At 36.7% G+C, this 144,179-nt stretch overlaps 6 protein-coding genes across 14 annotated transcripts; 3 read left to right on the top strand and 3 right to left on the bottom strand.

Moving 5' to 3' along the window:
• Positions 1–79,719: 79,719 nt before the first annotated feature.
• LOC143465567 (ralBP1-associated Eps domain-containing protein 1-like) lies at positions 79,720–89,375 on the top strand. 2 transcript variants are annotated; one of them, XM_076963936.1, is made up of 14 exons: positions 79,720–79,948; positions 80,120–80,635; positions 81,192–81,255; positions 81,834–82,000; positions 82,450–82,550; positions 82,754–82,991; positions 83,499–83,594; positions 84,026–84,176; positions 84,875–85,062; positions 85,650–85,705; positions 86,115–86,307; positions 86,538–86,626; positions 87,138–87,262; positions 88,130–89,375. In XM_076963936.1, exons 1-14 carry the CDS (start codon positions 79,798–79,800, stop codon positions 88,296–88,298), a joined length of 2,304 nt encoding a protein of 767 aa, XP_076820051.1. In that variant the 5' UTR covers positions 79,720–79,797; the 3' UTR covers positions 88,299–89,375. The 2 variants fall into 2 exon arrangements, with proteins under 2 accessions (XP_076820051.1, XP_076820050.1); XM_076963935.1 differs by having other exon boundaries at positions 82,751–82,991.
• A 3,081-nt stretch (positions 89,376–92,456) lies between these two features.
• LOC143465850 (3-galactosyl-N-acetylglucosaminide 4-alpha-L-fucosyltransferase FUT3-like) lies at positions 92,457–97,245 on the top strand. Of its 2 annotated transcripts, none has more exons than XM_076964360.1 (7): positions 92,457–93,425; positions 93,649–93,793; positions 94,504–94,692; positions 94,948–95,029; positions 95,316–95,503; positions 95,597–95,839; positions 96,251–97,245. In XM_076964360.1, the coding sequence occupies exons 1-7, from the start codon at positions 93,215–93,217 to the stop codon at positions 96,465–96,467; spliced, it is 1,275 nt and encodes a 424-aa protein (XP_076820475.1). In that variant the 5' UTR covers positions 92,457–93,214; the 3' UTR covers positions 96,468–97,245. The 2 variants fall into 2 exon arrangements, with proteins under 2 accessions (XP_076820475.1, XP_076820474.1); XM_076964359.1 differs by having other exon boundaries at positions 92,463–93,425; positions 93,649–93,907.
• A 1,167-nt stretch (positions 97,246–98,412) lies between these two features.
• Positions 98,413–103,460, bottom strand: LOC143465876 (alpha-(1,3)-fucosyltransferase 7-like). Its single transcript, XM_076964392.1, has 8 exons — positions 103,188–103,460; positions 103,012–103,110; positions 102,639–102,846; positions 101,342–101,530; positions 101,028–101,109; positions 100,532–100,719; positions 99,565–99,807; positions 98,413–99,193 (listed from the first exon to the last, which is right to left on the bottom strand). Exons 1-8 carry the CDS (start codon positions 103,324–103,326, stop codon positions 98,977–98,979), a joined length of 1,365 nt encoding a protein of 454 aa, XP_076820507.1. The 5' UTR covers positions 103,327–103,460; the 3' UTR covers positions 98,413–98,976.
• A 6,615-nt stretch (positions 103,461–110,075) lies between these two features.
• LOC143464827 (uncharacterized) lies at positions 110,076–115,069 on the top strand. The gene is made up of 10 exons (XM_076962837.1): positions 110,076–110,286; positions 110,534–110,637; positions 111,044–111,224; positions 111,471–111,690; positions 112,105–112,271; positions 112,645–112,797; positions 113,018–113,147; positions 113,580–113,689; positions 113,828–113,923; positions 114,594–115,069. The coding sequence occupies exons 1-10, from the start codon at positions 110,216–110,218 to the stop codon at positions 114,757–114,759; spliced, it is 1,398 nt and encodes a 465-aa protein (XP_076818952.1). The 5' UTR covers positions 110,076–110,215; the 3' UTR covers positions 114,760–115,069.
• Positions 115,070–115,113: 44 nt separating this feature from the next.
• On the bottom strand, positions 115,114–131,881 carry LOC143464828 (protein quaking-A-like). Of its 5 annotated transcripts, none has more exons than XR_013118543.1 (9): positions 131,236–131,881; positions 126,545–126,672; positions 125,576–125,692; positions 122,766–122,909; positions 122,440–122,524; positions 122,161–122,285; positions 121,805–121,949; positions 120,682–121,276; positions 115,114–118,421 (listed from the first exon to the last, which is right to left on the bottom strand). XR_013118543.1 is itself a non-coding variant. In XM_076962839.1 (9 exons), exons 1-9 carry the CDS (start codon positions 131,642–131,644, stop codon positions 118,411–118,413), a joined length of 1,236 nt encoding a protein of 411 aa, XP_076818954.1. In that variant the 5' UTR covers positions 131,645–131,881; the 3' UTR covers positions 115,114–118,410. The 5 variants fall into 5 exon arrangements, 4 of the variants coding, with proteins under 4 accessions (XP_076818954.1, XP_076818956.1, XP_076818953.1 ...); XM_076962839.1 differs by having other exon boundaries at positions 120,682–120,753; XM_076962841.1 differs by lacking the exon at positions 115,114–118,421 and having other exon boundaries at positions 119,643–121,276.
• Positions 131,882–134,835: 2,954 nt separating this feature from the next.
• On the bottom strand, positions 134,836–142,511 carry LOC143464826 (palmitoyltransferase ZDHHC9-like). Of its 3 annotated transcripts, none has more exons than XM_076962834.1 (13): positions 142,310–142,508; positions 141,021–141,088; positions 140,670–140,741; positions 140,169–140,254; positions 139,538–139,659; positions 138,434–138,606; positions 138,054–138,215; positions 137,728–137,865; positions 137,416–137,470; positions 137,138–137,240; positions 136,660–136,878; positions 136,213–136,366; positions 134,836–135,878 (listed from the first exon to the last, which is right to left on the bottom strand). In XM_076962834.1, the coding sequence occupies exons 1-13, from the start codon at positions 142,387–142,389 to the stop codon at positions 135,457–135,459; spliced, it is 1,854 nt and encodes a 617-aa protein (XP_076818949.1). In that variant the 5' UTR covers positions 142,390–142,508; the 3' UTR covers positions 134,836–135,456. The 3 variants fall into 3 exon arrangements, with proteins under 3 accessions (XP_076818949.1, XP_076818950.1, XP_076818951.1); XM_076962835.1 differs by having other exon boundaries at positions 138,054–138,212; positions 142,310–142,506; XM_076962836.1 differs by lacking the exon at positions 134,836–135,878 and adding an exon at positions 135,977–135,996 and having other exon boundaries at positions 142,310–142,511.
• Between the last annotated feature and the right edge of the window lie 1,668 nt (positions 142,512–144,179).

Here is a 144,179-nt window from a genome sequence, read left to right as displayed (position 1 = left end):
TGTGATGCTTGATGCTATGTTGTTGACTACTTTCCTATGATTTGTGTTTTATATATACCACAGTTTCACATATACCAAGTATGATGGTATTTTATTTCGGATCTGTTATATATATCGTCTAATTTAGCTATCAATCTCACGTTTTTATACCTTTTGTTGTGTTATTGGCACGAAGCATTATTTGTAACCCACCTTTATTGTGTTTGTACTATTGTTTTGGTATAGTCAAAAAATGTTTGAATTTCTTTTATGACAAGTTATTTAAAATTTTGCTGTGGTTTTCAATGTAATGTGTGTATTTATATTATTTATATAGAAATGCTTTACCTTGATTTCCGTTTGTTTTTATTGGTGTGATAATCATAATTTTTTCGCTACTGCACCGTTTTGCTGTGTTTGAGGAATCGTTTTTGTAAAGTTTTTTTTTGTGGCCCACTGTGGCATACGTGGTCGACAATTTTCTTCAAGATTAACACATTATCTGGGTAACAGAAGTCTAGAGGTTGCTTCGTGATTACATTGCAATTTTTTGTTTTACTTTCCATATATTAGCTTATAGCCAGTTTTGTTAATGTCGAAGAGAAATTTATTGGAGGGGGAGGAGTGTTAGGTGTTTTGTGCTTGGTTGACGTGTTTGTGCCTTGCGTTTCTGCCTTCGGCCGGAGGCGCTGATGTTTGTAATTTCGCCTTGCTAGTTGGCGAACGTGTCAGTCTACCGTTGCCTGAGCTGTGAGCAGACGTGCCTGTTTTACCCTTTATTCTATCAAATATAATTCTATAGTTTAACTGCAGGTCTAACCAGCACAAGAAAAGGCCGGTAACAATTACAATATCAGTAAATGTTGCAATAATAGAGGTTTCCAACAAAATACCAGACACAAATTAACTAAACCTGTATTTTATTCAAACACGTAACTATCGGAGCGATATTATCTAAACACGAAACTGATAAAGCGACCTAGTGCTAACACAACATATCTTGTCTTTAACAGGCAGCCACAACCGGATCACTCAGCAAAATGTACACTCAGCAAATATACAGAAACCGAACTTACAAATTTTGCTCTCTTCGAAGTCTACATCTCAATGGTCATCGTCACTATTGTTATAGATGGGTCAGTGACTCACTAACAACCATCGCAGTAGGCTAGTTTAAAGTATTTTGTAAGTAGGGTTGTATACTTATCTACTCGGTAGGTGTCCTACGTGGTCCCTCTATTGACCACCAATGATACACCAAGAATATCTTGTGGTCAACAAACCTTCAATAAATTTACGATTTGAAACAAATTACTTACTAAAAGCACTAAGATCATCGAATGAAAGCTGAGGTCTTGCTGGTGCTGAGACCAGAAGCATCATCATCAATAAAATGATCGAATTCATTTTTAATCTTATCTAAAAGCAAAAGTTTTTTCACCTGCACAAAAACATATTACCGTTATGTTGACGATGACAATTGAAATATCCTATGATCTCTCATCATATTATTGTAAGATAGCCCACTTACATTTTATAAATTACTCAACACGAGTCAAATATTTCGCCGTTTATACGAAAATTGTGATTTTACATTGTACCGCGAAGCTGATGTACGATTACGATTGCGGTGGCATCAGTAACATTAGTAACTTCTGCTTAATGTTCGTTGGACACAGATTCAAATTCAGATGATGTGACACGAGGAAAAATCAATGCAACGTGGTTTATCAGAAGTTGCACCAAAAAAAATTCGTTAAATCGGGTTCGAGTGGTTAGGAATCATGAATCATCAGTAAAAATCGAGCAAGACTTTACCAGGCCCAAAGGCTGATATAAGCTTAAATGAGGCGAAAATTGACTCGGTCCGAGGATAAAAGTTCTGATATCACATATAGCTTACTAGGCTATACTGAGCATGCATAAGCCCTCTTACCCGCATACCAGGTAGATCCAAGAAAAACATGTAATAGAATTTTTAATGTAATATGACACATCGGATTGTTTGTAACGTTCGCTTCGTTTGAATCTCATAAGCGGTTATGCCCCTAACTACTTCAAGACAAACGAGTTTTCCGCACATTTCATAGCTTTTGTTTCCAATAAACTGCTATACAGTATCTTTAAAAAGATCCACGTCAATCGCTCATTTTGCCAAAAAAAAATTGTTTGAACACACGAACTCATGTAAGGTTTAGAACAAAATTAAAGCTTTTATATGGTTCTGTTTTACAAACATTTAATACATCTGTGCATTTTCTTAAAACCTGGCAATATTTCACCGGAATAGAATTGCTTTATCGTCGGCCGAAGCTCGTTTGCAAAGCCCATTCACCTTAAGGTGCTCTGTAGTTGACTTTAGAAGTCTTACAGCTGTTGTTTGTCAGTTTAGAAGTCAGTTGGACTAAACGTTCGTAATATAACAAGGTAACAGAGCACAGCGTTTGATATAAGAATATACGTAATAAATCACTGATAATTTTAAAATATTATCAGATATGCAAAAAACATTACGTAAACATAAAAAGGCTAATTGTTACCAATATTTTGGTTTAAAACCACATTGATGTTTTATGCAGTGATCCTTCTAAAATAAAATTTAAATTGTGCAAAAATTTGTTTTAATAAGCATAAATATTTAAAGGCTGAGTTAACAGAGTTTAAATTGAATTACAATCTTTGTGAGTTATTAGAATAAACATAAAATTGATTCAAAATATTAGCAAGTAATAATTTACTTTAAAGAAATTCTCCTTGATTTTGTGCTTTTTGAATGTTCATATATTTTAGAATTTAGTTGTGTAGTACGTGATGTAAATACTCTATGGAAGTTATTCTTATCACGTTTTCAGCAACTCATTCAGTAATCCTCGTAGGCAACCAGAGTTGGACAAATAAAGACGCAATTGAAAGAACTGTTATCATTAATAAGTAAATGTTACAATAAAATTCATTGTTTACCTAGATCTTTTTATGTTTTATCTGTCGATGAGCTATTATACTGGCAGTAAACAGCAGTAGCACACGCCATTATTCTGAAAACAACAAAAGTGAGGAAATTTGCTAATTGATTGTTGAAATCTATTTGACATGTTGTTGTAAATCATTGATTGTCAAATTAATGAATGTCTTTGGCGGATATTTTCTTCATAAGTTGATTATGTACATAGGACACTTTGTAGCTTATTTATCTTTGCTTTGTTTGATACTTGTGAAACTCATTGCAATTTGTAACTAAAGTAAAGGAATGAATTCAAAAGCACTGATAAATGTGATTACGCCTTGCCCGTTGTCGAACGTGTGATTTCCACCGATGCCTTTACTGCTGTGCAGACGTGCCCAGTTTTTATCGTATAATGAAATACAATCCTATATAGTTATCTGCAGGTCTCTTCGAACCAGCACTAGGAAAAGGCTATAACGGATGCTTTGTAGCTTATTTATCTTTGTTTTTTTGGATACTGGTGAAAGTCATTGCAATTTGCGACTACATCAAAGGACTGAAATCAGACGAAACGCGACGGTTTACTTATAAGCCTTTTTTATTGCCTCGCTCGCTTTATTTGTCGACGTTGTTTCAAAACAAAGGTGCTCATATAATAAACATTACTTCGGCAAACAAACGTTAAATCCTCTCCCGCACAGAACGTTTCAACTGTTCAACTTTTGTTTACAAGACAAAGGCTAAAAATGACGTTTAAAACAAAGTCGGTTAAGTTTTATAAATTTTGGCCTAAAGCAACAATAATGTTCCATATCTAACATTTCTGTTGTTTATTATTGCGTTTTACTACCATGGATTTGTTACTAAGAGCATTTCTATGTGTGATCAAATTGCGAACAAGCATGGAACATTATCAATGTTTCTGCAGCTTATACATGGAACTATTTTATCAAAAAAGTTCTGATTATATTATTGTTAATAGCGCGGAGAATTAACTGAGAAGGCCAAGGTGCACCTTAGTAGGAAAGTTAACTTGATCCAAGTAGTAAAACTTTGAATTAACCCATTTTGATAAAAGTTATAACCACAAAGTGTAACACTTGAAATAAAGCGAAATGTTGCAAAGTGTAAAGATTGTATCACTATACACATCGTTATATCACGCTGTTGCAATAATTTTCTTTTTACAAATAAGATCATTTCCACTAATCAGCAAAATCACTATGAATATGAAAGCCAAACAGAAACCCAACAATAAAATAAATTTGGTTAATTTTCTGGTTAAACGCAACTTGTTTACTTATATGACGTCATCATTCTTGATGAGAAAGCTAAAATTAAACCAAAAACTTATCCTTACCTTAAACTTATCAAACTTATCCTTATAGTTGGAACTTATCCAAAACGATTTACAAGCCAAATCAGCCATATTTGAAGTCGTATTTCGCGATGCAGGCATTGCTCGTTAGATGAAATTACGTTAAGACCCATCTGTTAAATGCCTTTAACGTAGAATGCCACAAACGCATTGTTTTAAAATTACTTCAAACAGCAATTTTGACCGCTTTTAAACTAAAATGACAGGGCTTTTATCAGAGATGCAAACTTCTACTCTTCAGCTAGTTCCTCGTCTACTAGATAAACTGTTAACGTTATCTTGTGGCCTAATCACTACGGCAACCAAAAGTCAATATGGTCAAGTTTTTTTAACTTGCTCAGAATGCTATCAAACAAACAAAAAACAAATTTCAGCTTTGTACGACGTGTAGTATAGAAGTTATTAGGTCAATATAAAATCAAAATTTTACGTTAGGTCAAAATACGGTCAAATTGTTTCTTTTAGGTAAAAATCTATTAAACTTGTAATTTTGTAACCATTTTGTAATATTATTCTTCCGTTTTCTCTTTTCTTTTACCGCAAACAATTCCAATGCCACAAATTATACTTAGAACCAAAGCCACAAAGAGAGGGAAGGCCTTTCAGCGCGTCTGGTGACGTCACGATGTGAAGGCATTGCATTTGAAACTGCAAGTTGTCAATCTTAATACGCATAAACGAAAAAGAGTCAACACTAGAAGAGCGTTTTGTCAATTTTGAATGCAGCTTTAGATTATAATATATATATTATATAATATATAAAAATTATATAATATATATATATATTATATAATATATAAAAATTATATAATATATATATATATATATAATATATATATATATATATATAATATATATATAATTATTATAATATATATATTAGCTTTAGGCTTTTTAGGTCAAAAAGTTGGTTGCCCTACTAATCACTTTCGAAAAGCCTTAAAAACAGCTCCAAAATTGAACCGTTACCCGCATTCCTATAACTGTCAATACCAATTCCCTATTAGGCACTTCAAATTTAAATCAAAAAACGCGATACAATTTAGCTATATAGTACGTGACGTACACAAAAGGTGGAAGTTACACATGAAACGTCAGCTTAGGCCTGACTGTAGTTGACAACTTCCTGTTCAGTGTGAGAGAAAGATGTTTTTCTAAATTCTTCTATAAGACTTTAAAACAATCTTTTCTTTGGTCTACAATTTGTTGTTACTCGTGGCATTCAATGTTTTTGTATTAAAGTTTCTGCCTCTTAATATACGACTTGTAATGCAACGTCATGTCTTTAGCGAAACTGAAATTAATTACAACCATCATGAAATTGGTTTTACAATAACTGCCAAATTATGGAAAATTATATGTATTGTTATCTGACTCTTAAGAACGATCAGAATGTTGCAAATTCTGTCTAGAGACTCCTAAATTTCAGTTGACTATTTTATATGTTCTTCAACGCTGATAATAATTAATCTGATTAATATACATTTTAATATTGTCCATTATAACTTCAAACATCACTAAAAACTACAATAATATTATTATTATTATACAGAAAAGGTTTTAAGAATTATTTAACAATATAAGCGCATCACACTACATTACACATCGACTTAAGTAATTGTTCACAGAGTTATTACGATCTATATGTTCTCATCAGTTGCACTTTAAAACTCTAAAGTGAACACTGAAGAACAATTCTAAACAAACCAAACCAAAATGACCTCAAGCTAACTCTGAATGGATATAATGTGATAAAGAGATAGAATTCACGATACTTTTATATTTATACCCTGAAATAGATAATTAGCTCAACTTAAAGAGAAATGCGTTTTTCTATAAAGGGAATGACGTGGATTTTTTAACGTGACGTATTACAAGTCAGTTGATCGATAAAGGAAACAATATGTCAATTAGCATTGATAATAACTGATAAGTGAAAGAGATAACAAACTCAACCTAAGGAGAAATGCGTTTTTCATTAAAGGGAATGACGTGACTCCTGCTGTTATTATAAGGTCAATCGTGCAGATAAGCATGTTTATTAATACGCTGTTAATCACACAGATGTCATCAAAATACAATAAGTTCAAAAGTGCAAGGCCAAGAAGGTATGCCCACGGCACCGGCTGTCAATCAATTACATTTCGGCAAGTCTGTAATTATACCGTGAGCTGTGATTGACTTATGGCACGTATGACGTTATGTAATAGTAAACATCAGAAATATAATTATAATAACACAACTTGGAAGACATTGAAAACAGTAGTTTAATTTGATAAACATTTTATTGCAGCTACAGTGGCTGGACATCATTGACAATAAACTTACCGAGCTTCGTCCTCCCGAACGTTTTGCACAGGTTGTATTTTTGTACCAAATATCCTGTATAGGCTGTCCTGTCTATCCAATCCTGTATGGGCTATTTTACGCATCAGTTCAATGAACTCGCAGTCTGATCATTAAGCATGTTACTGTTCGGTATTATATCTAAAGTTAGCTATAACAGTCTAGTTACATGCGATGAATTATTTCCAGATTCCATTTCCTCTGCAGTTTTACCTCATATTTATAGATCATATGTTGCATTATTGTTATAAATGACGTACTTGATCAATTTTGCAAAGTTTCAGTACCAGGTTTCTCAGGCTCCGGTATATTTTCTCTGATTAATCTCAGAAAATTTGTACCAATTATATCGAAGAATTGTTATGACCAGCTTTCGATGTGAGTGAGAAATTCTCACCGATTATATCCCTGTAGTAGGCCTACTTGTATACATACTGGTTCATATTATCAGTATATTCATTCTTCATTAATTCAGATTCGTCTACGATAAAATTCTGTGACAAACAGCCGGTTTGGCAAAGTTTACTCACAATCGTAATGCAACAATAACGTGGTTTCTGATCATGCTGTCAAGCAACTTTTAGATAAATCGAACGAACGAATGAATAAATTAATAAATGAACGGTCTAAATCTGCCTAAATCTGCCTAAATCTAAATCGATACGGTATAACTGGGGTTATAGCAAGAACTCTCTTCAAATCAAGAGAGGAAAAAACTTTCTTGTTATGTAAATGATATTTGTCTAAACACCCTGTCAGCTGTTTGGACGCGTGAATACATTTATCTAATGAGCAGAAGTCATTGCAAAAACGATAAGCGCCGACTTCCTATTAACCAACACGATGGGTTTGTTGTAAGGCAATTGAGTTTCATAAATCATACATTATGGTCAAATCATTTTTTAACTTCTGGCCGATCATGCTTGTTTGTCCGGTAATATATTGCCTTGCGTTACCAAATTGTTCCACTGTTAGCATGTAGTAGTTACATCTGCATGTATTTGTATCATAGTTAATGCCGTTATCGTTATCGAAGTTATCGCTAGTTATTGCCGTTTGTAGCGGTTGTAAGTAGCGGCCAGTTGGAACCGTTATTTTGACTCTCTGAGAAACTGTGATAACAGACTCCAGTAGAAGGAGACCTATACTTAATATACTTAAACAATACAGCTTGGGTCAGCTATTATCGGCGACGGGGTATTCCCTGAATATTATTAAATACACTTTCAAACAAAAGCAACTTTTTAAGAATTCCTGCCTTTTTACGAAATACTTAAGCTTAGGACAACTTCAGATGAATTTAATAAGATAAGATAAGATAATAAGACCTGACTCTTTAACAATTTAGTTTTGTTATAAATTTCAAATCAAAACTCTGTATTCGTTCAACGAAGGTCACAAATCATTGGTCTTCACATTGTCAACCGCGTCAATCTACAATAAGACAATATACATTTGTGTTGTGGTCAAATTGTATTGATTGGGGCAGAAACAATTATAGTATTTCCAAAATCTTTGTAATAATTTTTTCGAAGAATAAATGCGTGAAAATAAAAGCAAACATTTAAACAAGGGTTTACCTGATCACCAATCCTGCTATCTGCGATATTATAATTAGAGGATGTGATAAATCACACAATTAAATCATGGAAATGTTCATTTCATAGGATCTTCTCCAGAAGATCGACATAAGATGGAAAGCAAAGCAACGTATTCACAGGTTTTCTAACAAACATCTTACAGCAACAACTTAAATATGCAGTACAATGTACAACGAATACATGATTGCAGATATCATTAACTTTGTTTGTGTTTTTTTAATATTCTTTTATGTTTTAATTTTGTTTTAACAAAATCCGATTAAATACAGGGCAAGACAAGTAAGAGCAACAAAGCATGACAAATAAAACAATTTCTTATACAATTGACGTCTCTTATACAAACAGTCTCCATAAGTTGAAATGATGTAGCTTAGTTGTCTATGCTTCTGTTTGACTGGTTATTTTAAATTATGCACACTATTATGATTGTTTTATGAGTCATTTAAAGCAATTTTTAAAAAACGCAACGTAACTCTAACAGTAAAACAGCGTATTAACAGACTTAATAATAAACATGTTACAGCAACAACAATTGCTAAAAAACATACTCCAAAACAAACACAATAAGAAATTAACATTTAATAATGAAATAATTTTTTATAAATTTTTTTTTATTTATTTATCAATTTGTTTTTTATTATTTCATATTTTCGTGCGAAATATATATAAATATAACGCAATGCACGCCATCTGATAAATCAAAACCGATATACACTATCATTTCACTCCAACATGTCGAATGCCAATAAACAATCTTCTTACATTTCAATACAGACATCATATGTCGTTACTGAACCACTTTGTAATCGACACAAACCATTGCGGCGTTGAAAGACTGCTAGCAACAATATCTTTATTAAAATGATTGTAAATTTAGGAGAGTATGGAAGAGCGATAAGAATGGGGAATTATTCAACCAACAGCACAGATGACAACGAAATAATAGTAAGTCCAATCACACCAACGTATTTTAATGATAATGATTAAATAAGATATTTTAAAAATGATAGAAATGTTAATAACCTAAGATTTTTACAAGAAGAGCGTTATAAGATGGAAAGCAAAACAACTTATTCACAGGTTTTCTAATAAACGTTTTACAGAAACAACAACTCAAACGGATATACTGTACTGCAAATATATATCTAGTAGATATTTATAAGTATACTTACTGTACAAGTATACTCCACAGCAACTAATGCATATTTCATATGCTTTTCTTGTTTTGTTATTTTTTGTTTGTATTTAATTTTTTTATTTTTTGTTAATCATTTTGACAAAATCTGATTATATACACGACAATACAAGTCATCAGTCAAAGCAAAAAAACATAAGACACAAAACAATTTGTTAAAGAAGTGACATAAAAACCTTTTGTGAATGTAAAAGATTTTATTAATTGATCTCCTCCGGAAAAGAATATCAACCAAAAAAGAAAAAGAGCATTCGCCTGGAAGTTTAAATTCTCATATTTAGACCATGGTAAAGACATCAAGTGCAAAAAATATGTTTAAGAGTCTGTTTGGTGGAGTTGATCCAGTAAACGCAATACTTAGGAAATTACATTAAGTTCAATCGCATCTCTGTTGGAGCGTTGATTGCAGTTGGAGCGAATTCTACACCATAAGTTTTCCACTTTCATTTCGATGTAGGGCGAGTACAAGACGGGGTTAAATGCACTGTTGATGGGGAGGAGCACTCCTGCAGTGAATATTTCAACTCCAACTGGAAGCTTCACTCCACTCACGCTTACGTAAGCCATTATGCAGATGGGAACCCAACAAAGAAAATCAGATATAATGATGCGAGCGATTCGTTGATTCATTTTGACATTTTGCTTCTTGACGTTGTTACTTTTGATCGGGCGTTTCTTCATTTTCCAAGCGATTAAAGCGAATCCAGAAAGCACAAAGAAAAAAGAAAGGAAATTGAAGGTTATCATGACAATGGAATAGACCCAGAAACCATCACTGCGATTTACGTACAATCGTGGCATGCACACACTTGTAGTACCGTAGTAACCGATCTCGCCTATTGGAGCATATTGAGGAAATTCATCCTTCAAAAAGCTTTGAACACTTTCCCAATTACTTTCATCGATATCCTGAGAGGTATTTGTAAGAATAGCCAAACGACAAGCAAAATCTGTGACGTAATCATGAGTGACTGTATCAGATGAAGAAAATTCATTAAGAAAAAGAACTTTAGATTTAAAGTAACGTGTGGTGTTAGATACGAGAGCAATGATGATGGAAATTATCCAGGAAGAGACTGCAGTAATTATCCAAGGTTTTGTAGAAGCATGACGAGCTTTGAATGGACAGTAGACAGCATACAAGCGATAACCGGTAAGAACAGCCATGAGAAAGCAGAAAGTTTGACTGGAAATCACGCACAGACTTCCCACCAATGAGCAAAGCCAACTCGATCTCCACTCATAATCGAATTCGGAATATTTACCTGCAAACTGAACATCTTTTACCAAAATAACCATCAAATATACACCCATCAAGCAATCGGAGATAGCGAGGTTGATGATTAAAACATGGTTGCATACAGAAGCATCTTTGTTTTTCCGTTCATTGAGATTTTTAACAGAAATAATGGCGACATATAAGTTTCCCACAATGGTAAGTATAGTGACAAACCACAGCCATATTTTTAGACCGAGGTTGTTAATCATATTACGAGCGGAAGAGAATAACCCAGGAATAAATTCATCCGATCCATCAACACATTCTTGTTTACCGTTAAGACGTGAAGACTTTAGTATCGATACCAGATTTCCTGCCTTTGTTGTGCAGAAGTACCTGTTGGTACAGTTTTTTTCGTCAATTCCATCATCACAATTTACCCTACCATCACATTTTTGTAAGATGTCGATGCTATACTTCTCATCAGCTTTGCATTGAAATCGTTTCAGACAGTCTTTTTCATCAAATCCTTTGGAGCAGTTTGTGTCTTGCAAGTACTTCCATGCCTCATCAATGTAACCGTCACAATATAGATCTCCCATCGGGAAGTAAGTGCGACAAGGATCATTGCAAAATGCTGGAGTATTAGGACACGATATGCACTCATCAGAGAAGTCCAGGCCATCTGGTCTTCCATCGCACTGGACAGCAAGTGTGTCTCCTTGTTTGTTCCTGCAAGTCATTAAATCTTTGCCAACTCGCAAAGAAGGCAAAGTATTAGAAGCTTCATTTGATTCAATGCTCCAAAACTTAAAGAAGTTGCATTGCGATGACCTTGAAAATACATCCAGACACTGAGGCAAAGATGGATTTTCGCAGAGACAATCGTCTGACAGGTCAAAACAATCAATGAAACCGTCACAGACTTGATTATTCGAGATGATCAGGAGATTGTCCAGACACTTAAAGCAATGAAAGGAGCCATCACTGCTAAAACAAAGATCAGAACTATCGTAACATTGTGGAATGTCGTCGTATAGATTCCATTGAGGAAGGACGCATAAAATGGTTGAGAACTTGGCAGAACACTTAAATCCAGGTTGAGAAGTTATTTCATCAGTTCCGTCATTGCAGTCCTTTTTTCCATTGCAGAAGTTTTGGTCCAAGTTTATGGATTTATCAGTACATTGGAATATTCTGTGAGGGTTGCTAGCTGAAGACTTTGTATCAGCACAGAATGAACAGCAAACCACGTCAGTCTTGTTGCAATCATACTTACTACATTTTAAGGAACGCACGAAATTTGCACAAGTAGAACTGTCACACCAAGGTGGGATACAAATGCTCTCATTTTCTAGCCTAAAAACATTAAAAATGCAAGAACCCCAACTCATTTTGTCCCATGACTTGATATACTGTTCATCAATACCACTATCACAGTCAGGTTTTCCGTCATTCACGTACTCCATCGGGATACATCCTTTCTTCATATTGCAAGTAGGAAAGTTCTTACGGAAACAAGAGCATGTGAATTTGTCTTCAGGACAAGAACAATTCATTTCATCTGATGAGTCCACGCAATTCTTTCTTGTATCACATCTTTCTACAATAAAAGGACACAACATTTTGCAAAATCTATCCAAAACAAGGAAGCTGATGCACAATGTATTAGTTTTATAACTAACTTTACATGTTAAAAACATAAAAACAAGATTTGTTTGAAAACTGAAGAAATTGTCTTTTACTGATTTCTTCTTAAGCACAAAAAATTTGTATTCGATCCGCACATGAAGTTTAACTCATATGCGTGAGTTCAACCTTCATGCTCATCTTTAGTCACGTGTTTAATTGTCTTGCGAAGACACGTCATTATTTTCTCGGTGATCGTCGAACCGACAACCTCGTGGATGTCGGCTTGCTTCTTTATTGCAATGCAACGCAGCCGACCCAGATACGACGACTTTGACCCGATAAACCACACGCAAAGTGAAGTCGTAAGGTTCCAAGGTCAAGCTTTAAAGAAGCATGTTAAATCTATCGATGTCGATGCTGCTTTAGACTGGGAATTACGCCACCAAACGCTCCGTTTAAAATAAAAAAAATAAATAAAAAAAATAATAAAACGCCCGAAAGTGGCATTTGCTTGTTCGTAAATAAAAAGTAACTCATGTGGAAGAAGATTTATAAGAACATCGACAACTCATAAAGGTGAAGAAAAAACAAGAGCTAAGCGATGATCGTCCGACAACACCGGAAAACCACAAGACCTGATTGAATATTTTTTCTCCAGCTCTCGCTTTTACTACGGCACAGTTGTAATAATAATTTGATTTCAACAGAATAAGTTTCCTCTTTTTCAGAACTTAGCCTTTCCTTCTTTTGTGTGAAGCTGCCATTAACACTTCTTATTCGAATGAAAACCCCTGCCTTAAATCTATGCAAAGGGGTCGTCATACATACTGCTGAGTTATCGCTGTCGGAGTGGCTTATTAAGACGTGCATTTGAAACGTATTATTGTTTACCAAGCCTAATTCTTGTCGGAAATACGATAATTTGTAACGAAATGACTTAACGTAACGTGTTGTAACGTGTTTTACTGCAATTTTATTGTATGTTAATTTTATCCGTGATTAGCTGATGTATATTTGCGTTATGCATCTGAATGACGACATAAAAATAACTGTACGAATGAACAAACAAGATTAGTAAAAAATATCAAATAATAGGTAAACATTATCTAATAAATGAATCTAGTTTCTAGTTATTTATAAAATTATGTCTAAATAAATCATTTAAAACCAAGAAATAAAAACATCGGTAAAAATCAACTAATGTTAAATACCACCAAATTTTAAAAGTCAAACCTCTAATGTTAAATACCATAAATAAATAATGTTAACAAAACCGGAAGAAAATTTATAAGAACATTGAAAACTCATAAAGGGAAAGAAAAAACGAGAGCAAAGCGATGATCGTCCGACAACACCAGATAACCATCAGACCTGATTGAATATTTTTTCTCCAGCTCTCGCTTTTACTACGGCACAGTTGTAACAATAATTTGATTTGAATAGAATTAGTTTCCTGTTTTTCAGAACTTAGCGTTCCCTTCTTTTGTATGAAGCTACCATTACCACTTTTTATACGAATGGAAACCCCTGCCTCAAATCTATGCAAAGAGGTCGTCATACATAATGCTGAGTTGTCGCTGTCGGACTGGCTTATTACGACGTGCATTTGAAAAATATTTTTGTTTACCAAGCCTAAGATCTTTTTGAAAATATGGGGAGCATGTGTGACAAAATTTCGTAACCATTATTTATTTTACTGCATGTTTATTATATGTTGATTTTATCTGTGATTAGCTGATGTATACTTGACTGCTGATGTCTTAATAAATCATTTAAAAACAAGAAATTAAACATCGTTAAAAACTAACTAATGTTAAATACCGTCACGTTTTAAAACTAAAACCTCACCTACCATCATGTTTATAACATACAAGTCCAACAGTTAAATATTCATAAAAATAAAGCATTAGTAAGGAACTTCACCCACCATAGTGCTTATAACATACAAATCCTCTTCCATTACAAGAGTAATCATCAATCTTATTACAAGCGCATTTATTTGGCCGCCATGACGGACATGAACAATTCCATTCGTCGCTCCCATCTGGACAGTCTGCATATCCACTGCATCTGTCTGTATGATGTGTTTTTAATTAGTCAGGATAATGTGAAAATATGTTTTTGCAAATAACCATAAAAATGTTAATACTAGCAATGAACTTCACCCACCATCGTTCTCATAACATACATGCATTCTTCCTTCACAAGAGTAATCATCAACTTTATTACAAGCGCATTTATATGGCCCATACGTGGAACATGAAGAACAATTCCATTCGTCGCTCGCATCTGAACAGTCTGTATATCCATTGCACCTTTCTGTACGATTTGTTTTAATTAGTCAGGATAATGTGAAAACATGTTTTTATAAATAATCATAAAAATGTTAATACTAGCAATGAACTTCACCCACCATCGTTCTCATAACATACATGCATTCTTCCTTCACAAGAGTAATCATCAACTTTATTACAAGCGCATTTATATGGCCCATACGTGGAACATGAAGAACAATTCCATTCGTCGGTGCCATCTGGACAGTTTGCATATCCATCGCATTTCTCTGCACAAATTATTTTTAATAAATCAGGATTATTTTGACCAGCAAATTAACTTTTTCCGTTTAGGGATTAAATATTTTTTAAGTATTTATTTTACGGAAGAAATTTTGATTTGCAGATTTACGACTGTGTAGCAGCCGTAGTTTTAAAGGGTTGCAAAAACATTTTCACCGCATTATATGAACATAGCGTTTTACATGCTTTGGTCTTAGCGTTTGTAAGATAATAAGTTATGTCACACGTTTTGTTCCACGTTTACCACTAATCTGTTTATACTGTGTTGACATTAGCGTTTTATCAGCAGGTCACAGGTTTGTGGCTTATAATAACCACGCAGTGGTGTTTTCCTCTGAGGACAATGCACTAGAAATTTAATGAAAGGTTCGCCCACTCCGTTGACGCTAAGTATGGACAAGTCTGAATAAAACGTGCTTTGTAACGATCGCAACCAATCTGACAGGTTCATTAGTCTGCCCGATCTTCTAGATGTACTTTCACTCAACTGTCCATCAGTTTTTTCCTATCTTTCGGATTCATTTCGACTAACTGGTATCTTCTCCGGCAGCAGGTGCGAACATCTCTTTCATAATTCGTTGGTTTCGTGCTCAACAAACATTTGGAAGGCGTCAATTCTTAACCCATTTGCTTTGATGCCAAATCATGCACAGATACAGTTGATTCTTTGCCATCTGGGTGCCAGATGCAGGTAGATAGCATTCTCTTAGTTGAAGTTTTAAATCGAGAGCTCCAAGAGATGTGTTGTTTATATGAGATGAGTTTATATTTTTGAACAACTCTTGCATGCTACCAGTCAATTAGGCAAGGTTTACTTGCAGAAATGTTAAGATACGGGAACGTAGTTCACATCACAAGCATGAGTAATTGCAACTGTCGCTCCTGTGACACGGACAGCGTTGACATCAGATAATGTTAAATCTGTTATATTGGAATCTTCCAATGATGAAACGTGTGAAACCATCCGTGCTAATTATTCAATTAACTCTGTTCTCAACCTTGGATCTTCCTAATTTTAAGCAAACTACCTGACACATCTGAATAGGTGGCGACTTTCTCTTGCCAACACTCCAGACGCCAAATATGTCCGTATATTAACAAAATTGAACAATGCTATTCTAATTAGAATCCATGGTCAGACTTGGAACCCAACGAAGTTAAGTTGGGATTGTTATTACTGAGTTTGGATTATTTCGGCGCAGGAGAAACTGGTTTATCTTTACTGGAGCTGGAAATGAGTGGAAAAGGGGACACGACAGAGCAGACGACTTAGTTATACAGAACTTAAACAAGAAAAACTTAAACCGACTTCAACAAACAAATTAAAAAAAACTTTAACACAAGTTTAATTTACAACACTGTGTTTGGCTAATATTTCACACTCAATACATCTTAGCATTATGACATCACAATGGATTATTGCCAAACAATGTAGATAAATGTCGATTAAATTTAAAACAAAATTATCAACATACCTCCACCAAAATTCTCGTAAATTACATGATTATTATATGACCCTCTCCTTTACAATTTCAAGTCATGTTATTAAACGATCTCATTTGACCATGTAGTTAATAATTTTATTTGTTAATTTCGAGGCGTTATTGATGATTTAGCGTAGAATTGAAAATATGATTTAAACGAAATCTAGCTAAATTATGCATAGTTTACATTTTAATTCACAGTAAATAATTGAAATGTCTGTACAGATTTCAATAATTTTGTTTTATCAACGACAAGAAATTATTCAACTTACCCCCATCATCGTAGCATCTCCTTTCATCCCCACAAGTGTCGTTTCCTTCGTTGTAACAATCGCATCTTTGTTGTGGGCAAACATAATCGCAATTATCTTCATCGCTGTTATCCCCGCAACTATCACTTTCGTCACACTTCCATGATGCTCGTAGATAAAGACCATTGTTGCATTGGAATCCTCTCTCGCACTTCTCATTATACACATCTCTCCAATTCAAGCAATCCCACTCTCCATCACACACTCTGCTGTCATCGATGCATTGATAGAGTCTCACACCAACTCCATCATAGCACTGATACTCGCCAGGATCGCATCTACAATCAATTTCGTCAGCTCCATTCAAGCAATCTGGTTGCCCGTCACAGACCCACGATTGTGGTATGCACTCACGGGAATCCCCGTATGCATCATCCTCACATCTGCAGTTGAACTCGGATGGTTGACAGCGTGGAAAGTAATAATGGCAAACACCTAGACACAAACAAACAAAATATTCTTGCAGGATTACCATACATGGAATATTTCCTCAGTTATATCTCACTATCATACTAGGTCACATGTCATCAGGGCTAACAGACAAGGGTCAGTCACGCCTATGACGCCAATAAAGCTTATAATAAATCATATATTACGTCACATGTCATCGGAGTTAACAGACAAGGGTCAGACACACGCACACCGCCTATTACGACACTTAGTAATATGTGACGTCACATGTCATTCTTTACGCATATGACGCCAATTAAGCTTATAAAAGATTTTATTACTGTTACGTGTTTTGTGCTTGGTTGACGTGTTTGTGCCTTGCGTTTCTGCCTTCGGCCGGAGGCGCTGATGTTTGTAATTTCGCCTTGCTAGTTGGCGAACGTGTCAGTCTACCGTTGCCTGAGCTGTGAGCAGACGTGCCTGTTTTACCCTTTATTCTATCAAATATAATTCTATAATTTAACTGCAGGTCTATTCGAACCAGCATAAGAAAAGGCCGGTAACATTTGGCGAGCACGGCAGGACCTGCAGTTAAAAAACGTGAAGGAAGAAGGTGACCGAGTTTTATCCAAGATGAATTTTTTTTGCTCTCCACCGAAGTTTGAACTTGGAGAAAGTTTTAGCTCGTTTTTATCAACGTTTGAAAGTTTCTGCGACAGTGTAGACGCAACAGCAGCTGCTCGAAAACATGCTTTTATGGTGAGTTTACCGGAAGATGTTAAACTGGAAATGATATGCAACGGTGCACGGTTAGGCACCATGAACTATGAAGAACTAAAGTCCAAAGCTGAGGAAGTTGCTTGTTGCTCGCTTCGACGTAACAAGGCTAAACAGCAGCTTATACAAAGAACCCAAGCTCTCGGCGAAACGAATCGAAGCTACGTCAACGCCCTTGTCAATTTCGGAGCAATTGCATACCCGAAACCGGAAGATGAAGGTACGAAGAATGACGTCTTGTATAACGCTTTAATAGCTGGACTGCGTAACAAACATGAAGCAGAAAGGCTGGTCACGTGCAACATGGAGGTGCAGTGTCCAAAGTTTTTAGATGCTGTCAAAAAGCTATTAGTGATGGAACCAGCGCATGTGCAACAACACGTTTCCAAAATACAGCCAATGGAGCAGGTCCCATCAGCTTGCGAGGAAATGAAGCAAATGATCCAGGGTCTGCGGCAGGAAGTTGACACCTTGCGTGAATCACTATCGGAGATATCGCGGAGGTCTCGTCTTAACCACAATCATCCCTTTCGCCCCCGGGAATCACGCACGTGTTTTACATGCGGAGAAAGAGGACACATCAGTCGATATTGTCTTCAACGCAACCGCCAGGGAAACGCCAACGGGGCGGGCACAGGTGTCCGCCACTGAATCCATCACCACAGCCAAAACGAGAATTGGTCACTTACAAGATACAGACCGTCTCTGCAGAACAACATAGGTACGTAAACGTTATCATTAATGGTAAGCCCTTGTTTGCGCTTGTTGACACTGGTGCATCAATTACCGTCATATCCCATTTGGCTTTCCAACAATGTTCCGCTCAAGATTTAAATGACTGCCCTTCAAATGTTCGATTTATTGGCGCAAGCGGAACCGCTATCGCGATGGCAGGAAAAGCAAAGCTAAACTTCACCGTTGCCGGAATAGAGGCCACTCGCGACGTTTTTGTCGCGGAGAACTTGTCGGAGTCTTGCATTCTGGGTTTGGATTTTCTTCAAGACCATGGTTGCATCGTTAACTATGATGTGATGACACTCAAGGCTGGTGGAGGAACATTACCGCTATTGAGAGAACAGGTATTTTGCACAGTTCCTCGATTGCATTGATAGAGTCACTGCTTATCCCCGCGTTTACTGAGGTTGTGCTGCCCTGTAATGTTAAACGCCCGACAAAGTCCAAGTATAACGACGTTTTTATACAGAGATCTGAAAGCCTACTAGACAAATACGAAATCTTAGGCGCAAACTACGTAACAAAAACTAAGGAAAATTTGGTACCAGTTAGACTTGCCAATTTTACGAATAAAAGCAAGTGCATTCCGGCTGGGACAACTGTTGCAGATTTAATACCAATTGTTGGCGAAAATGTTTCGTACATTAATGCCTACTCATTATGTTGTATATCAGAAGAGGTTGACAAGCCAGCGACCGATGATGACGTGTCGTCTCTTATTGAACAACTGCATTTAAATGATCTTAATTTGTCAGATGTTGAGCGGGGAGCTGTAATCGAAGTAATCCGAAGACGGAAAGCTGCGTTTTCACTCTCTAAACGTGATCTTGGCAAAACCAATATTCTTACTCACAGTATCGACACGGGAGACGCTGCACCCATACGCCAACACCCGAGAAGAATGTCAGAAGAAAACAAACGAAAGGTAGATGAGTTGCTAAAGGATATGTTAAATGATAACGTTATTAGTCACTCACAGTCGCCTTGGTCTAGCCCAGTTGTGTTGGTAAAAAAGAAGGACGGCAATACGAGGTTGTGCATTGACTACAGGGCTGTCAATGATTGTACTAAGAAGCACAGTTTTCCTTTGCCACGGATCGATGACAGTTTGGATCAACTCTCGGGGTGCAAATATTTCACCACACTAGACCTTAAATCTGGTTACTGGCAAATACCGATGAGTGAAGGCGACCGTGAAAAGACAGCGTTTACTTGCCATCGAGGTTTATTCGATTTTAATGTTTTGCCGTTTGGACTAGCAAACGCACCTGCCACGTTTCAGCACTTGATGCGGATTGTGCTCGATGGGGTTGAATGGAATGGTGCATTGGCTTACTTGGATGACATCATCATATATGCACGCACTTTTCAAGATCATCTGCGCAACTTGGACGACGTGCTTTCCCGATTAGTTGCAGGTGGCCTCAAAATTAAACCGTCTAAATGCATTTTGTTCAAAGAAGAAGTTAGATTCTTGGGTCATGTAGTTTCAAAATCTGGTGTATCCTACGATCCGGAGAAAATCTCTGCGGTTTCCAATTGGCCTGTGCCCTCGTCGATAAAGGATGTAAGGCAGTTTTTGGGACTCGCATCATACTATCGCAAGTTTGTCAGAGATTTTGCCAAACTTGCAGCCCCACTGTACGATTTGACGAAGCCTCAAAAACAGTTCTGCTGGAATGATAAATGTTTACACTCATTCAACTTGTTGAAAGACGCACTCGTGACAAACCCAGTATTGAGATACCCGGACTTTACGCAGCAGTTCATCCTCGATACAGATGCTTCAAATTTTTCGCTCGGCTGTTTTTTGTCACAGATTGTAGATGGTGAAGAGCACCCAGTTCATACGCAAGTAGGTCTTTAACGAAAGCAGAAAGAAATTATTCCACCACGAGGAAGGAACTCCTGGCAATTGTTTATGGGGTGCAGAAATTTCGTTGTTATCTTGGCACACCTTTTCTTCTTCGCACGGACCACGCTTCTTTACGGTGGCTGTGGACAGCAAAAGAGACATACGGTCAATGTGCGCGCTGGTTTGAAATATTGGCTGATTTTGATTTTAAATTAATACATCGTTCTGGATCAAAGCACTCCAATGCAGACGCACTAAGTAGAAGGCCACAGAACAGCAAAACAAGTGATTCTAATGGCGTCGAAGTGAATCCTGAGAGGTATCCGTTTGAAGTTGAAGAAAACTTTGAAACATGTAAGACCTCGACGGAAAGTATTTTAAGTATTGATCTTCGTGAGGGTTTCGGTTGGACTCCTGATCAAATTAAACAAGCTCAAATGTCCGACGAACATCTTTTCGTAGTACTAGGTTGGATTAGAGCCGGCGCAAGACCCCCTTTTAAGAAAATTAAGAAGTTGAGCAGTGAGGTTCGACATTACTGGTCTTTGTTTGGAGAGTTTTTTTTAGCACACCAGTGCTTGTACCGCAGTCTGGAAGACACACTGGAAGGAAAACGTCTTCAGTTACTGGTTCCTAAAGAAATGCGTCCGAGAGTCCTGAAAGAGTTACATGACGCATCACATGGAGGAGGACACATGGGTGTTGATAGAACAGCTGAAAGAGTTTCAAGACGATTTTATTGGCCACGCTGGAAAACGGATGTCCGTGAGTATTGTGAGCGTTGCACACTCTGTGATTTACGTAAAGCCCCTTCTAAAACACCAAGAGCGCCCTTGGTACCTTCCGAGGAGCTGGAGCCGATGCAAAGAATAGAGATTGACGTCCTTGGAGGACTTCCTGTGACACATTCAGGAAATCGTTAAATACTGGTAGCCACTGATATGTACACTAAATATATGCAGGCTTGGTCTATGCCATCACAGACAGCCCAAGAAACAGCATTTGTTCTCTATCATAACTGGATGACGATTCATGGTGTTCCGGAGCGGATTCACAGCGATCGAGGAGGAAACTTTGAGAGCCAGTTGTTTAAAGAGTTTATTGATCTTCTCGGCTGCAAGAAGTCAAGAACTACAGCATACCACCCTTCTGGGAACGGAGCGGTTGAAAGGGCCAACAGAACCATCCTTTCCATCATGAAGAATTATGTCCAGCGCGATCCACTATCCTGGGATAAATCCCTCTCCTCAATTTGTGCGACCTATAACGCCAGTCGACACGAAGAGACAGGTGTTTCTCCACATTTTCTTCTGACTGGACGAGAATTGAGATTACCAGCAGATTTGATGACTGGACAGCCTTCAAGTCGTCCATCATCATCGGCAATGTTCGATTTACAAGACCGTATGCGACTTGTCCACGAAGTCGTGAAAACGAGACTCGACCAACGTCCGCAATCCATGAAAGAACGTTACGACAAGTCGGTATCGAGACAAGCTGAGTTTCAAGTAGGAGACAAGGTCATGCTGCGAAACACTGTCATATCAAAAGATGAAAAGCGAAAGTTTCACCTCCCTTATTCAGGCCCCTACGAAGTTGTTGAGACTTTTCCGCCGGTAAATTATCTGATTCGCAACCACGAACGTACGTTAAGAGTACATTTTAACAGGCTAAAGCTAAGCAGAGGTGACCATCATACGATGCCTTCCTATAATCAAGCTAGTTGCCCAGAAGATGTCCCCCAGCAACTAGACATGCCCTTGACTGGAGCTTACTTTTTTAATAGGCCTAACCGATCAAATGCAAATCGTCACGAGAGTAACAATTTTAATAACGTTTGCAACTCCCGAAATAACGGTCGACTTCGCCGAAGCCCACGTCGCACTATTCATTACCCAGACGTCGAAACGTATTAATTGTTAATTGTGTGATGCTTGATGCTATGTTGTTGACTACTTTCCTATGATTTGTGTTTTATATATACCACAGTTTCACATATACCAAGTATGATGGTATTTTATTTCGGATCTGTTATATATATCGTCTAATTTAGCTATCAATCTCACGTTTTTATACCTTTTGTTGTGTTATTGGCACGAAGCATTATTTGTAACCCACCTTTATTGTGTTTGTACTATTTTTTTGGTATAGTCAAAAAATGTTTGAATTTCTTTTATGACAAGTTATTTAAAATTTTGCTGTGGTTTTCAATGTAATGTGTGTATTTATATTATTTATATAGAAATGCTTTACCTTGATTTCCGTTTGTTTTTATTGGTGTGATAATCATAATTTTTTCGCTACTGCACCGTTTTGCTGTGTTTGAGGAATCGTTTTTGTAAAGTTTTTTTTGTGGCCCACTGTGGCATACGTGGTCGACAATTTTCTTCAAGATTAACACATTATCTGGGTAACAGAAGTCTAGAGGTTGCTTCGTGATTACATTGCAATTTTTTGTTTTACTTTCCATATATTAGCTTATAGCCAGTTTTGTTAATGTCGAAGAGAAATTTATTGGAGGGGGAGGAGTGTTAGGTGTTTTGTGCTTGGTTGACGTGTTTGTGCCTTGCGTTTCTGCCTTCGGCCGGAGGCGCTGATGTTTGTAATTGCGCCTTGCTAGTTGGCGAACGTGTCAGTCTACCGTTGCCTGAGCTGTGAGCAGACGTGCCTGTTTTTACCCTTTATTCTATCAAATATAATTCTATAGTTTAACTGCAGGTCTATTCGAACCAGCACAAGAAAAGGCCGGTAACAATTACAATATCAGTAAATGTTGCAATAATAGAGGTTTCCAACAAAATACCAGACACAAATTAACTAAACCTGTATTTTATTCAAACACGTAACTATCGGAGCAATATTATCTAAACACGAAACTGATATAGCGACCTAGTGCTAACACAACATATCTTGTCTTTAACAGGCAGCCACAACCGGATCACTCAGCAAAATGTACACTCAGCAAATATACAGAAACCGAACTTACAAATTTTGCTCTCTTCGAAGTCTACATCTCAATGGTCATCGTCACTATTGTTATAGATGGGTCAGTGACTCACTAACAACCATCGCAGTAGGCTAGTTTAAAGTATTTTGTAAGTAGGGTTGTATACTTATCTACTCGGTAGGTTTCCTACGTGGTCCCTCTATTGACCACCAATGATACACCAAGAATATCTTGTGGTCAACAAACCTTCAATAAATTTACGATTTGAAACAAATTACTTACTAAAAGCACTAAGATCATCGAATGAAAGCTGAGGTCTTGCTTGTGCTGAGACCAGAAGCATCATCATCAATAAAATGATCGAATTCATTTTTAATCTTATCTAAAAGCAAAAGTTTTTTCACCTGCACAAAAACATATTACCGTTATGTTGACGATGACAATTGAAATATCACATGATCTCTCATCATATTATTGTAAGATAGCCCACTTACATTTTATAAATTACTCAACACGAGTCAAATATTTCGCCGTTTATACGAAAACTGTGATTTTACATTGTACCGCGAAGCTGATGTACGATTACGATTGCGGTGGCATCAGTAACATTAGTAACTTCTGCTTAATGTTCGTTGGACACAGATTCAAATTCAGATGATGTGACACGAGGAAAAATCAATGCAACGTGGTTTATCAGAAGTTGCACCAAAAAAAATTCGTTAAATCGGGTTCGAGTGGTTAGGAATCATGAATCATCAGTAAAAATCGAGCAAGACTTTACCAGGTCCAAAGGCTGATATAAGCTTAAATATGGCGAAAATTGACTCGGTCCGAGGATAAAAGTTCTGATATCACATATAGCTTACTAGGCTATACTGAGCATGCATAAGCCCTCTTACCCGCATTCCGGGTAGATCCAAGAAAAACATCTAATAGAATTTTTAATGTAATATGACACATCGGATTGTTTGTAACGTTCGCTTCGTTTGAATCTCATAAGCGGTTATGCCCCTAACTACTTCAAGACAAACGAGTTTTCCGCACATTTCATAGCTTTTGTTTCCAATAAACTGCTATACAGTATCTTTAAAAAGATCCACGTCAATCGCTCATTTTGCCAAAAAAAAATTGTTTGAACACACGAACTCATGTAAGGTTTAGAACAAAATTAAAGCTTTTATATGGTTCTGTTTTACAAACATTTAATACATCTGTGCATTTTCTTAAAACCTGGAAATATTTCACCGGAATAAGATTGCTTTATCGTCGGCCGATCGAAGCTCGTTTGCAAAGCCCATTCACCTTAAGGTGCTCTGTAGTTGACTTTAGAAGTCTTACAACTGTTGTTTGTCAGTTTAGAAGTCAGTTGGGCTAAACGTTCGTAATATAACAAGATAACAGAGCACAGCGTTTGATATAAGAATATACGTAATAAATCACTGATAATTTTAAAATATTATCAGATATGCAAAAAACATTACGTAAACATAAAAAGGCTAATTGTTACCAATATTTTGGTTTAAAACCACATTGATGTTTTATGCAGTGATCCTTCTAAAATAAAATTTAAATTGTGCAAAAATTTGTTTTAATAAGCATAAATATTTAAAGGCAGAGTTAACAGAGTTTAAATTGAATTACAATCTTTGTGAGTTATTAGAATAAACATAAAATTGATTCAAAATATTAGCAAGTAATAATTTACTTTAAAGAAATTCTCCTTGATTTTGTGCTTTTTGAATGTTCATATATTTTAGATTTTAGTTGTGTAGTACGTGATGTAAATACTCTATGGAAGTTATTCTTATCGCGTTTTAAGCAACTCATTCAGTAATCCTCGTAGGCAACCAGAGTTGGACAAATAAAGACGCAATTGAAAGAACTGTTATCATTAATAAGTAAATGTTACAATAAAATTCATTGTTTACCTAGATCTTTTTATGTTTCATCTGTCGATGAGCTATTATACTGGCAGTAAACAGCAGCAGCACCCATCATTATTCTAAAAACAACAAAAGTGAGGAAATTTACTAATTGATTGTTGAAATCTATTTGACATGTTGTTGTAAATCATTGATCGTCAATTTAATCAATGTTTTTGGCGGAAATTTTCTTCATAAGTTGATTATCACTGGCCAACAAAAAAAAATGTTTTTCAAAAGGCATGATATGTTAGATCGATTTAGGGGTATATCAGGGGCGCTGAGTCCGAAAATGCCATTACTTTTGCTGAATTGGCTCTAGTTTTTGAGATATTGCTTTTTCCTAAATACGCCATGAAAAGTTACAAATGTATGCTAGTGAGTAACGTAGGTTAACAAAAACTGAAGCCATTTGAAGCAGCTATTTAGTTTTGCCCAAATGTTGAGTTGTCTGGCACAAATTTCTCGCTTGAGAGGTAAATAAGACCTTAGATTAGTTTATATCATCTCCCATCAAGCATTAACATAAGCCTTAACATCAACACATAGCATAGCATTCTTGATTTGGCAACAAAAATAACGTTTTACCGGGACAGAGAAGAAATGTTAATGCAATTTTTCTCTCAAGAAGATAATTTTGTGTACTGTACAACCATCGAAGGACTTTTTTCATCTATGGGTCTACTTGAGTATAAAGCAGAAGAATGGCGGTCATTCATCGACAGCTCCAAAAAGGCTTGAAATGTGTGCTACTTCACAACGAAAATAAGTTTGGTTGTGTTCCAATTGGCCACTCAGTCGTTTTAAAGGAACACTACCAAAGTGTAAAAATGATCTTGAAGAAACTTTCTTATACTGAGCATAACTGGGAGATATGCGTTGATTTGAAAATGTTCAACTTTCTCTTAGGACAATAAGGCGGCTACACCAAGTATCCCTGCTTTATTTGTTACTAGGATAGTCGGGCCACTGATCAACACTGGATTAAAAAGAAATGGCCCATACGTGAACAGCTTGTGCACGAAGATAAAAACATTGTAAATGAACCTTTGGTCATTTGTGATCGCATCATTTTACCCACATTGCACATCAAACTGGGTTTGATGAAATAATTTGTCAAGGCCTTAGATTAGATAAAGATGGTGCTTGTTTTGATCACCTGTACAAAGTATTTCCTGGTCTTAGTATTGAAACGCTGAAAGCAGGAATTTTTGATGGGCCACAAATACGAAAATTAATTTAATATTAAGTTTTTCCATCACATATGACTGAAGTTGAGAAGGCAGCCTAGCACTCTTTCGTTGCAGTTGTAAAAGGATTTCTTGGAAACACAAAAGCAAGCAACTATGTGGATCTCATAGAAGTAAACCTTACAAACTTTCAAGCTCTTGGATCAAGGATGAGCATAAAAGTTTACTATCTATTCAGTTACTTGGATCGCTTCCTTGAAAACCTTGGAAATATGAGTGAGGAACAAGGTGGAAGGTTTCACCAAGATATCAAGGTAGATGTGATACTCACATGATGGCAGATTACTGCTGGGGCCTAATGCGAAGCTGTCCACAACCAGACTACAGGCGAAAGTCGTACAAGAGAACTTTCCTGCAGATGACTTTAAGCTAATTTGAGTAATTACCTAGAGTTCATCTAAGAACTTCACTAATGCACATCCTGAGATGGGTATATTTTTTCGTAGGCCTATAGTGTTTTGTTTTGAATACTCCGTGGCAAATAAAAAAATTCATTGCTTGTTTATTTCATCTGTTTTTACAAATTGTCGTCTTTCTTGTGTTGGCTTAGGCATACTTGGTTTGTTATTACCAAATTACTGCTATTTATTGTTCACTTCAAGCAAGTTTTAATGTGGTATTGGAAGCTTAGTTTCACACATTGCAATATGTTAAGAGAATCTGTTGAAAAGACGAATAAATGGGGCATTTTTTGTGTTGAATACACGGAAAAGAATAGACTTATGGAGCACTTCTTCATTTAGCTAATCTCATCGTGTCTTTAGCTTTTGCTCATTCTTGTGGTTTTAGTGCAGATAGACTTACAACAACATTTAATATAGGCTGTTCCTTAAGATAAAATGCAACCTACGTTCAAAATTAAAAGGTAGCAAAAATATCAAAATTCGCTAATATCTTAAAAACTAGAGCCAATTTGCAAAAACTAATGGCATTTCCGAGCTCAGCGCCCCTGATATACCCTAAAATTGTTCTTACCTTCCATGCCAAAATTTTTTTGTTGGCCAGTGTTATGTACATAGGACACTTTGTAGCTTATTTATCTTTGCTTTGTTTGATACTTGTGAAACTCATTGCAATTTGTGACTAAATTAAAGGAATGAATTCAAAAGCACTGATAAATGTGATTACGCCTTGCCCGTTGTCGAACGTGTGATTTCCACCGATGCCTTTATTGCTGTGCAGTCGTGCCCAGTTTTTATCGTATTATGAAATACAACCCTATAGTTATCTGCAGGTCTCTTCGAACCAGCACTAGGAAAAGGCTATAACGGATGCTTTGTAGTTTTTTTTGGATACTGGTGAAAGTCATTGCAATTTGCGACTACATCAAAGGACTGAAATCAGACGAAACGCGACGGTTTACTTATAAGCCTTTTTTATTGCCTCTCTCGCTTTATTTGTCGACGTTGTTTCAAAACAAAGGTGCTCATATAATAAACATTACTTCGGCAAACAAACGTTAAATCCTCTCCCGCACAGAACGTTTCAACTGTTCAACTTTTGTTTACAAGACAAAGGCTAAAAATGACGTTTAAAACAAAGTCGGTTAAGTTTTATAAATTTTGGCCTAAAGCAACAATAATGTTCCATATCTAACATTTCTGTTGTTTATTATTGCGTTTTACTACCATGGATTTGTTACTAAGAGCATTTCTATGTGTGATCAAATTGCGAACAAGCATGGAACATTATCAATGTTTCTGCAGCTTAGACATGGAAGTATTTTATATAAAACGTCCTGATTATATTATTGTTAATAGCGCGAAGAGTTAACTGAGAAGGCCAAGATGCACCTTAGTAGGAAAGTTAACTTGATCCAAGTAGTAAAACTTTAAATTAACCCATTTTGATAAAAGTTATAACCACAAAGTGTAACACTTGAAATAAAGCGAAATGTTGCAAAGTGTAAAGATTGTATCACTATCCCCATCGTTATATCACGCTGTTGCAATAATTTTCTTTTTACAAATAAGATCATTTCCACTAATCAGCAAAATCACTATGAATATGAAAGCCAAACAGAAACCCAACAATAAAATTAATTTGGTTAATTTTCTGGTTAAACGCAACTTGTTTACTTATATGACGTCATCATTCTTGATGAGAAAGCTAAAATTAAACCAAAAACTTATCCTTACCTTAAACTTATCAAACTTATCCTTATAGTTGGAACTTATCCAAAACGATTTACAAGCCAAATCAGCCATATTTGAAGTCGTATTTCGCGATGCAGGCATTGCTCGTTAGATGAAATTACGTTAAGACCCATCTGTTAAATGCCTTTAACGTAGAATGCCACAAACGCATTGTTTTAAAATTACTTCAAACAGCAATTTTGACCGCTTTTAAACTAAAATGACAGGGCTTTTATCAGAGATGCAAACTTCTACTCTTCAGCTAGTTCCTCGTCTACTAGATAAACTGTTAACGTTATCTTGTGGCCTAATCACTACGGCAACCAAAAGTCAATATGGTCAAGTTTTTTTTAACTTGCTCAGAATGCTATCAAACAAACAAAAAACAAATTTCAGCTTTGTACGACGTGTAGTATAGAAGTTATTAGGTCAATATAAAATCAAAGTTTTACGTTAGGTCAAAATGCGGTCAAATTGTTTCTTTTAGGTAAAAATCTATTAAACTTGTAATTTTGTAACCATTTTGTAATATTATTCTTCCGTTTTCTCTTTTCTTTTACCGCAAACAATTCCAATGCTACAAATTATACTTAGAACCAAAGCCACAAAGAGAGGGAAGGCCTTTCAGCGCGTCTGGTGACGTCACGATGTGAAGGCATTGCATTTGAAACTGCAAGTTGTCAATCTTAATACGCATAAACGAAAAAGAGTCAACACTAGAAGAGTGTTTTGTCAATTTTGAATGCAGCTTTAGATTATAATATATATATTATATAATATATAAAAATTATATAATATATATATATATTATATAATATATAAAAATTATATAATATATATATATATATATATATAATATATATATATATATTATAATATATATATTAGCTTTAGGCTTTTTAGGTCAAAAAGTTGGTTGCCCTACTAATCACTTTCGAAAAGCCTTAAAAACAGCTCCAAAATTGAACCGTTACCCGCATTCCTATAACTGTCAATACCAATTCCCTATTAGGCACTTCAAATTTAAATCAAAAAACGCGATACAATTTAGCTATATAGTACGTGACGTACACAAAAGGTGGAAGTTACACATGAAACGTCAGCTTAGGCCTGACTGTAGTTGACAACTTCCTGTTCAGTGTGAGAGAAAGATGTTTTTCTAAATTCTTCTATAAGACTTTAAAACAATCTTTTCTTTTGTCTACAATTTGTTGTTACTCGTGGCATTCAATGTTTTTGTATTAAAGTTTCTGCCTCTTAATATACGACTTGTAATGCAACGTCATGTCTTTAGCGAAATTGAAATTAATTACAACCATAATGAAATTGGTTTTACAATAACTGCCAAATTATGGAAAATTATATGTATTGTTATCTGACTCTTAAGAACGATCAGAATGTTGCAAATTCTGTCTAGAGACTCCTAAATTTCAGTTGACTATTTTATATGTTCTTCAACGCTGATAATAATTAATCTGATTAATATACATTTTAATATTGTCCATTATAACTTCAAACATCACTAAAAACTACAATAATATTATTATTATTATACAGAAAAGGTTTTAAGAATTATTTAACAATATAAGCGCATCACACTACATTACACATCGACTTAAGTAATTGTTCACAGAGTTATTACGATCTATATGTTCTCATCAATTGCACTTTAAAACTCTAAAGTGAACACTGAAGAACAATTCTAAACAAACCAAACCAAAATGACCTCAAGCTAACTCTGAATGGATATAATGTGATAAAGAGATAGAATTCACGATACTTTTATATTTATACCCTGAAATAGATAATTAGCTCAACTTAAAGAGAAATGCGTTTTTCTATAAAGGGAATGACGTGGATTTTTTAACGTGACGTATTACAAGTCAGTTGATCGATAAAGGAAACAATATGTCAATTAGCATTGATAATAACTGATAAGTGAAAGAGATAACAAACTCAACCTAAGGAGAAATGCGTTTTTCATTAAAGGGAATGACGTGACTCCTGCTGTTATTATAAGATCAATCGTGCAGATAAGCATGTTTATTAATACGCTGTTAATCACACAGATGTCATCAAAATACAATAAGTTCAAAAGTGCAAGGCCAAGAAGGTATGCCCACGGCACCGGCTGTCAATCAATTACATTTCGGCAAGTCTGTAATTATACCGTGAGCTGTGATTGACTTATGGCACGTATGACGTTATGTAATAGTAAACATCAGAAATATAATTATAATAACACAACTTGGAAGACATTGAAAACAGTAGTTTAATTTGATAAACATTTTATTGCAGCTACAGTGGCTGGACATCATTGACAATAAACTTACCGAGCTTCGTCCTCCCGAACGTTTTGCACAGGTTGTATTTTTGTACCAAATATCCTGTATAGGCTGTCCTGTCTATCCAATCCTGTATGGGCTATTTTACGCATCAGTTCAATGAACTCGCAGTCTGATCATTAAGCATGTTACTGTTCGGTATTATATCTAAAGTTAGCTATAACAGTCTAGTTACATGCGATGAATTATTTCCAGATTCCATTTCCTCTGCAGTTTTACCTCATATTTATAGATCATATGTTGCGTTATTGTTATAAATGACGTACTTGATCAATTTTGCAAAGTTTCAGTACCAGGTTTCTCAGGCTCCGGTATATTTTCTCTGATTAATCTCAGAAAATTTGTACCAATTATATCGAAGAATTGTTATGACCAGCTTTCGATGTGAGTGAGAAATTCTCACCGATTATATCCCTGTAGTAGGCCTACTTGTATACATACTGGTTCATATTATCAGTATATTCATTCTTTATTAATTCAGATTCGTCTACGATAAAATTCTGTGACAAACAGCCGGTTTGGCAAAGTTTACTCACAATCGTAATGCAACAATAACGTGGTTTCTGATCATGCTGTCAAGCAACTTTTAGATAAATCGAACGAACGAATGAATAAATTAATAAATGAACGGTCTAAATCTGCCTAAATCTGCCTAAATCTAAATCGATACGGTATAACTGGGGTTATAGCAAGAGCTCTCTTCAAATCAAGAGAGGAAAAAACTTTCTTGTTATGTAAATGATATTTGTCTAAACACCCTGTCAGCTGTTTAGACGCGTGAATACATTTATCTAATGAGCAGAAGTCATTGCAAAAACAATAAGCGCCGACTTTCTATTAAACCAACACGATGGGTTTGTTGTAAGGCAATTGAGTTTCATAAATCATATCATGGTCAAGTTATTTTTTAACTTCTGGCCGATCATGCTTGTTTGTCCGGTAATATATTGCCTTGCGTTACCAAATTGTTCCACTGTTAGCATGTAGTAGTTACATCTGCATGTATTTGTATCATAGTTAATGCCGTTATCGTTATCGAAGTTATCGCTAGTTATTGCCGTTTGTAGCGGTTGTAAGTAGCGGCCAGTTGGAACCGTTATTTTGACTCTCTGAGAAACTGTGATAACAGACTCCAGTAGAAGGAGACCTATTCTTAATATACTTAAACAATACAGCTTGGGTCAGCTATTATCGGCGACGGGGTATTCCCTAAATATTATTAAATACACTTTCAAACAAAAGCAACTTTTTAAGAATTCCTGCCTTTTTACGAAATACTTAAGCTTAGGACAACTTCAGATGAATTTAATAAGATAAGATAAGATAATAAGACCTGACTCTTTAACAATTTAGTTTTGTTATAAATTTCAAATCAAAACTCTGCATTCGTTCAACGAAGGCCACAAATCATTGGTCTTCAAATTGTCAGACCGCGTCAATCTACAATAAGACAAAATACATTTGTGTTGTGGCCAAATTGTATTGATTGGTGCAGAAACAATTATTTCCAAAATCTTTGTAATAATTTTTTCGAAGAATAAATGCGTGTAAATGAAAGCAAACATTTCAACAAGGGTTTACCTGATCACCAAACACACTATCTGCGATAGCGATAACATAATTAGAGTTTATGATAAAACACACAACTAAACCATAGAAATGTTCATATCATAGGATCTTTACCAGAAGAGCGACATCAGATGGAAAGCAAAGCAACGTATTCACAGCTTTTCCAACAAACGTCTTACAGCAACAAATTAAATATACAGTACATTGTACAACGAATACATGATTGCAGATTTGATTAACTTTCTTTGTTTTTTTTTAATATTTTTTTATGTTTTAATTTGTTTTTAAAAAATCTGACTAAATACAGGGCAAGACAAATAAGAGCAACAAAGCATGAAAAATAAAACAATATTTTATAGAAGTGACGTCTCTTATATAAACAATCTCAATAAGTTGAAATGATGTAGCTTAGTTTTCTATGCTTCTGTTTGATTGGTTACTTTAAATTATGCGCATTATTATGATTGTTTTATGAGTCAATTAAAGCAATTTTTAAAATGCGCAACGTAACTTAAAAAGTAAAACAATGTATTCACAGGCTTAATAATAAACATGTTACAGCAATAATAATTGTTAAAAAAACATTGCCCAAAACAAACACAATAAAAATTAACATTTTTTTGCAAATAATGAATTTAATTTTTATTTATTTTTTTTTGGTTTAACACTTTCTAAAAAGTTTTTATGTTCTTTTTTTGTTGTTATTACTTCATTCCTTCGGGCGAAATATATATAATTACAACGCAATGCACGCCATCTGATAAGTCAAAAACGATATACACTATCATGTCACTCCAACATGTCGAATGCCAATAAACAATCTTCTTACATTTCAATACAGACATCATTTTTCATTATTGAACCACTTTATAATCGACACAAACCATCGTTACGTTGAAAGTTTGACATACACATTATCTTGATTAAAATGATTGTAAATTTAGGAGAGTATGGAAGAACAATAAGAATGAGCAATTATTCAACCAACAGCACTGATGACAACGAAATATTAGTAAGTCCAATCACACCAACGTATTTTAATGATAATGATTAAATAAGATATTTTAAAAATGATAGAAATGTTAATAACATAAGATTTTCACAAGAAGAGCATTATAAGATGGAAAGCAAAGCAACTTATTCATAAGTTTTCTAATAAAAGTCTTACAGAAACAACAACTCAAACAGATATACTGTACTGTTAATATAAATATAATATATACTTATAAGTATACGTACTGTACAAATATACTCCACAACAAGAACTGCAAATTAGAAACGCTTTTCTTGTTTTTTTTTGGTTTTTGTAAATTATTTAATTTTTTTTTAAATTCATTTTATCAAAATCTGATTATATACACGACAAGACAAGTCATCAGTCAAAGCAACAAAACATAAAAAAACTATTTGTTAAAGAAGTGACATAAAAACATTTTGTGATTCTAAAAGATTTTGTAAAATGATTTCCTCAGTGAAGTCAAATTTACCAAAGAAAAGGAGCAGACGCCTGGAAGTTTAAATTCACATAATTAGACCCTGGTAAAGAAACCAAGTGCAAAGAAGAATTTTTAAGAGTCTCTCTGGTGGAATTGATCCAGTAAACTCAATACTTAAGAAATTACGTTAAGCTCAATCGCATCTCTGTTGGGGGTTTGATTGCGGTTGGGGCGAAATCTTTTCCACAAGTATATCACCTTCGTTTCGATGTAGGGCGAGTACAAGATTGGGTTAAATGCACTGTTGATGGGAAGGAGCACTCCTGCAGTGAATATCTCAACTCCATCAGGAAGCTTCACTCCACTCACGCTTAAGTAAGCCATTATGCAGATGGGAACCCAACAAAGAAAATCAGATATAATGATGCGAGCGATTCGTTGATTCATTTTGGCATTTTGCTTCTTCGCTTTGTCGCTTTTGATCGGGCGATTCTTTATTTTCCAAGCGATTAAGGCGAATCCAGAGAGCACGATGAGAAAGGAAAGGAAATTAAAAGTTATCAGGACAATGGAATAGATCCAGAAACTATCACTGCGATTTACGTACAATCGTGGCATGCACACACTTGTAGTACCGTAGTAACCGAACTCACCTCCGGGAGCGTATTGAGGAAACTTATTATTCAAAAAGCTTTTAACGCTTTCCCAAGAACTTTGATCGATATTCTGTGACGTGTTTGTAAGAATGGCCAGACGACAAGTAAAGTCTGTGACGTAATCGTGAGTGACTGTGTCAGACAAAGAAAACTCGTTAAGAAAAATAATTTTAGATTTAAAGTAACGCGTGGTGTTGGATACGAGAGCAATAATGATGGAAATTATCCAAGAACACATCGCAGCAACAATACAAGGTTTTGCAGAAGCATGACGAGCTTTGAATGGATAGTACACAGCAAACAAGCGATAGCCGGTAAGAACAGCCATGAGAAAGCAGGAAGTTTGACTGGAAATCACGCACAGACTTCCCGCCAATGAACATAAAGAGCTCGATCTCCACTCATAATCGATTTTGGAGTATCTGTTTGTAAACTGAAGGTCCTTCACCAAAATTATCATCAAATATACACCCATTAAGCAGTCAGAGACAGCAAGTTTAATGATGAGAATATGGTTGCAATCAGATGCATCTGGGGATCTCTTGTGTCGATATTTTTGAATGGACATCGCCGCAACGTAACAATTTCCGAAAATTGTCAGTATAGTTACAAGCCAGAGCCATATTTTTAGACCAAGGTTGTCAATCAAGTTTAAAGCGGAAGAGAATAACTGGGAATATTCGTCTGATCCATCAACACATTCTTGTTTACCATTAAGAACTGAAGACTTCGGTATCGATATCTGATTTCCTGCCTTTGTTATACAATAATGTCTATTGGAACAGTCTTTTTCATCAATTCCGTCATCGCAGTCGATTCTCCCGTCACATTGTTGTAAGATGTCGATGCTAATCCTTCCACCTGCTTTGCATTGAAATCGCTTCGGACAGTTTCTTTCATCAAATCCTTTGGAGCAGTTTGTGTCTTGCAAGTACTTCCATGCCTCATCAATGTAACCGTCACAGTATCGATCTCCCATCGGGTAGTAAGTTTGGCAAGTATCATTACAGAATGCAGGAGGATTGGGACATGATTTGCACTCATCAGATAAGTCGATGCTTTCTGGTCTTCCATCGCACTGAACAGCAAGTGTGTTACCGTGTTTGTTCTTGTAAATCATTAAATCTTTGCCAACTTGCAATATTTCTTCGTAGTCCCTGAAAGAAGGCAAAGTACTAGAAACGTCATCTGATTCAATGCTCCAGAATTTAAAGAAGTTGCATTGGAATGACCCAGAGAAGATATTCAAACACTCCGGCAAAGATGAATTTTCGCAGAGACATTCGTCTGATAGGTCAAAACAATCAATGGCACCGTCACAGACTTGCTTAGGCGAAATGATCAGGCGATTGTCCAGACACTTAAAGCAATGAAAGGAGCCATCACTGCTGAAACAAAGATCAGATTTATCATAACATTGTGCGATGTCGTCGTATAGATTCCATTGAGGAAGCATGCATTGAATTGTTGAGAACTTGGCCGAACACTTAAATCCGAGATGAGAAGTTATTTCATCAGTTCCGTCATTGCAGTCCTCCTTTCCATTGCAAAAGTTTTGGTCCAAGATTATGGATTGGTCAGTACATTGGAATATTCTGTTAGCGTTGCTAGCTGAAGTTTTTGTGTCAGAACAGAAAGAAAAGCAAACCGCATCAGTCATGTTGCAATCATACTTACTACATTCTAATGATGGTACATTTGTACACGTAGAATTGTCACACCAAGGTGGGATGCAAACGCTTTCATTTTCTAACCTAATAACTTCAAAAGTACAAAAACCCCAACTCAGTTTATCAAATGATTTGATATACTGTTCATCATTACGACTATCACAGTCAAGCATTCCATCGTTGACGTATTCCATCGAGATACATCCTTTCTCCACATTGCAAGTAGGAAAGTTTTTGCGGAAGCAGGAGCAGGTAAATTTGTCTTCAGGACAAGAACAGTTCATTTCATCTGATGAGTCTGAGTAATCCTTTCTTGTATCACATCTTTCTATAAAAGAAAGATGTCAAAGTTTTATGCACAATCTGTTAGTTTTATCAATAATTCTATAGGTTAAAAATGTTTCAACTAAATTTATGTGAAAATAAACAAATTGTCTTTTACTGATTTGTTCTTAAGCACAATGACATTCGATTCGCACATTGAAGTTTAACGCATATTCTTTCTATTTGTACACAAAATGAATAAGTGTGCTTGATATTCTGGACCCATCAAATGTTTACAAGTGTAGGTTCTGTTTAATTGTAAATCTTATTGTAAGTATTTTATCATCGTATACGCAGACTTGATTAGGCCTAGGCTTACTTAGTATTTGACTAATATTCATAACGCTTGGCACTTTTTCATCGTATGTATGGAAAAATTTAGACTAAGTGGACAGGAAGCCGAGTAAAGTCAACTTTCATGCTCTTTTAGTCATGTGTTTAAGTGTCTTGCGAAGACACGTCATTATTTTCTCAGTGAGCTTCGAACTGACAACCTCTCGGATGTCGGCCTGCCGCTTTATTGCAAAGTCACGCTGTCGACCCAGATACGCCGACTCTGAGCCGACAAACGTCACAAAAATTGAAAATGTAAGGTTCCAAAATCTCGCTTTAAAGAAGCATCTTAGACCAATTGAAGGCCAGTAATGCCGATGTTGCTTTGGACTTTTGGAATAACCTAATTTTTGGAATTACTTTTGGAATTACCGCACCAGACACTGTGTTAATAGTTTCAAATTATCAACCTATCAACCGATCTGACAAGCTCATTATCCTGTCCGTTCGTCTTGGTCTACCTTCACTCGACTGTGCATCAGTTCTTTCGTATCAGTCGGATCCATTTCGATAAGCTGGGATCCTTTCCGGCAGCAGGTGCGAAATTTATTTCAGAATTCGTTGGTTTTGTCCTCAACAAATATTTAGAGGGCGGCAATTCTTGACCCATTTGCTTTGGTGGTCATGGTGTCAAGTCATGCACATATACAGTTGATTCTTTGCCATCTGGGTGCTAGATGCATATAGATAGCGTTCTCATCGTGGGCTTTTAAAATCGATGGAATTGACCTCTCCAAGAGCTGTGTTGCTTAAATAAGATGAGTGCTTCTAAAATTATAGATCAGCGGCTTAATCTCAGCACAGATTTAACTCTGGGCACAAATTTTATCGAGATTACTGTTGTTCACGAAATTTTAGCTTCTAGAAAATTCGCTTTAAACTCTCGAGAGCATGTCAGGGACCGCATTGGTGTCCTTCCAGGTTTACGAATGATTTTGTATGAAATTTGAATGTTTTTGTTGATGTCGACAAGATCATGTACGAGAATTGCCCTACTTCAATCCTACACATCTGGATGTTGGAATTCTTGATTTTATCATTCTTCTGAAGATTGAACATGTACGCTGCCGATCTTTGAGCAGTGAATGGTTTAAAAGTAACGGACATGAGTGAACTTTCACAAACATTCGCAAGCATCGGATTCTACGAAGGTAGTTTTGTGTTGCAATGTGCACGACAGTAAAACGATTAAAATGCATATTATTATTTTGTACAAGGCTTGTATTAATTATAGCAACAATTCTCCATTATGACTCGCAAAAGTTAAAAATTTATTGATTTTTCAATCCTAAAGTTCGAGTTTTGTAGTCTAAAAAATGTTTTAATTAGTTCATGATCAGAAAAAGGTTGGAAACCATCAGATACTTCCGACAATCTGCGATTAATTAGGAATCAGATATACAGCCAATAAAAATTTTGTTTAATTTGTTATTTGTGAAAATTTACTTTATAAAACAAATATGCTGTTATTGCTGTTGTACACTCTGCAGCAGGTTTTGTTTCGACAACATAAAAGACGGATATTAACGTTTGCAAATGCTTAGGAGATGTGTGAAGATCTCGTGCATGTTACCAGTCAAGTAGCCAAGATTTACTTGCTGAAATGGTTAGATACAGGTTTGTGGTTCACATCACAAGCAAGACGACAAAGCTAATGTCGAAAAATAAAAAGTTAACCTTTAGAGTTCCAAATTATATCCTGTTTTATCCTTTACAAGTGTAAGTCATACTATAAACAATCTCATTTGGCCATGCAGTTAATATTAAGATTAATGCGTTATTGGTGAGTTAGCGTCGAATGGAAAGTATGATTCAAACAAAATCTAACTAATCTATGCATAGCTTTCATTTTAGTTTAAAGTAATAAACTTAAATCTCTGCAATAGTTTTAATAATTTTTTTTATCAGCGACAACAAATAATTCAACTTACCCTGATCACCGTAGCATCTACTTCCATCCCCGCAAGTGTCGTTTCCTTCCTTGTAACAATCACATCTGTGTTGTGGGCAACCATCGCAATTATCTTCATCGCTGTTATCCTTGCAATCATCAAATTTATCACACTCCAATAATGCTGATATATATCGACCATTGTTGCATTGGAATCCTCCCCTGCACTTCTCATTATACTCATCTCTCCTATTCAAACAATCCCGCTTTCCATCACACACTCGGCTGTTATCGATGCATTGATAGAACCTCACACCAACTCCACCATAGCACTGATACTCGCCAGGATCGCATCTACAATCTATTTCGTCAGCTCCATTCAAACAATCTTGTTGCCCGTTGCAGACCAACGATTGTGGTATACACTCACGGGAATCCCCTCTTGCATCATCCTCACATCGGCAGTTCAACTCGGATGGTTGGCAGCGTGGGCTGTAATAATGGCAATGACCTAGACACAAACAAAATATTCTTGCAGGATTATCACCATGTATCGAATGTTTCCTTATTTATATCTTACTATCATATATTACGTCACATGTCATCAGGGCTAACAGACAAGGGACAGACACACGCACACCGCCTATTACGACACTCAGTAATATGTGACGTCACATGTCGTCGTTTAAGCAAATGACGCCAATCAAGCTTAGAATAGAATTTATTAAAATTTCAGTAAATGTTGCAATAGAGGTTTCCAATAAAATACCAGACACTAATTAATTAACTTGGAATTTATTCAAGTACGAAATTATCGGATCGATGTTTTCTAAACACGCAACTGACAAACCGACCTAGTGCTAACAGGAAGATATGTTACGTCCAATTCTTGATGTCTTGTCTTTAACAGGCAGCCATAACCCGATAACTCAACAAAACGTGAAAATTTATAGGAAAAGCAAACAATTGCCGTAATATTAAATCCGTCTGATAAACCGCCATCTCCACCTGCCCAACAAGTATGAGGTGTTCATGACGTGGTCATTCTTAATTGGCTATTCGGGTTAGACGTCATATAACACTGATAATCATCACAAAATGCTGCTCCTTACACCGAGCGCTAAACATAAAATCAAATTTGATATATTATTACGTCATAATTTCTTCCCAAATCATGCATTCATTTTGGAGCGCAAATTGTGTGCTTTACCCAAATTTAAAAAAACAGCAAAACAATCATAGTCTCAAATCGAAATGACCATGATATGATGTACGATAGCAGGGCTACGATGAAAATTCCAGCAAGATAACATACAGAAACCAAGCTTAACAATTTTGCTCCATACGACGTCAGCATCTCAATTGTCATCGTCACAATTTTTACCGATGAGTCAGTGACTCAATAATCACAACCACAGTAGGCTATTTTCAAGCTTTTTATAAGTAAACTTATATACTAGTCTACTCGGTAGGTTTCCTACGTGGTCCAAATATTTACCACCAATGATCCACCCGGATCTCGTGGTCAACAAACATTTCAATAAATTTACGATTTAAACCAAATTACTTACTAAGCTCAGAAGTCTGTTCCAATGAAAGCTGAGGTCTTGCTGAGGTTAGAAGTATCATCAGCAATAAAAAGATCAATTTCATTTTTAATCTTATCTTAGAGTAAACCTTTCTGCACCTGCTCAAAAAAGATATTACTGTCATGTTGACAATGATCTTTGTAATAACCGCTATGTGGAGTAGCGTATACCATATGACGTGATCATTGGGATATCACGTGATCATTCATCACATTATCATCACGTGCTTACATTTTAATGCATCTGCGCATTTTCTTAAAAACTGGCAATATTTCACCGGAATAGAATTGCTTTATCGTCGGCCGAAGCTCGTTTGCAAAGCCCATTCACCTTAAGGTGATCTGTAGTTGACTTTAGGAGTCTGACAATTGTTGTTTGTCAGTTCAGAAAACGGATTGTGACTTAACTGTGCGGTCGTTGGTCTAAACAAGACGTTCGTTAATGTGACTGCGAGGATTTCACATTCCTTAGACCGCTAAAGCTGGTTAAGCATGACATTACGTTAACCAAGCTCACAGCGTTGATGTTGATGTATCATTTACTAGCGTCAATGCAATCACCGCTTTCAGACCACATTTAAAGAGATTCTTCAACGTCACTGTAACACTAGACTCTGATCCACAGATAGAAACTCAATGTGTGTTGTGGTAACAGCTTAAGTAACCCGGATGTAATTGGAAACGGTACGCATCCTAAACAAGGGCCGTAACATAGCACGGCGTTTGATATAATAAATAGACGTAATATATAACTGACAATTTTAAAATATTATCAGATCTGCACATTAATTACTTAAAAAGACAAAGGCTAGTTATGACGTTTAAAATAACTTCAGTTAATTTTTTTCAATATTTTGGTTTAAAGCCACATTGATGTTCCATATCTAACATTTCTGTTGTTTATTATTGCGTTTTACTGCAATGGATTTGTTACTAAGAGCACTTTCATGTCTGATCAAATTGCAAACAACATGAAATCTTTTCAATTTTTTTGCCAGCTTATATATGGAAGACTTTTACCCGCAAATTTTCTGATCATTGTTAACCGGGCGGAGAACTAACTGAGTGTTATCTGAGGAGGACAAGATGTACCTGAGGAGGACAAATAACTTGCCCAAACGTATCCTCTGTTGTTTGCGGATTATAAATCTGATCAGTTTGCAAGTAAATTCTGCTCTTTACAGCCAATTGCTACTTTTATAACCAAACAGAAACCCAACAACAGAATAAATTTGGTTAAGTCTTTGATTAAAGACAATTCATTTATGTATACGACGTCAGCACGCTTGATGAGAACGTTAAAACTGAACCAAAAACTTATCCTTACCTTAAATTTATCAAAATTTATCTTTATAGTTAGAACTTATCTAAAACGATTTGGAAGTCATGTCAGCCATCTTTGAAGTCGTCTTTCGCGGTGCAGGCAGAGCTTGTTGGATAAAATTACGGAAAGACTCATCTATTAACTGCATCTTATAACCTAATAACTCATCTGTTAACAGGGTCTTCTGCAGAATACCACAAACGCATTGCTTTAAATTGACTTGAGTCAAACAGCAGTTTGACTGCTTTGACACTAAAATGACAGGGGCTGTTACACTGGTCAACAATTTTTCAAAAATTTTTTGCTTCCGTTAAGAAAACAATTGATTCTTATGTATTTTTGGACGCTGAATCCAAAAATGTCGGTTAAAATTGCTGATTAGCTCTAGTTTAAAAAATAAAAAAATTTTTCATTTTTGTATGTTGATCTATATATGGCAAGCCTTGGTGCACTTTATTGAACACAACAGTAACAATCTACAAACAGTGTAATAATTGCATGTGTTTATATTTCAGCATAGCATATGCAACAAATAACTGCCACTTTCCAAATATAATTTTCTAATCTATTTTATCTGTTATATTCCTTTTGGCCTGTAACTCGTATACGGTTAATGGAGCATCCCTACATATCATCCTGCAAAAGTGAGCAAGCATTGATTGATTCTGTTTTCCATGGTACCTCTTTAGCATTGCAGATATGCATTGGTGAAATCGCTCACCATGCTAATCACTAACATCTCCCGTGACGCGACACCTTATCGAAAGACACTTTATCGAACGACACTTAATCGAACGACACTTTATCGAAAGACACTTAATCGAACGACACCTGATCGAAACGACACCTGATCGAAACGACAGTTGATCGAACGACACTTTATCGAACCGAAAGTTGATCAAACGACACTTTATCGAACCGACAGTTAATCAAAACGACAGTTGATCGAACGACACTTTATCGAACCGACAGTTCAAGCAAGATTTTTGCGTGTTTCTCAAACATTGAAACAATGGGTCATTGTGATGTTCAGCTATCTGTCCATGTTTTTTTGATAAAGTTGGATTTTGTAATTTTTGAGATATTGTGATATTTATATAATTTTGCTCTCTCTCCGCATTGAAACGTATTACTCATTTACGCACCAATAACTTGACTAACTATTCTTTTTCGTTCTCTTCTCACAGCGGGGGCGCGGCGTAACAAGAAGAATTTATAGAAATGTGTCACTTTTAGAAATACCTAATTTACACTAAATTCACTTTCTTTAGTTTTACAATTATGATGTATACAGGAAGCCAGATGATGTTTCTACTAACCTGTAATAATCTCATCAGTCTACGACGCATAGGTTTCTAGTAATTAACGATTGCAAATGTGTGTGCGGGGTTGGCCACACCTAGCTTTTTTAGTAAACTCGCGAGCCTGGTTAGGATAGGGTTAAAAGATCCACAATTTATCGAAACAACTGACGATATGCACTGTTAAAAGCACGACAACTGACGAAGTGCACATTTCAATCGCATTCATTTAATTACAAGTTGTGTGCAATTGCTCGAAGATAACTTTTTATGTCCATATTTGTTGAGTCATAATTTTCAACTATGCTCTTCAGCCGTTGGTTGACAGCGTCGTAGCGCTTCTTCCGAGGTGGGCCATCGATTCCAGCACTCAATTGCTCAATTAACATTTCGTTGGAACCTTGTTCCCGCTTAATTTTTTTGACGAGTCTTCGAAGCGTCGGATGGGATAATGAGACACGCTTGCTGAACGCATTGTGCCATCCTTCAATACTATTATTCGTTCTTGGAAGGTCATCTTGAACCCGGTGGAAAACATTCCAACACCGGATAGGAAATAGAGGTTGACGACGATTCCTGCGACACAATCGTCCAATCCAAGTAGTTTCAAAATAGTCAATGTATTCAGACAAGTGCTGCTCATCGTCGTCACTGAACGTGGCCAGGAAGTCCTCGAACCGTTGTACAACGTCGTCAGGCGGAACGAATGCCAGTGCCTGGAAGCATTTTATGCGAAGGGCGTGCTCTGCATCTTCATTGAACCACCGCTGCAGAGAGAGAGCCTGAATTTTCCGGAAGCTACATTGGCCAAAATGGAAAAGGTAGCCGAGAATTTCTGCCCGAGGGAAGCTGGAAGAAAGAGCATTATATGCTGTATTTTGACCTAACGTAACATTTTGACTTTATCTGACCTAATAACTTCTATACCACACGTCGTACAAAGCTGAAATTTGTTTTGTGCTTGTTTCATAGCATTCTGAGCAGGTAAAAAAAATTGACCATAATGACTTTTGGTTGCCCTACTCATAAATAAATAATAACATATAAATAAATGAAATATTTCCTGTTGATTATGAATTTATATCACAGACTACGGTAACACTTTTTCCCTTCTAGCGGTTAGTCACTTTATTTACTTACCTGATGCCTCATTAATACAATAATTCACACTCACTTCAGTACATTGACTCTGCAATCTCAATCGTACCAATCACAAGAAGCGCAAAATATCTGTATTCACACTTCAACAACACAGCATTAAAGTGACACTTGATGCTGCTTGCTTTGTGAAAGTTTTTCAACATCTGGTGACAAGTCATATGAAGCAAGAACCAGAACATTTTCTAAATAGGCGTCGGAAATGCGTGATCTTAGCTTGCTTTTCGTGAATTTCATTGTTGAAAATATTTGTTCACATGTGTACGTGCTACCAAGCATCGAAGCCATTTATTTTGCGCTGTCGGTCAAGCTGGGACAAAGACTACTTTCAAGAAGCTACTTTGTGTAAAAGTCAGGCAGCGACATGCCCCTTCCTATAAAATTTTGCCTTCAATTCCTTACTCTTTGTATCTATAATGACTAGTCTAGTCTACTGTACAGACAATCTCGTACTTAGCAATTCTCGTGCGTATTCTTGTGATATCTTATTAATATGTGGGCGGGCCGGCCGCCATGCGAAATCGAACGCTTTATGATACAAATATAAAATATAGATATAAAATATAAATCGTCAACTTTATGATATATACATCACAATTCATTAATGCACACCAATACAAAGACCGCACATCACAATGGCTCATTGTTTCAATGTTTGAGAAACACGCAAAAATCTTGCTTGAACTGTCGGTTCGATAAAGTGTCGTTCGATCAACTGTCGTTTTGATTAACTGTCGGTTCGATAAAGTGTCGTTCGATCAGCTGTCGTTTCGATAAAGTGTCGTTCGATCAACTGTCGGCTCGATTAACTGTCGTTCGATAAAGTGTCTTTCGATCAGCTGTCGTTTCGATCAGGTGTCGTTCGATAAAGTGTCTTTCGATAAAGTGTCTTTCGATAAGGTGTCGTAGTACCAACATCTCCACAGTTTGGTGGAAAAAATCCAGGTGCGAGTCCAAAAAGTGTACCTTCAGTGACATATTGCACTCCATGCATCTGTATGCTTTAATGAGATTTACACCAATTCCGTGTAGTTGTCAGCTCTTTTGTTCCCCAAGAATTTTGTGGCCAGCAACTTATACGCTTCCCATGCAATTTTCTCTTTGTCAAATAACACTTGATCAAATTTACCGTCTTCGAAGATGATGATTCTGCCAGAAGATTCCATTGCTGTAGTCTAGAGCTGAAGTCTAAATTTCTGATTTAACTTTTGGTAGTTCCAAATCCCGGATAAGATCGTGCAATTCATTTTGAGTTATAAGGTGTGGTTCTTTGGAAGATAGTGTTTCAACGTAACGTGAATTCTTTAGGTACCTCAGGAACAGGAAGTAATTTTCTATGCGGTACGGGACGAATTGCTGATGGAATATTTGTGTATTGAATACTTTGCTTCTTCTTTCTCGACAAACCTTTACAAACCGGGGGGGCGGGTCGTGCAAAAGTAGCAATCGCTAATGTGGTCAGTAGGTTCTCTCAAAACCATTGGAACAGCAAAGGACATACATTTTCTTTTTCCGTTTAGCCATTGCCAAAGATTTGCACCACAGGAGTTACAGCATATGTGAGGGGCCCAACTCTTGTCCTGATCACCAACTTTACTTCCAAAATACAAGTTGAATACAAGGTTTGCTTTCCTGACCACAGCCGTTATACTTCGCTTTTGTGAAGAAAAAGTTATTTCACCACAAACTAGTAGAAATTGTCTGCATTTTTTATGCATTTACGAGGCATCTGCAGAAAGAGCAGTTCAGACTACACACATGAAGCAAGCAATCAACCCAACTCAAACATAGGTCAAAATAAAAATAATATGAATAGAAACGTCATCTACCTTCAAACAAATATATTAAGTGCCCAACTCTATCTGGCAGATGCAAGCTACAACAGATAAACGCACACTTCTTTCCGCGTTAGCAAGTAAAGCACATTTTGGCATGGTGCCATATCTCAAAAACTAGAGCTAATCAACAAATTTAAAGTTGATATTCGAGATCAGTGACCCCAAATTAGCCAAGATTGACCTCATTCGTTTCAGAAGCAAATTGGCTGTTGACCAGTGTTATCAGAGATGTATACTTCTAGTCTTAATCTGGTTCCTCGTCTACCAGGTAAACATTTCATGCTAACATGTGGCCTAATCACCTTCCAAAAGCTTTAAAAAACCATTCCTACCATTCCTACCAATTCCCTATCAGTCACTACAAATTCAAATCAAAAAACGCTATACAATTTAGTTATATAGTGCGTGACGTAAGCAGTAAGTGGAAGTTATTCTTATCGGTTTCTGTAATAAAAAAGCAAAAGAAATAAAAAGAAAAAAGAAAAACAAAAAATAAAAAAACAAAAGATATATATAATTAAAAAATAAATAAATAAAATAAATATAAATATATGTTTTTAATATAATAATAATAATAATATAATAATTTTTAATATAATATAGTAATATAATTTTTAATAATATTTTAAATATTTAAAATAAATATTTTTAATAAAAACAAAAATAAAAAAGCAACTCATTCAGTGATACCAGTAAACAACCACAGCTGGACTATTAAAGCCGCATTTGAAAAAACTATTATCATCAATAAACAAATGTTCATTTTTTGCATCTACATTTCAATAAACAAACATGGAAGCCACAGATGGATCATTTTTGTGTAATTTGAAGTGACTGAGTTTTACAGCGGAAAACCGTGCATTACGATCTTCTATGGTTACCAATTATTCACAAAAACTTGCACTAAAAGTGTTTCAATGACCCTATAACTCAAAACCAGTGAGTAATTACTATTAGCAACCACACATAAGTAATATACCACTTCTGCTGCGTTTATTATGATTGAAGGCTTTACCCATTTAATTCCGCATTCACATTGCAGTAGGTAGTGCAGTGTTTATAACAAACAATGTGTTTAGTTTATCATATATAGTCTTGTACAAGAAGCTCAACCCATTGGTGCTTTTTCATATGAACGATTCTTCTATTTTCGTGATATATTGTGTCAATTATTTCCTCAACTCGAAGCGACTCACTCACAACACCATACGGTTGTTACACCGCGACGCACAGCACATGCTAAAGTGACTTTAACTTTTGTTTGTTGTGCTCACGTCATCATCAATTTACTGCATTGTTTAGTGATTGCCAAAGCGCATGAGGTAACTTTTTGATGATGGTTACTGCTGTGGTTTGTGCTCGGCGGAATCACCGTTGCTTGAAGCGCTGTGGTGTCTCTGGCCGTTAATGTTCTTTTGTTCCGTTGGTTGAGCTTGCAGGAGCTGGTGAGGATGATCGCTTTCATGTCGTTTGTTTGTCACAGGGTGAAGGTTTCTTTCACAGCGACAAGATATGATTGATGGATTGGTATCTCTAAGACTATGTAGTGTGAGTTTCGATGTAATAGACCTGTCAAATGGCGTAAACCCGAGATATATGACATCTCTTCACTTCCCTAAAGAAAGGATCAAAAAATTAAAACAATGTTGGTACAAGTGTACAGCTGATTACAGCGCAAAAGAATTACTTTACCAAAGAATAATAATATAGATTGCTTTTTCTTACGCTTTTATGACTTTGCAATGTTTTAGGAGTTTTAGTATAAGAACGTTAAGAGGAAATTATGAATTACGTACATGAAATGTTTACAGTTATCTATAGAATTATAGCTAAAGTTGTGAGCAAAAATATCATAACTAACGGTTAAAAGCAAATTACAACTACAGCTACTATACGATAAGATGACCACGCATTAAGAATAAGTTTAACGCTGCCCGTGTCTGCAGGTGTGTGTGGAGAGTGACGTCTCACAGGAACTGGTGACTAACCTGTCATATTGAATGTCTTGAATAGAAACCAAAGAAAGCGAATGTATCCAGATGGTGAAGAATGTTTTTCAGTTTGGAGAACGGTTGGTTGCTGGTTGCAGATTAAACTTGATAAGGTTGGGGCTAGTGTTGCCTGGTTAGTTACAACTGACAAAGTAGTATAGGTGGCTTCATTTCCCAACTATATTCGTTTGAGGGGAATTTGTTGCCAACTAGCCTGGAGTTGCTCTGTAGTTGAGTGTAGGAGTGTGGCAATTGTGGCAGTTCTGCAAACTGACTTTGACTTGACTGTGACTTAACTGTGACTTGACTGTGACTTAACTGTGCGGTGATTGTGTCAAACAGGATGTTTGTTAATCTGACTTTGATGCTATATACGCATTCGTTAGACCACTGTTGCTAGCAGAGCATCACAATTTGATAACTAGCTGACCGTGTTCATGTTGTTGTGTTATTGATTCAAGTCGTAAAAATCACTGCTTTCAGACCACATTGATTCTTCAATGTCACTGTAAGCTGGCGACAGATAGAACGCGCTGTGCGTTGTGACAACGAGTTTAGGTAATCTGGAAGCAAACCGAAACAAAGCTACTTGAACATCACATTATGTTAACCAAGCTCACAGCGTTGATGTTGATGTATTATTTATTCGCGTCAATGCAATCACCGCTTTCAGACCACATTTAAAGATATTTTTTAATGTCACTGTAACCATAGACTCTGATCCACAGATAGAAACTCATTGTGTGTTGTGGTAACAGCTTCAGTAACCCGGAAGTAATTGAAAGGTATCGCATTCTTAAAAAGGACCAAAACATAGCAGAGCATTTAGTGGTATATGAACAAAATACATCATTGATAATATTAAAATATTATCAGATCTTCACAAGAAGTAAAACGTAGAAATGAAACGGCTTATTATGTAATTTAAAACTCTGTCGTTTAATTTTTTCAATATTTTTTTAAAGCCTCAATTGACTCTATACAATGTCCATTGCCTGTCTAACGAGTTATCAACATGTTTTGAAAACGTCGAGATTTATGTCTTCTATGCATATATTTCTTTTTTGAATCAATTTCTTTCATACTTCCAGTCACATTTTTGAAATTTAATGAAGATTGCTTAGTAAAGCCACTGGTATCTGCAACCTTAACTAAATAAAACACCAGGGAAGAAATTTTCCACATTTCAACGCGACAATTTTTCGGACCAAACTTGTTTTCCACGTTTTTGATTTACATTATATCATAAATTCGAAAATATTGTAGTACATATTATATTTAAATATTGCTATATAAACAAATATAATGAAATAAATATATTTATGTATATACTGTATATCTATATACTGTACTGTATTATAATTGTATTTAAATATTCCAAAATATAGCATATAATGAAATATATATTTATACGTTATTCATTTACACTACATTATAAATTCGAAAGTTTTGTATTATATATTATGTTTGAATATTGCTATATATACCACATCTTTAATGAACATATAAACATGAACATATATAATGCAATATATATTTATGTATATCGATTGCTTGTGTCAACCTAGATAAGTTGGTTTTTATTCAAAACACAAAAGGTTAATGGCTGCGTTTAGTGTAAGACTACAGCAGATTTTATTACTGAGACAGAGTGAAAATTCCAGCAGCGAGATGGTATCCACTCCTGACCAATTTACATTGTGTTTTTCTTGGTATTTATTTGTATATTTATGCGTCGTGGACAGTTTGCCTTTAAAGCGCCGCGATCACGGCGGGGTTAATTATGATGCTAGTATGCGCTTTTCTTTTTCAAATACAGAAGTTTGGTGTTAACTCTTTACTGTTTTGACGACCAGACAGAAACCATGGTTTAAAGAGTCCTGCCCCTCACAGATGGGGAAAGCAAGTGAGGAGTCAGGGACATAACCTGGAGACAGTTCTGTTGAGCACCAGCCGTCGCTTGACGGAAATGCAGATTTCACATTGTTTGTCATCTCTTCTATATTTTTGGCTGCCTTACCGGTATATGAAGGTTGAGTTGGCTGCAGGAGTTGAAACCATTTTTAGAAAGCATAGTTTGAAAGCATTAGTTTATTCACCCATTCAACTCACGAATCCTAATTGGCAGAAAGCTCATTGATATTTGGTGGACAAGCTTTTCCATTTTCAACCTTGTTTTGAAATGGTTCATCCAATAGCAAAAAGCAAAAGAATCTTCATTCGAGGATGATCCTAATACTCTGTTTATTTCTGTGGTCTGGTCTGAGTTGACGTTGCGGCCAATCCTGCTACACCAATCCTTGTCCCTGTATATAAATATAGTCGCAATGTTTTCTCTATTTGTTGTAAAGCCATTTACATACATTTTCTCCCTGCAGTGTTTGTGGAAGCCAGTTACTTTCAGATTTCTAATTCGACATATTAACTGTGGAACCAAATGCATTCAACTGTTTTTTCGGAGCAGGTTTCCCAGCATACCAAAGAAAAGCGGGTGTGGGAATGGGAATGCAAACATTGGAGTTAGATTAAAATTTGAAGTAGATTTAGATTTCAGTCACTCTGTAAATTTGGTTAACAAGTAAATTTGAAAATTAGCTAAATTATTTCGCTTGAACAGTGGCAGCCTTTTATTTCCTAGCAATTGGGGGCAGTTAGATTCATATTTTTACTTCTCCGGTGTAGTTCTGAAGCCAGTTACACATATAGCTGTAGTTTCCTGCTTAGCTTATGGAAGCCAGTCACATTCAACTTTTTTCAAAGTATTTCACCCTATGTAGTTCACGCAGCTTGTCGTCTGATGCTGGTTAGGTGAGGAGAATGAATTTGCAAAAATTTGTTTTCAGTTGAGATGGATTTATATTAAAAGGTAGATGTTATTTAGGTTTACGTTACTCTGTAACTGAAGTTAACAAGGAAAGGCCAGTTATATCCGTGTTCAATATTTCCCTGCGTTGGTTATAGAATATAGCCACTATTGCTAGATTTCAAATAAAAAACACAAGAACAGAATCATTAGGAGCATTTTCTGAGTTTGGCAATGCTGACCATTCTTCCAACAATTGCTCAAATATGACCAGTACTGGAAATTTTAAGCTCAGTTGAATGACGAAAGGAAACTTTCTGCTTGTTTGACGCTGCAGTTTTTGAGTCTAAGTCTCCAAGTTTGACAGATCATGGTCATCTTTAAATGTAAACCTGTCTGCAAAGTTCCACAAGAAATGGGTGCATTAGAACGAAAACGTTCATAATTTTCTAGAGGATCTTGCAGAAGCATGATCTTACAGCGCCCACCAAAAAGTTCTTTTATTACTTCACAATTACTCGGATGGGTGCGAATAATGTATTTAATTATTTAGTTCGACAGAAGCCACTTCCACAGGCACTTCCTTTCACGAAAAAAACACAGTAAATTACGGCACTCATCGGACAGAGATTCAAAGAGCTTATGAAGCCTGAAATATTCTACTTGAAATCCGACGTTCATGTTGCGTCACTTATCGACGTGACAACCAGCCGGTTTGGCAAAGTTTACTCACAACTGTAATGTAAAAGTAACGTGGTTTGTGACCTTGCTGTCAAGCAACTTTCAGTTATGACAGCCAATGGGAACCCATTCCTGTGATCATAAAAATCGAAACTAAGCTTTGTAACATATTTCGGTCTCCTGATGTTTCGTCGATCTCCTGATTAACGATCATCATCGATATTTTGTAGCCTAAAGTGTGACAAGAAAATTCCGTCTTCGTAAACATTCCATTTTTTCTACCGTATGGTGATGCTCATGCACCACAATCTCAGTTTTCCATATATGGCATATCCGTATGTGGCATATTCCAGATCTCATGGTGCGATATCCTCCTACTGCTGACCATATTATTACAAAGTATAAAATTCTAGGTTTAAATTGATTCCCAGTCTATCACTTATATTGTTTATTTTGAGTTGTGGCATAACTTCCGTTAAATATACCGCGTTTGCGGCTCCTTTCATGCAATTATGACGTAGGTAATTACGTGATTGGTATCTCTTTGTTGCAGCTAATTTCAAGTCAGTCAATAAGTTTGCTATTCTCCTAAGTTCACAAGACTTCGATGCCGTTTTTGAAGATTTGTACTCCACCCCATTCCATCGGTTGACCACTCTCAGGTCTTTGGTATAGGAGAGCATATGATAATCTCCCCACTTCCGTTCTGAGTTTTAGTTCCAGTGTCGTCCTTCTACAATCTCGACGATGACCCTGCCGTGTGTAACCGTTGTATTGTTGATCACGTCATAAAAGCCTCTGCTTTCATTTCGACGATGGCCCTGCTGTGTTTAGTAACAAATGACGCTTCAGGGAGAACGCTTGTTACGGATTAAGCTGCCTCTGCTTATTTTAGGACTCGACGTGTTTTGATCTCGCGTTGCTGATGTTACTTCCTGGTTTCTATATCTCTGATGTATTGGTTCTCATGACATGAACGCTTACCATCTAACTGTATCTATTGTGATGGTTTTATTCCAATGATTTATAATTTACCTCTGTCGAATTATTAGGACTGCGGAAGGAACGACACGAGTTGGAAGATGTGAAAAGGTCTGTGACTCGCCATAGAAATCATAGTTGAAGTCACAATAAGAAAGCGATGAGAGTCGTTGAGAAAATTGTGTGGTGAGCGCGGCGTTTAGCGATAATTAGAATGTTTTTTCATATTTAAGTTACGTTAACATATACGGTATATAGTATATTGTATATATAGTATAGTATATGGTATATAGTATACGCTACGTCTAATTAATTATAAGATCGGAAAAACGTTCCCCGCTTTGCATACACGTACTTGTATTCCCTGGGAATTACTGGCTGTCGCAGTCCTGCGCTAGATTGCTATCACTTCACACCGCGAGAAGGGGTCATGAGGCCGGTTTTTTTGAAGCGCGATCTCAGTACTTTGATATTCATGTAAAATCTTCACTAATTAAACCAGACATGTGGGTTTAATCAATTCTTTGTGGGTAATTATTAAGGTAATTTCCACCCATAATGCACCGCAAGATAAATTTGGCGGATGTTACTACACGGATGTGAGTTCAATTCAGTTCCATCAGTTTATCACCGCCTAAAATGCATGATTTCGCCACATAACTCGCTTCACACTCAAACGAGAGAAACAACTTTGGTATAATTACGTCATAATTTGAAAATTTAGTGCGGTTTTACATTTCCATACTAGATCCAAATAATTTTCGCCCAAAATGCGATTTGCGAACAGTTTGCTGTATGTTAAAACACGTGACGACAATTATGAAGTTATAATGTGAAAAAAATCTGTGTGACGACTGTTGTTTATTCAAAACGTGGTGTATCCGAGCAATTCAGCATTACGCTTACGTAAGTGCCCTCAAGCTTGACTAATTATAATTAATAGACAGGATATCAAGTGAAATTCTTTCATTTTTTACTCGGCCGTCAGATGTCGCCGACTCCTTTTTTCCAAATTGATCATTTGCGAGATTGTTGTGGCCTGACGCCAACCGCCATTTCAAGATCACAATTAACCCATGAATTTTATAAAATAATTCTATAAAACTATTAACTTTTTTTATAAGATTGAAACACTGTCCAACTTGCCCCAAACAACTTTGTGCAAAAATAAGATGTTTATGCACGATGTATGACTATAGAGCACTTAAAGAAATATTTTTTATAATGTTTCTGTGGTTATTGTTTTTATTTTGCTGCGAGTAGAAAACTAGCAAATTGTTTTGAACTGAATCACAATCTTGCACAATTCTCAGAACCGAGCGTCATTTCTAGGATGACCAGTTAACGAGTAGGTATACGCGGTACAACTTGTGCGTTTCCCCTGGGTTCAACGAACCAAGCCGGCACTGGGATTTTGCGACTACGAAAAGCGAAGTTTAAGCTAAGAAAGAAATAAATGTAATAGGACAGATGTCACGTCCGAAATATTGTAGTTGGCGTTTCTTGTAAAATAAATATTTCGCTATGAGTCAAATGCCTTATATTTTCTGTACTGGCAACTGCATGGTAAATGATTAATAGACTAAAGAAAATGTTACTGTTGTTCCTCATTATTGCGTTCTCAGTTCATTCTAAGTTTGCGTTTTTGTCTTACGGTGTCGCTGCAATCTCGTGTAAGTGCCCAGCCTATGGCGCTATATGGGGGAGTTCGAAGACTATGCGCAAATGTTGGAAGACTTGCTCTTGTATTTCACTGGATATAAAGATGTGGTCTGAATAAATCTTACTAAACAATTCACTTTTTAAAAAATTAAAAATACTCCGACTTGCTATTATCTAACTACAGCACATTTTTGCAGAAAAGTCTATGATTTGTCATTTGTAGAAAAATCGGTTTTAATTTTTGTTCAGGTGCTATACTGACGTTATAGCAAGGACTCTCGTCAAATCAATAGTGGAAAAAACTTCCTTGCTATGTAAATTATATTTATCTCAATTCCCTGTCGGCAATTTAGGCGCGTGAATGCATTTATCTAATGAGCGGAAGTTCTTGCAAAAACGATAAGTGCCGACTTCCTTTTAAACCAACACGATGGGTTTGTTGTAAGGCAACTGAGTTTCATAAATCATATCATGGTCAAATTATTTTTTAACTTCTGGACGATCATGCTTGTTTGTCCGGTGATATATTGCCTTGCGTTACAGAACGTGAATAGATCGCCAGAAGCCAGCACAAAAACATTCGTTGAACGATGACGTGTTTTGCGACCTCGGTAAACTTCTTCCCTGACACTGCCAATTCCAATAACTTAGATAACAGGAAGTTCTCAAAATCGTTGATTGAACTTTGTTTACAAAACGTCGAAATTATAGTTCTGTTCGCATGATGCAACTTAGAACCAAATTGTTCCACTGTTAGCATGTATTAGTTACATCTGCGTGTGTTTGTATCATAGTTAATAACCGTTACCGTTAACCGTTTGTACCGGTAATAAGTAGCGGCCAGATGGAACCGTCATTTTGACTCTCTGAGAAACTGTGATGACAGACTCCAGTAGAAGGAGACTTATTCTTAATATACTTAAACAATACAGTTTGGGTTAACTATTCTCGGCGACGGGGTATTCCCTAAATATTATTAAATATACTTTCAAACAAAAGTAACTTTTTAACAATTCCTCCTTTTTACGAAATACTTAAGCTTAGGACAACTTCAGATGAATTTAATTATAACATTCTCTATATAGAAGACCTGATTCTTTACTTAACAATTTAGTTTTGTTATAAATTTCAAATCGAAACTCTGTATTCGTTCAACGAAGGCCACAAATCATTGGTCTTCAAATTGTCAGACCGCGTCAATCTACAATAAGACAATATACATTTGTGTTGTGGCCAAATTTTATTGATTGGTGCAGAAACAATTACTTCCAAAATCGTTGTAATAATGTTTTCGAAGAATAAATGCTTGAAAATGAAAGCAAACATTGAAACAAGGGTTTACCTGATCAGCAAACCTGCTATCTACGATAGCGATAACATAATTAGAGTTTGTGTTAAAACACACAACTAAATCATAAAAATTTTCATATCATAGGATCTTTACCAGAAGAGCAACATCAGATGGAAAGCAAAGCAAAGTATTCACAGGTTTTCTAACAAACGTCTTACAGCAACAACTTAAATATGCAGTACATTGTACAACGAATACATGATTGCAGAATTAATTAACTTTCTTTGTTTTTTTTTAAAGATTCTTTTATGTTTTAAAATTGTTTTAACAAAATCCGATTAAACACAGGGCAAGACAAATAAGAGCAACAGAGCAGGAAAATTAAAACAATTTGTTATAGAAGTGACGTCTCTTGCCATAAACCAGACATGTGCAACCAGTGGCCCGCGGGCCGCACTGCGGCCCGCCAGGGTTTTCCGTGCGGCCCGCCAGGTTGTTCCGTGCGGCCCGCGTGGTGCTCAGCAAAATGTTAGAACTTCATACTAGCCATCACTATTTCATGCAGTTTACATCAAAGCAATGGAAATTTTCGCACGCTGTGTATAGAAATATTGCCCTTTGTGATGCAACAATGCTGCGTTGCATAATTTCGCAATGCGAGATTAGCACTTTGAAAAAGCTGTGTGGCATTGTACAGTACCGCAGTTCAAACTTGATGGAGTTGTTGGTGCTACATAGATGTGACTACATTGACTGAATTTAGTTTCCTCATCTTCCATCGACAATTATTCACAGTTTTTCAATAAATTGTCGCACAAGTGTGTCGTGGACTGCATTAAATCTATTTCTTAACTACATAAACTGCGTAGGAAAGTCGTTTTACGATACTAATTTTTTCTGAAAATATCATGTGGCCCGCGTTGTCATTCAAAATTTTGTATTTGGCCCTCCAGTGAAAAAGGTTGCACATGCCTGCCATAAACAATCTCCATAAGTTGAAATGATGTAGCTTAGTTGTCTATGCTTCTGTTCGATTGGTTACTTTAAATTATGCGCATTATTATTATTGTTTTATGAGTCATTTAAAGCAATTTTTAAAAAACGCAACGGAAATTAAAAAGTAAAACAACGCATTCAAAGGCTTAATAATAAAGATGTTACAGCAACAACAATTGTTAAACAAACATACTCCAAAGCAATGTTATTTTTTTAATTTAAATTTTTTTTGTTATTTCATTTTTTTGTGCGAAATATATATAATTATAACGCAATGCACGCCATCTGATAAATCCAAAAGCGATATACACTATCATTTCACTCCAACATGTCGAATGCCAATAAACAATCTTCTTACATTTCAATACAGACATCATATATCGTTACTGAACCACTTTATAATCGACACAAACCATTGTTACGTTGAAAGTTTGACATCCACATTATCTTGAATAAAATGATTGTAAATTTAGGAGAGTATGAAAGAAATATAAGAACGGGAATTATTCAACCAACATCACTGATGACGACGAAATAATAGTAAATCCAATCACACCAACCTATTTTAATGATAATATTTAAATAAGATATTTTAAAAATGATAGAAACGTTAATAATATAAGATATTCACAAGAAGAGCGTCAAAAGATGGAAAACAAAGCAACTTATTGACAGGTTTTCTAATAAAAGTCTTAAAGAAACAACAACTTAAACAGGTATACTGTACTGTAAACATAAATTTAATATATACTTATAAATATACTTACTGTACAAATATACTACACAACAAATACTGCAAATTTGATATGCTTTCCTTGTTTTTTTTTGTTTTTTGTTTTTAATTTTTTAATTTTTTTTCTAAATTGTTTTAACAAAATCTGATTATATACACGACAATACAAGTCCTCAGTCAAAGCAACAAAACATAAGAAACACAACCCTTTGTTATAGAAGTGACATTAAAACATTTTGTGATTGTAAAAGATTTTGTAAAATGATTTCCTCAGCCAAATCAATTCTACCCAAGAAAAGGAGCAGTCGTCCGGAAGTTTAAATTCACACATTTACTCACATAAACTCACATATTTAGACCCTGGTAAAAAAATCAAGTGCAAAGAAGATATTTTAAAAGTCTGCCTGGTGGAATTGATCCAGTAAATTCAATACTTAGGAAATTACGTTGGGCTCAATCGCATTTCTGTTGAGAGTTTGATTGCAGTTGGGGCGAATTCGTTTCCACAAGTATTTCACTTTTGTTTCGATGTAGGGCGAGTACAAGATGGGGTTGAATGCACTGTTGATGGGGAGGAGCACTCCTGCAGTGAATATCTCAACTCCATCTGGAAGCTTCACTCCACTCACGCTTACGTAAGCCATTATGCAGATGGGGACCCAACAAAGAAAATCGGAAACAATGATGCGAGCGATTCGTTGATTCATTTTGGCATTTTGCTTCTGGGCGTTGTTACTTTGCGTCGGGCGTTTCTTCATTTTCCAAGCGATTAAGGCAAATCCAGAGAACACAAAGAAAAAGGAAAGGAAATTGAAGGTTATCATGACAATGGAATAGATCCAGAAACTATCACTGCGATTTACGTACAATCGTGGCATGCACACACTTGTAGTGCCGTAATAACCGATCTCGCCTATTGGAGCATATTGAGGAAATTCATCCATCAAAAAGCTTTGAACACTTTCCCAATTACTTTCATCGATATCCTGAGAAGTGTTTGTAAGAATAACCAGACGACAAGCAAAATCTGTGACGTAATCATGAGTGACTGTATCAGTTGAAGAAAAATCATTAAGAAAAAGAACTTTAGATTTAAAGTAACGTGTGGTGTTAGATACGAGTACAATAACAACGGAAATTATCCAAGAACACATTGCAGCAACAATCCAAGGTTTTGCAGAAGCATGACGAGCTTTGAATGGACAGTAGACAGCATACATGCGATAACTGGTAAGAATGGCCATGAGAAAGCAGGAAGTTTGACTGGAAATCACGCACAGACTTCCCGCCAATGAACATAAAGAACCCGATCTCCACTCATAATCGAATTCGGAATATCTACCTGCAAACTGAACATCTTTTACTAAAATGATCATCAAATATACACCCATTAAGCAGTCAGAGACAGAGAGGTTGATGATTAAAACATGGTTGCATACAGAAGCTTCTTTCATTTTCCTCCCAAAGATATTTCTAACAGAAGTAATGGCGACGTAAAAGTTTCCCGCAATGGTGAATATAGTGACAAACCACAGCCATATTTTTAGACCGAGGTTGTCAATCATATTACGAGCGGAAGAGAATAACCCAGGAATAAATTCATCCGATCCATCAACACATTCTTGTTTACCATTGAGTACTGAAGACTTTGTTATCGATACCAGATTTCCTACCTTTGTTGTGCAGTAATACCTGTTGGTACAGTTTTTTTCGTCAATTCCATCATCACAGTTTTCCCTACCATCACATTTTTGTAAGATGTCGATGCTATCCTTGTCATCAGCTTTGCATTGAAATCGTTTCAAACAATTTTTTTCATCAAATCCTTTGGAGCAGTTTGTGTCCTGCAAGTACTTCCATGCCTCATCTATGTAACCGTCACAATATCGATCTCCCATCGGGAAGTAAGTGCGGCAAGTATCATTACAGAATGCAGGAGGATTGGGACAAGATTTGCACTCATCAGAGAAGTCCAGGCATTCTGGTCTTCCATCGCACTGGACAGTAAGTGTGTCGCCCTGTTTTTTCTTGCAAATCATTAAATCTTTGCCAACTCGCAAAGAAGGCAAAGTTTTAGAATTGTCATTTGATTCAATGTTCCAAAATTTAAACAAGTTGCATTGCAATGACATAGAAAAGACATCCAGACACTCCGGCAAAGATGGATTTTCGCAGAGACATTCGTCTGAGAGGTCAAAACAATCAATGACACCATCACAGACTTGCTTAGGCGAAATGATCAGGTGATTGTCCAGACACTTGAAGCAATGAAAGGAGCCATCACTGCTAAAACAAAGATCAGAATTATCGTAACATTGTGGGATGTCGTCGTATAGATTCCATTGAGGAAGCACACATAGAATTGTAGAAAACTTGGCTGAACACTTAAAACCAGGTTGAGAAGTTATTTCATCAGTTCCGTCATTGCAGTCCTCCTTCCCATTGCAAAAATTTTGGTCCAAGATTATGGATTGGTCAGTGCATTGGAATATTCTGTTAGGGTTGCTAGTTGAAGTTTTTGTATCAGAACAGAAAGAAAAGCAAACCGCGTCAGTCAAGTTGCAATCATACTTACTACATTCTAAGGAAGCTACATTTGTACAAGTAGAATTGTCACACCAAGGTGGGATACAAAAGCTTTCATTTTCTAACCTACTAACATTAAAATTGCAAGAACCCCAACTCATCTTGTCCCATGACTTGATATACTGTTCATCGTTACGACTATCACAGTCAAACTTTCTATCATTGACGTATTCCATCGGGATACATCCTTTCTCCATATTGCAAGTAGGAAAGTTCTTACGGAAGCAGGAACAAGTGAATTTCACTTCATGACAAGAACAATTCATTTCATCTGATGAGTTTGGGCAATCTTTTCTTGCATCACATCTTTCTATAAAAACAAAGACGTCAAATTTTGATGCACAATGTATTAGTTTTATCAATAATTCTACATGTTAAAAATATTCCAACAATATTTATGTGAAAACTGAACAAATTGTCTTTTATTGATGTGTTCGTAAGCACAATGACATTCGATTCGCACATTGAATTTTAACTCATATTCTTTCTATTTGCGCACACAATGAATAAGTGTCCTTGATGTTCCGGACCTATCATATATTGAAACGTGTAGGTTCTTTTTAATTGTAAATCTTATTGTTAATATTTTTACTTTCTATCTACCTAAAACTCGTAAGGCTTGGCACATTTCATCGTATTTATCGAATGATTTAGAGTAAGTGGACAGGCATCCGAGTGAAGCCAACTTTAATGCTCACCATTAGTCACGTGTTTAAGTGTCTTGCCAAAACACGTCATACTTTTCTCGGTGATCTTCGAACCGACAAAGTCTTGGATGTCGGCATGCCGCTTTATTGCAAAATCACGCAGCCGACCCTGATACAATGACTCTGACCCGACAAACGACACAGAAAGTATAAACGTAAGGTTCCAAGGTCACGCTTTAAAGAAGCATGTTAAGTCAATCGTTGGTCAGTAATATCGATTCTGCTTTAGACTTGGAATTACCCCAGCAAATGCTATGTTTAAAATTTCCACATCGCAAATTTAATTGGTACTAATAATGTGACCACGTATTTTTTTCATTAATTTGCTGGTCATTAATATACTTTAAACTTAACAGAAGATTTCTAATTTATAAAATTTAATAAAGTTCATTTAGAAACTTTTTAAGTTTAAAGTACGTTAACGACAGGCCAACCGTGATAAAAAAAAATGCCGACTCTGCAGTATAACTGTCGATAACTTCAGTTTGGAGCGGTGTTAAGAGTTGAATACAATGGAGGAAGCGATTGGTTGGACACGTTGAACGATGGTTGATGATTATGGCAAAATAGATTAACTATCGATCTAATGGCAAATCTGAAGTTTCCAAACATCTCTACAAACATTCTAATCTCAAATAGATTTTGCTGAACCGGACAATTTATCAACAGGCTGTCATCATCCGACACTGAAGATAAAAAAAATTTCATAAATCTTTAACCGTCGCTCAGCGTAGACAATAAAATTACTCAGCAACCAAACTGGACAGAGTTGGCAAGTTTCTTAGATCTTCACAAATGTAACGAAGCGATCTCACTCCAAGATGGCACTGTGGAGTAGTTGTCGGTTGATTACTCTCAGGGTCACCTGAATGAAATCTTGCTGCCAGAGGCATAACAAGTCCAGTAACCTTTGGTAAAGACAAACATAGAATTAAAGATGGACGACGAAACGTCAAGGTCAAGAAGCGAAATCTGACGGATCTACGACTACTCATATATTTGTAGTTACAACTTAGTTTGAAACAACAAGGCCAGGTAATGACATATTGTCATTCGTGATAAAAAAAGGAAATGCGCTGAAAAACTGCAGACTGTACAGCATATCTGTTGAAAGAAAACCGGCGACCGACAACAAAAATTCATCTCAATTCAAAGAAATTTCTTAAAAGCACTCGTCCAATCTAAGTTTAAAAGAAAATAAAACGCCCGAAAGTGGCATTTGCTGGCGCGAAAATATAAGGTAACCCACCCGGAAGAAGATTTATAAGAACATCGACAACTCATAAAAGGAAAGACAAAACGAGAGCTAAGCGATGATCGTCCGCCAACACCGGAAAACCATCAGACCTGATTAAATATTTTTTCTTCAACTCTCGCCTTTATTATGGCACAGTTGTAACAATAATTTGATTTGAACAGAATTAGTTTCCTCTTTTTCAGAACTTAGCCTTCCCTTCTTTTGTGTGAAGCTGCCATTACACACTTCTTATAGCAATGGAAACCCCAGCTGCCTTAAATCTATGCAGAGAGGTCGTCATACATAATGCTGAGTTGTCGCTGTCGGACTGGCTTATTAAGACGTGCATTTGAAACATATTATTGTTTACCAAGTTTAAGATCTTGTGGAGAATAGGAGATTGTGTGACGAAATGACGTAACAATTACGTGTTTTACTGCATGTTTATTCTATGTTGATTTTATCTGTAATTAATTGATGTATATTTGCGTTATGCATCTGTATGACGACATAAAAACAACTGTATGAATGAATAAACAAGATTAGCAATAAACATCAAACAATAGGTAAACACATTCTAATAAATGAATCTAGCTAGTTTCTAGCTATTTATAAATTTATGTCTAAATAACTCAAACAAGAAATTAAACATCGTTAAAAATTAACTAATGTTAAATACCGTCACGTTTTAAAACTCAAACCTCACCTACCATCATGTTTATAACATACAAGTCCAACAGTTAAATAGCCATAAAAATAATAACGTTAGTAAGGAACTTCACCCACTATCATGATTATAACATACAGGTCCTCTTCCTTTACAAGAATAAGTATCAATCTTATTACAAGCGCAATTATTTGGCTGCCATGGCGGACATGATGTACAATTCCATTCGTCGCTCCCATCTGGACAGTCTGCAACTCCATTGCATCTGTCTGTACGATGTGTTTTTAATTAGCCAGGATAACGTGAAAATATGTTTTTGTAAATAATCATAAAACTATTAATACTAGCAATGAACTTCACCCACCATAGTGCGCATAACATACAGATCCTCTTCCTTTACAAGAATAAGTACCAATCTTATTACAAGCGCAATTATTTGGCTGCCATGGCGGACATGATGAACAATTCCATTCATCGGTCCCATCTGGACAGTTTGCATTTCCATTGCATTTCTCTGCACAAAGTATTTTTAATAAATCAGGATAATTAGACAAGCAAATTAACTTTTACCGTTTAGGCATAAAATATTTTTAGAAATATTTATTTTACTGAAGAAATTTAATTTGCAGATTTACGACTGTGTAGCAGCCAAGTTATTATTTATCTTAATGTGTTGGAAAACCATTTTCACCGCATTATATGAACATAGTGTTTTACATGCTTTGGTCTTAGCTTTTGTAACATAATAAGTTATGTCACACATTTTGTTCCACTTTTACCACTAATCTGTAGATACTGTGTTGACATTAGCGCTTTATACGTATTGGTCACAAATTTGTGGCTTATAAACACCATGCAGTGGTGTTCCAGACCAATGATGACCAGGCTTTTCTCTGAGAACCATGCACGAAAAATTTAATCAGTGGTCAGCCTACTCCGTTATCGCAAAGCTGTGTATGGACAAGTCGGAATAAAACACGCTTTGTAACGATCGCAACTGATCTGACAGGTTCATAATTCTGCCCGATCGTCTAGGTGTACTTTCACTCAACTGTGCATCAGATTTTTCGTATCTTTCGGACCCATTTCGACAAACTGGTATCTTCTGCAGCAGCAGGTGCGAAAGTATCTTTCATAATTCGTTGGTTTCGGGCTCAACAAACATTTGGAAGGCGTCAATTCTTGAGCCATTTTCTTTGGTGCCAAGTCATGTACAGATAAAGTTGGTTCTTTGCCATCTGTGTGCCAAATGCAATTAGATAGCGTTCTCTTAGTGGGCTTTTAAAATCGATTAAAATGTTCTCCAAGAGCTATGTTGCTTATAAGAGATGAGTGATTATAAATTTATAAAGCAGCGGCTTAATCTCTGGACAGATTAGACTCTGGGCAAAAAATTTCTAAAGACCGTCCAAGGTATTTTGCCTTTACGAGATAGTGTAAGCGACAGATTCTACGATGATCGAAGTTCCAGTAAATTTCCACGAGATTACTCTTGTACACGATGATGTTGCCCCCAGAGAATTCGATTTAAACTGTCCAGAGAATGTCAGGGACCGCATTGATGTCCTTCCAAGTTACGAATGATTTAGTATGAAATTTGACTTTATGAAGATGTAGACAAGATCTTGCATAAGAATTTTCTTTGTTCAATCCTAAACCTCTGGATCTTGATATTCTTGATATTATCATTGTTCTGAAGATTGAACATGTACGCTGCCGATCGTTGAGCAGTGAATTGTTTGAAAGTAACGGACATCAGTGAACTTTCGCAAACGTTCAAAAGTATCGGCTTTTACGAAAGTAGTTTTGTGTTGCAAAGTGCACGAAAGTAAAACAATTAAAAAGCATGATATTATTTTGTACAAGGCTTGTATTAATTGTAGCAACAATTCTGTTTTAAGACTCGCAAAATTAAAACATTTATTGATATTTCAATCCTATAAGTCGAGTTCTGCAGCCTTAAAAATGCTTTCAATGATTCCATAATTAGAAACAGGTCGGGAACTATCAGATATATATGGAAACCTGCGATTAATTACGCATCAGATCTAATGCCAATAAACATTTTGTTTTATTTGTCCTTTGTGAAAATTTACTTTAGAAAGCAAATATGCTGTAATTGCTGTTGTACACTCTGCAGTAGGCTTTGTTTCGACAACACAAAAGACGGATATTAACGTTTGCGATATGCTTAAGAGATGTGTGAAAAACTCGTGCATGTTACCAGTCACTTAACTGAGCTTTACTTGCTCAAATAATTAGATACGGGAAAGTAGTTCACATCACAAGCATGACTCATTGCAACTGTCGCTCCTGTGACCCGGACAGCGTTGACATCAGATGACGTCAAATCTGTTGCATTGAAATCTTCCAATGATGAAACGTGTGAAACCATTTGTGATAACTATTCAATTAACTCTGTTCTCAAACTAGGATATTCCTAAAATTAAGCAAACTACCTGGCACATCTGAATAGGTGGCGACCTTCCCTTGCCAACACTCCAGACGCCAAATACGTCCGTATATTTAAAAAAATGAACAATTCTATTATAATTAGAATCCATGGTCTGACTTGGAACCCAGAGAAATTAAGTTGGGATTATTATTACTGAGTTTGGATTATTTCGGTGCAGGAGAAACTAGTTTTTCTTTACATAGGCTGGAAATGAGTGGAAAAGAGTACACGGCAGAGCAGGCGACTTAGTTTTACCGAACTTAAACAAAAAAAACTTAAATCGACTTCAACAAACAAACTAAAAATATACTTTAACCCAAGTTTAATTTACAATACTGTGTTTGGCTAATATTTCTAGCTCTTATCATAGTGACGTCACAACATTTCACACTCAATAACTCTTAGCAGTATGACGTCACAATGGATTATTATTTCTGAAAATCGTAGATAAATGCCTATTAAACTTTAAAAAAATTATTAACATAACTTTACCAAAATTCTCGTAAATTACATGATTATTATATGACCCTCTCCTTTACAATTTTAAGTCATGTTATTAAACGATCTCATTTGACCATGCAGTTAATAATTTTAATTGTTAAGTTTAACTCATTATTGATGATTTAGCGTCGAATTGAAAATATGATTTAAACAAAATCTAATTAAGCTATGCATAGCTTTCATTTTAATTCCAAGTAAATAATTTAAATGTCTGCCCATATTTCAATAATTTTGTTTTATCAACGACAATAAATAATCCAACTTACCCCAATGATGGTAGCTTCTTCCATCCCTGCAAGTGTCGTTTCCTTCCTGGTAACAGTCACATCTGAGTTGAGAACCAACGCAATGATCTTCATCGCTGTTATCCCCGCAATCATCAATTCCATCACACTCCCATAATGCTGACATATATCGACCATTGTTGCATTGGAATCCTCCCCCGCACTTCTCATTATACTCATCTCTCTTATTCCAACAATTCGACGACTGCCCTCCACCACACACTTTGCTTTCATTGATGCATTGATAGAACCTCACACCAACTCCACTATAGCACTGATACTCGCCAAGATCGCATCTACAATCAATTTCGTCAGCTCCATTCGAGCAATCTGGTTGCCCGTCACAGACCCACGATTGCGGTATGCACTCACGGGAGTCCCCTCTTGCATCATCCTCACATCTGCAGTTGAACTCGGATGGTTGGCAGCGTGGACGGACATAAACGCAAAAATCTAAATACAAACAAATTCTTGCAGGAATATAAACATGCATCGAATATTTCCTAAATTATATCTTACTATCATATATTACGTCACATATCATCAAGGCTAACAGACAAGGGACAGACACACGCACACCGCCTATTACGTCACTCAGTAATATATGACGTCACATGTCGTCGTTTAATCAAATGACGCCAGTCAAAGCTTATAACAGAATTTGTTAAAATATCAGTAAATGTGATAAATCAATATCAATAAATGATATATCAATAAATCAGTAAACTGGCAAACCGACCTAATGCTAACAAGAAGATATGTTATGTCCAATTCTTGATGTCTTGTCTTTAACAGGCAGCCACAACACGATCACTCGGCAAAATGTGAAACTTTATAGGAAAAGCAAACAATTGTCACGATAATAAGTCCGCCTGATAAACCGCCATCCCCACACGCCCAACAAGTATGAGATGTCATTGACGTGATCATTCTTAATTGACTATATAGGATAGATGTCGTATAATACTGATAATAATTACAAAATGCTGCTTTTTACACTGAGCGCTAAACATCAAAATCAAGTTTGATCCAATATTACGTCACAATTTTTTCTCATTAAAAATTCATTTTGGAGCCTAAATTGTGTGCTTTACCCAAATTTAAAAACCAAAAAACAATCATAGTCTCAAATTGAAATAACCATGATGCAATATACGAAAGCAGGGCTACGATGGAAACTCCAAAAAGATAAAATACAGAAACCGAGATAACCAATTTTGCTTTCATCGACGTCGAAATCTCAATTGTAATCGTCACAATTGTTACAGATGAGTCAGTGACTCAATAATTAATCACTACCACAGTAGGCTAGTTTAAAGTATTTTATAAGTAGGCTTATACACTAGTCTACTCGGTAGACTTCCTACGTGATCCTTATATTGACCACCAATAATCAACCCGGATCTCGTGGTAAAAAAAAACATTTCAATAAATTTACGATTTAAACCAAATTACTTACTAAAATCATCAGTATGTTCAAATGAAAGCTGAGGTCTTGCTTGTGCTGAGGTCAGAAGCATCATCAGAAGTAAAAATATAAATTTCATCTTTAATCTTATCTTAGAGTAAAACTTTCTGCACCTGCACAAAAAAGATATTACTTTTATGTTGACAATGATCTTTGTAATAACCGCTATGTGGAGTAGCGTATACCATGTGACGTGATCATTGGGTTATCACGTGATCACTCATCTCATTGTCATCACGTACTTACATTTTATAAACCACTCAACACGAATCAAAATATTTTGCCGTTTATACGACAACAATGACGTTATACCAGGAACTTGATGACGTCACGATTGCGGTAACCTAAGACTTTCTCTTCTATGCAGAGGTCCTGAGGCACAGATTCAAACTTTTCATGATGCGACACAAACAAAAAATAAAAACAACGTGGATTTATCAGAACTTGCACCAAGAAAAGTTCGATACCTGGATTTCGAGTTGTTAGGAATCATCGGCTGATATAAGCTTAAATGAGGCAAAAATTTAATCAGCCGAGGATAAAAGTTCTGATACCATGGCTTTCCATATTGAGCATGTATAAGGCTTCTTACCAGCATGCCAGATAACTACAACAAAAACATCTAATACAATTTCAAATGTTACATGACATACTGGATTGTATGTAACATTCGGTTCGTTTAAATCTCACCCACAGTCATGCCCGCAATTATTTCACGACAAACGTGTTGTTCACACATTTGGCCGCTCATTTTAATCTTCTACCTGCAGTAATATTCGCTCGTTTTGGTCAAACCTTTATTTGAACACACAAACTCATGCAAGATTTAGAACAAGGTCCAAGCTTTTCTATCGCTCTATTTTACAAACGTTTAATGCATCTGCGCAATTTCTTAAAAACTGGCAATATTTCATCTGAATAGAATTGCTTTAATGTCGGCCGACGCTTTGTAGTTGAGTTTATGAATCTGGCAAATGTTGTTTGTCAGTTCAAAAAAACGATTGTGACCTAACTGTGCAATCGTGAAACTGGTAATATTTCAATACTTCACCGGAATAGAATTGTTTTATCGTCGGCCGACCCTCGTTTGCGAAGGCTTTGTTGCCCATTCAACTCATAGTGCTCTGTAGTTGAGTGTAAAAGTCTGAAAAATGTTGTTTTGAGAAAACCGGTTATGGGTTAACTGTGCAATCCTAAAGCTAAACAGGATGTTCGTTAATGTGACTGCGAGGATATCACATTCCTTAGACCGCTAAATCTGGTTAAGCATCAAATTACGTTAACCAAGCTCACAGCGTTGATGTTGATGTATTATTTATTCGCGACAATGCAATCATCGTCTTCAGACCACATTTAAAGAGATTCTTCATCGTCATTGTAACACTAAATGTAATTCACGACACTCACTCACGACTCGGATGTAATTGGAAACGGTACGCATCCTAAACAAGGGCCATAACATAGCACGGCGTTTAATAGAATAAATAGACGTAATATATAACTGATAATTTTAAAATATTATTAGATCTGCACAAGCATTAAGTGGAAATAAAAAGGCTAATTTTTTCCAATATTTTGGTTTAAAGCCACTATGATGTTCTATGCAGAGTTCCTTCTAAGAAAATTTCACACTGAACAAAAAATTGTTTTAATAAGCATAAATATTTAAAGGCTGAGTTAACAGAGTTTAAATGAATTAGAAACTTTGTGAGTTATTAGAATAAGTATAAAATTGATTCAAAATATGAACAAAGTACACATTTACTTCAAAGAAATTCTTCTTGATTTTGTGCTTTTCCAATGTTCATATACTTTATTCTGGTTTCTTGCTGAGTTTTAATAGGTATAGGTTATACTTATCAAACTATACACCGCTATACCGTATAGCTGAGTCATTGTTAATAGACCCTTGCCGAGTTACTGTCTAGTTGGCAAGATATTTTCGACCGCTTATACCTAACAATGGAAAATGTGAACCCACTTTGATTCTTACTTTACAGCGGTTTTTAATCCTACGCACTGAATTTGTTCGGTTTGAAGTCTGGATACGTGGTCAACGAAGCATGCGACGTAATGATCAAAGTGTGTCGACAATTTCCATCGTTTAGTAAAGGCGATCAAAAACATCATGGATTCTTTTCAATTTCTTTGCAAGCTTATATATGGAAGACTTTTATCCACAAATGTTCTGATCATTGTTAACAGCGCAGAGAACTAACTGAGTTTTATCTCAGAAGGACAAGATGTACCCGAGGAGGACAATTAACTTGCCCAAAACGAACTCTCTGTTGTCTGCGTAATTACAAATCTAATTAGTTTGCAAATAATTCCTGCTGTTTTCACTAAAGTTATTTCTGTCGAATTTCCAAGTATTTGGAATTTTAGATGCTGATACAAGGCTATAAAAGGTCCAAAGAGGCTTCGTCACAGTTTGATAAAAGTCATAGCCACAAAGTGAAACACATGCATACGCACTAAAGCGAAATGTTTCATTGTGTAAAGATTGTATCATTAGTCAAAGCGGATGATATACCACACACGATTCCTACCGACCGACACCGAACGACACCGACCGATTTTACCAAAGGGGCATCTAAATCCTCTGTGGCATACTCTGTGCAGTGGTGGTAAGTAATGAAGAAGTTTTAGGCTACTTAAGTATTCTACTTAAGTAGATTCGTTCTACTTTCGCTACTTACTTAAGTAGTTTTGTTCATGGATACTTTTGCTTAACAGGTTTTTAGGCCCAAATATCGTGCTTGAGTAGGTTACCAAATATTGAAGTAGAAAGAAGTCCGTGTTTTAGTTCGAAGATTATTTGCAGTATTTTTTTATTTGCTATCACATCTGCAAAAAACGTTTATATACAATCTACAACTTGATTTTCACGTAACAATGCTCTGACGAAGAACAAATTGTAACATTTAGATTCATAACAGTATGAATTTTTCTGAAGTTGAAGGCCTATTGCTTTTAGAAAAATCTTGGTAATTTGTGCTTTCTCAAACTCATATTTTAAATTGATAACTACTTCATATTTGAGTAGTTTTGAACAGGAGTACTTTTACTTGGAGTGGATTCGATTTTTTGGTAGTAACAATAGGCCTACTTCTTTGCTTGTAATGGAATGATTGGTTATTGTTGTTGAACTTGTCTGTACCAGTCACTCCAATACAATCTTTGATTGTCTGAATGTTTATTGTCTTCGATATAATGAGTCTCAAGGCCGTTGTTTGCTTAATCAATCCTAGACTCGTCTGTTCAGCTAAAAGCTGATTGTCTTGTGAAGCCGACAAGCAGAGTTGTCTGACCTGACACTGAGCTTGTCTTAAATTGTACTGTTCAATAGTTTGCACAAATTGTTGATTGTATAAACTGGCTATATTGATTCTTCGTTGTACGATTACAAATTGACAGAACATTGGCACATCAACAGTATTTCATTTAACAGTTAATGTAATAGCATTGTGGCTTAGCTATTTTCAACTGCATTAATTTGCTGATTGCTGATTATTCCCAGACTTGTTAATTCGTACTGCCATACGCTAACAAACTTATTTTCGATAAACTGAACGCATACGAAAAAGGCGAAAATATTACGTCACAACAATGGTACAGGAAGTGATTGTGGCTCGTGTTACTCTTAGCTAAAACGACACACAAGTACTAGAATTGAAATCTCACATAATCTGTATATTAGTTTTGGTTATAATCACAATATTATCACATAACCCCCCCCTAGAAATTGTTTTAAAATGAAATTTTAAAGCAATTTCGAAACAAAATAGAAATAAAGTCCCGATAAGCCATAATTAACACAAAGTAATAATAACAAAATCCATATAGTGCGGTTAACACAAAGCAAATCACAACAAATGTTAAAACACAAGTATAATACAGTTCATATTGGTTATATATCAGTAATAAGGCGTTCACATGTATGCTTTTAAGTCATTGTGCAAAGTTAGTGCAACAAGTCAAACCAATTATGATATTTATGAAAGGTCAGAGGTTAATTGTTAACGAGCGTCACTTTCTGCTGAGTCACTATCTTCAGAGACATTTTGATTATCATTGTTTAAGTCAGATCGGCTAGCATGAACTATGACAGAATGATTACGAATAGCATATATTTTCTGACGAATAACGGAAACCAACATAGGCAAGGTTAACTTGAAAAACCAGAAAGTGAAAACAATGCTCCAAATATAGCTCAAAATCAACAGAATAAAACAAAAGCCACTAAGTATCGGCGATGTTATGCTAGAAATCATCTGTAAAAACACATTAGTTAAGGTGTTATCAATATTTTTCTGTACATATAACATATCTGCTGTATTTTCTGGATTCGTTCTACTTCCAATAAAATGGTATAATTGGTCATGCATCAAACGTGCGCGACTGACAGCTTGTAAAATACCTGATAAGTCGTCAAAGTCGTTACCACTGCTAGGAAACAAATGAACAAAGTTAGAAAAATCTATTTCAGAGTAGGGTGCTTGTACAGTAATTAGAGCAGGTAAAAGTTTCTGGACGTTCTCATGGCGCATAGAGAGTGTATAATTATCAAACACATAATAAGCATCATTAATAAGAAAAGTCATGATTTTGCCAGGAGTATATTTCTCTACATACTTAACTCCCTTATAAACAACATCATTCGTGCCAACCTGGCCAATATATTTCGTCCCATTATTGTCACTAAATTCGACGAGAGGTCGAGAGGCAAAAAACTCCCCATGTTTCAAATTATGCAGTAGACTAGCTGTGATATTTTGGCATGCTACTTCAATCAGTAAATCGCCCAATGCCACGCCAGTGGCAGGACGACCCAAAAGTTGTGTTAGGACTTCACTTGGAAACAATCGTCCCACTAAAAAATACATATTTGTCAGATACTCTTGTATTTGACATTCAAGAAAGTGTATATCAGACGTCAAAAAATGAAATGAATCGCTTGTTATGTCATTGACTTCATTCAAAAAATATGTTTCAGCTGTGTGAAAAGAAAAGGAAGGAAAAGGTATATCATTTTCATCTGCGATTTTGCCCAATTTTATGCCATCAAAACCATTGCAGCTGTAGGGTCTTAAAATCAAACCCCCTGGTGTACAAATGGCGTCTGACCCATAACATTTTTGTACGGGACCTGGACAGCGACTTCGTTGATGAATGCTGATGCCTAGAGATTTTATCTCCAGACGAATGAGCTTGTGGTTCTTGTTATAATGCATTAAAAGTTCTTCGTGCTTTTGACCTATACGTTTGTAAGGACACCTGGCTTTTATTTTCGAAACCTGCCACACAAAGGTATTTGTCGACAGAGTGTAGCTTCCCTGGATAAGCTTGCAGTTCGTCATGGCTCCAATTGCACTTGATAACTGGTCTGTAGCATGATCATAAAGTGCAGTAGATTTAATCAGAATGGCGTTATAAGCTGTATGTGTATAGCCGTGTGGCCAGACATACTTGACGGAATTAGAATTATGAGTACTCCATGTGAAATCATTAGAGCTTAGTAACGGACCATAGCCCGAGGCATGTTTAGTTCTGACCCAATCTGCACAAGCTTCTACGCTTGGTGCAGGATTAATGAGTGATTTCTCATCACACGTTTTGGCCCCAAAGAAGAAATAAGTTGTCTTAAGAGTCGTAGAAATAACTGAACATTTGAATATGGGTATAATTTTCCTCTTTGGAACAGGATCATAGATCGACACTCCGCATTTCTGAATTAGTGTTGCATTCTGTCTCACACACTTATGAGGTTTGGGAATCAGATATTCTCCAGTATGAATATTATCATGACACAGCCTTAAATGCAGCCGTGTTCCGCTTATGCAAGAAAAAACAAAAATGCTTACAATACACAATGAGATGTTTGGAGAACGCATCCTATCGGAAACGTGCAGGCTTAGTGATGACACGTCCAGTTCTCGTGGTATACTGAGGAACAGGTTCTTCGTCAGTGTTTATGTTTTGTGACACAGGATGTGAGTCAATTTCCTCTTCTGCAACAGAAAATGGTAAGTCAGATTGCAAAATTAAGTTTTCATCATCGTTACATGAATTATTTTGACTGCTTGTGTTTGTCAAAAAACTTTCAGCAGAATTTGGTACAGGTATATGTCCAGCTTTCAAGCGATTTATGCTGATATTATCGATTCTACTATTCAAATCAATTGTGAAAAATTTTTCTTGACGGTCAATAACAGTATATGGTCCACTATAGGGTCGCTGCATACCTGTGCGAACACCGTCATGCCTTATAAAGACATGTGAACAAGTTTTGAGTTCTGGATCAACAAATGTTTTGATTGGGTATGGTTCATGCGGTGGAACATATCTTAACGTGGCCATAAATTGAGTCAGCTGTTCTACATATTTTGACTGTGGGATTATGTCCAAGCTCGGTGTTTCAAAAAATTCACCGGGCAACCTTATTGAAGTACCAAAAACTAATTGACTTGGGGCGCATTCAATATCCTCCTTTACGCTTGCACGAATGCCTAGCATGACCCAACCTAAATGAGAATACCAATCGTGGCTACATGAGTAAGCTTTCAAGGCTGTCTTGAGGGTTCTGTGAGCACGTTCCAGCATTCCATCGCTTTGCGGATGATGCGATGTTGTGTGTATCAACTTAGTGCCTATGAACTTTGCCATTTCGTGCCATAGCTGAGAGGTAAACTGTCGACCTCTGTCAGAAGTTATGATCTTTGGGACGCCAAAGTTTGCTACCCAATTCAATATAAAGGCGTCGGCACATGTCTTTGCAGTAATGTCTTTTAGTGGAATTGCAACTGGATATCTTGTGTATCTATCAATCACTGTCAACAGATAAGAATAACCATTAGATACAGTAAGTGGTCCAACAATGTCAACGTGGACATGCGAAAATCTCTCGTCTGGTTTCTTAAATGTTTTCAATGGTGCAACAGTATGTCTACGCACCTTTGTTTGTTGACAAGGAATGCAAGATTTGCACATGTCCCTAATTTCAATCATCATTTTAGGCCAAACAAAACGTTCTGCTATGAGTTTTTGAGTTACCTTTATTCCTGCGTGACTTAACGAATGAATCGTGTCAAAGATTTGTTTTCGGAAGGAAGCTGGCACAACTGGTCGTGCTTGCTTTGTGGATATATCGCATAAAATGCTGACTCCATGATCTGGTAACGTCACCCGTTTCAATTGCAGCGAGCTTTCTCCATGGAGTATTGCATCCAACGTGCGATCTGTATGTTGATGACTGGCCATCTGCAAATAATCTATGGAAGGCAAGTCATAATTTATACCAGCCACTGTTATTCGTGAAAGGGCATCAGAAACTATATTGGATTCACCTGAAATATGTTCAATTACTGGACAAAACTGTGCAATATACGACAAATATCTGAACTGCTGTGCTGTGGCATTGTCTAATTTAGAATGAATGCCCGTGACCAATGCTTTATGGTCAGTGAACAGACGGAATTGTCGACCATCCAAAAAATATCGAAAATATTTGATGCTAAGGTATAAACCAAGTAATTCGCGATCATACACACTATATTTACGTTGTGCTTTGGTAAAAGATTTTGAAAAAAATGCAAGTGGCTGCGGACAGCCATCTATTACTTGTTCTAACACTCCAGCACAGCTTACGTCTGAAGCATCAACAGAAAGTCTGACTTCCGCGTCGTGCACCGGAAATGCCAATTGTGTGGCTTCGCATAGCGCCTGCTTTGTTTCCTGAAATGCTTGCCTGGCAATCGGAGTCCATATGACGCGTCTTCTGCCCGAACCAGTGCCTAAAAGCTTGTTTAGCGGATCTTGGATTCCTGCAGCATTGGGTAAAAATCGTCTGTAAAAGTTCACCATACCTAAAAAGCGACGAAGCTCCTTGATTGTCACAGGTAGTGGGTATTTTTCAACAGCATCAACTTTGGATTTGATTGGACTGGCCCCATCTTTATTCACAGTAAAGCCAAGAAATTTCACTTCTGTAGCATTAAACACACATTTTCTCTTGTTAACAATGATGTTGTGTTCCTGAAAGCGTTGCAAAACAGTTTCAAGATGCTCCTTGTGTTCTTCAGGTGTGGAACTAAATACAATGACATCATCAATATAATTAAAAGTGTAATCTGACAGTCCTCGTAAAACATTATCTATACAACGTTGAAAAGTTTGTGAACTGTTGCACAATCCCATGGGAAGTCTGACATATTGGTAAGTGCCACTTGAGGTGGTAAAAGCTGTTTTTGGAATGTCTTGATCTGCAATTCTAATTTGGTGAAAACCTTTCAACAAGTCCAAAACAGAGAAAAATTTAGAACCTGCCATTGCATTTGGAAAATTACTGATCAGTGGCAAGTTGTAAGTGTCAAATTGCGTTTGTTGGTTCAAAATTTTATAGTTGTTAACAATCCGATATTGACCAGCATCTTTTTTCTGTATTAACATTACCGGCGACGAAAACGGCGAGTTACTTCTTTCGATGACACCAAGTTCAAGTAATTTGTTGAGCTCTTGTTTGAGTATCTTTTCTTTCTCAGGAGACATCCGATAAGGCCTGCAACGTATGGGTTCACCTGTGGTTATAATGTGATGAACAGCATTGTTTATTGGGCGATTCGAATAGGCTGAAACATCAAAAACATTGGGATAAGTTTTAGTCAAATCTGCAAGCAATCCATCTGACGTCATGTCAGCTTCTGCAGCCTGCGAAATAGAAGAAGGCTTAATTTCCTGACAGCAGCTTGCAGAAAAAGGCCGTTTGGGTGTGGTAAAATCTGTGACGTCATTTTTGGCACGTGGCAGTGTCAAACGCTTAGCAGTGAGATCAATATTCAGACCAAAATGTATCAAGAAATCAGAACCAATGATAGAATAAGCTATGTCACTACTCATTTCAAAATGCCACAAAAATGTCCTTTTGAGGTTTAATGAAACCTTCAAGGGCTCATTGCCCTTGATTACAATACGTGAGCCATTGATAGCATTATAAAATTTCTGCTTAAAACCATGCAAAAAGTAATCACTATGTACTTTTATCATACTGAATGGGGACCCTGTGTCTACCAAAAATTTAATCCCAGTTAATTTATCAGTAATAAAAAATAGGTGTGATGATAAAAGTCCACCAACAGTTCGCAACCTAGAACGAACTGTTGGTTCTAGGCGTTTTTTGGACGTGGCCCTGTCCACGCACAAGGTGGAACACATTTGTAGGCGTCACGACCAAATTTCTGATGAAAATAGCAAAATCTTGGGCGACTGTCAAAATGATTTTCCCTTCTGGAATAATTGCCCTGTGTACGATTTGGTATGGCTCTTTCAAAGCGACGGGGTCTGCGGTCGTCAAAGCCATGGTTGAACGCGGGTCGACGTTGTTCTGGTATCCTTGGTCTAAAATCAGACCGACCAAAACGGTTTGTGGGACCGGAAAATTGCCGATTGAAAGTCTCACGGCTTTCTGGACGTGAAAAATTTGCAGATTGATATCCAGACCTCGGGTTTCTATTACCATATGCAGTGTCATCAGAAGCTAGCTTATTAAATTTATCAGTCAGGGAGCAAATTTGACTTTCCAAAAGTCTATTGACGACAGCCTGTCGATCGTTATGAGCAAAGTTGGAGTGATCATTGAATTCTGGTCTACGCGACTGGGACATGATTTCGTCCGCCCGTAAAGCCAAATTGTCCAAGTCATCCTCTAAATACCCAACCAAGATTTTACGTATATCAGAAGGCATTTTGTCAAGAAACAAATTACGTAAAAGTGATTCAATCTGGGGAATAGATCTGTTCTGAGTGCCCATAAATTTTCTCATGTCCCGAAGCATTTCAGACGGTTTCTGGTCACCTAATCTTGTATGGTTTAATAAGCGGTCTAAGCGGACGTTTTCGCTAACCTCATGTTCAGCTAACAGTGAATTTTTAAGAAATGTGTAAGGTCTATCCTCAGGACGATTGAAAATGACATATTCAACACTCTCTAAGTGACGTGGTCCCAAATTAGCTATGCATAAATCAAACCGTTCAATTTCTGATGTTATATGATGTTGTCTAAAAATACTCTCCGCAATGCCAAACCACAGTTTCGCATTGTGCGCTGAGAACGGGGGTAAATTGGGAGGAGAAAAAATTCTATCAGATTTACGTTTGGAAGAATTAGGGTTACCAAACTTAATAGAAAAAGGGTTGTCATCACTAGCAGTGGTATTATCATTTGCAAACCGTACAGAACCCTCACCAGTACCAGCCATCGCTCGCCTACGTGAAAAATTATCCATTTCTATTTCAGTATCAAAATCCAAAGTATCAGCATTTATGTTAGAGCTATCAGCCATATCAAGACCACTATGTTCAGGATAACCTGAATCAAACAAATCACGCTTAATTGTGCTTAAATTCGAAGGGCGTAAATTACGTCTTCGATCAATAAATTTACGATAGGGACCAGAAAGAGAACTAAGAAGATTATACTTAGAATTCATAAAGGAAAGAAAATACACAACACATTAAAATAAAAATCCATGTACCGATTGTCTGAAAGAGGATGTCTTTAAGTCCGTTGAAGTCCCGCGATGTCGAGAACGTTCCAATGGTCTTCTAAGTTGTAGATGTCCTTCGATGATGAGAAGGCGTTCCAAGATTCCGAGATTCCAGGATTGAAAAGCGAAGTTTCCACCGATTCGCGGAGCACCACGTTGTAATGGAATGATTGGTTATTGTTGTTGAACTTGTCTGTACCAGTCACTCCAATACAATCTTTGATTGTCTGAATGTTTATTGTCTTCGATATAATGAGTCTCAAGGCCGTTGTTTGCTTAATCAATCCTAGACTCGTCTGTTCAGCTAAAAGCTGATTGTCTTGTGAAGCCGACAAGCAGAGTTGTCTGACCTGACACTGAGCTTGTCTTAAATTGTACTGTTCAATAGTTTGCACAAATTGTTGATTGTATAAACTGGCTATATTGATTCTTCGTTGTACGATTACAAATTGACAGAACATTGGCACATCAACAGTATTTCATTTAACAGTTAATGTAATAGCATTGTGGCTTAGCTATTTTCAACTGCATTAATTTGCTGATTGCTGATTATTCCCAGACTTGTTAATTCGTACTGCCATACGCTAACAAACTTATTTTCGATAAACTGAACGCATACGAAAAAGGCGAAAATATTACGTCACAACAATGGTACAGGAAGTGATTGTGGCTCGTGTTACTCTTAGCTAAAACGACACACAAGTACTAGAATTGAAATCTCACATAATCTGTATATTAGTTTTGGTTATAATCACAATATTATCACATGCTAATTAACTTTGGTGGTTGCTTTGCCCACGACTGCCGGATTACGGAGAAATAGTCACTCTGTAAACAAAACAGGCTTAAAAAATTTATGAGGCTTAAAAATAGTTATACGAAAATTTTGTAATCAAGGTAAATACATCTCATCATACCAAACATGAAACGCTATGTTTGAAGTTTTGCTAGTTCTTCGTAATTACTCTTTTATCCATCCGTACTTTCCGTACGGAATCCGTTTTTTACCTGTTCCGTGTGACGTAGGTTACAGGCTAAATCTACAAGCTTAGCAGCAGCCCAACTCAAGTGGCAGCAGGAGGCACTCGCCTCACTCATTTGCTAGCCTAAAAGCCTAGTAGGCTCGGCTACGCCTCTATGTGTCATTGACTGGCGTTTACCGAATGTGGAAAACGCAATTTGTGCATAAGGTATAAGGCTTCACTGTTTTTTTACAATCATCGATTTTTTCAATGTTTGAACATGCAGGCACGAGACACATAGGCCTAGCAGCACTGTAGCATGTGTTTGTTTTATTAGGCTATCAGGTTAGCTGGTCCGGATTTCGTGGTAGCCCAACTGCATACCCGAGATAAATTCCAAACAAATTTTTTGTACGCTTGAATTTATTTCATAAGCTTTTTAATAGCTTAAAAGCTTAATAAAATCACCACTAAACGAGATAACAGCATAATCTTTTGGACTCTGTGGCGAAGCGTTTGTAGTGCTAGGCTGGCATTAATGCGACCTAAATTAGTGACATTGATATCTTTGTAGTGCCCTTGGCCTTGACCCATAGTGGAAAGTGAAACAGTTGCATCTACAAGTGTAACAGGTGTATTGTGCGGAACAAGATTCATGAACATGTGTGACGAGTATTTTGCACCCTATGCCGATAAATGATCATAGAAAAATTAAAAAACTTATTTAAACGCCACCAGTATTAAGTTTTCGGTGCACGCTATCATGCCAAAAATTACACGTTTTCCACGGAAAAATGCCCTAGTTTCCAGCCAAGGCCATGAGTAAGACATGACTTTAGCAAGTTTATGCTATACTTTGTCTAATTGGAACAATACCAGTATAGGGCTAAGCGGTGTGCCAGCTATGTTGACAATTTGCTTCCTTGGAATAGATGTAACAAGGATCACATCACACTGCCTTGTATAGTGATAAACTCAAAGCTGTTTGCTTCACATGCAACTTATGCACATGTGAGGTTTTGTGCCAGACCTAAAGTTACTTTGCTTAATTACAATTTTTTATAGGTACTGAATGTCAAGATGTTCATGTTTGTTGTTGATTAAATAACAAGTTAATCAAATCACTTTTCACATAATCCACTATGCAGTCACCTTCTGTAAAATTAATGTCGAATCCTAATAAACAAGTAACTCAGGACAAGTTCCAGACACCCAGGAAACCCAGTCAAGAGCTGCCTAAAAACAAAGGATGGACTTCATTTGATGAAAGTCCCGTACATCTCCCAATGCAGGGTGAATTTCATTGCTTAATGGTTCTTAGATCTATACTTTTTAAACCATTTCTGTGTGAGTCAATAAAGTGAACTTGATTTTGGAGAAGTGCTTTTATACATTAAATGCAGAAAGAGTTTTGCTGTGCTGGTGTGCAGTTACGTTTATCATGTCGTTAATTTTCTTTGATAGGAAACGTCTACACCCCAACCCAATCTCCATGGGGAGGTGAAACCCCAGGAGGTAGATTGAAAAACCTGGCTGCAAAACCTGATGGAGATGCAGAAGCCGGTGACCTGGCTTCTCATCAAAGCAGCATGTCACCTGCTATAGTTTCACAGAGACATCTAGCTACTCATTATCCATCTGCCACGGCACAGCACACAAGCCGCAACAACGTACCAGTGCCAGGCCAACAGTTAAGGGGAGCCACACCTGGTAAGGATCACATCGCTGCCCCAAACTCAGCCAAAAGCTCTTCATCAGCCCCAGTCGTCTCTTCTTTGTCTCAAAATAAACCACCGCAGCATCCAGCTCCAGTCGCAGATGAACATTCCCATCCACAGAACATTTATTCATCAAGCGATGATGATGAAGTTGCCAATGAAGACGAGATGCAAGATGCTTGGTGCATTACTGAGGAACAACGTCATTATTATATGAAGCAGTTCCTAACCATGCAGAAAGACGTCAAAGGAAAAATTGGTGGTGAGCTGTTATTTTTGCATCTTGCCATACAACACAAATCCTGGCTAGCTTCTTTGAGTGTATATACTAGGGATGTGCCGCGAGGAAGATTGTTCAGGTTCGTGCGAACCCGAATATCATGAAGTTCGACGCGAACGAATCCCGAATCTATTCTTTTTAGAACCAAACAATAAAATTTCATCCAAAAGCTGTCAAGTCTTGCTTGTAAAATGATGTAATCGATAAACAAATCGCTTTGTTTCGAAAAGTAGTGTTTAATAACGATTGAAAAAGAAAAATCGTTAGAAAAACGACCTTCATTGTAAGTACTATTGACTCTAGTTTAGCTTTGTCGGTAAGCTAGATCATCATTTTTAACCAAAGTCAGTAAATTTATAAGTAATATTGTATTCGGGTTCGCCATTATTGGTATTCATGTTCGCCCGAATCTTCCATTAAGGCGATATTCGGTGAATCTATTCGGGTTCGTATCGGCCCATCCCTAGTATATGCAGTATATGTTAATTGTTTATCTTTTGTTTATGTGGACCAATTTCATACAACTTCAACATTACAGGCCCAACTGCTCGGAATTTCTTCACAAAGTCAAAACTCCCCATCATTGAGTTGTCTCATATATGGTATATTTGTGTTTTTTCTGTAGTTTTGCAAAGTGAATATGGATTATATCCAACTGTTTATTGTGAATGGATCTTTTAAATACTTAAGGTTATAGGAGGCACCGAATTACTATACCGCGGTACTTTTTCAGTACCCATACCAGTACTTTTGAAAAAAGTACTGAATTACTTTTTTTAAGAAGTTTCTGTCGGTCCCGGTACTTGGTACTTTTCATGTGATTATTTTAAAATTGTAACAAGTCTGTTTTCATAAATATATGTTAATTAATCCTTAATACTAATTTTAGCTTCTGTTAGTCTTTTTTAATCTAGAAATGTCACGTAAAATTGTAAGCGATTAACGTCACATTTGTTTTGACCTGGAGTAACCTTTACCAGGGGACAAAGTACCGAACTACTTTTTCAAAATAGTATCGAATACCGGAACCGTCGGTACATTTTTTGCCAAGTACCGGTACCGTTACCGACACTACTTTCAACGTACCGGCTGCTCACCTCTGCGTAAAGATAAGATAATAAACCATTTTTATTTCTTTTTCTTGTTTGCTGCAATGTTTATCTTCATTGTTATTTCTTAGGGAATTATCGGACATGGACCAAGATGGACAGTTGACATTGGATGAATTCTGCACGGCGTTCCATCTCGTTGTGGCGCGAAAGAACGGATACGACCTTCCTTCACAGCTACCTCAAGCTCTCGTTCCGACGCTTATCGACATCGTTGAAGCGGAACAACCAACCAAAGGTAAGATGTCTATGAATAGTATATTTTTGTTAATGCAATGTTGCAGTTATAAACTTTTGATTCTTGTTTCTCGCCCTGTTTTAATGCTAATTTTCATAGTCATCTATATTTTATGGTTGCACTTATCAAACATAGGATATACAAAAGGCACAACTGTTTATATGTATTATATTATAAATATAATGAAAAGTAATGGATTTTTATTAACGCATTATGAAATATTTATTAAATAATCTTGATATCAACCTCAACAACAGCAAAATGGAGTTTGATTTTATTGTTTGGGAAATCTACTTTAATGAACAGAAGGTTAAATATTATGCAGTCATGGTACTACATGATAATATTATGCTTCTTCGCCTTTCTTGGTTGATATCGGCCTTTAAGCTGATCAACATTTCAATCACTGGTTACCATCACTTGCAACACTGCTTGTTATTTGTTTCTAGTTCATGAAGCAAAGTCGTCTGATCAGTGGGAAACGTTCAGTGATCGAACGTCAAGTTCAACAACGCTGGCAAATTTTGACCAAGTCCCTGATTCTACTCAGGTTCAAAATTACTCTGTAGAAATAATCAACAGCAACCGGTGGTGTATAAGCTGTGAATGCATTCAGAATGTTTTATAACAGTGTTGCTGTGATGTGTACATAACATACATAGGGTCTGCATGATCATACTTACAACATGTTTATTGTTTATAGATAAAATTTCATCATGTGCTCTGAGATCTTCATTTTATCATTTAAAGCAGGAGAATTTGCACCATCCTGTTGCTCTTCGTCTATCTCCATCTCGCCACAAGCATCACTGGGTGGATGTGGGCGACACCAGTACTCCATCTAAGGAGCAGCAGGAAGTCCTGGATGAAGATTCGACAACCTCATCACCACAAATGCACGCCCGGGAGCGTCGTCCTATCACCAATCCTTACGGTTACCTCCATAACGAGTTGTCCGAAGTTGAAAGTTGTGGTGAAGTCGAACATCAAGGTAAGTGAAATATTTTATTAACTGGTTATAAACTAAGCTTAAATGACAGCTCGTAATTTGGTTAATTTTCTTGTGTTTTTGTTTTCTTGTACATGTGTATTTACAGTGTATATTAATGTATCAATGTTTATATCCAAGCCCATGCATAGAGGTGCAAGGTGGCCTTTTGTGAAGTGCGGGACCTAGGGAAAGGCAATTGTTTGGATCCCAAAATAGTTAACCTAGGTTGTTATTTAAAAACTGTATTTCATGGAAGCAAAAGAGTGTGACACCACAGGAAATATTTTGTAGGGGCTCGAGGGATAAAATGGTTGGAACCCCTGCCTATACCCTTTTTAGTACAGTTCAGAGATCACCCACAGCCTATAAACAATTGATTTTCGCTTTGGTTGTCATCTTTTGAAAGACATCGACCCCTGACCTAGATTGATATTTTTGATGAAATATTTGCCAGTGTATGTAAGGCTGCAGTGTTGGTTGATTAATGAACCTGTTTATGAAATCTAGAAAGAGGACACATGGAACCGTCTTCCTCTGATTTGTCAGATGAAAGAAATATCGAATCAGATGAAAAATTCAGCAAACATAACTTGCCTTCAGCAGGTAATGGCAGCAATGTATTCCTCAATTTGCGTTTTCTTTTTTCTAATACATGATGCACTGCAGTGTTTTCGCTATTTATGTTTATGGCAATCCAATTCATTACAATTGAAAACAATGAGTTGCTATTACAAATCTTAAATGAATTGCTGACACTGTTTTAGCTTTAGTTCTTTGCATTCATCAACTGTTGGATTAAGATATTTTAATACATGATGCACTGTAGTGTTTTCGCTATTTATGTTTATCGCAATCCTATTTAATACAGTCAGTGACCATGAGTTGAGAATTTCTAAAGTGAATTTCTGACACTGTTTTAGCTGTTTGCAAACATCAACTGTTGGGTTAAAATATTTTCATAACCTTTTAATTTTACCAAGTTGTCAAATTTTTTAATTTTTCAAAATTTCATCAAATTTTTTTCTCACTTCCAGGATCGATGCATCCACATTCTTCAGATGCAGATTCTGCCTCGTCTGGTGCGAGTAGTAATCGCTCATCCGTGTCTGACAGCTCTGGCGATGATGATTGGGCAAAATCAGACCTTGAGCACAGTGATTGGTCATCAAGGCCGTTACGACCCAGGTAACTGTACCTATAGCTACCACTATCAAACTCCGCTTAGAGTGAGTCAATGCATAGGTTATGTTCATTTGATTTTGTATATAGGTGACATTTCCCAAAAAATACCTGGTTTACTTCATTCATAGCACACTCTTGTTGTTGTTTCATATAAGCCATTAGTTATTCTTGGATTTTACATTTCTGCTGTTGCTTGTCCCGATTAAATGATCTTAATTTAAGTTTGGGATGTCATGATTCATCCTATAAATAGCAAAATGACGGAAGCAAAATATCAAAACTGCTCATTTTAATTTATAATGTGTTGTGTCAACTCGTTGTTAACTAGAACCATTATATCTGGTTGAAGTGTTACTTGTGATAAACTTTAAGCCAGACATAGCAAAGAAGAAGTTTATAGTGAAGTTGTGATGTTTGAGGTTCACGTTAAGACTGCAACATTTTGTTCACTGTCTTGTTAGCACCAAGACCTGGTTAGGTTGGCCATCTGTTAAAGAGATTTACATAATTTTCAGTTTAAGCCTGTGACTGTTAGATTCAGGAAAATCTCATTCATGGACGATCGATCGATTTAGTCAAGCATATAAGCCTACTTACTTTATGCTAGCCTACTTGCTCAAAGAAACTATCAGCCAAGTTCATGTTCATTATTATGTTGTTTCAGAAAATGTGATTACCATTAAAAATCTGAAATGTTTTAGATCTGCCTCCAGTTCATCGAGTGAAAGCGTAAACGGACCTGCTACGGTTGTACCCACCCCCCTTCCTGCTCCGACTCCCCCTCCGAGGCCCAACCTCACCATACTGCCCACCCCAATGCCCAAACCGAGGAAGATAAACGCGAGAAACGTCTCGAACGACAATCCTGAAGCTCAGCACAAAGCGCCAGGTATGAGCAGTAGGGTGGGTCCGTTGTTGTCATGATTTTGTAGTCAATCTTACTCGTTAAGGCTGTTGACGAGTTGTTTAAGCAATGCGCTTTAATGCACATATCATAGGTTATACTGGAGAAGACATATCACTCATGTGAGGATATTTTCTGGCTATATACAGTATAAAAGTTTCAAATTACAATTTAATTTATCACAAATCGTATTATTATTTATTAGAATTAGGCCTGCATATAACATACTATATACGGTACGTTGATGTACAGTACACATACACTACTCTTATATAGGAGGTATAAATGTAGACAGCTGGCACTGGTTTGTGCAAACTGGTTGTTAAAATGCACTTATTATAACAGTTTTTATTTGCTTGTACAGTATTGTGTCAGTTGTAATAAACAATAAACTCAAAATAACATTTTTTAAATGTTTGCACTCGACCACATAAAATGCATCCTGTGCAAATGCACATTATAGTACTTATTAGATTTATAGGTTTAGGTTTTTTCATTATAGGTTTTTTTAGGTAGAGAAAATTCGCAGTCTTTCTTGATTTAAAACCATCTATGTCTTGTTATTGTTCTAGAGCCAGGGATAAGGTTGGAGAAGCCGATGCCACCACCGCGGCCTCAAGCAAATGCCGTATGTAATATTATATCGTTATTGCATATCAGCATTACTGAGATAACTTTCATTAATTTCATGTAAATATGGGTATTTCATTGAGAACAGAATGTTAGAAATAGCCGGGCTTGCCTAGCTAGTCGCTAAAAATACACTTTTGTTTTCTTAGTAATTGTTGTTAATTTCTTGCTTTGCCATGTTTCTCTTTTTCTGTCCGTCGCATTTCTTTCGCAAGATCCTGATAATTAATCTTAGTAATTCGCCTAAGTTTATAACTTTTGTAATTTTGACCTTAATTATCAACCAACTGCCACTAATTTAACCGAAACCCAACCATTATCGTCAGAAAATATTTTTAACCCTCACTTGTATGTCTTTTGAACTGTTACGATCTATTCCTGTTGAACAAGAAGTGATGTTTCCACAGAGCCAGGAGCCACAAGTTGTTGAGCAAGAATCATTCGCTGACTTCACCGCCTTCAACCAAGCTCCTGAGGTTAAAGGTCCTGAGGTTAAATTGAATGAAAAGTCGGAAGCAATCCCACAAGATAAAGGCATGAAGAAGTCGAAAAGTGATGTAATACCAAAACAGGAACGACCAGAAACACAGAAGCCGCATAGTTAGTATTAGCTGACAACATTGGGTTTGTTTGTTGCCACAATGGCCAAATAGAAAGTGAAATGGGTTGAAATAACTTCTGTTCCATGATTAATTACAAATGGAAATCGTAATATTTATTTACTTTTGAAGCGTTTATAGAATAATTTATTTTTTGTCTTGCCGATTAAATCCAATTAAGCTAATGTATAATTTAAGTCTAACCAAAATCTTTAATTATCTTCTCCACAGAGGAACCATTGGAACCGGCGGCTGACATCTCATCAACTGAAAGTGAACCCAAAACTCATGATCAAGAGAAGAATGCTGTCGTTAAAAAGGTGAGATTTTGTGATTTGAGATTAATTTAATTCTTAATCTCACTTGACTTTCTGTGATTTGGTGAAAATTTGCTCGGGCTGTCTCGCTTCATTGATTTTTGTCCTCCCAAGCTTCTCTTTTGTTTGACTCTGAATTATTTTCATTTTTCTTCAACATCTTTGTAATTTTGTTTCTTCAAATTTAAAAATTCTCGACCATGCTGCCCTCTGATTGGTCTAAACAGGATTTTAAAGCCCTGCATAAGAGTTGAACAAAGTCAGAGATATCTTATTTTTTCAGGCATACGCCTCCTACAATTTCTGTTTGCTACATCCCGACCAGTATTGTTTTTAACAGTGATTTATGCGGTTTTACTTACTTTTTCTTTTACTTACTTACTTACGGTTTTACTTTTAACTGGTTACTTTTTTTCGTTCAGCTAACCTTCTAGTTATTAATGCGACATTGATAAATATATTTCCCAACTTTGTTTTATTTCTTTTAAATGTTTAATGACTTCACTGGCGGCAGGCTCCTACAAAACCACCTCGTACCAGGATAATGAGTTCTGATGTTTGCAAACCGGAGACCTTCAGCACACCCTTAACCATGTCACAGAACGATGAAACAAAACTGCCTTCCGCACCTAAGCAAGAGTAAGATGTTTACATGATTATTTTATGATGCGTTTCTGGAAAGTCTACATTTAGAGCTGTTGTTTGCTCTGTTTATGAAAACGAGACTAGTTGTGTGTGAGACCAGTTGGTGTTTACGTTTATCTTTTTGCACTAAAATGATTTATATTGTGCAAAATGGTGTATCTAAAAAACGTGTAGTAGGTTACATATTGTAGAAAATACTTGCTATCTCTGTGTGTCAAGAAATGTCGCTTTTCTTGACATGGCTTCAGCCAGAAATGATAAGCTTCCAAGTTCTGACTTGTACCTTACAATTTTATACTTTTTGCTTGAACTGTTGAATTTTCAACGCAAATCTGTCATCTAGCGGTGAGTGCAGTGAAAATTTCCTCACACCAGAGGTTCTCAACCTTTTTATAATCGTGGCCCACTTTTGTTCTGAAAATATGAAATATCGCTCACTACTCGAAGCTCTGCTTGAATCCGAGATCCGTTAAGTCGAGGGCTGGCTGTACAGAGAACGCTCTTTCCGCACAATCAAACACTTTCATTCGAATTCAAATCGAGTTTCCCCCCTTCCCTATTTTTCTGCAAAATTAACTAATTGTGAACCAAATAAAACTAAATTTTTCAACAAATCTAGCATTTTATAAAATAGCTTTGTGACCCGCGTCAAAATGGTCCCGTGGCTGATTGAAAACCGCTACGTTACTTACACCTTGCTGCCTTCTCTGTTTGTTTGGGTTGAGCTAGCTGGTTGCATGAATGCCATGACATGTTTAACCTGTGAATGTGCTGTAAGGTACACAGGGCTAGAATGAAGACACCTTATTTTAAAATGATCAAGGAATAGTTGCAATAACTTTAATATTTTCACTTTTTCAGTCCTTCGAGAAAGAAGAGCGGATTGCAGACGTCAATACGTGAGCTGAAAAGCCGTAACACCAAACTCATGCGATTGAATGCGGACCTGCAACAACAATTGAAGGACGTCATGGAAAAACGAATTACGGTTGAAATGAACATTCATCAAATGAGGCCTTTCACGCAATGATGACCTCACTTTACGTAACCATGACGTCATAGCGCGTTTAACGGCGGGTAGGTGCTGTCAAATGTGAGGTGTCGCCGGAAATAACGCATCTCATCCCCGCCGAAGAACGGTTGTGGACTCGATCTAAAAAGGACACGCTTGAGTTCGTATTTAGTGGTTGTGCACGCGCATATGCAATGACTCTCCGTGACCCCTTTCCATGACCTTGCTATTACGCTGAGCGAGAAAGTCCGGGTCATGACATCAGTGTTTTGCAAGTTTCATTTCTGACGTCACTATGGTACATAATAGACGTGTGTTTTTAGAATTTCTGTGTCTTAATGAACTACTGGACACTAAACAACAGTTTGAAACATAATCAGGCGATTTATTGCTTATAACGTAAAGAATCTGTGTGATGCAAAGTTACCCTGAACATTTTAGCAAAAGCACTACTTTTAGGCTGTGATTAATTTGTGGTACATGTGTTACATTGGACAATGAGCTTGTTTCGTGAATTGACAAAATGCAACAATGTTTTCCGCCGTCACTATGTATTTAACAAAGTTGCTTTTCCTACAGCGCACAGGCATGAAGTGTACTGTCTGTAAGTGCGCCAAACTGCCCCAGTGCCCGTCTGATACGTTTCAGTTTGTTGTTAAATAACAGAATTGATCATACGAAGCCTGACATCAAATTTTCGTTTGCGCTGCTAAATTAATTGTGAGCCTCAAACTTTGTTACATGCGCTTGGGACTACACGCACGGAGATTGTTTCCAGGTCGTCTTTGGAATGATTTATCCAAATATTACTTACTGTTACGTCATTATGCTGATACGCTTGCTTGTCGATTTTCAACCGTTGTCAAATGTTTTTTGCTTTTATGATCATAGTTACCCGACTCGTTGATATGGGAAAATAGGGGAATCCTTATGTGATTTGTTATCTCTGGTATTTTAGTATAAGTTCGAAGTATTACAGCATTGCCTTGATACACATGCAACCAACCCTTGTGGCGTTTAGCAATTTGTTGGATCGCTGATCAGTTTTCGTTGCAGTTGGTTCACGAAATTTCCAATTAAACATTTATAATGACACGTACGCGCTTTCAAACCCGATGTGGTTGTTACGCCAGGTATTTATTTCAACCATGATCACGCGGAACGTGCGTTCAGGTTTTGAATTATGCGAGATCTTTAAAACAATAGCACTGCAGTGATGTTGTTTTATAGAGGTACAGCATAGGGCCATAGGCCTACGATTGTTATCACCAATTACCGAAATCCAGGGGCGGCAAGTTACCCCCTACCAGGCTTAAGCATATTTATCTTCCAAAGCAACGAGGTAACACTGTACAAGGTAGGCCAGCGAAAGGCGTTACGGCGATGCACCGAAGCAGAAATTCGTACTGAAAACGCTTTTTTTTCGCTTGATTGATGATGGGTTCGAAGATTTGGCTTCGTCGAATAACGGCGATGGGGACTGTCTTTGTTGTTGTGACTATACCAAAGAAAGGTTACACACCAGCATAAATTTACTTCTATAGGTTCGGATATAGGCTAATAACATTTTTGTGAGAATAGAAAACACGCAGAAGTATGAGCTCGAAACTAGGCCTCTAGAATTACCAGCATTCCATGATTTTTCTACCTTAGAGAATTTAGCTCAGGGCTGTACAGGATTCTATAAAAATGAATGCTATAACCTGCTGTTGCTAAAAGTAATTTTCGATGTCACCGCTGAGTCTTAAGTTTTTGTTTGGCGAGTTCAAGCTTAAGAAAGAGGTCAAACGATTAGACTAGAGTCTTTATAGGCACTAGAGTACTAGACAATATAGCTAGACTGGACTGTTCTGCTTCAATGCAAATTTTCGTTGTTTCTTTGACAAACTGTGAACGTTTTGTGGCTATAGCTTCGATAATAAATACCGTAATTAGAGTTTAGTGCGAATACCTTCAGAGAGATCAATTGACGCTTGCTGAAATCGACATTTACGGCCATTTTGCGAAATAGGGGATTATTTTAGAAGATTATTTCCATGAACATGCGAATTCAGGGTTTTAGAGAGACAACCATAGGCATGTTGCTGTTGACCTGCTGGATAATTCGTGCCAATTTCTCGCAATTATTTCTACCTTTCATAAAAATAGGCCTTGTTGAAAGTTAAAGCGTGTGGTTTTTGTTTAAAACGTTGCCTAAACCTTACGTAGCTGCTTTTGCAATTTTCATATCTGTAGCTTCAGTGGTCTTAGCTCAGAAACCGGTCATTTCTCACAATAAATGAGGCGTTTCGGCCTGCTTAGGGTGTATGTCTGGAGGAAACTACTCCTATAAACTTGATCCGACAAGAAGCAAACAATTAAATCACAATTCAGTCAGCGGGCGTGCTACTTTAGAGACTACAGGTGTTTCTTCTAATTAGTAATTACTGATCCTGCGAATGTTTGTTTATGTTGAACTTTACAACGTAAAACCTCATTACAAGCGATCAGGCTGCAATAAGTTAATAACAACCCTGAGTTGATTTTCTATCGCAATACGTTTAATTGATAAGCCAAGTGCATGAAGCCTCAACGTTGCGAGGTGATGAAGCGAGAATTTGATGCGACCTCAAATCTCTCGGCTGTTTAATCAATTTCCTTCGAATTCTCGCCTAAGCTCAGGAATCTTGTGTTTAATGGTTGAACGAGTACACTTGGCCTATATTGTTGTTGCTAAATTCTGTGTAGATCAAACGCCTGACCCTGAGCAACTTAATTTCATTGATGCTTGGCAATGTTAGCCACGAATTGAAAGGTCTCGACTACGATGGTTACCCTCGTACCTCACGCGGAAGACACAACAAATTATTCCTCAGCAACCGGTAAACAATCAACAGATCATACATAGGGAATGTACAGTTATGCCAGCCTCAGCGACATATTCAGACGCGCTTTATTTCGCGCTGCGTGCTATTGATCGCTTGAACTGTACCAAGTTATGTTGCATATGTCGCTGCATATAAAATGACTTATGAGCATAGTAGATTATGAGTAAGTAAGTCTGTTCATGGCAGGCAAAGGTTTATGTCAAACAAAAAGAAAAATAATGGAAAAGTTACACTGCTAATTTGTTTTCTGGATGAAAACAGTTTGCCGTTGCCTAACTGACCGTATCCATAAATGTATTTTGTGTGTGTTCTCTCTCTAGAGCTTGGTAATGTTATAGCTGTCTCCCTAACCTTATTTCGAAAACATTGTAATTAAATTTTTTAAAACTGTAATTAATGGTTACATCTAATTTAAGTTAAATTTTAGGAAAGTTATAAAACAGCTTAACTGCAACGATCTTTACGACAACGTCCGCATTGAAGTGGACTTAGTTCTATTCGCCTTCACACTTGCATTTGCATGGTCACATTGTAGGCTTAATTGTAAGTTTTTTAACAACTTTGGATCAATTTACAGTCATTCCTACTTCTACTTCACTGGTTCTGTGAGATCGCTCAACCGTAAATTTACGCGACTTCAACAGCGGCTGTATATGAGAGAGTTGGCTCGCGCGGCCAATCAAAGGATATCTGACGCGAAAAGCGGACTAATTGCAAAAATTATTATTTTTAAACAGTCATTTTTAAACTTCACTATAATTTAAAACAAATGCTATAACCTGGAAAGCAATGACTTCATTTTTCAATCTGTAAAAAATCCGTTGTTGTACGGCCAGTCATTTTTGTTCTACAGTGGTTTAAAATTTCCGTGTCGATAGCGTACTGGGGATAGGAGAGTAGGTATGATGCCGTCGTCTTCCTACTATCTGAGTAAGAGTCTTGAAGTCAATGAATCGTGAAACTGGTTTAAAAGCGATATAGTTTCCGGTATTGAAGGCAGTTTAGTTTAAGTATAGGCGCCGGCAGTAAGCTGGGCAGACATATGTCCTGGCATTTTTGCATAACTTGCAGCCGGTTGATCTGACTTTGCGTAAGAGCAGCACGTTTTCAGGCTAACTTAGCGGTTTAGTTTCGGAAAACTGTTTTTAAAATTGTTTTTGTTTGGTCACTGTGTTCTGTTTCAGATAACAAAAGAAAGTGAAATTTTGAAATGACTCTGACTCGAATGGCAAGTAACATGTAACCTCTGAGTTATAGATACACGTCTACAGTTCTCGGCATTAAAGAGAAAGAGTAACGATAAAGAGAGCGCTTTTTGTAGTTGACCGCTTTAACTAAGTAAAAGTTGTGTTGCTTTTATGTGTGACGATAAATCATAGCTTTGTGCCACACTTGTGAAGCGAGGAACAGCGGTTGGCGATCATGACCTAACTAACAATTTTGCATGTTATGTTCCACACTTGCTGTTTATTTATGTTTATTTTAGCAAGGGGTTTTATTCAAGCCGAAATTTTTCTTCCAATTTATAGCAGGTTGACAGATGTAGCATTAATGAATTTATTTCGTTGAAGTGACGAATAACCAGAAACTAGACAGCTTTGAAGATATAAGGTCGTCTTTCTTTACGAGAGATCTTTTCCAATTAATTAGTTTTTACATTTGCAGCTATAAATTTAGTCTCGGATTTCGCGGGGACAAACTCTGAAAGTGTCGTTTATTTATTTATCGTGTTCATCGACGATAACAATGGAAAATTGACTATTTCACAGATCCCCGCAAGTAGGTCATCAGCCTGTTGTTAAAAATAGGCAGTTAGGTTAGGAAAGCTGCAAAAAGTTGATCTTAGCTATTTGAGGTTTTATTTGAGTTAGATTTAGGTTAGGTTTGAATTAATTTGTAATAGTATTCACAAAAAAGCTTTTTAGTTAAAATAGTGGTAGCCATAACAGTAATATTTAGTTGAATTTTGACTATTATTGAAGTAGGACCAGCGACGGCAGCTGGAAGGAAAAATGACTCCGACCACAAAAGTTTACTTCTGTGTTACCTGTGTTAAAGGTTTTAGAAATGTCGCGATTCAAGCGTAAGCTTCTGCAGATACTGGCGGTTTTATTGGCGTTTTTATGTGTGGTCTATCTACTTCTATACAGGAAGCTCATTTCGACCAAGTCGAAGAGCAATCTTGCTAAGATTTCGCAACGTGACAAGTTCTTGGGGAAACTTGTCGAGAACTTTCGTCATAATGCCAGAGCTTCAACAACCAGGTTTCATCCTACAGGTTGTTTGAATATAGGCTACAGCTGATTTTTCTTAGTATTTTTACTGCTAGATTTCCTGTTACACAGCTTTAGACTTACGTCGTGATTATCATACGTGAACGCTTTCCGCAGACTTATTTTTACAGACTTATTTCTATTTATTTTATCAAAAAGTGCAGATACTTTCAATAAATTATTACATTATATCTCGATTTAACGTTAGTAACATCGGTGTGTTTGTAGATGTCTTGCAAACTGTTGCACCCAATATCGGCGAATCATCAATTGAAAACTCCCAACGAGATAAAATTTCTAGGAAACGGCCCAAGATTTTGCTGTGGAAACCGATCCCACAAAATCTCAACTGGACTCTTCCTCGTACTGAAATGTGCGGCTTTGGATGCGATATTACAACAAATCGAAGCGAGTATACAAACAGTGACGCCGTGGTGCTATATATGATTTCTATGACGCCTTACGATTTACCGAACTCTAAGATAAGGTGTGGTTTGATATAATGCAACCTGTTAGGTTCGAGTAATTTGAATTTATCCGCAGTGTTTGATATTTTTGAGCATTTTCACTCCCACAAAGAGTTATGTACGATTTTGACTCAGCCGTAATTTTCACCGCTGGAGTTTTAACTACACAATCTACTGCTCGCCTTTTGCGACAGAGATAGTTTACCTGTTTCGTGTTTTTGGTTTCGCACAAATACTGTGGCATGATATGACGTAAGATATAACTTGTTACCCTATGACCGAGGAAAGTTTCGAACCTATTATCTTTCGAACCCCGGTAACCGAGCAAGCCTTTGTGTCGGTTCCGACAGACATGTACAACTTTACTTACTTTTTAAAACTCTGTTGTTGTTGTAACGAAATATTGTTTTAAAATCAAACTATTTCCACCGATTTCAGTTCTATTCCCTGAGTCCATGACCATAACAGCATAAAACCAACCAAATTTAGATCATCAATATACGTGAATTTTGAGTAGTTTTTGATGATTTCAAAGTCTAACTAAAAACTTTTCATTTATCAACATTGTAAACCACTTTCAAGCTGCTCTTTTTACATCAGTTTATTTCTGCATTAGACGACCGGACCAGGCCTTTGTCTGGTGGTGCCACGAAAGCACGTCCACAGTAGTTGAAGCTTACTACAAAAATTTGAGACAATACAACGGATATTTTAACTGGACTATGCATTACCGGAAAGACTCCAACATCACTGCTGCGTTCATTCCGCACACGGCGAGGGACTGGTACTTTGACAGGGTTGGAAGGTACAGTATTCATCGCTTTCATAGAACCTATCATTTTGCGTTGAAACTAAGTCGCTTTTCGCGATTATCACAAGTAAGTTACTAATTATCGTCATAGATTGTTTAGAGGCATTCGCAGTAGTGTTGGTATTGAAACGAACAACACAGTCGTCCACGTAGCGCCTACTTAAATTGAAAGATAATCTTTTTTATTTGTTTGAAAAACTTGTCATTAAAAGAAAAACTTCACTGTTTTAAACATTTTCTATTTCAAAGAACCGCTGAAAAATCACTTCGAGAGAGCAAGCAAGCTATCACTAAAATACAATTTGAAAAGATGTTTCGAGATCTAATGAAGGTTGGTTTAAGCTAACCATGCAACCGAGTCAATAGCAAAGTGCGCAACTAAAATGTGCACCTTTTATTTATATGCCTTAAGCTGGCTTGGATCGTAAAAGATCAGTGTGACTTAAGATAATATACACCAAGTCGTCTTGTTCGACCTTCGATTGAAGCCAACCTAATACAGATGTCTAATGGCGGTCACCTTGTTACATTTGTGCTTAAGCAGTGTCATGTGGCTTCACAAGCTTTTGTATCGCTTGTCATAACTACCTGGTTTGATGCTCCAACTGCAATTTTAGGTTAAAAAGAAGTCAGCCGCTTGGGTCGCGACTGATTGCAATTACGTAGAGGGGGCAATAATAAGGAGGCAATATGTCAACTCGATTGAAAAGGATGGAAACTACAGTGTCGACATCTATGGCGGCTGCGGCAACAAAAAGTTGGCTATGCGAAGTTCTGTGATGTACGATGTTCTACGCAGATACAAGTAAGCCGATTACTTGTTTTCTTTGACAATAAATCGTTGATTCTGATACACCTTAATGACACCTTGATCTTCAAAGTCTTCGATTTTTGACAGATTCTATCTTGCATTTGAAAACACCCAATTTTGCCGGGAATATCTTACCGAAAAGTTCTGGTACAACTCCTTATACGCTGGTGTCGTCCCCATCGTTTGGGGGCCGAGTAAGGCGACTGTGCAGGAAATAGCTCCCCCAAATTCTTTCATACACGTCGAAGATTTCAATTATGACGTCAAAAAGTTGACGAAATTTCTTAGAAAACTCGAAAAAAACAAAAAAGCCTACAAAGAATATTTCAAGTAAACTTTTTGTAACTTCAATTCAGCTTTTTTTTTGTTCAACGAAGCCAAAGATAATTTCTGATCATTTAAAATAGTTTTTCCCTGAGTGGGTTTAGGAAATGTTTTGTTTTATTCAAGTTAAAAACGAGTCTCGTCTATAGTAGGCTACAGATAAGAGGCCGTTTGGTTTAGAAAAATTGTTCTACTGATCCTCCATTGCTCTATGGAAGCGAAACCACCAACAACTTAATGTTGATAATTAATTAAAACACCGGAAATCATTTTAGACGCTTAGACCTGTTATAGTTTTAACATTGTGGCCTCGCTCCAAAAGTCCGCTATGGTAAGAAGTTGCTTACTGTAAACGAACAACTTAGTTGAACTAAGATTATGAAACTTGTTACTAACCCTGCATTTATTTTCACACAGATGGTGGATGATGCCCGGGTTTTATCCCATATACAAGTTAAGAGAAGCAGAGGATCCGGAGGACAGAGTCGGCGAGAGCGTCTTCCAATTCGAAGTCAACGGGTTTTGTCATCTCTGCAAAATGTTGCACGAGAAACGACACAAGACTACACACTGGGCTGTGTCTGACCTACATCAAGCCTTCTATGGCCCTGAAGATCTAAGATGCTTGTATTAAGCGCGTGTGTTGCCGCGCATACTTTTGCTATTTGGCTGCATTTGGAACCGTTGGGATGATGCTAAGAGCGAAATGATGACATCATCGTTCAAAGTCAGTAGTCATATACAGTTAGGCAATTTATATGGACGAGTTTGTTGGTACTTGAGGACTTTGTACATTGCTGGCTGTTCGAACTAGAACATGTCTAACTGTTACTTCAACTGCCTTATTACATGCCAATTTATTCAAGACATTTGCAATTGGTAAAAAAGGCTGTAGACAGCGCTCTATCGTTTGCAATTGAGAGCAAATCTATTTTTACTTGTATTTTGCAGTGCACTAGTATTTTCTTATCCCAATCATGCCGTGTTGAACAATACACAGTTCTTTATATTCAATTATTACATGTACTTGTTGTGAGTACTTGGCGAGTTTTACCGCGTTGTAAGAATTGTCCTATTTATTTATGACCATACCACTTTCTCGTTCCTGCCAATAATATTCTTCAGCCCCGCTATGCAATTTGATTAAAGAGCTGTTTTGGCTTGACTTTCGTGGCTCTCGTGTTATAATTAGAGTATCAATTGCTTGAAGAAATTTAGCAGCATGTTGTGGTGGAACGTTTCTGCCGCTTTCGGCATACGAGAGTTCAGAAATGAAAATGTAAATCCTTACAAATTCTCTTTTCGAAAATATTAGTCGACGTATGAGCTTTCGTTTGCACAGTCCAGTCTTCAATATTGTCTTTCTTGAAAAACCTGATTAATGCCGGAGTCAGGAACAACATGATATAACACCTACGCGAATTGCTACTTCACCCCACAGTTGTACGCTGCAGAATCACTCTCATTTGTAAAGAATTCATATGTTCAGGTGGCGTCAATATTCAGCCGTCAGCCTCACTCTGAAACTTGCCACCAACGAATCACGCTCACTATCGATGATAGTTGAAAATTGAAAGAAGTGAATTTTGATGTAATTTGATTACACGCTGACTCGGTGATGTCATGTTTTTAATTAATCGCCTAGGAACCGGGCGAAGACCTGGGGAGCAAAATAGAAAGTAGGCCTCTCTACTCTGGTATTTTTGATCACGTTGTACTTCCTTGTGATTAAGCTAAGTGATTAAGATTCCTCCTTGCACATCGTTTAATGGTTGCCGACATTGTTTCAGATTCGCTGAGCACCAATTTACACTTTTGGAGGTAAGCTGATAAAGTAGCCATGTGACATGTGACGTATACAGCCGTTTCTTGTCTGTCATGTGCCATATGTTTACAAACGCCGTACAGTTTTGGGTCACGACTCTGCAGTCCAAAGCATTTTCGTGTTAAATAAACGATGGACGGGTCGTCCGTACGTCCGAGGACATTGTGCTCAGTAGCCAAGATTAGTGTAATGACCAGGTCGTATAGGCTAATGTATTTCCTTTCACACACGTTTTTACCTTCGTGGTCTTGCCACACCTTTGCCTGTAGAATATGTGGAAATTGTTGTCGATATGTTTCTAATTTCCGGAATTCCCCTGGATGTACTTGTTAGGGATCACGTCAATTGACCGTGAACAAATTCACCAGCGACAATTGGTCGTGGTCAACTGACCGGCAACAAATTGGCCGGCGACACAAATCAACCGCTACGCATTTTATTTTTATTTTTTACGCAAATTAGCATTGTTGTTTATTCAAATTATATGATTTAAGTGATAATATGATTTAAGGTCAGTTGGTTCTAGGTAAATTTACGTCACGGTCAGTTGTCCCCCGGTCAGTTGTCCCCGGTGAGTTTGTTCGCGGTCAATTTCCCACGGTTAATTGTCGTGGAACCTACTTGTTACAAGAATTAGCCGTAACCATGCGTGACGAATTTTTACGTCATAAAGAAACAAACATTTGATTAGAACTATTCTACGCTGGAACCGTCGTACATCAATTCCTCATAGTGTGTTCAACGTGTCAGCATGCGCAGGACCCTTTGAGCATTGTTAAAGCGTGATTTGAGAAACTTTTCGACGAGATTGTAGAAAAGCGTCAATAAATACGAAACAAGCACACACAGAGATAACTGTAGTGAAAGCAAGGTGAAAAAAGAAATTCTATCAAAAACACGTGTAAAGGAATGAAAATCACTTGATGGACAGCATATGTGGGATTGTTTTAAGCATAAATGGTGGTTGCATTTCATTGGAAGACAACACTATGTGTTCATTCAATCTGTTTTGGGACAGCTACAAGCGCACTGAATGCTGCCTCTCCAGTTCGTAACCTGGGGTCGAAAATATCGGAAACATTTTCGGTTACATTACGCCCAAATATACCAAGTGTACTCCAGGAAATGTAGATGTACAATGACAAGCACAAAAATACGTATCAACTGCTTCCCGTTACAGTATATCTAAGTAAGTTAAAATACTAGCAAAGATGCTTTTGATAAAATTATTTTATAAATATTAGTGATCAATTTATGTGCAATTTCAACCTTTCAAAATGCAGCCAAATAGCAAAAGTATGCGCGGCAACACACGCGATTAATACAAGCATCTTAGATCTTCAGGGCCATAGAAGGCTTGATGTGGGTCAGACACAGCCCAGTGTGTAGTCTTGTGACGTTTCTCGTGCAACATTTTGCAGAGATGACAAAACCCGTTGACTTCGAACTGGAAGATGCTCTCGCCGACTCTGTCCTCCAGATCCTCTGCTTCTCTTAACTTGTATATGGGATAAAATCCAGGCATCATCCACCATCTGTATGAGAATAAATGCAGGGTTAACAATAAGGTATTTGTTGCAAAGTTCTTATTCGTAGATCTTCTTTTATGATCTCCTCTCACACGAACATGTTATGTTGCTTGGATCAACGAAATCCGACATATTTAAAGGATTCAATTTACTTTGAACAAGGGCAACGGTCACGATTTAAGACTGAACACTTACTCGCAATGATAAGTGAAAACTTATACTAGAAGGTAAACCCGATACTTTCAAAACGAGTGCATGGAAATTGCATGAAATATAATGTTGTTTAGTTTATTGTATGAAGTAAAAGCAGCAACAGAAATTAAACTGTAATACTAGATCTATTGATTTATGTATAACTTACCGTGCCATCAACTTACTTGAAATAGTTTTTGTAGGCTTCGTCGTTTCCTTCAAGATATTTAAGGAAGTTTGTCAATTTTGTGACGTTATAATTGAAATCTTCGACGTGTATGAAAGAATTTGGAGGAGCTAAGTCCTGCACAGTCGCCTTACTCGGCCCCCAAACGATGGGGACAACACCAGCGTATAAGGAGTTGTACCAGAACTTTTCGGTAAGATATTCCCGGCAAAATTGGGTGTTTTCAAATGCAAGATAAAATCTGTCAAAAAAGGATATTAGGATTATAGCATTATTAGATATTCACGCCGCTAATCAAATGTATACGCAGCCATTTAATGGCTTCAACTATTTGTAACTCCATAGTGGTGATCAAAAGGTCTTTTGTTAATATTGTTATTTAATCAATCGTTTAAGAATCTTAGTGGTTTCAGTCAACTCAGTATACCTGTCTATCATTTTGTTCAGCATCTAGAAAAATACCCGGTCAAATATGTAATCAATACTGGCAGCAACATCAAAAAGAAGAGATTAGAGAGAAAACTTTCCAAGAACTATCAAAGAGAGGACAAACAGAGAGACGAGAGACGAGGAGGAAAAGACGACGTGGAAGTGAAAGCTGTCAACAATAAAGTCGCGCAAATGAGGCAGAATGATCAGTTCTTTGTCAAGAAACTGACGAGCTAAAATCTAAGTCTTGCAGCTTCCTGGAAAATGTGATGATAGTTGTAATTACTCATCTCTCTTTGGGCTGCCATAAAAACGATATAAACTGTCTTTAAGTAGATTTAAGTATACCGACAATTACTTCCAGTTGTATGTGTATGAATAACTACATTTGAAATGTTTTATGCTGAAGGGCTCCAAAAAGCTTTTATCCTGAAGAAGGCTTGATGCTTATAAAGTTTTTCAAACAATTGAGCTGTTAAGTATTATAAATATCTTTTTAAACACTTCTTACTAAAAGTAATATTTTCTTGGCTTACTTGTATGTTCGCAGGACATCGTACATGGCAGAGCTCTTCTTGGCCAAATGTTTATTGCCGCAACTACCGAATATATCGACGCTGTAATTTCCCAAATGTTTCATGGAAGACACAAATCGGCGCCTGGTTGTTGCCCCTTTCACAAAATTACAATCGCTCACGACCCAGGCAGCAGAATTTCTTTTCACCTGAAATTGTATGGATTTCGTTGACTTAATATTTTCAAAAAGTGACTTTTGTGAATCCAATGGACAACTGAGCATGTTGGAATCATTGCGTCATAGTGATTTATACTGTGTTTTATACTTTCATTCTTCTTTTCATTCATGGAATTCATAAACTAGTACGTTCATCAAGTCATGGTTAGTTAATTAATAGACTGAGTAAAATTCTTTTCAAAACGTTTATCCTGTAAAGAAGCAAATTTTAAAAGTTGAATTAGGCCTACTTTAATTTACTATGAAGATGGCGAAGGAAACTGGAATCAATTGCCTACCTTCATAAGTTCTTCAAACATTTCTTCAAACTTGGTTTTACTCGTGGTTCGTTTTAATTTCTTTATTAGTTTTTCAGTCTTTCTGTAAAAAAATTACACCTTTAGTTCATAAACATCGTTGTTGTATCATACAATAAACAAAGTAATAAAAATGTCACATCCGATCTATAGCAAGTATAAAGCAATTAAAGCGATCTCGAGGGCGGCGACTTAAAGATATTCACTGCAGTTGCGAATGACGCCAAGCTCCACGTCAGCCTACATGACGCCAATGATCAATGATATAGATTCTATGAAAGCGATGAATACTGTACCTTCCAACCCTGTCAAAGTACCAGTCCCTCGCCGTGTGTGGAATGAACGCAGCAGTGATGTTGGAGTCTTTCCGGTAATGCATAGTCCAGTTAAAATATCCGTTGTATTCTCTCAAACTTTGGTGCCAAAAATTATTCACCGTCGCCGGGCTCTCGTGGCACCACCACACAAAGACTTGATCCCATTGTCTGCAAATGTAAACTGACAAGTTTTTTTATAATACAAAGATTGGTCTTCGAACCAACCAGAGATCATATAAGCTATGTATTGATACAAAGCTAAGTACCTAATTCAAGTTAAATAGTTTGATGCACAGCAAAGTTGCACCAAACCAGACTAAAAATCAACGCAAACGCAAAAAGAATAATAATTCGAATAATGATTATGAAAAAGACTATTGATTTAACAAAGACATAGAACAACCCATGGAATGGAACAATTAGCACAAATAATAATAATAAACTGATTAAAGATTATGAAAAACACTATTCAATGATCAAAGCCATGGAACAAACCATGAAATGAGACAATTAGCACAACTAATAATAATAATAATAATAATAATAATTTATAAATGGGAATGGCAACGCAAGAAATTGGAACTAAATTTAAACTAAGCAAAGACTTTTATTGAAGCGGATGAGAAAAAGTTTGAATGCGATAAAAACAAAGTGCTCCGGAGATTTAATTTCATGGTCAGCTATAGGCCTCATTCAACGATATTTTAAAATTGCCTCTTCGGCCGAAAGGGAACGTTATTCACTCAAGCATGAAAAGAATGGATCCCCGCTTGTCTCAATTTGCGCATTGCTCAAGCAACATGCAAACAACAGCAATGATTGCAAAAAAGGTGTTTTTGAAACGACTTTTAGGGCTTTTCAAACAAAAAGCCTGTAAAGTGTTAACGGCACCGAAACGGCATATTGTTAGAGACATTATATTCGAGAAGCTAATTGCGCAATGACTTTCCTTACTTCCAGCATAAACCATGCCATATAGACCTACCACAAGATGTCGTAAATGGTTTAGAGTTGGGATTTCTATGATTAGCGATACGTTTCATGAAGAACCGAGTAGTTTGGAAACAAAAATTTTAACTGTAGTTGTCATCAGAGTGCGGTGCGTGCACCTCCACATTTTTTATAATTTTAAGTGACTTAAAATCATATAATTCCCTTCTACTTAAATTATATCATATAATTTCTAAGTACAATAACAAACGTAACACCCAATGCAAGCTACACAGTTTGCCAACCAATACTGTACATTTGGTGGAGCATATAAAGCAGGTTCCACCTTTTTCTTGGATCGGGCAAGTCGTTAAAGTCTGCTGTTATCATATAGAAGATAACTGCATCGCTGCTTTCAATCTCGCTTCGATTTCTGGTAATTTCACATCCAAACCCGCACATTTCACTGCTTGGAAGCGTCCAACCTTGCACATGTGGAGTAGATCTCCACAGCAAGATCTTAGGCTTTCTCGGGCTTGATTGGTCTTTATTCGCTGCAAAGAAAGTTTGTGAGCCATGACAAGAATTATTTAAATTTGTCAAAACCTCAACAAAAAGAGAAGTTATAAAGTGTAGATAAGAACCGTTTTGCATCAGTTGGTTCAGAATTGCAAGTTACAGTTGTACATTTTGATCTATCATATCAATCACTCGCCTACCAGCAGTCTTGGTCGTTTCGTCATAAACTGCTGTTGTTGTCGATGGTGAAGTTAATGGAGTCGGTGGCGAGATTGTTTCCATCAGCTTCATAATATTTGCTGTTGTTGCAACAGTAGCTTAAGTTAATTGACAGAAGCGAATTATGACAAGTTGAAATGAAATTGAAAGTCGTTACCTCTCCAATTTCCATTCTTCTTGTCCAACGATTGACGATTTTTCACCATAAGCTTCGTGTAGAGGGAAAAGTAAAATAAAAACAAAACCATGAATAATATTAATGTTGCCTGCCACAACCTTACTTTTGATTTAGACATCTCTGAAATGTCACACAGACATTTTTGAGTATCTTAATCTGGATATTATCATGGTCCAGTAATTAATAACTTCCCTAAATATGCGATTACATAAAGCAACTAGGTATAGCAATCCATCCTGGAAAAAGTTAAAATCATCATTTGTAAGATATTGGGTCGGCCAAGTGGGACAAACAACGTCTAATCGCCGGCGATTACGTGTTAAAAAGAATCAAGAGATGGGCTGAGATGGCTCTAGTGCGTGCATTAGCCACACTTTCCACTATGCGCTGCATAGTAACAACTTATAGCCTAAACTCAGTTACATTGCAGCAGTCCGCCTTCGCGGAAGGAAACGTTTTCGTCCAGTTTGGCCAATCACGATCCCAAACCATTCTTTGCCATCGCGTAATTGCAAGTTTGTACCCCATTTGGCAAAGCCAATACCTAACACGTAAAGGTTCTACTTCAGTCCAGTAAGACTTGCCATAATAAGCCACTTTTTATCACCAACAACAAACGCAAGAAACATTTACAGCTTCATAGCTTACAAGTAGAAACACTTGTGTCGGGAAGCACTGCGTCGAATTTATTCTATCAGGTTGTAAATTTTGAAACTGTTTTTCAACGTTTTCTTATCTTATCTCAACGAAGCCCGACCGATAAGAACAGTTTTTTGAGTCTCACCGACCAACGCAACATACCTCAGCAGGCTACCACAGCAGGTTATAAAAATTTGCACTAGTGCTTTCCATGCATTACTTTGCACGTTGTGAGCGATTGTCAAAACACTTTCTGACTACCAAGTACCAAGCATGTAGGCTGCAATCAGGGCCTGAGTGAAAAGCTTTCAGCACCGGATATTATCGCCTTTAAGTATTCTCTGTTGATTAATTGCTTGCTTAATTGTATACCTTATAAGGAGTGTGGCTCAGGGTAATGGTTGTAATAATGTTAGGGCTTGATCGAACAAAATACGGTATTTACACGAAAAGACTAGGCGTCTTACTGTTTTGCGGATTGACATAAGCAAAATGATTTTTCATAGGTTCTAGATATGATGTCGATGTGAAACTGCGACAACCTTTTGTAAACTCACGGTCGGCTTATTTTCCGTGCCACGTTTGCATCGTTAATTCCACACACTCAGCTTTACATTAATATCACTGCTTTCATTATAAGCCATGTGCCATCTGTTCATTTTTTATCAAGTGCCACAGACTGTGGGAAATGATTAATCACCTTACACTTGTTTCGGTGCTAAAACGCAAAGAACTATCAAACTGCAAACATGAAAAAGCGAATGGTTTGTGGTTTTGTCGGTGTCTATAAATTATGCAACTCCCCTAAAAGTCTGTCCTTTGTAAAAACATCATCTGACTGTACGTGCTATATGTGCGGGATCAGCAAGTCCTGGCTGTCATAACTTGATACACCGGAAGTTAAGACTCTCACGATTTATAACCTAACAAGAGAACCGTGACTAAGCCAAATTGTTTTAGTTCATGGAGACCCACTGTGCAGTTGGTTAGTAACATACAGTCAGTAATAATTATAGTTATAATTTACTTGATAAAATACGTTGTGGTCATTTTATAAATCATCGTTGTCGTAATGCATTTAGTTTTCGCTTCCCCATATCGTCGCATGCATTATTCTATGCACTTCATAACTTCCCAAATGCCAAGCTCTCTATTAAAAAGCGATGATCGAAATTTAAGTACTTGCAGCCGAGTAAAGAAGTAGCCGGCTTCAAATCGCTTATTACCGAACAAGGCCCATTAATGACCATTGCTGCTGTCGCTGTGAAAATCAAATTTCTTTCAAATTAATGAGAGTTTACCGTCTGATACGAAGAGCTATAGAGCCAAAACGTTGACGATGGAACACTGGGTTGTAAACTTGTAATTAAAGCTTACGGACTTACAAACCACGGTATAATACTACTGTACAACAAGGAGTAGCAAGCAAAGAAAAGTTACTGCTACAAAAGAACTGCCACTTACAGACTCCTGGTTTCTATATAATTCCTCCATTATTCGCTTATGTGTCAACGTGTGTTTTGTTTCCAAAAATATGATATTTTGTACACAAAAAAATATTGACAAAACAAAAGCTGAGCGCTAATCTGAGCTTTTTACTTGATAAACATTAGTCAAGTATCCAATTGTGTTGTCTTAAGTTATCATACAAATGTTTGCTCTATGAAAGCATTAACTACTAAGGTAAAAACACCCAAATCCTACAAGAAATGTTTGAACGAGAAAGATTATATTCCAACACGAATAAGTTGTTCCAAATTTCAACAAAATCAATGATCGATCACGCACATATAGCACCGATATGGGGCGAATTGGCGTTCTAATTATAGGTTCCATGACATATGACCGCGGGAAAATGACCGCGAACAAACTCACCGGGGACAGACTTACCGGAATGAAAATTGACCGGGAGGTAAATTGACCGTGCAAGTGCTGAATTATTGTGTTTAAGTTGATGGTAGTATATGATATGTAAATATTTGTTTGTAACTATTTCCTTTGTTTTTAACAAAATTTTTTTTTATTTCAATACACATTGAAACATTTATTGAAATTAACAGAAATATTTCCGGAAATACGAGAAATACGAGTAACAACATTAAAAGACGTTCACTGCAAAACACATATGACACTACATAATAAGGGCACTAAAATTTACACAAACTGTTATTTGACAAATAAGGAAGTTTATTGCGCAAATTGTAGGTTGTGGATAGTGGATAGTGACTAGATAGCGACTAGATAGTGAATTAGAATTTTGACCTTTTGACGGCCAATTTATCGACGGTTAATTTCATCGCCGGCCAGTTTACGTCACGGTTAATTTGATCGCCGGCCAATTTGTTGCCGGTCAGTTGTCCACAACCAGTTGTCGCCGGCGAGTTTGTTCACGGCCATATGTCGTGATCCCCTTCAAACGCACGCCTTCGAAAGCACTTGGTGATCGGTCAAGCATGACGCTGCTGTTTTTCTGCTATCGTGGCGGGAAATACCCTAAGCTTGTTCCTTGGAAGCTTTTACAAAAGCCGGCAAATCTAATGAAAAGTTTCATCCATCAAATTTTTTATTTTTAGGATGCACGTTATGTTATATACACCGTACATCACAAATATTAAGATAATTGCTTTGCTTATCATTCGCTTAAGACACGTTTGCTTCCCTACCAACAAATGACGTCCCAACAACGGGATCACGACATATGGCCGTGAACAAACTCGCCGGCGACAACTGGTTGTGGACAACTGACCGGCAACAAATTGGCCGGCGATCAAATTAACCGTGACGTAAACTGGCCGGCGATGAAATTAACCGTCGATAAATTGGCCGACGATCAAATTAACCGGCGACAAATTGGCCGTCAAAAGGTCAAAATTCTAATTCACTATCTAGTCGCTATCTAGTCACTATCCAATTTAGTATGTGTATTGCAGTCAAGGTTGCCACTCGTAGAGTTGTTTGGCCCCTTGTAGGGTGTAGGGTGACCCTACGGGTTTTTCACCTTTATTCATAGATTTCCTATTGTTACATGCATTTTCCCGGTCTAGACGAGTTGTTTGATGAGATTATGAAACAATGCGTTGTAGCCTATCTCATGTAGTAACAATGGACACTTTAGTTAAGTAAATTGTCAGATTGAAGCTGTACGTCAGGACTCCCACGGTCAATTTACCTCCCGGTCAATTTTCATTCCGGTAAGTCTGTTCCCGGTTAGTTTGTTCGCGGTCAATTTACATCACAGTCAGTTTGTTCGCGGACAATTTACGTCACGTTCAGTTGTCCCCGGTGAGTTTGTTCGCGGTCATTTTCCCGCGGCCATATGTCGTGGAACCGTTTTACACATCCAGTACTTTGGCGAGACAGCAGTTAATAACTAAGAATTAAATGTGGTAATGAAGTAAAAATGCGTTTTTATATCAATGAGAAAGCAATGTCTTTGACAACCAAACTTATCCTTTGTTTATTATTTGTAATAATTAATGTGCGTCATTAATTTGACAATTTTTAAAATAATGAACTGTTAAAGCATAAAAAACACGAACCATTTTTCTTAACATAAAAAATCCTTTGTCAAACGTGCTCCTATAGCTGAGCAAATTGCGAAAACGTTTAAGATTCATCGCTTTCATCACTATGAATGTGACATGTGGATTGAAAGTGACATGAATGGCTAAACTAACACTCCACCAAAACAAACACATCCTAGAGATCAAAATCCGGTGTAAAAAACGCATGACAATAAATATCGTGTTTTAAAATGGCAAAACTCAACATTCCCAAGAACGCAATTCTATAATTATAAAGAATATATTACATTATAATGGCAAAGTAACCAAAGGTAAACGTTATAATAATTTTATTGCTTTGCCCAAAGAACATCATGTGTAAGCTAAGGTTTACATTTTTGCTTATTCATTAAAAATATTTAGCCAGCATAGATTGAGTACATTGACAAGGAGAAGTCTTGTGAAACATATTACACTAAGCCTGCCTTTCGCGAATATTTAGTTTATATCTTTTTCCGCACAGTAGAGTTTTTTAGGCCTAGATTTACTTACGTTTGCTAGATCTCTTTCAGTTTCAGCTTTAATTTTTTCTATGACATGGAATAGTAGGTTAATGGTTTCAGAATGTTTATTTTCGGACTGATGAAAGTCTTTGCGGAATTTTATTTAATATTTCTATAACTAATTTGATAATTTGACTAACTAATTTGATTTCTATATCTAATTGTTCCGCATGATTTATTCTGCGTCTCCTTGGAGTTGGCGTCACTCTGACGTCACTTAGTAAGCGTTTGACAGAAACTGACTTTGGCAGGCTAGTTCAGAATTCTACCTTTGACCAATGAATGGATACTTGGCCTACCAAATCCAAATTTTCACAACATAGTCTACATTTTGGATTGTTGTTTATCAATAACATGTAGACATGGTATCATACTCTTTGTCCTTAGGAATGTCTTTAAGTTCTACAGGCCTAGTCTAATCCTGGCCGATGGCAGATACATATCAGATAGGCCTAGTTCCGAAGTCTAGTTTATTCAGCACAGCGCAACCAAATGACGTCACAATTTGATTAGTAGGGATCTAGTATATGCATCAAACCACTTTAGGTTGCTTGTTGTTGTCACTTCTGGTTGTTTGACGCACGCAAGGTCTTGCTGAAGACGGCTATTCTTCGCATAAAGTCTGGACAGTTCCAGTGGTAGGGATTTTGATAATCTTGTGATAAAAATGCATCAGCCAGACTGGAAAGTAGGTCAGTATTCGACAAGAAATCATGCCTGCGAAGACGAAAATTTTGGCGTGATGACGTGCACTGAAACCGCATTTCTTTGTTTATTTGTTATAAATCAAAGTTATATCTCTGCTTATAAGGTAAAGAAATTCGGTGTGCATGTTGATGAACCCCATGTGCTCAGCTGTGACATTTTCCACTACAGAGGCGGCGCATGAGGTGGTTATGCACTAGGCCTATGCATGTGACAATTGAAATCGCAATGTTAATGTTATGCTTCACTAAGCTGATATTCGAAAACGAGAATTCTATACCGTATTCGATCTGTATATTATAATATGCCCTTATTATCACAGGCCCATGCATATGACAATTGAAATCAGAATAGTTAGGTTATATCGCCGACTTGAAAGATTTCGAACATGATGAAACTGTGGATATGTGTGAGCTTGACCACTGATCTGTATCGGCCAGGCATGTATAGCATGGCCTATATAATCTACATGCCAGAGATGCATATAGGCCTGTCTTTACCCAGTTGTTACCCATTTTGGTCCTAATTAGCCTGTATGTTTTTAAATATTAAATATTTTGGTTAAGTTGTAAACTTTCATGTTCCAGTTTGGAAAGTTCGCAAATTTCAGGAAGATTTCAAATTCACACACTACTTAAATCTAATATGTTTTTGGTTATTTTTTGTAAAGGAGATTTCTCGAAAAAAAATTTCCGATGCATTTATATTCAACATAAAATGGCATTGGGCACTGGTGCTTAAATTAAGTCTGATTCACAACAAGTAAAAAAACTGGGGGTGGCAAATTATGGAAACTCATTTCAGTCCAATGGCATTGCAACCTTTCTTACACACAGTAACGAAATTATAAAAATATACAATCAAAGGCGAATTGTTGACAATGATGCTAAGCTGACGACTCACCAAACACCATTGTATCTCTGCTTGATGGTTTTCTTTATTCAGTTGTTTTTTCAAATTGATATCAACATCACATCGCCAGCTCAACTTTGTTGCTTATTAACTTTTTTGGATCATTTCACTTAGCAGGTTATACCTACAAGTAATAAACGCTGGAGAATGAAACAACATAATGTGAACAGTAGCTGAGTGGTTCAAGCACTGACCTAGAAACGAGTTTGGACTATGTACCCTGCTCAATACCAAGTGGAACCATACTATAGTAATGACCTTGGGCAAAGAATCAACGTATCACACTTGTTTAAATATCTTTTATATATAAGAACTCAATTGTCTATTTTTTGCTTATCTGTTCAAATTTCTAAAAACATCATCCCAACAAGACCAGATAATCGAGGAAACATATCAGTCAACATTTTTTAGACCAACAGAGAAAAAATTTCTAATCGATTAATTTTCTGTTTTAATTTTAATCATGTTTAATTTATTTTAATTTTAAATCAGGTATTAATTTCAACTTAATATTGCATTTGGACAAAAATGTAAATGGTATATTTATATATTTAGTTTAATGTAATCATCTTCTTATGTGGCTAAATGGAAATCTCTTTTGAAATTACTTCTTAATAAGTACCATTAGCTAACATAAGGCTCTAATATCTGAGCTGTTGTAATTGTGAAATATACCTCAAAAATAATGGAATCTGAAGAATTTCAAAGGAATCCTGACAAAGATTTTGTTTTACATGGAAAGAAGCCAGCTCTTAAGTAGGTTAATGTTGGTACAAGTTTCACCATTACCAGTAGGGTCATGTAAGCGACATGTATATGTTATTATATACTTTATTCAAGAATATGCAAATCTTTGGAGCTTGCCACAAATTTTTAATTTATACACTTACATAATTGTAAGCATTTACAAATTTCCGTAGACTATTGCACTATGGTAAAAAAATAGCCTAAGATACAATGTTTGTTGATAACATAAACTTCTATTTGCACTTCTTTCTATCAGGGGGAAATATGATGAATATCTCACCAACTCTCAGAAGACTTTAACAAGTAAAAACTTTAGCGTCACCAAAAATGGAACAAAAAAAGCACCTGGCTTAACTAAAGGTACAAAAATGGTGAAGCCGGTAAAATGTAGTAACAATGCGCTACAGTCTTCTATTTACTTTCAGCAGTAACAACCTGTTTTGACTGTTACTTAAAAGTAGCTGGAAATGGTAGAAGCAAATGCACTGAAATCTTTTGAAAAAACGTATTGCATCAAAAATTGATTTCGGTTTATTCAACATAAACGTCTCAAAAACCATAAAAGCCTTGAGTTGATGTGCTTGAGAAGATTTTCGTAATTTTAGTTCTGTAAATATGCCGTAAATATCATTTGTCGTATTTAAATGTTCAACTTTGGTCTCATTTTGATTAAAACATAAGAGTTTATTGATACAAGATCATTATCTTGTTCCTTGCCACAGATGAGATCTTTATTTATCGTATTTATTTGCGTTCTTTGGTGCAGAGATATCTTTAACGAAGCAAAGAACACCAATACCAACCATCGATGACCTTGAAAGATCCATAAATGATCTTAAATTTGACCTTCATAACTTGAACGACAGCCTGGAAAAAAATTACGGCCGGAGTGAAATCTTTATGGGAAATGATTTAGCAAATGCAAAGGATGATGTGTTGGCTGGGAGGTAAAATATATGTAAATTAACCTGATTCCCGAGTTATATTTTGGAAACATGGCTATATCCCTATATGTGAATTTTGTAAACGGTAAACGTGATTTAATGCCACCGTGCAATTTTCTTTAAAGGCAAAGTAAAAAATGTCTTTCAATAAAACTTACCTTTTAAAAATCATGACATGAATCATATCATATCATGGACAATGAACTGTGATGTCATAACCATGATACTCAATGAACACAATTCTTTCAGTGATGATGAGGATATGGAGCTCAAATATCTTCTTGAGCGACAAGATAAAGAAGCCGTCAGTTACTTGCCCTTAAAAGAACACGAATGGTTCAGTGACCCGAGACACCTCACTAAATCTCTCGGAGATTTTCCCACAATGCAAGAGTCTGGTGCAAGCAGAAGATCTGTTTCACCGATTGGTCGAAGTGTCGGACGATTTGGATCGGAAATTTCCACGAAAGTGGGTGTTCGATTTTAATATGACTTCGTAACTTAATAAAAATAAAAGTTTGTCATACCTGGATCTGAAAACTTCACAGCATCGGCCAGTAAAAGTAAAATGTAAAACTAACATAAAAGTGGAATATAAAACCATAAATCTGGTTTACAATTTGCAAGCTGACTCTAATGTTAATTATATATTATATTCTCGTACCTCGATAGGACATTTTTATAAATGCACAGACTTGTACTTGTAGTTGAATGAGTTTATAGATAATATTAGAAAACTAACATGCATTTTCCGGGCTTTGAAAACTTTGCATTGACTCGTGCATTTAATCAAAAATACGATGCATTTCCGAAAACTTCCAAGCTTCAAATAAAATTCCTATTAAAAGGAGACATGAAAAATGATTTAAACAAATTATCGCAGCACGTCTACGATAAGAATTCCTCCTTGAGTATCGCAAACAACGAGACGACATTTCCGATCCGACTCTCGGCTCCTCACATCGTCGGTGTCAGATCTCTCCTACCTCCGAAGGTAGTCGTGCGTGAACAAAATAAAGAGCGTGCAAAGTCACCTTCCAATCGGAACAGGTCTGTTGTTTGTTTTGCTGGTGTCGTAGGTCACTGTACATATTGTACTCAGGTGAAATGCTTTTTAGTAATTTGTGTAGAAATGGTTCCAGGTTTGGTAGGACGTATTTTTTATTTACACCCTGCCCTTTAAATCTGGTTTACTTATTGAAGTTTTTTTCCAAATAAATTTAACAATTGCTAAATTTCAAGCGTTCTTCCTCAAACTTTGTGTATTAAGTAAAACGGAAATATTACAATGCAGCCCTTTGAGATTGTGAAGTATAAGGACAGTCCCGCTTATTTAACTTTCGATTTGTTTAAAATCAGTAAATTCAAGCAAAAGGATCTGCCAAGCTCCAATTCTCATTTTAGAAATGATGCAAATTTGTAGATCGTTAGACTTGGAGATTATGAGAGAATTTGTCCCGCACAAAACTTCCTCAAATCGTGAAAAAATGAGATCTCCGTTGCCGGTCTGGATGCCAACATCGAAGTACGCAAACGCAAGTGCCCATGGCCCTCCCCCGTTTAAAAAGAACAAGAGGTATCTTGAGAATTTCTTAGAAGCGATCACGTTTATGAAATATCAACTAAAAGTACCAAACAAAAATTTGCAACTGGGCTGTGAAAAACGAATTTTGGCAATAAATCTAATAAAAACAGCAAAAATAAAAGTTATTTCTCTGACATATTGGTACTGGTAGTATAAAATATCGGTTACTTGTAATGTATTTCGCAGCTAAACCTACGTGTGTCAATTTTAGTGGTCAAAGCAGAGTCCGACAATCAAGTGCAAAGGAATTCAGAAGCGTAAGAAACGAGCATCTGTCAAAATCACTTCCATTGCCGAGAGCAAAGGGTTTAACCACCCATGAACCATACAGACGTCCAACTGTAAGTTATTAAATTTCACAGAAAATTATTTCAATTTTTTTAACATAAGTGACTAGAGTTGTCATGAGGTAATTTTCTGGAGAACATCAAAGTTTATTTGGGATAACAAGCTGTGTACGACAGAAAGTCAATAAGTTGATGTTGTCTGAACCGTGTTTACCGAATTTTAAAGTAAAATAAGAAACAGGATATAATTTGGCACTCTAAAGGTTAACTTTATATTTTTCGACACGAGCTTTTGCAAGCATAAGCTTGCTTCTTCAGCTGTACTGCGAAAATTCTTAAATCAATCTCAGTAACATTTTATCACGTATATTGTTTTAAAAATTATTCTTCTCAATTTTAAAATACTGTAGAAGCTCTTTGTCAGCCAACAAAGTATCAGATAAGTTCCGTCACAACATATGATTGTTTATGTTATGTTTATGTTAGGTTCAGCCCTTACCAGGTCACATGGAGCTTTCATTTCTTCGGGCAGCCGACCAGATAGACACTAGAAGAGCTCTGGTGGAAAATAGTCCATACCAACAACAACTAGCTAGGTCACTCTTTACCTAAGTTTAATTAGTAGCAGTATTCTCACAAATTTGCTAACAGAGCTACATTTTTGTTAGTAGGTTAAATTTGAAATGTACTTATGGCCAGGAATTGTAAATCTAAGTCGTGCAATTTTTTCAAAGATTACGACTTGAACGGCTTCGAGTGGAAGAGGAATATCTTTTGCAGCTGAAGAGGGAATCTGAGCTTGAGCGCATCAGAGGTCCCAAACCAAAGTGGTAAATATGGAGCAGATTAATATGGATCTCTTTCGTTTTCTATCAATTAATTTATATGACTGTAACTCGTAACAACACATTTATCATTACATTAGAGGTTATTATTAGGGGTTATTAGAGGTTATGACACTTTCCAGCTTTCAGCTTTCGTACATTGCCTTAGTCTTCAGCTGGTAGCTCTTTATCGCGCTCTAGGGTTAGTCAAACAAACCTGGTAATTCTTAAAATGCAGTGATCCCTTTATACAAAACTGTAAGTTTCCAAACTGCAAAAAACAAAAAGTCAAAAAACCGTTGTAAAAGTTTTCATTGGCAGTCTCCGCTAGATGTCTCAAGAGATTTACTTTGTTTGGCGATGGCTTATCATCTATTCATACTGCTCAGTTTTACTTAAAACCGATCCAGTCATATTTTAACCTATTTTTCCAATTTAGTAATTTATTTTATGTATTTTAAGTTGATGATTATTATGGAAAGCGTTGTAAACGTTGTTCAACACAAGCGACTATGTTTCATAAGAATAAACAACAGTTTTGCTTGTGATTAACAATGTGACGTGACTACTAGTGACTAAGGCAGTTAGTCATCAGCTAATGGTCCAAGAAAAACGGCGAAGTTCCCAGCCCTGTACCCAACATGCACTTAACTAAAATCTTTCAACCTTTGAGCAGGTATGAAATGAAAGGTCCGGCCTTTCACTACGAATGCGGCAAGAACACGACTGTCCACAAGAACAGCGAACACTGGGACGACACAATGAAGTATCGAAGGGAACTTCTGGAATCTTCTCGAGAATTCACTCAGAATATGAAACAGCCGGTGCCGGCACTAGAATAGATGAGCGATAGAAATTTGAATAGGCAGTGCTATTTGCAATCCCAATGTAAATCGTGCGTTTTGTCTGAGCCTCTGGCACGTTATATCTTTACCAATAACGTAATCATGAGAAATTTTTAAAGAGAGAAATGTGCCTTTTGAAACTTTGTAGAACATTCCATTATTTTAAGTTAAGTGCAATCGAGTTGCACAATTTTATTTTTGAATCCCTTCATCATCTGTTTGTCAGTTATGGCAGACACGTACACTGTGTGTGGTATATTCGTAGAATTTTGTCGATCACTGATGAATAAAACACTGAGAAAATGATGATTGTCATTATTTTGTTCCACTGATTTGCAGAAGGTCAAGATAAATGGTCGCATTGTTATGTCGTTTAATTCGTAAATTAACGGTATCTCAGTAAAAAAGCTACGTTTCTTGAAATACCATAAAAGAACAACAGGTAGATTCCAATAAACATTTTGATGCATCCAAAATTTACAGATAGCACGCTATGGTGCTATGCGACAGAGATGACCACGATGCCGAAGTTTGCATATTTTACCGGAGCAGGAGTTAAACGTAGACGTGTGTTCCAGAAACAAGAAAGAAAGTTGGTTGTTTCTAGACAAAATAGTGGTAGATTGGTTGACGTAGTTTTCAATTGAATCGAGTATCGACGGTACGCTTTGCTCTACAGGTATTCCAATTAAGAACTAACCAAACCATCGATTGGCTGTACCAAGCTATGTGCAGAAACGTGTGCTGAAGTGGACTTCAACTAAAGACAGACCCAATGAAAAACATATTTCAATAAATATATTCTACTCTACAGTAAACATAACTGTCGCCATTTTTCAGGCAGCAATCGATGTTGAAAGTATTTTAGTATTGACGTAATGAGTAACATGAATTATAAAACTAATGCAACCTGCTTGCATTAGGCTCATACCTTACTCATGCAGGCTCTAGACATACAAATTTGTTCATGTGTTTTGTTGGTTAGTAAATTAGAAATCAGAACGACGACAAACTGTTGTTAAAAAGCTCCACATAGTTTGCTGTTAATGACTAAGAAGTAAATATCAATGTGTTTATTGGTGATTATATCATGAAAATACCAGCGTGCGATTACAAGAAGAAACATAACAGTAAACTCAGTCATTATATACAAAGTATTAGAATTAGTGCCACATGCACACAACGATTAGTTGATCATACGGTCCGAATAACGATCATCGATGACAGAAAACACACGCAAAAATTAGAAAGCTGGTAACAACGTGTGGAGCTTATTTGCGATCAATTTCACACCACTACAAGTGAATGAGATGAAACAAGAGCAATTGTGTAATGGAAACCCATCACCACATTAGTCAAGCACACTTGATTATGTACACGTTAAAGACACTTGTTAACAGAAAAAGGCGACATCAACATGCAAATTGTACGAAAATCATCCACCCAAAATCAAGCCTTGAGGATGATTTTGTTAAACGATTTTCAACGAATTGGTTTATTACTGTAATAGCTAGTTTTATTCAAAAATATAATTTGCCAGATTAAACACTCCTCTGATATCCAATACTTCATAAGAAGGGTTTTCACCAGCTCTTATGACTTCATAAACAATATTATTTATTAACAAAGACAGAGTGACAAGAATACTGGGTAACAATGCAAATATGACAAGGCATTTAAACTTGGCCAATGATACAATTCAATTTGAAACATGGTTCTGTGCTTTGCAAAGGCAAGACTGGGGGCACTGGCAGAACCAAAAGGCAAGGGACTGATACTAATGTAATGTCAATTACAATGATAAAGATCATTTCATAAATGCAAGAATTTCATAATCGTTAACTAGTATGTGTATGTCATGTCATATGAAAAGAAGGTTTGTGTATAGACGAAAGCACAAATGTAAGGACTTGGCTCACCAGTGATGAGGCCACACATTAATACGCAAAATTCAAACACTACTCAATTCAATATACAACACATTTCATAAGTAGGTAAACTGTAAATAATAAAACTTGTAAGGTCGTTTTTTCTTGAAAGCATTCCCAAACATTTCGCATTGAAAAAATAACTTTTAAGTTAATATAAAATTTGTTATTTTCCAGAACCCTAGAGCAGTTCGAAACTATACAAATGCGGTCAAAGGGTTCTTGCCTGTGTGGCATTCACTGCCGAATAAATCAAGCAATTTCTTTTTGCCAGGCACCAATCAAAAGAGTTTTAGCCAATGCAACTAACTCTATTGCAAGGTTATAACTTGTGCGGAGAAAATTTTACAAGGCGATTATACCACCTGAAGTAACCAAAGGATGGTTAGTATCGAAATTATATATGAAAATGTTTTACGCACTCAAAATATTTAAATCATCAAATATAAAAAAAAATATATGCATACATATCCACCTTTAACGCAGTGCATTGCTTTTAACTTCTACTGATAAAGATCGATTCTGTGGAAAATTATGTCTACGCACAGCATCTTAGGAGAATGGATGCAACTCATTAAAATTTCAGTGTAAGATTGAAAGCGTTTGATTCATGATGTATATGAAGGAGAAGCAAAAATGAGTTGGAACAATTAGGTGATCAATAATTGAAGTCTGACTAAGCATAACAAAATACAAGCATTGTTTAAATTGCCATTCCGAGCAATATAAAGTAACAAATGTATAAGAATATGAAACTTTTACTTCAATAAAAAAGAAAAATATTTCAAAAACTAAAGACAACTTTTGCGATCGGTTATTACTGGAAAGGCACTGTTTAAAATTGATAACATAAAAACACTTCATAAAACCGAACGAGCTGTAGGTGTTTGTTTCACGTTATACCATTCTAAAGTGAAAAGTGGAGAACGCAAAACAGTGTAATGATTAAGGTACTAAGAGTCAACAAACAAACTGGATTAGTTATCTTCAGTGAACTGATCGTTACAGCACTGTTGCATTGTTGATCTGAGCATTTTAGGTTTGAAAATGTCCATTTTCAGCTAAACTGTAACTTATCCACAAGCAATTAGTAGGTAAACAAGTTCACGCAATAACTTAAACCTACAGCTTTAGACCCCAACAAAACTGTGGGAGTCCTTTCCTGTTCAAGTACTTCAAAGCACTCTCACCTCTAAAATTTCTAAACAACAAACCCACCAAAAGAAGTGTTCCATTAGCAGGGGGGGGGGGCGGCATGCAATCCATTGTTAGTGTTCGATTGTTAGAGCCACCAACCACAACCAAGCGCGGATGAGCAGACAGCAACTGCGCGGGTTACAGGGGGTTAGATGGGTGGGTGGAAGAAGAGAGGGGGTTATCAATGAAGGGGGTTTTCGGTAGAAGGTGTGCGTGTTTTGTTGCATTTAAAGTAACGAGCTGTCAACTGAGGACAAATATTATTTTGATGAGGTCACAATAGCACCATATTCGCAGAAAATACATCTCTAAATAAAAAAGCGTTGCTTCGTAGCAAAGGCACAATATATGAATGTTTGGAGCAATACACCAAAATTTTGGTAGTGTGTGGGTTTAGCAATATAGTCAGAGCGTGTAACGGTAATGAGTGACAAAATTTAAGACTCGGAACAAAACATGTTAATCTAACTACCACATGCACCATTTCACCCCATAGATGGGGGGTTTTGAACAGCGTGCTACGTTAGTTGGTCGCTGATATGTGCAAGAGTGGTGGAAGTTTGAGAAGGTTGAAGTGATAGAAAAAACAAGACAAAATGATTTGATTAGTAATCACGTCAATATAAGCATTTAGTTATTATGTGCATATCCACAGAGTTAAATAAACAAAATAGTTTATAACCTACGTGTAAGGTATTTTAGTAAATAAGCACATCATTTAGCTCGCAGTTAAAGAAAACATGAAGACAATATAATCAAGACAGTGGCAATTACAAATGTTTTAGCCGATTCAAAAATGTGTGCACAAGTTTTCTTCAAACATGCAGCGAGAGATAGATAATCTTTCTCTCATAAAAGCTAGGTAAAAAATGAACCATAAAGAGAAGCCTTAAGAAATGGTTCATTGCTACATTGCTGTGCTTCTCAGGGGTTGACAGAAGTGGACAAGTATTTACAGCACACAATGATATCGCTGGGCACACGAACGATTTCTAATCTTACAATTAATTGTGCCATAAAAAGGTCACGAATATTAAGTATGAATATGCCAGTTATAAAAAAATTGCGAAGAATATTGACAAAAAATTAGCATAAGCGAAAATTAAGCAATATTATGGTTGGCGTACACAACACGATGAGATGAAGCAGTTTTTTGATATTGCTGGAGGGCAGAGTATGTCATATCAAAAAAACTGCTACCAAGGGACTAAAAAACAATTTGGCAAACAAAATGAACAGGCCAAATGTATGACAGCACATGGCAGAATAAATGAATACAACGCTGCATGAAATATTCAAGTTTTAACAACTAATTTCAATAGAACTGGTCAGGAAGAAGTTTAAATCAGAAGTTGACAAAGTAATTACATGGAACTAGAATTCACTTATACATACCAACTACAATGAAATGCAAAAAATCACCAGTAAAATATAAAAAGCTTTCAATTCAAATGTGAACATGCATTAATTCCACTTTCTTTTAAGCGAATACCAATAAATTACATTGAAGAAAAACGGTTAGGTCGTAAAAAATGAGTCCATTACAACGATGACAATCATTCAACAAGCAGGTATTCATGCAATTTCAATTAGTGCATGGGCAACTACTGGTGCAAAGACGGAAACAAGACTGGTATAAGTTAGTGAAAAGCATGGCACCATTACAAGAATGTGACAGGTTAAATTATGAATCATCTTCTATCGGTTTTTTGAAAGATAGCGCCATTTATGAAAGCTTTATTTCGAATACACACGTTTTACATCTAAAATGACTTCTTTATTTACATTGTGGAATCATTATACAGCACCGAATACAAGCACAGAAGGTATTTTTGTACAGATTGTGCATTTGCGAAATACATAGGTATACGATACATAGAAAAAGTTTATAAAATGCTATACATACACTTTTAGAGCCATAAAATCAAAGACTGTTATATTTATTTGTAACAACTTAATTGATTTTGATGAATTATACCCTCCTTGGATACGTCAAAGCAACAAACAGATAAAGAAAACGTGAACGCAACATTCAATGCATACGAAAAGATGACATACACAAAAGATATATAAAAATAATAGAAGCACATTTCTGAAATAAAAAGTAATCAAATATATATAAAATCATAATGAATATAAAACGTTTTCTGAGGTGCAGGTACTGTTATAGGAAAGAGGATTGTTAGGAATAGCAGCACAACAAAATTTCGTGTTAAATTTACATAGATTTAAAATAGCATTAATGGTGGTCTGTTTGATTTGCCGCATTTAAATGGTAGCCTAACATCAAGCACACACAAAATCGCTAAAACGCAATCAGCCACGTGGCTTCATATTGCCTTTATATTTTATAACTTGAGGATTATAAATTTTTCATTTCACAAAGCAAAGTATTTCTGTTGGAGACAACAGACTAAACCGCTGCATATCTTCAGTCTTAAGTTGCCGCATTACATGAAACTCAGGCAGCAATTCGCTTAAGAGCGTTATGGAGGGATAGAATTAACCACAAAGACCTATGTAGCGTATGATATGAGGAAAACAACAAGACAAGAAAAGAGATGCATTGGAATCTGCATACAACGAACTAGGCAATAACTTGTAGAAAAATGTGCACTATACTGCGTTAAGACAAAAAATATACACGTACTGATTTGGTAAAAAGCATATAAATGAACAGAAATTATAGATTAATGTTGCAGTGTTGGTGGTAAACTGCCATCGTACAACACCTGGTGCCTTTGAGAAAAGAGATTAAAATTTTGTTAGTTCTAAGCGAGCTAGTCGTTATTACCTGGTGGCCTTTGGTAGGGGTGTACCCTACTTCCGGCGTTAGGTCTAACTATTTTGCTTGCCCCTGCCGTCCCTGTGGCACAAATACGAAAAAAGTTAAATGCAAACAAACATAATAAGGCGTGTGACAAACAGATATCTATGACAAAAAATATAATTTTGAATAAAGTAATTACAAAGCACTTGATAGGGCAGCGGTCTAAACATGTCTACTTTATATTGGCAGCTTAAGCTTGTTCTACACTCATCAAATTAATAAAATTAGAAGCATTTTACAGCAAACCACTACTAAGTAGTATGGCTTTGTTTGGCAATTACGTGTTTAAAAAGCAAGGCTATAATTACAGAAGTAAATATTGACATAGGAGGTATTGCAGTCTACTGCTTGCTTCGTGTTTTAGAGCGCATGTGTAAAGGTCATTTGCAGACTGTCGTTCCTCGCGCTGATTAGGTCATTATGATCGAAAATAATTGAGGTAGAAAGAAATTGTGGTAAAAGTGGGCGTATTAACTATGGGGAAGCATAAGCTATGGATTCAAGCGATACAAACAATGAAATGTGGCCGCATTTCTTCACGCATGAAAATGAGTTTTACCTGAAAAAAAAACAAACAAAATTTAGCTTTATATGACAGCAATAGCGCTGATATTAATGCATTAATAAAGAAACAAGTTGGAATTTTTAACGAGAAGCCCTGTGCAAAATAATCAGATCAAAAAGTACGCCGCAAAAACTCTTCCAGTCTTATCCGGTGTTTGATCTTAGCAAGTAGATGCAAACAACCATGACTGGATGCGCACAACACAATGCACCATTTGTCTGGCAGCGGCGGCAGCTACATAATGCGGCAAATATGCCAAATATTTCGGGTCAAGTGCTTATGAAGATGGGAGATTAGAGTTTTAAAAATAAACTCTGATGCTGTTTTCTGTGGGTGTCTTTATGGCAGCTCCACATTTTTCGGGCGTAAAAATATCTGTTCTAGTCCACGCCCAATTGTTTTTATTTTAGAAAGTGCTTTTTGTGCAGTTTTCTTGCATTCACCAAAACGACGAATGCAAGAGATGACAAAAAACTGCAAAGAATAGCTGAAAAATATTTAATCAAAACAGAGCACACTGACCTAATAAACTGGTCGGGTCAATCAGATTATACTCGGGCAATGTGATGGCCGAGTGGGGATACTCAAGCGGGGTGTAATAGAGCAGGGAGCCGTCACTGGGGGCGATCATGGGCGGGGCCTGGGCCACACTGTTGGTGATAACGGTCTAAAAAAGATAACTCAAGTTTAAAAAAGTTTAAGGCAAACTCTCCAAACTACGACCACAAGGATATATTCACAGTTAAATTTGAAGAAACAATTAAATTGTCTATTCACAAAATACTCGATTCACTTATTATAGTTTTGGGAATGTTTTGTAAGTTAGCCGGCTACAGCACAACGCATAATTCAACAGACATTGTAAATGTCACCGGTACCTGTCCGTTAGGCAGCCTTGATATGATTGGGCTGTTGAACATGCCCATGGAGGGCTGACCCGGGGTCGGGGAACGAATTGTCGGACTCTGAAGCACTTGTGGGGCGCTCACGATGCGGGGTTGACCTGGGACAGAATATTCATAGACATCAAATACATTAAACGCTCGATATTAGAGCTCGTAAAAGTGATACCTGTCCGCATTAGGTGATAAACCACATAAAAATCTACAGCCAAGACCTAATGAAAAGAAATCAATGAGACAAGGGTCCTACAGTACCTGCCACGTTGGAGTAGTCTCGGTAAGTCCCGTTAATGATTGCAAGTTCCATCAACTGCTTCTTCTTCAGTTCGTCTTCTCCATCCTGTGTTGCGTTGAAGATAATAAAGTTTCAAAACCGCCACTTTTACAGATATATTTATGGTCAACTGTAACTTCGTTAAGTACAATTTTAAAAGTTTCGTTCCACAATATTGTCGAATACGGACACACTCGCCAATTACCATGAAATGAACGGTTGATATGGGTTCAGTCTGTCTAATTAATTAAGCAGCGTTTCAATTAACACGTCTACGTGACCCTGATTTAGACCATACAATACTCACAGTAGGGACCAGCAATTTTTGTATTTCTTCTATAGCGCGCTGTATTTTCACACGTGCCCGGTTCTCAGTATCTTCCACGGTGATAAGAACATGGAGCTCGTCATTCAAGTGCTCCCAGTTCGGTTTTCCTCTATTCATGTCCTCCTACAAAGAAATACGCGTTTACAAACCAAAACTGACCGCAGCGGATTCAATTACATCTACAACTTGACCGCGTCATTGCATTCCATCAGTATGACCTAGGCCGTGGTTTAATAACGCTTGTGCAATACTTTACGCTATGGAATGGTTTGACAAGCGATAAGACAAATTTGATCTAAGTGAAGATAAGGCAGTTCATCCGCCCTAAACCTTTATCATGTGTGGAATGTGAAGGTTTCATCGGTAGGATCCGTGCTCACTCATCCACGGTTTATTTATTTGCCCCGAGGTAAATTAGACTTGAAGCGCGGCCACGGAGTTGGTATGTTAATGAAAGCTCACACGCACGATAATCGTAGGAGAAGAAATAAGTTTGTGAAAGAGATTTAGGTCGAAGCAAGAATGCAGATTTTCCGCATACTTGTCACCAGGAATTTACAAGGCCAAAAATCTTTTTAAGCCAAGCCAAGGTTTTAAACAGACTGCAACGCAAGCTCTTTCGCCAAAGTATTGGAAACATTAATTACGGCATTTGAAGTTGCTGCGACTTCAATTCATGAATACGTTGCTTTCTTAAATCATCAAACGATGTACACGGGCGTACGGTAATTCATTTAGAATACACAAAAAGAGCAATCGGACCGCTTACTAAGCACAATATGATTACATACGAAGAAACGACACCGCAAAATAATCAAAGGCATGAGACATGTTTCCGTTGCCACAAAGAAAAGAGAAAAACGATTCCGACGTAAAGCTAAAGTTTCGCATCAGTGCAGAGCAGCCAAGTAGTAAAACAAAAGAAATTGTTTCGAGTATCCGTCGACGCTCTCAAGCAAAGCAGAATTGAATTGTTCCAAAGCAATGACAATAGACTCGGATATTTTAAGTGGACGAAATAGCTGAGTGGGTTTTGTTATAAAATTAACTTCGAGTGAATGGCGTTGCGACTAAGGTAGACCTACACCCGGTCTGTCAACAGGGTGATATCAAATAACAATGTAACGGCATTCACCAGCACGTAATTGCTATAAGAGTGACGCGGTCCGTGTAATTTTCTCGTCCCGATGCAACAGTTCGATGACTCTTGCGCAAAGAATTCGGCACAATTTCAAGCCCCGAAGCGAAAGAAAATGTGGTGATACAGTAATAATAAGAGCCAAGGTCAAGAATTTGCGAAAAAAATTCCCGCCAACCAGCAAGCTCGTTTTCCTTCGAACAAGGTTTTAAGCTTTTTTAAGAATAATGTTTACCAGATTATTATTTTCGCTGAAGTTATTCGCGGTCTTAAGAACGTTAAGTAGTAAGTGGGTTGCACTCCAAACCTCAACGAAAAGAACAGCAATAAAACGTTCTGGAAAAACTGTCTAGCCGCGAATTAGCACTTTAAACAATAACCTCATTGTATCTATTAAACTGGTTGTAGCAGATCCGTTTCGCAAAAAAACATTTAACCTAAAAACTAAATTTAAAACAATGCAACCGATATACTCGCTACTACTGACCGTATAAACCGGCCGCGATCATATAATACGGTGACACAACGCCTATGTTGTTGCATTTCAAAATGCTTCTTCACGAGCGAAGTTAAATACAGTCGAATCCGCTTAATTCGGACACCGGATAACCCGGACAACCGCTTTATTCGGCCAAAATGGTCGGGAACGGAACAAAAGTAAAAATTGAACGTAAATTTAATTGTTAATTCGGACAATTCTCCGCTTAATTCGGACACATGTTCGCAATTCCATCGTTAGGTTATGACACTATAAACAGTACTTCGTTCGTTTTAAGACAAGATGCAATTGCATTATGAGCGATTATGGTGAAACAATGACGATCGATGCAGTAACAATCGACAATGAACTCATATAAGGCCGTGCCAGCTTCATAGTCGCTTTTACTTCGGTACAATCGCGTCCATCTTGTAGGACAATATTGTACAGAAAAGTTTAGCACAAAAAGTGAAATTGCTCACTAAAGTAAACGAAGACGTTTTATGCGATCAGTGCCAGTTACTGCAGTATAGCGCAGCTGCAATTCATTTATTACGCAACAGTACAGTATTTTAAACGCGTTTTTTGCCTTTACGCATGACCATGAAACGAACAATTCATTTTCCGCTTAATTCGGACAAAAGTGAGGGGAACCAAAGTGTCCGAATTAAGCGGATTTGACTGTATTGGAATATAAAATTTTACAGTGGTACTGTTGGCCAAGGTCATAAAATGACCTTCAGCCTTTCTTGACTGTGCGTGGGAGCACAATTACAAAGCGGTTAACTCGATTACTTCTAAGTTAGGACAAAGCAGAAAAGGTCTTTTGCGTGTTGGACGACAACATATTCATCTTAATCGCCTTACTTTCTGACAACACCTAAATGCTAATGATGACAAACTGTTCCACAAGTGACCGTTTCAAGGAAAAGTTTAGATAAGACGGACTGGCTGAAATTAACTGAAAACATTCAACTGTTGACCCCGCACAGAACATACTTGAATTGCCAAAGTGCTTGATTAATTGCTATCTTTATAATATGACCAGCTTTGGCATTCTTGGGAATGAATATATGGGCTTGCTTTAAGTTTAAAACATGAAAAGGCTTCAATAATATAACGTACAAATTTTCTTCCAGTCCACAGTTGTTTATAAAAAATCAAACGGCAAACCTTTTTCTTGTCCCTCATGGAACCTTTTCCACGCACCATGATTTTACATTTCGTCTCCTGCTCCAGTTGCTTTGCAGTTAAGCCCCTTGGCCCCAGAAGTCTTCCGACAAAGTTATACTGAAATGCAATCAGAAAACTTCAATTAGATTTGTGTATATGGCAATCGACTGCAGTGAAAATGCCTGTAAATTCAATATCAGTAATCCATGTCCCACGTATAGAAATACGTGAATGTTTCAAAGGAAGCGGTTGACAAGATAGAGGAAATATAGGGAGAGTGTATATCTTCCTATTCCACAGATGCTGTCATAATTAATCATATCAAAGCACTGAAACATGTCTATGCTAATAACGTGAAGCGTTAATTACCGATTCTTATCGTAAAATCACAAAGAATATTTCAAAAAGAAAACTGTATCCATGATGACTGCACACTTGTACAGTTAAAAATAAAAAACAACCTTTAAACACCCACAATATCATGGGCACTTAACCCTATGATAAAGATAAAGGGGGTAAATGGACAGGAAAAATGCTTGTCTCAAAGACAAAGATAAAACTGATGAATTGACAGCTACAACTCACAGCCACTAACAACCATTAGACAACGCTGGTTGCTTTAACTACTAACTAAACACTGCAAGCAGTCACGAGCCAATAATCTATTTGTAAAACTATGAAAAGTCTTCATAACAATAATAAGAAATAAACAAGATGTAGTTGCAATTGGGTCATGGTATAGCAAATTAAATGCATGCAACAGGAGTTGATTGTTCCGAAACAACAGATCATACACACTAATGTGATATATAACATACATGGATCATTTTATTAAACATTTCAATAGTTCAAAATAAATGCATTTATTTCATTGTTGAATTGACTGAAAAAGTATTATAAAGTTTGTATTAATATTTTGTTCATATTAGTAATGTATAAAAGATGTTCTACAGTAAAGTTAAAAATTACCTCGGGGTGGTCTTTTACGGGGACATAAACTTTCTCGGTCAATGTGATAGTGGCACCTTGTGGTGGGGGAAGCTCTAGTGGTTGTTTGTCTCCATTCTGGAATAACACTGATCGAACTTTCACGATTTCTGTCAATCAAAATTTACAGATGAAAATAGAAAATTGTCACATAAACAGCAACAATAATATGATCATTTGTCTGTTTTAGTGTGCAAGAGTATATTAGCTTGTGTCATGTATCTTATATGTCTTGTGTAACGTTTATATGAGCAACTTGACATACACAAAGTGTGCAAATGATAACGTTATAAACATATACACAATGCATGCATATATGATACATTGAAAATAACTATGAAGAACATGAAGACCTAGTTGCTAAACTATGTTACACAATTAAGATCAACAAACTGGCCAACAAAGGAATATTATAGAACAAAAGGATTCTGAAAAGCAGAGAGTTGCCATAAGAAAAGATTCATAACAACACATTTTATACGTTTCAGTGATCTTCGATCAGGGAGTTTGTAACAAGAGTATGCAATCTTTAGCTGGCACGGTGTCCAGTTGCGTTCCATTGTAAGTTTTACTTCAATAGAATAACAACTCTTAAACTGACGGTTTTAAGACACGAAATTCAGCTTTTTACAACTTGGTATTTTCTTAACCACACATTAGGAGTAGAAAAGGACACAGCTACCACCTCTATTTCCAGAGATTGAAATATCATGACAAGCAACAATAAATCAGCAGACGGATGATTTAATTGATTTTGATTCAATTCTTTTACATATTTATAAAGATAATGATTAAAAATCTTTTCCACGTAAATTGTCACACATTTAAACCAACTTTGAATGAAATGATTCATTCATTCGTTGAGTTAATATTTAGAGAAACAGCCCAAAACTGAGGATGTATATATACATACATAACAGACTATTTTATGATTGTTTGAGAACAAATAAAACAGTTTGCTCTTTGCTAATAAAAGTGCTAGAGCAAACAAGTTAATAATGATTGTTACTGTCTCACTTAACGTATCCAAATAAAACATGATAACAAATGCGAAGTGTAACTCAACAGTCCAGACATAGCTAAACTTTTATCTACCAGTTTCAAAAAAAAAATTAAGACAAAATATATATTTTAAACATTAAAATAAGTAACCACAAAACTTTGAAATACGTATAATAATAAATAACGTAGAATTTGATTACTAGAAAATATTTGACATTTCAGTTATTATTGCCTTGTGTATACTGGTGCCTTGCAAAGATTAAAGCGCACACAGACAGTCAACAAAAGCCCGGATGTGATATTTAGGAAATGATTTTATCCAGTCACAACTCATAAGCAACATGGTTATATGAATTGAACCCAGTACCTGGCCAACTTTGATAAATTAGAGCATTTCAGTGTATTTGTATCATAAGAGCACACCTTAATCTATATTATTTGAATACTTGACTTTGAATAATTGTAGTTAAAATTCTTGTCACAGCATCCTTTTTTCCTTACCTTCATCTAGTAGGCGTTCAACATGAACAAAAATGCTCGGATAAAGCTGGCACTGCTTTTTGTCTTTAAGAAGCTGTTGCAAGTAATTCACACGCTCCTTTGTTTTCTTGTCCAGGTTAGAATTTTGGGGTAAATTTTGTAACATTGCTGATGTTGTTGCAGCGATTAAGTTTAAATTTGTTGCTGAATTATTTACAGAAGTGGCGGCAGTTCCATTGTTTAACTGTGGCATGGTTACAGTCTGATGAGGAATAGTTTGTACCGGACTTTGGGCTGTTATGTTTGTCAGTGGGAATCCATTTGTTGCTGTGTTGATCAATTGCGAAGAATTATCGAGTTTTATTCCCAGATCGGAAAGAGACTGCAAACTTGCGAGGTTCATCATGGCTAGTTAAGTGTTACTTGCGACTCATATTTGTTAATCAATATATTACAGAAATGTTACTGATAGTTAAAGCTTGCTAAGTTCATAAATGTTAGTTTTAGTGTTTCTGTAATGATACACAAAGGTTGTACAACGAGCTAGGCTATAAAGGGCCAACAAAATTTGTATAACTAATATCAACACATATAGATTTAACAGAAACACTAAGGACTTAGACTGGGTTGCAGTGCTTTCTTATGCATAGTACCGTACTGCATTAATGGTAAGTTACAAAAGCAAGCTACTCTGACTAATCTACAAGCAGAAATTCCGCCAGCCCAAAAAACTATAGATGCTCAATTACTGACTGTACTGAACTGAACTAGGCTAGGCCTTTGGCCGATGAACCTCTGTTATTCTAGTCAACTGTTCTTTAAACCGCCACAGAACAACGAGTAATGTTCGAGTTGGTAGATAGCGGTAAGAAACACAGTTTTAAATCTTAACCGCACTGAAATTATTAATGGCAATTTTTCATATTTGTGTTAATTTTTCTACAATCTAACATTTGGAAAACTTGATCTTTAAAGTTAAGAATGATCACGCTAACAACTTAATAACTGCACTATTTAGTTGGGATAGATCTTGTCGCTAACATGCTCGATATTTCAGAGAAAACAATGCTTACCATAGCTGTGTGCTACAACTCTATAACTAGCACTGCCCTTGCTTCGTCGCCATCAGCACTGATATAACCTCGAAGCCGTTTCTCTCAAATCTGGTTAAATCGGCGACGCTGAGGAAGAATAACTAAGCACTGATCGGAAACCGCGTTGTGGTTGACTTGTTTGGAATTTGATCGCCAGCTTATTGTTGGACTGATATCAAACGCTAACTTAACGCTACGCGCTTGATGTAGGCTATAATACTGGCTTTTTTATCATGTATGTCGCTTGAGCACATCTTTTGACATTAATAATTAAAGTTTGTGTTAAAAAGATCACTCATTTTATTGACAACCGCTAAACTTTTGCACTATTTACTCTACAGCTGTGGGCTTTGTCTAAAACTGCTTTTGCCACAGAAATTCGTAAATTCATATCACTGTGAAGTAATAAAGAATACGCTACATTCAAAAGCGATTGAATCCAGTTCATTGATTTATTTAAGCCTTTTATTTTGCACTAACGCAGTCGATGTTAACGGAAATGCGCACAATTTATAACATATTTGACTGTGCAGTATATTATACCATCGATGTAGGCCTATATAAATTAGAATTATTGGTTTAAGTCGACTGAAGCTGCTACCAAAGCTTAAATGAGTTCAACATTTCATAAGAGTTCCTACGTCTTAACTTTTACCCCGTTATAAACCATACCACGCAACACAAGTTCTTATCATACGTGTACAGTGCAATTTCTAAATTTTTTTCAAAACTATTGCTGAAATACTCTCAACTTAAAATTATCACAAATCATTTATAAAAGTTTTAATAAAATTTTTGTTTAAAACTTCCTGTTTCGTGTAGTGGGGCGATGTATGTACGTAAACAGTCCTTTAGAAAAGTTTATTAATCGATAATGTTGAGATCCTAACCAAATGACGTAATGAGCTCTTACAAATTTTTAAAACGGAATTTTAAGAAATATTTAGCTGGTTGGCGTCACCTTACGGCAATCCCACACCCAATGTACAGCTTATAATCTGTCGTTGACTTTGGGAGCGAAAAAACATTTGGTGCGATTCTTGTTAGAGCTCGCTAAAATAAGAATAATGCACACACAAACAATTAGCGAGCCAAAAAAGCGGCAAAACCCTGTAAGGTACAATTAGCATGGTTGTGCTTGGAATACAGGGTTATGTAAAATATTATTTTGTCATAAGGGCAAATGAAATTACCGTAGGAGGATTGCATTTAGACGTATTGTCCTTTTGTAGACATCAAAACGGTCCAAAGCTTTATTAAAATCTTTGATTCGTGTTTACAACGCAAAAACATTTGTGTCAACTTTCCAAATAATGTTAAATTATGTCAGGCTTCAGTAGCCGCTGAATTGAAACAAGAAAATCTAAGTAGTGTTTGCTCATGTTTCAAGACACTTTTTATCAACTTCATCAAACAATGGGCTAAAGATGGTATTTGGTAATAAAGCCACCACCTCAGCGTAATGGTTGGCACCATGCAGATGGTTGAATAGTCAACAAATCACGCATTGCCAGAAGCCATGTCCTATGTTTATGAGAAAATAAATATTCGACAATCGTGTTATGCAAGAGGGATCAGATAGCAAAAGATTTTAGACTTTCTTTTAAACCAAGGCTGAATGAATAAGCCTTTGTTGCGTCATAGGCGGTTTTCAAATTCGGTCATTGCTTAAAAATAACCACACCCCTATTTTACAAGGACTCGTGCTTAAAAATGAAACCAAATTCGTCAAAAAATAAAATAACATTTAGTCAGGTGATAGTTATGAAAAACCGTTTAGCTCAGCGGTTCTTAAACTGGGGGTCGTGTAAGAATCATAAAGGGGGCGCGAGAGATGACAAATGTGCATTATCTCCTACATTCTTCATTAAAGTTGTGCATTATCTTCTACAAAGCCTCGAATTAAACGTTTGGTTTCCCAAAACCAACTACATCCGTCACATTAATGAAAGTTAATTGAAAATAAATTGTTGTTTTGTTTAATGCTTTTTTATTTTGCAATGAGGTGGGGCGCGGATTTTTTAGGTACCGTCAAGGTGCGTCACCTGGTTTAGCTTATAGACCTAGGTCACAAAACTGGTAGTAAAACGGACCCACCTTCGTCCAATATGCGGTCAACGTGCAAGAAACACCCAGAGAGACTTTGTATTTGCTTCTTATCTTGTAATAATTGCTTCAAGTAGAGGCATTTGTCGCGAACCTTTTTGTCATCTTCGCCGCCTACTATCGCGCTAGGTGAAATATTATTGAAGTTATTTAGGATTTGACTTGCGCTGCTGGCCCCGCTGCTAGAGGACGGCGAGGTGCTGCTGCCCGGGGGACTTATGAGGGTTGTCTGGTGATAGTTGATCTGCTGCTGCTGTTTGTTGATCGGCGGCGGGGATTGAATCTGAATGTGGGTCTGCTGTTGGGGCAACGTAGGTGGGGCTTGGGTTATTTGTGGGCCTGGGGGCGGCTGCTGAATCAACTGAAGTTGAACTGGGTGTAGGGGTTGCTGGAGCATCATTCCCTGCAAGAATTCCTCTTCTATAAGAAAAATGCAAAAATTTGTTGACTAGGACTTCTTTCGTCTTCAGCTCCGGAAGCTGAGCCAGGTGATCACGTGATTTCAACGATACGCTTTCTCCAAATCGAAAGAATTAGTTCTGGAATATTTTTGATTAGCGCTTCATTTAGTAACCTAATTATTAATTGCAGCAAATTAATCTGTGCCTGCAGTTAGTCCTCAGCAGTTATCAGACTTTAAGCTGGAAAAAGTTAATAATAAGTACAAGTTATTATGATGTTGTACAGTTCAAAATGTAACGCGTTTCAAGTTATTAGTAGTTATAATGTGCTTTGTTGTATTGTATTGCACAATGTCATATTAAGGATAGTTACGTTTCAAACTTTCATTTTGCAAGCCAATAGACAACATATTATTATGTTTCCACAAAACACAATCGTACCTGACTTTTTAAATGACGATTAGTAAAAAAATAATTACCGTCCATGACGGGCGACGTAAAAGCATGTAGCCTAAAACCTTCGTTGACTATCAAGCGAAGCGCCGCCATTTAAAACTCTACCGTAATTTGATTTTCAATTGCCGGTAGCCTATAACATATAGAGACGAAGAATGATTTTATTAAAAGGTCGATGTGAATTATTTAAAACTGTTTACGACACAGTGACCCAAGTTTCGTGTCATTATCAGTTGATGCTACAACATGTTTTGCATTGCCGTCTCTCGCATCTGAAATTCAGGCTTACAATAAACACTTGCCGCGGATTATTTCTGTGATACTTAGGCCTTCCGAATGCATTCTAACTTACTCAAATCTTCAGCACTGCCTTAAGCCTTCCACTAATCGCATTATTGAGAAATAATTACAGATCAAACGACTGGATGGCGGGAAAGGCGATTAAAAAGTAAGATATTTACAACGAGAAAAACTTGATTAATGCTGAAAACTCATAATGTAAATAAAAAAAATATTTTCCGTTCAGCGACTGAACCTGAACTTTTTCTGCTTGAACCAGTTAAAGCCTTCACGTACCAACGTAAAATTTTTCCTCAAAAATAGTCACTTTCATGTAAAAATTATTATATTAAACCCCAAAAGTAGTTCTGGCTCCTATCTAAAGGGTTAAATATATCTTGCCAACCATCGGGCAAATGTGTCACGTTTAAAAGATTACCTCCAAAGCATTTTTACCCTGACGAAGCTTGAAAATCTTTTTCAGGCGTCGACAATTTTTCCTCGTATTCTTACAATGTTTGTTTCTTAACAAGCGCGAAAGTAAGAGGGAGATTGTAGCGTAGTTACATGTAAACATCATCGCCGCTTCAGCGCCTCACGTATATACAGAACCTCTAACTGTTCCATTCGTTGAATGCCTTCGGGGTTTATGTCTTTGTCTTATCGTTTATCTGATCAAGCCAGCTTTAGTTTAAGGGTCAAATAGACTTTCTTCCGTTAAAATTACCGGCATTACAAGTTCTTGGCAAATTTCAAGAAGTAATCGCGTTGCCAATCTTGCGAATTGCGAGCAAAATTTTGTCTGCAAGATTAGCCTATACCGCCACTTCAACAAACGCGCAATAATTATTATTCTTTGTTAAATATCCTAAGTCAAGAATCCTTAAATACTCCAACATCTAATTTAATTAAACACGTTCGAATTTTGACCGTTTGCAAATGTATTTATACGGTATACCCGGTTTCTAAACCGCCTATTAAACATCTACAGGGCATTATTGTGGTCTAATTCAGCGACACTATTTGCAATTGCGCACTATACCTTCACCCTCCTGCTGCTAGTACGTAACCAGACAGTTTTAGCCTGCAAATAACCGTCCATGTTGCTTTCTTTTATACAGGCTGCTTAAGACGCTAAATTCCAGCACCCTCTTTGCCAGAATACCATGACCCAAAATTTTTACGGTGCCTGAAAATCAGACAAATTCGTAAACGTTGAAGAATGCCGATTTCACGCATGGACGCCCTCAGTCAGGTAAACTGATAGCTGGGTCAATTCGCGCGCCTACGCTTGGCTGATGCTGCGCGCATAGTTTATTAATTATAAGTTGTCAATCTGCGTGTTTTAAGTCTTTTGCTGCGCGTAAATACAACGCAGAAGTGGCAAGATATCTTGCGCGAAAATTACTTCAAACCTACTTCAAAAATTGGTAAAAACGTTCGTTTCGCAAAATAGCGACAGCAAAATTGAAAATTGTGAGCAGAAAAAAAGCCATCAATTGTGACAATTTACACAACACTTTGTATATAACCAATGGTGGTCGATTAATCGCAATTGTACGCAAACTGAATAAATTACTTGTTAATGGGGTCACATGGTTGCTTTCGCTAAAAAAAATTGTGTGTGGTATAAATTGAAAGAAAAAAGTCTGTATTATGTCACGCTGTACAACAAAGTACACATCGCTGTCATGTGGTACGGCGCAACAAAAGCTTATGCTTAATGTACAAAACATGCCCAGAATGTTGCCAGTTGCACAATTTGAAGACAAGACTCAAAGCAAAGGGCGTATCCTGTTACCAACTGAAGCGTTCTTCGTATATTTTCGTCACCAGCACTGAAATAGAGAATTAAAATAAAACATTACAAGAAAAAACGCACTTGTAAGTGGTAACAATAGCTTTTTACTTCGTTTTACGCAGTATTTTACAAAATATGGGCGTTAAAATGATGATACAGCAAAGCTGGAAACAAAAATACATTCCCAGCCTTATCTTTAAACTACAAATTTTTGTCCAATCATTTTTTTACCTAAAATCCGGCAGAAAACTGCTCGTTTAACGTAGATGTCATCTGCGTCTATTGTGTACAAACAAGCATACCAGTGATTTAATCGCATATTTCTGGCGACAGCTTTCTTGAAAAATCTGGAAAATTTCACCGCTCAAAACCGGTCTTGTTGCTGCTCGCTTATTTACAAAACGCAGCTAATCACCCTCGCAATGACGTCATCTCGATGGAAATCAAGCGTGACGAGGTTATGCCTTGGTTAAAAACTTTAAGCCAGAAAAGTGAGATGGTTTCTGTAAAAACAAAAACGCGCTCTGCCTTGAAAGGTACAAAGTTCGTCATTAGAGGTAAAAAGTGTAAGCTTATAGTATTATCTGGTTTGCTGTGTTTAATGTTTCACTGTAACCTTTGAGTGTAAAAACAGCAAAGTTGAAACGAATCTCGTCAAACTACCGGTTTATTTTATTTATTTTTGGTGATTTCGACGATGCGGTACAAAAAAATTAAAATCGAAACATTGAATTAGGAAAAACTTTTCAATAACCACGTTGAAATTTACAGAGTTGGAAAACGCCTAAATTTCTTAAATTGCATTTGGATAAAAACGTAGCGGACTGGCCGTAAAAGAACCGGTCGCAAAGCTATTACAAATTGCGAAACAACTGCAATTCGAAAAACGCTATTTTGTCAGCCAGAATAGATTTCGATCTTGAACAACGTGTGAACGCAGCTCACATTGAAATAAAAGAGAATAAAAACCCAGGCTACGATGTCGATGACTAATATCACGAGAAAGTGCAACGGAGAGATCCAACAAGAAAAAACGCAAAAATTAACTGAACGCTAATTTGTGGACGAGCTGTACTCACGTTGGTACAAGAATGCATTGTATAGGTTTGCTTCGGAACAATTAATGTACAAGCGATGCGAAAGAAACATCAACTAGAAAACAAAACGCCTCTTAAAACAATAAAAAACGAACATTTACAAGTAAATCTACGATTAATTGCTGGTTTCATTGATGCGTGGCGACAACTAGCGGCTTAGATTGATTACATCGTCCGCTCAAACGGAACTGATTTTCGGTGCTTTTGTCGCCACTTTCTCCTGCTTACTGACTCCGTTCGGAAGAATCTTCTCATTTAAGAGTAAAGTTCTCGAGTCAGTGGATGTGATAGTCAACACTGACGTGTCGTGGTCACTGACGTTGGAGTCAGTGGCGTCTCCGCCGTGATGGACCGCGTCACCACGGGATAGCGCAGCCGACCCCAAGTGTTCTATGATGACCCCAGGGTGGGACTCGTCGTCGATGGGGGACTCGCTCGGGTAAAGGTCGGGGTTGGACTGGTGAAACAGCACCGAGTTGTTGGTGTTGTAACTTAACAGCACAGTGCTGTTGCCATCGGGCCTGGCAGGTTGAACAGGGTGGGCGTGGTGGGTGATAGTTATCGCTGGTCCCTCGTCGTCCATGGAGTGCGCATCTGTAGCTATGATTCAGGGAGATTTGATAGAATACGACAAACAGATCTAAGTATTGCGTGATAAGCGCCCAATTCCATTTAAGCAGGAAACCCAGTCATTGACTAGTTCTTTGACGGTTTCAAACTGTTAAGCTACCTTGAACATCGACAACTTATAAAACACAGAACGAGAACTATTTCACATATTGAGTGAAATCTTGTTAAAAAAAAGTTCGAGAAACCCCCAAAAAAATCTTTCACATGATTTAAGCAAGTGGGGGATTAAGATTGATCTTGCAAGGACTTGAACAAAGAAATTATCATTCACAACCAAGTTGATTAGATCCGAGAAGAAAATCACCTGCATGAGATCCGGACACGTATTGTGCTGAGCTATGCTGGGTTGTGTTGTCGTAACTGGGTTGTCGGGGGTAGGCAGGTTGCCTCGGGTACGACGCGTGCTCTCGCTCCTGGTCGTAAATCTCGGTGTCAGGAACCGGGTGCATCTGGCCTCGCTGTATGTGGAAAGAGACGGAACGTAATAATACAAAGCAAGGAAAACATCTGTCATCTGTAAAATGACGCAGTAGGATCCGCTTGATATGACCACGCGCTAAGTACACCGCACAAAAAATGTTTTTCATAAATATAGAAATCGTTGTCATCTGTAAAAAGATGCTGATTGCACGAAGGCCTACGTTCAGAAAAATGTTGTTTCAAGACGCGCATTACTAGTAAATACATGTTCATTAATATTAACAATTATCAGCGTATTGTCATAGCAGCCAAAACAATATTCTGAGCAGACCTGGTTCGTAGCAGCCCCGTAGGTGGCGCCATTTGCTCGGTTCTGCGCTTGTGCGGCGTTGTGGGCCTCCATCTCGCTGTCCGACACAAACCCACGTCGGTCGATCATCGAAGGGGGAAGGGGGGCGCACAGCAAATAGCAGCAGTTGTTGAGCAGGTTGCCGTGGTCGAAAGGATTTTTCCCGTCTTTGTGATGTTTCTTTGACCAAGTTCCTTTGATCTTAGAGGAAAAAAATTGACTTTAAAATGCAATATTTTAGTTGAATTTATCCGATTCTGTATTTTTACTTTCCAGTATTTTCTGTTTTTCAATATTGTCATTAACTTTCTCGTAATAATAACAGCTAAATTAACTAAGTGTATTCAATATTTTCAAACGTTGAACCATGAGATGTAATACAACAAATATGCGCCATGATTACAGCAACAGTAGAACAAGCTGTGTCAGAAAACAATAACAGCAGCGTAGAATAACTCACATCTTCATTTGTTGTCAGGCTCTGTGCTATGAGATAAGAATGGAAACCGGAAAGGCCAACAACCGACCAGACACTGAAGAAGCAAACCACAATCTCTAGGACAGTGAGTGCAGAATTAAGAAAAATTCTTTGACATTTTAGCATCACTGAAATAACTACACTAGCGGCTGGTACTAAATAGGTACGTTTTTGATTTCTCGAAAACATAAAAATGGTTTCTTATTTCGATTTCTAATTGTGGGTAGAAGTAAAAGTAAATAAAAATATTGAAAGGATATCTTCCGGGACTGATCTTCAGTGCATCAACGAATCCTCCTGCTTCCTTCTTTGATACTAAAAGAACACTGGATGTTGAACGCTTCCAATCAGGAGTAATGACACAGTTATGAGAGTGATATTAAAACTTACAGTCCTATACATCACATGCTAAAACATAATAGGTCACCATGGTATCTATGCTAATGAATTTTAACGTATGTCATGTGGTAGGAAATTTCTGTATGACTGTGTGTGCGTTATAATTCACCATACATAGACGACACCACAATTACGGTTCAGAATTCATCGAAATGAATTGAATTTTCACTTACATAAGACCATGTGGGTGATGGAGAATGCGAAAATGAACAAACATAAAAATGTGAGAGAAGTCACAAAAAGATAGAAATATCGGTAATTCCTTCGGCCCACACAATTTCCGACCCAAGGACAGTGGTGGTCAAAATTTTCTACAAAAACAACATACTGGCAATTTAACGTCAAAAGCAGCGGTTTTGAGCCACAAAATACGATGGCTTTTTGCGCATAGTAGCTTGTGTAAATTTAAACAAATTCCATATTGACACTTCAACATGTAAATGCAAGTGATTAGACAAGAAATATAGCCAAGAAACTCACGAAACGAACGTCATCTTACCCACGCAATTATCACAGAGACTGCAGTGAGAAGCTCGCGGTGGTCTAAATATCTTGCAAGTAAAACAATATTTTAACTTCAACGGTGCGCCGTTAATTTCGATGTCTAGCGTCCGTGGCGGAGGACGGTACGCGCTGCCACCTTCCGTCTTGCTCCGATCTACTGGAACCAAACAGAACAATGTGATATTAATAGAGTTAAAAGTGTAATTTTTTATTCCATTTCAACGTTTTAATTCATAGGTAGTTGCACACCCACCACCAGTTTATCGCAAATAATGCAAATATGGCATAAAAGTGAAAACACAACCGCCTTTATAATTCCGAACAACTTTATACCAAAAATGCAGGAGGCGTTGTTATGAAACTGCGGCAACAAACCTTGCAGACACTTTTCAATGTACGTGGCTTCCTCTGCCGTGGCTCTTGGAATAATGCCGGGGTCACTCCACGCGGTTCGAAGAAGACAAGCCATATTGAAAAAGAAGAGCAACCCGCAAACTATGGGGATGAAGAAGCCGTACGGTATGTCAGTGACCAGTGTCAGTCTGCATCTGGTTGGAGAAACATGATCGTTGAGAGCTAAATTTAGCCGATTACATGATGACAGTGCTATGACAACTTCAGATGTTACTACTTTATATGCAAAAGTGCTTGTGACACACACACGTACAGCTGGTCATGCGAGTAGTTCTTATGCTAATTGGGGCATATTTATTTCTGGCATTTAAACATGGCAAGGCAGCAAGTGATTTTATTTGTCCCTCGCTTGCAATTAATGATTTAGACGGAATATCTATTTTCGATATTTTAGCAGATATCTGAGCTCTCCGTGGCTTATAACCGGCCTTTTTACAACCTTTTGTACTTCCATGATTTGTGGAAAGTTTTATGAACAATATGTCTTTGATTTAAAGGAAGAGATCAAAGTTGGGCCGACCTAGCCCTTGAGTTGTTTACTTAATATACATCTACTGCAGTTATTATTCTAAGCTAACTTCTTCACACAAGGTAACTTATTGTATAGACTATAGACCATTTATACAGATATATGTAGAATGTTGTGTGCTAACTACTGTATAGTGACATCATGCAAGCAATGTAAGAGATGGGCTGAGATGCAACTTTCACAAAATGTTGGGTTGATAAAGTTTCATATAACATGGCAGTAGCATGAAAAGAACATATTTAGATTTACTCGTATGAATGGCAAACTTTTAGATCCACTGCTATTTCAATCCCTTCTTTGTGAGGATTAAATCAAACAAACCTTGTTGTCTCGCTTGTGTACATTGTGACTAAGCAGCCATTAACAGTAATAATGAAAGTTAGAGAGATGATTTTTTTCCATTTTAAATGTGCTCGGTGAGTTAAGAAACCTCAAGCTTTTGATGAACTGGTGTCGTACAAACAGATTGTAATGATTAATATGACCATGTAGTTGCGAATATCTGTGATTTAAATCTATGTTTTTAGGCAACTTACTCGAATGCAAAGAAGAGTGCAACCGTGACAACGATGAGGCTGATGGTAAAATATAAAATTCCAGTTTGCCGAGCCATAATTATTCGTCCGTCACAGTGGAATTTATTGCGGCCGGGAAAAACCTTAAGAGTACAATTTCATTTTAATGTAAAAAGCTATTTATGGCATTTATACATATTTCATCTTCGGTGAAAATGGAAGTGATTAAAAAATGGTCAGAAACACCAGAGTGATTTCAAGATATTCTCGGCATATTTACTAACCTTGATCAATTTACAATAAATAACAAATTTACTTGAGCCTCCACGTTAAGGGAATAACAGAACGCATAAATTAATTTAACTACTTATATATGAGTCTTTGTATACTATAACTAGAATTATGTCACCACAAAGTCTCATTTGCGTCAAGTTATGACTAAGAAACACAGTGAAATGTTACATCTTTCATCACTTCCATTTCTTCCACATTTCATGATAAGTAATTATGCATTCGACATTTCACAGGTGTTTTTTCATATAAATAACAACAAGATCCATAAAATTTACTGCATGGATAGAATCATGGACAAGCTAGGCGGACAAATCAAGTGAGGTTGATCATAAAAGATGTTTAAGTTCTCATATTCTACCTCCCACTTCCTTATCCTCCTCACGGATTGGTGGATCGGGGACGTGGATGAGGTTGTGGACACTCTCGTGCTCGTCGTAGCTGCCCCTGTGACATTTATAAAGTCAGTGGATGTAAAAGAAAATCAGAACACAACAACTGGCTGCATAAGACTCACAAAGAACTACCCAGGTTAAAAATGAAAATTAAGTTGCGGCAAAGATTACAAAATCAACACTTGATCAAATCAAACTTTCGTGCCAAATATAAATAAAATGTGCGCAGCTTGGTTAAAATGTCAATTTTTAAAAAAAGCTTTCACACATCATATTAAAATACTGGAAACGTTCTGCATTTAATATGTTTATGTTTATTATAAGGCACTTGTGAAATTGAACAACATAATTTCTGTACATACTGAAGCAAAATTCATCTCAGGGTCAGGGTGCTTGATAACACAATGAAAAACATCTCAAAACAATCCAGCGATTTTCTCAAAAAAGTGGTTGCCAACTTTGCTTACCATTCTGGGCGGCTCTTTCACTCACAGATGCTGGGGATGCAGTCATTGCGCTTTTCTTGTTTGAATTCTTATCTAAAATTAATGGTTTGGTTGCATTATCACAGTGAATATGTGGCTATGTTTAGGCAAAAGTCAAACGCCATGGCAGGCTGTACTTGTAAATATTAATCAATTTGTTATTGTTGTGCATAACAAAATCAATAACTTAACAGTGCTTTAATTGACACGCTTTTCTTTTCAAGATTCATTTTGGCTCAATTTTAATTATGACTGTCGAATCATTATGCTCACGTAGTGGACAAATATGAAATTTCTAAAGCAAAGTTTTCAAACATGCTCATATCTACCCACCAGTGTGTTTCTTCACGTCAGAACTGTTCTTGTGGTAATCTAGCAAAGGTCTTTCAGCTTCCGTAAATCTTAAAATAACAACAATTCACTAAAAAAAACATTTCTTCAATTCGCTGGTTATTTAGGTCCACATAACTATTTAGATGTTGAAAATAACCAAATAAATAACAAAACAACGTCACACAGGAATAAAAAGACCCCAAGATATTTATCACTAAAAGCAATCGTGGTTACATCATGGTTACAGAAGTGTCTTATTACACACACAGGTGCTTTACAAGCTCAATGCATGAGAGCATGAGGCGTAGTGTGTTAATGTTTACCACGTTTGGTTGAGCTTATCAGGTGATATCATGAAAAATCAAGATGTCAAGAAAGTATACTGTGGCGCGATGACTGAATATAATTCGAAGCATTATGCAAACAGTTCCTGGTTAGTTATTGGAGCAATTTAAGCAGATGCAAAGTAACTGAAGTTGTTGTACACAAATTCTATCATAAAAGATCAATAAAAAGACAAACAATGATGGTATAAACAATTACACACAATGATGGTATAAACCTTGTTTAGTTGAAAATATAAGACGGTGCATAAGAATATGAGGTTGCTATAATTGAATATCATATAATCAGGTTTGAAGATAATGATGTTAAAGCAACAGAGCAATGCTGCAATTAAAGTGATCCTGAGCCACACCTTTTGTGGACAATAATTACGTCAATTATTAATTAACTGGACAATATCATGAGAAAACATTGAGATATGAGCGAATGTGGTTTCACATAATTTCAACTTGAGCTGCCCACGTGTACAAACTGCTACTGGGCTAATTGTTATCTATTTCCAAGGGTGTAGTATGAAAAGAAATTGTATGCTGATGAACTTTGGGTTTCCGAAGGGTTTATATTCATAGTATTTATATGATACATACTAATTTTCTTCTGTGTACTTCATGCAAAACATTTATGCACAACAATTAGTGGAACTAACGCTGAAAGAAGTCATTGCTAGTTTATCCTATTTTGTATGTGATTAATTAACCTTTTCATATAAACAAATTAATTAACAAACATTTCTTTTGTTACAAGTGTTGGATATCCTTAACGTTAACAGCCATAATTGTATTGATAATATATCGCTGGACAACAGAGCATCATTAGAAAACACACATAGACATGCTCTATAATTGGGGCTGAAGCGAAACCGTTGTACAGTTTGAATCCAACATTTTGATAAAGATAAAGATTTTGATACCACTACATACCACCATACTAGTATTCAAACTTACTTCTTTAGTTCAATGGGAGCAACTTGTTCTGTGGCAGGTACTTCTGAGAGCTTGTGATCACTATGATGCTGGCGGTTCATTGGATAAAAACAGAATTCAAATTAAAGTACTGCTACTCCAGCCAGCATCTTATGAAACAGGTGACATTGATGAGCTGACTGACATTGACATGATTGACTTTATTGAGTAAACTGCAAATGATAGCATAGAAATTAGAAATATGTGTATTAGCTTTGTGCTAATACTGCATTAATAAGCTTCTCACAACTAACAAACATGGAATACTAAATTTTCTTGGTTCTATAAATTTTTTGTATTTGAAGATTTAAGTCGACGGCTTACGTATTGAGGCATAAACAAAACAAAGCAATCCACTGCATCATGCTTTACTAACAAGGTCAAATCACTAGAAACGAGAGAAAACAAGTTTGACCTGGAGTGATTGAGACAACGAAACATACATGTGAACAGCGTAACGCAATGCGGGCTCACAGCTTGACATTATGATATAATCTTAAAACACAAACTCATCCATTTTGAAGCAAGAGAGCTTAGAGATAGTGGCACTTAAGGATGACAATCAATACAAAAAAAGTCCTCCTCATAATAAAAATCACCCAAAAGCACCCGATCGAAAAGCAGTAAGCACAAGTAGTTGCAAACCATCCACTTAGCTTGCTCTCTTTTTATACCTTCATTCCATTCTGACTTGCACTGGGAGTATAAATCAGTGTTGTCATGAGCAACAAAGTTTCTTTCTGGGAGTTTTTGCTTTTTATCTGGTTAACTTGGCTTTGCTGACAATCACTAAGAAAAGTGCTGGAATGATTAGCAGCCTGATAATGACATTTTGACTGTGTCAGTCAAAGTCTTTAGCAGATCTTTATTCTTTCATTTGTTGTTATTATTATTTTCTAAACTGATATTATCTGATATTTTCTAAACCTATCTGAAATAAAACTAAAATTTCCTATATAAGCAATATAAGAAGATAAAAATTAAATTAGTGCCATATCTGTAGTGTTTTCTGCTTGGTTCACATTACCTCAAAATTTTCGGGGTAAAGTGATGTAGTTTTTGGTTTGTGCTCAGTTTTTATCAAAAATATTTACAGATGTCAAAACTAGTTCTTTTTAATTAGGCCTATGTAGCCTATAAGGTAGGCTATATGGAGTGTATAACTCTATATGTATAACTATATGGAGTTGTTGTGTAATAACAAAAAAGTCAAGCTCATCTTCTCGTTGCATTCCAAGGCCAAAGAATTTATACATATAATGCCAAGGTAAATTATCTGAAATTTACAACTTTAAAACTAGGGTAGCAAAAAAGTAATCAGAAATTACTGTTAAACAAAGTTGTAGATAGTGCAACATATTTGCTAATTCAGCCTGCATGACAAACAAACATGGAAAATAAGCATAAACTTTTTTACATTGTTAATTGAAATATCTTAGTTTGTTTTATCCAATTGTAGGTAAGAAAAATTAGGAAACTAAAAAGTACAGTAAATTTGGTAGCCAAGCCCTAGGCTACACTGTAAAGAAGAAGAAACATAGCCTACGTGTAGGCTACTACCCGAATAAAACTTAATTTGCACCAAAAGTTAATATTAAAATAGGCCTATGCTAACGTTATTTTAATAAAATTCGGACACTTTGTACTTCCATACACCAATTACCCGACCACAATTGGTTTAATCAGCAGAGCATTTAGTGTATGCGAGTCAGGTTTTAATTCCAAACTACAACCAGCCCTAATTTTTCATTGTGACTTGGCGTCTAAAACTTGTGGCATGTAACAAAATTACTTTAAACAAAGCAGGAAGTGAAAAAACGGCAAAATATGTACCAGTTGGTAAGAAAACACA

The sequence above is a fragment of the Clavelina lepadiformis genome, chromosome 7 (assembly GCF_947623445.1).
Source record: "Clavelina lepadiformis chromosome 7, kaClaLepa1.1, whole genome shotgun sequence".
In the NCBI taxonomy this organism is placed as follows: Eukaryota; Metazoa; Chordata; class Ascidiacea; order Aplousobranchia; family Clavelinidae; genus Clavelina; species Clavelina lepadiformis.
The sequence above is the reverse complement of the archived record's forward strand: the minus strand, read 5'-3'. Positions and strand labels throughout refer to the sequence as shown.

What these genes read in the sequence shown, in the direction of transcription:
- LOC143465876 (XM_076964392.1), bottom strand. Translation starts at nt 103,326, where the DNA reads ATGTCTAAATCAAAAGTAAGGTTGTGGCAGGCAACATTAATATTATTC. An exon ending in TTGCCCGATCCAAGAAAAAG is followed by an intron (nt 101,531 to 102,638) that starts GTGGAACCTGCT and finishes TTACATTTGCAG; the next exon opens with ACAATGGGATCAAGTCTTTG. An exon ending in TACTTTGACAGGGTTGGAAG is followed by an intron (nt 101,110 to 101,341) that starts GTACAGTATTCA and finishes ATTTTTTTACAG; the next exon opens with AAAGACTGAAAAACTAATAA.
- LOC143464826 (XM_076962834.1), bottom strand. Translation starts at nt 142,389, where the DNA reads ATGAACCGCCAGCATCATAGTGATCACAAGCTCTCAGAAGTACCTGCC. An exon ending in TGACGTGAAGAAACACACTG is followed by an intron (nt 140,742 to 141,020) that starts GTGGGTAGATAT and finishes CATTAATTTTAG; the next exon opens with ATAAGAATTCAAACAAGAAA. An exon ending in ACGGGGCTGCTACGAACCAG is followed by an intron (nt 136,367 to 136,659) that starts GTCTGCTCAGAA and finishes TTCCACATACAG; the next exon opens with CGAGGCCAGATGCACCCGGT.
- LOC143464828 (XM_076962838.1), bottom strand. Translation starts at nt 131,644, where the DNA reads ATGATGCTCCAGCAACCCCTACACCCAGTTCAACTTCAGTTGATTCAG. An exon ending in AAAAATTGCTGGTCCCTACT is followed by an intron (nt 122,525 to 122,765) that starts GTGAGTATTGTA and finishes AACGCAACACAG; the next exon opens with GATGGAGAAGACGAACTGAA. An exon ending in TGACCCGACCAGTTTATTAG is followed by an intron (nt 120,754 to 121,804) that starts GTCAGTGTGCTC and finishes TTTGTGCCACAG; the next exon opens with GGACGGCAGGGGCAAGCAAA.
- LOC143465567 (XM_076963935.1), top strand. Translation starts at nt 79,798, where the DNA reads ATGCAGTCACCTTCTGTAAAATTAATGTCGAATCCTAATAAACAAGTA. An exon ending in CGCGGCCTCAAGCAAATGCC is followed by an intron (nt 85,706 to 86,114) that starts GTATGTAATATT and finishes ATGTTTCCACAG; the next exon opens with AGCCAGGAGCCACAAGTTGT. An exon ending in AGAAACACAGAAGCCGCATA is followed by an intron (nt 86,308 to 86,537) that starts GTTAGTATTAGC and finishes TCTTCTCCACAG; the next exon opens with AGGAACCATTGGAACCGGCG.
- LOC143465850 (XM_076964359.1), top strand. Translation starts at nt 93,215, where the DNA reads ATGTCGCGATTCAAGCGTAAGCTTCTGCAGATACTGGCGGTTTTATTG. An exon ending in TACTTTGACAGGGTTGGAAG is followed by an intron (nt 94,693 to 94,947) that starts GTACAGTATTCA and finishes TCTATTTCAAAG; the next exon opens with AACCGCTGAAAAATCACTTC. An exon ending in GATGTTCTACGCAGATACAA is followed by an intron (nt 95,504 to 95,596) that starts GTAAGCCGATTA and finishes GATTTTTGACAG; the next exon opens with ATTCTATCTTGCATTTGAAA.
- LOC143464827 (XM_076962837.1), top strand. Translation starts at nt 110,216, where the DNA reads ATGGAATCTGAAGAATTTCAAAGGAATCCTGACAAAGATTTTGTTTTA. An exon ending in AGCACCTGGCTTAACTAAAG is followed by an intron (nt 110,638 to 111,043) that starts GTACAAAAATGG and finishes TCTTTGGTGCAG; the next exon opens with AGATATCTTTAACGAAGCAA. An exon ending in AGAGGTCCCAAACCAAAGTG is followed by an intron (nt 113,924 to 114,593) that starts GTAAATATGGAG and finishes ACCTTTGAGCAG; the next exon opens with GTATGAAATGAAAGGTCCGG.